The sequence below is a fragment of the Lissotriton vulgaris genome, chromosome 8, assembly GCF_964263255.1.
Source record: "Lissotriton vulgaris chromosome 8, aLisVul1.2, whole genome shotgun sequence".
NCBI lineage: Eukaryota > Metazoa > Chordata > Amphibia > Caudata > Salamandridae > Lissotriton > Lissotriton vulgaris.
The window spans coordinates 150,255,235-150,399,413 of NC_141696.1; the positions used below are offsets into that span (position 1 = coordinate 150,255,235).

A 144,179-nucleotide genomic window follows, 5' to 3' on the forward strand; every position below is an offset into this window, starting at 1 on the left:
ATGTATAGTGCAGTAGTGATAGTAAACCTGTGCAATATTGTTATTACTACCCCTCCCCCACCCCCGGAATTTGAGTAATGTGATAGTCCAGTAATATTCAATATTGTGTCAGATGGTAGTGTGACGTTATGTCAGAGGCCCCATTCAGCATAACGCCTGGCTCAGTGTACCAGAAGTGATGGCTGGACTCTTCCCGATTTGTTGACAGCTTCCCCCAAGTTAAGAGTGACATCCTTCTGAAATGAATATAATTGCATATGATCTTTATGGAAAATATTGTGATTTTAAGTCTCCAAAATAGCTAAATTCGTCTATACCTACCAATAAATGTAGGAATATGTTTCATTATTTTTGCGGCAATTCACAAACGTATTTTTGAGGCTGTGAAGAAGTACTCCAGTAGTCCTATTTTTATTTTATTTTTTTTAAAATATTTTTTATTGACAACACGAAAAAAAATACAATTTGACAAAACAAAACGTACCAAGGTGGGAGCGGTAAACAATGTAGCAGAATGAAAATAATTTCTTTACAGATCAGTACTGTATAAATCACAGCATAATAAAATAGAAGAGAGCGTTGTCCTTTTCCTTTTCCTTTTTAGACAAAACTTTGATCATTTGATGAATATTTGATTATTAGGCTTTATCCAGTAGTCCTATTTTATGCACTATTTAATTCAATTCACCAAAGCGCAGACAAGATTTCCACTTGCACCTGTCCTGTGCATTGAGCTATATTCATAAGGACTGTCTCTTGTGGAGTGGTGTGGCTCACTGGTTACAGGCGGCAGACCCGAAAGCAGAGGACGTCCCGGGACCAGGGTTCAATTCCCGATGCGGCAGGGATCGTGAACCAGGGTCAGCAGACTCGATAATTCTCGCCTCGGTGCCTACTCTAACCAAGGATCACACTTGGCAACTCTGGGCATTAGCTTGCCTCATCTCCACAACGGCCCCCCACAAACGCCGGGGATGCCGGTTTCACCTTGGAGATACCCAGGAGGGAACATCTCACAGGGAAAGTCAGGACGGGTTCCCCAGTGGTTTATAGCGCCAGGATGCCTCCGGGTAGCAGTGCGCTTTACAAGACACACACATTTACATTTGTAGGACTCATTAATTCCAGGAGTAAAGCAGAAGTAAGCCAGGAGTGCTAGAAGTAGAAATACTTATGCAGCCCTTTTCACATACTCAGAAATGGAAATGGCTGTATGGATTCCCTAATTCACCAAAGTCACATCCACATCTCCTCCAGTAGTCTTGGGGAACATCGTTTAAAACAAAACTTTTACCACGCACTACCATTTCAACGCAGGAATTACAACGAAAGTCGTTACAACGACTTTCGCTGGAGGGTGCTGTTTAACAGTTTAATTTTCTATCCAACACCTTCCCTACTATCCACGGGGACTGGAGTTGGAATAGAAAAGTAAACTATTCCACTATCCAGCGCCCCCCAACGCAAGTCGTTGTAACGACTTGCGTTGTAATACCTGAGTTGTAAAGGCATGCGTGGTAAAAGCATGCGTTGAAAAGTCATACAACCATAGTCTTACAGCCCAAACAGGTGTAAATTTACTCATTTGTGCCTTTTATATCACTTTTATCAGGGACGTTAAATAATTTTACAGACGATAGTAGGGAGACGATATGCTGTACCGATTGAACAGAAGGGTACTGATTCACAAATATTTTACTGTGACTTTGGGGGGTATATAGAGTTTAGTGGATTCAGGACATCTTTCAGAAACTGGCAGGTGTGTCCTGGTTATCATATTTAGGGCCTTATTTATAAGAAAGTGCCGCATCACGGCACCGCAAGCCCTTTGGCTGCGCAGCGGCACTTTCAAAACATAGGGATGCGTTATATTTACAACAATTTGATGCACCCCTGTGCTTTCCCCTGCGCTGGCGCACAATTGGTTTCCATGTGCCAATGCAGGCACCCTTGCACCATGCTGCAAGGGTGTCTGCGTTTTAGGGGAGATCATTTTTGTTCAGGAAGGGACACCTTCCCGCACAAAAACAATCACAAGAGAAGTTTTCCTCTTTCTCTGTGTGCTACAAAATAAAGCCCACATATAAAGAGGAAAAAACAAGGAGAAATAAAAACATACTCGTTGCGCCGGAGGCACGATTCTGACTCATTCCTAGGTTTATGAAAGGTTGCAAACCTGGGAATGTGGCAGAAGGTATGGGCATTGCGTTGGCACAGCCACAGCAACACTCATGGCACGGCCATTTTATGCAAAGTGCTGCATGAAAAGGGGCCATATTTACAAGGACCCGAAAAGCCATGCAGGGTGGCCTTACGTGTCCTTGTAAATATGGGGCCGCAGAATGCGCCGCTGGTGAATCACAAAAAAGTGACGCACTGGCGGCACAGGGGGTTCGTATATATGCCCCGTAGAGTGTAAACGTGTCTTTTCACTCAAAAAATGTTGGATCTGCCATTTTTTTGTAGGATGTCTGTCATCTGAAAAACACTCAGTCACACCACCCCACCCAAGCACACACACTGTTCTGGCACTCCTGAATTCCAGAGGTAAGCCATGATTACTACAAGACTCAGGGCCATATGTATGAACATTCCGTTTTGCGATTCCTAAATAGCGATTTTTAAGGAATCGCTATTTAGAAATCGCAAAATGGTATGTATGTAGAAAATCGCTTCTTTTTAGCGATTCCTTAAAATTCTATAATTGCGATTAGCAAATTGCTAATCGCAATTAAGGAATAATTTCTCATTCATTTCTATGGGCCAGGAGGCCCATAGGGATGAAGGGGAAATTGCGAATTGCAATTTGCTAATCGCAAATTGTGAATATTTTCAAGGGTGCAGGGGTGTCTCAAGAACACCCTGCTGCACCCCTGAAAATGACATGTGTGCACATATGGCGCACATACATGCCCTAAGAGCATGTATGAGCGTCACATGGCACCTTTTGATTTTTAAAATAATGCTTTTTTTAAAGAATTCACAACTTACCACCAACTAGAAGTTGGTGGTAATTTGCGATTCCTTAATGGCATTTTGGAATTTTTTTTACCTTGATACATTGCATTTAAGGAATCGCAAAATTTGCAATTCCTTAAATGCAATCGCAAAATAAGGAATTGTAAATTTAGCGATTCCTTATTTTGCAACAAAAATGTTTCATACATACCATTTAGCGAAAATGGGTTCGCAAACGCCGGAATTCTGCGAATTTCGGCGTTTGCTAACCCATTTTGCCTTGATACATATGGCTCTCAGTCACACCTCAAGGTCTGTTGTCTGTGTGTATGTGTTTTTTAGTTTTTTAAGCATTAAAGATTAGTAACTTAAAATTGCCATCTACGTTGAAAGCATGATATGAAATAGACCTAGTGCTATGTTATCCCTACAATGCCTTCTCCAAGCGCCTGCAGTGCTGAAGACGTGTTTCGGTGATGGGGCGGGTCATTGCGCCGACACTCAATGGGGACACAGCTCTTATCCACAGCCAAGGTTTTAATAATAAACATCCAGACTCAGGTCTCATTAATATTCAGGGCTGCGGTTTCTGCACTGATTTGTCTGAGAGAAAAACATCACGAGAGGAGGGGAGGGGAGGCAGCTGATCAATGGAGTGCAAGCCCTGGAGCAGGAATGGAAGAAAGACTAATGGCTTGGAAATGCTAATGCTATTATGTCTGGCACTCAGCAAAGAGACTGTGCTGTTCAGCTTTGTTGTTGTGCTCACTGTATCTTCACGAGACCCTGTATTTCCTGATATCTCCTTCAGAGCTCGTCCCCGGAAGGCCCCTGGCTTTTACTTGTGTTTGAAAGAGTTATTGCACTTACATAGCGCCCATTGTAGACACAACATCCAGTTCTAGGCACTGAACACTGAATAGCTATGCGGTCTGGAAAAGATTGAGGCCGTGATTACAAGGTGGGAGCTGTATACAGTAAGGTATTTGTTGCAGTTTATAAGTACCATTATCCAGTGGTTCAGTATTTATTCTTTCAGGTAAAATGCATAATATTCTGAGTTTTCCTCTGTAAAATGGGAAATTACCCAATGCAATCAGTGTTTTCTGCATCAGAGGGCCTGAATAGGAGTATAGGTGGTATTTATTGCACATGATAAATAAGAAAACCACAGGGTACATTATTTACAGGAGTGGGTGGAGGGAGTTCTGCCAATGGGTGAAAAATATGCACATCTCGCAGCAATGTATCACTGGTAGCACAAGCAGCGCTGAAACATCAGCGCCAACTGCACTATGTGATGCACAAGAGCGAGCGGTCATTCGAGCTCATTCTACTGCCGCTCGAGTAGAAAATCTACTCGAGCGGAAGCTTTTCTACTGGAGAAGCAGCCCTCTGACCGCGACCACCCCTGTTAGAAAATCACACTCGGGATGCCAAATCTCGCTCGCATTTCTGGAGCCTCACAGGAAAAAAATTCTGGCATGCAGCGATTGACAGAATTTGGACGAAACTTGCCAAATACCACCAATTCTACTGGCGGAATGCCACATTCCACCCACTCCTAATTATTTATCAAGTGCAATAAGTATGAATTGTTGGGGAATAACACGCAGATTTTTGTATTTTACTCACCAAAATCCACAGGATATGGTAAATACCGCTTGGTTTTCCCCCGTTAAATTGACTTGCTGAAATTGAACAAAGGTTGAGTTATTTAACGCATCCGATAATTATTGGATGTGTTAAATAACGAACAACTTCTAATTCAAACCCATGCATAAATGGAGGTTTAGGCATGGCTTGAATATAACCGCCAACTTCTAATGAGGCCCATAGTGTGCATGCATTGAAATTTACTGTACTTTGTTCATCGATAAATTGTAGGGGTACGAGGTTGATGACCGCATGACTTCAAATTCTGATTCCTGTGCAAACCTCAGTTTGCACAGGGACTGAAAATAACCCCCACTTGTCAATTAGGGCCTAAGTGGGTCTGAGGAAGACTCTAAGGTCTTGATTACGAGATTGGCGGTCTGTGACCGCCAGACTCATGGTGTCGCAGAAGCGGCGGTCCACCGTTTTGCCGCATACGACTGACAATGTCTGGCACAGTCCCGCTCAGCATATTTTGAGTTCTTCCACCACCAGCCTTTCCATTTGGCACTGCAGCGCGCGCAACAAAATTAGTTTTATTGATTTAATTGTCTACTTACTTGCATTCATCCATATTCCGGTATTTACTACCCCCCCCACCTTGCCCCTCCCCACGTCACCGCCCGGCAGCACTCCAACCAGGAGCCGCTACTGCCTAATATGTGGGCTGGATATGTGGAAGTGTCACATTTATTTATAAAGTTTTATATAGCGTGAACTTGATACCGAAGGATATCAGAGCGCTTTACAATTTGAGGCAAAGGTAAGAAATCGTGTTGACAAACCCAAGATAGCACTGTCTTTACAGTTCGGCCTGTGTGCCCTTCTTTCAATCTAATCTGTGTCTGTGACCAGATATTCATCAGTTTCTTGTGTTTGTGGTTCTTAGCTGTGGGTTGATATTCCACTTAATTGTAGATCCTATGCATTTTGCTTCGTGACTGTTTCTGTGTTTCACAGTGGGTTTATGTTTTTTGTTCACCCTCCTTTGCTAAAACATTTCGGGAGTGTGATTCTGAATTTCTTTTCTTTTTGTCTGGGGGGAAGTTTCTGGAGTGTGGAGAAACTCTGGGACCAGGTATGAGGAGGTTGCCTTATTTTGCAGGCTTTAAAAGGAAAAAAAGATATGTTGTTGCTTGCTGGTGGTGTTTGGAAGCCTTTTGCTTGATAGACCTTGTTACAGTTACTAAGGGCTGTTGAATGTGTTAGTGAGGCCTGAGGTAAAAATATGTGGTACCCTCTAATGACTCTTACCAATCCAGACTGGAACAGGACAGTGGTCAGAATCAGCACAGGGGTTTGTTTTAAAGGTGCCCACTGTGCCTCAGTGAGAGGCAGCTGCCAACTGTCCTACAAAATCAGTGAACCCTAATACCAACCTGTAGCACCATGCTATACCTGACGTGGGACCCAAAGGCAACTTTGACGATACACCTCAGTTCTGACCTTCATCACCAGTGGCCAGTTTTTTAACTTTTTCCCCACGCACAACTCAAAACATTAACCCATTCTGACTTGCAGCACTCTCACTTCAATACATAGGCCTGTACACTGCTAGTGCATAGTATTAGTACTAATGTATAGTATGTCTAGCTATTCCGATATTAATACCTACACACTGTAATGCGTTGTTTCAACACTAATGTGATCCTTACAAATTGGCTGAAACCCCTATTACTGCCAAAAACTTGTTTCTGGCCAAAATGGGAATTACAATTTTGAGGGATGTTTGGCCATACATTTGTCTGGTAAAAGCAAGTTGATGTGGTCAGAAAATGGCCCAGAATTAGGAAAAAACATGTAAAAACCAAGCTAGTAATACCGATATGTGCATGTTTCTGCCAATTCCAAATAGGTCTTGGGATAACTCGTAATCCCCCTTTGTTTCTGAGCCCTGGTATCCCTGCTGCTACTGATACCACTAGTAGTGTTAATCCATGGTCACATATTAGACCGTAATTTCAGTCACAAACCATTGAAAAGTTACGGACTTCTCTGAGGAGGTGGTAACCCATTCACAAGCAGAAGCCATTCCATTTGGGACCCCTTCCCAGTTGTGAATGTTTTAAAAAATGTTTGTTGATGAGTAGGCAGTGTTCCTGGGGATCACGACCAACTCTCAAACAAACTAGTCAAAAACATAAGCTTTTTCTTTAATACAGCCCCATTAAGGGAAACTGGCTGCATTAAAAATAGTTTCCTTTATTTAAATGTGGTCACAGAAATGGTGGTCTGCTGATCTCAGCTGTTAACCTCTAGTTGATGGCATTCAATTGGAGTAAGTAAAATTTTGTGACCTACCGTAATATTCATGAGTGTATGTTGGATTGCTACCTGCTCCTCAGGGCGATTTTGAGAACTGACCTACTAGTACATCGGTCAGCTGTCAAGACCTCATTGGACAGGCAAAAAGTCAGTGCGCTATTTGCAACCACTTTTTGTGAATTTAATGTTAGTACATCTGTGCTCAGTCCATAGCATGTTCATGCTTAGATGTACCTCTAACTGGAGAAAGCAAACAGTGTGATGGAAGATGAACTAAGCAAACCAAATGAGACCTGGGGAAAAAGAAAGCAGAACTGAAGCTGGAAGTGAGAATGCTGAAACTGTAGAGACCCAGATACTAAGAAGTTGCTCAATGTTAACCGCGGCTGAGACAAGCCAAGTGTTGCATTGGATTGGAAACGCATTACTACGCAGAGGAACTGAAACCACCTGATTCTGAGAAACCAAAAAATAGTCTGCACTTCTCGAGCTACACTGATGAGAAACTGAAGAGTACAAAAGGCACTGAATGCAAAATAAATGTATATGCTATATGCAATATATGCTATATGGTCCGCATTGCAGAATCGTACTACTGGGAAACATCCTTTACAACAAAACTTTTACGACGCAAAGCTATTACAACGCAGGTTTTACTATGCATACCTTTACAACGCATTACACTGGGGGGCGCTCTAGGATAGGGAATAAGTTTAATTTACTATCCAACACCTTCCCTAGTGTCCACCAGGACTGGAGTTGGAATAGTAAATTAAACTATTAACTATCCAGCACCCCAAAGTGTAATGCGTTGTAAAGGTATGCGTAGTAAAACCTGCGTTGTAACAGCATGCGTTGTAACAGCATGCGTTATAATGTCATACATCCCTACTACCTGTACCCGTGTTTAAATTAAAAGCAAGAACGTATTCGCTACCAAGCATATTGTTATGAATGACAAGTGTAGGGACCAGGAGCAAGATAATGTAAACTTCCATCTCCTGTACAAATGTGTTATGGGCCTAGTCACCAAAAACCTTGTAGAACCATGGGTTGCATCTACCACTGAGGGTACTTTTACTATGTCTTTCCAAGTAACACACATCTAAAAGCTCTTTGAGGCACTGATTTCTAGGCTTTCTTCTTGAAATGGTATGTGACATTTCCTAAAGGCTTCTATCCCCCCTGTGCTGAGTTCTCCACAGTGGTGCTGCAACATATTTCAGATTGATGGTGCTGTTATCAATGTTATCTCTCTTAAGAAATAGGGGCAGGAAAAAAACACAACATTACACAAAGAAAAGGTGCAACAAACCACTCATCCATTCAGTAGGAAAATAGTGAGGGCGTAGTGTGTATTAAGTGGTGCATTTTGCAGCAAATTGTTCCCAAATAAATACCCAAAGCATGTTGTGTTAGGGGACTGCTATTTACAGAGAGCACACTTTATATAGAAATAGTCATGAAATGTACATGGCACCCAAATAAAATTGTATGGTAACTGGATTTGTGCCCTGGGGCCATGTTACAGATAGTGTCCCCGGTGCACAATAGGTGTGTGCACCCGCTTTTTGCACCCCCTGGGCAGTATGGTATAACATAAGGGACCGCAGAAACAACAGAAACATACTGACCAAGCTATGCAGGGGCATAGCTTGGTTAGTAAGATTGGGGGATGTGAGCTGTAGATTTCCCAACAATCACGCTGGCATATAATGCCAAAATATATTGTACGACAAGAAGGGCACATGAGAGTTGAAAGGGAGAGGAATGCAGATCGGTAGGGGTACTAAGTAAGATAAAACACAATATTTTGTAAAATAACCAACACTTTGAAGTCTTTCAAACCAGAGAAAGGAGAGATTGCGTGTGTGGGTTTTTGTCTTGGTGTTTGTAAAAAGTCCTGGTGAAATCCGACAGACACCACACAATACCCTGCTGAAAGCCTCTATACTCAATTATTTACCAAAGAATACATTTAGTAGGGGGGTGTAAGATCAAAAAATACCCCTCCGAAGCTATGCCCCTGGCCCCTTCGATACTGATAGCGCTGGTGCACATGTGGCACCAATGATCTTGAGAGGATTACCCCTCATTTGCATAGGGGTGTGGTCCCTTGCAAATGAGGGAATCAATTTGACTCTGCACCCACGCCTTATTTTGGACGCAAGGGCAGAGGCAAACATGCCTTTAGGAGGCGCACTGGCAGTGTGCCACCAAAAGGTGACACACTTTCAATGCATCCTCCAAGGACAGCCCCTGAGAGGGGTGAAGGGGGTCCCATGGATCCCTCAGGCTCCGCCCTGCAGGTGGGTGCAGTCACTCACTGCACCTATCTGCAAGGGGGTCTCTAAACCATCTTTAAAGTGCCTGCATCGTGAAACATAGAGGGGTTTTGAAGCAGCCGCTCTGTATTTCACTGAATTGTTTAACCCCATGGCAGTGCACGTTTACGGCTGCCCTAGGGGCAGCGCATTCACTGTAATAGTATACACTGTTTCTGTTTGTGCCCGGTGAACCTGTGTAAAGCTGTGCCATGCAGCAAACACAGACAATGCACCCTATCACTAATATGGGCCCAGGCCTATTATTTGCACATCACACAAGTAAAGTGCCTTTTATCATATTAAAATCCTTTATTTCCATCACATCGCAATTACTGAAACAATGTGCCTCCTTTCTCCTTCCTTGATGCTGACATTTTTGTCAAGCTCACTTTCAGTCATTTCAGTTATGTTGTTCTAGATAATAGTTGACACTTCCTGCACCCCAGAAAGATTGCCAATTTGTTCACGTTACAAAATGTACTTGCTTTCAAATCAGTGAAAGAAAAAAGTAAACACCAATCTCTAGGTTAAATACGCAGCAATTTGTCAGAAGACATTGCTGACACTTGATCAGTGTCGATAAACTCACATAAAAGGCAACAAGATAAACACCAACTTTAAAAAGCATTTTTATAGCTCTGAATTCCTCAAGGTTATTTTGTGGGTGTTGTAGCACCCCCCCCAAACCCTTGCTTCCAGCCCTCCTCACCCACCGGTTCTCTTTAGTGTAGAATTCCACACAGATGGAATGGAGCCTCTTGTACAGATGTACATTTTTCCCCTCAACGAAGCTCCTCCACCTATCAAATATGGGGTGACCCATTCCCTTCCTATCGCGAAAGGAGAGTAAGTCGCTGCCCTGTTTACAGGGTGGAAGCGGGTCAGAGCAGAGTTTGGAAATTACCACAACTGTACAAGTTTTTGAGTGTTACCAAACTCCCAAGGCAAACCACTCTTGGCCCACTTTCCCACACCCTGGAATTTTGTTTACTACAATGGATTTCTCTTCACCTATGTTAAAAGGGTTTCAGATTCATGCATGCAGTCAGACATTGTAAACGTGCGTTAAATAGAAAAAATGAGGATATGCATGTACTCCAGTATCTATCTATCTATCTATCTATCTATCTATCTATCTATCTATCTATCTATCTATCTATCTATCTATCTATCTATCTATCTATCTATCTATCTATCTATCTATCTATCTATCTATCTATCTATCTATCTATCTATCTATCTATCTATCTATCTATCTATCTATCTATCTATCCTGTCTACTTTAGGATAGTGGTGAATTTCCTCTGGTGAAAATAGGACATAAGAAAATTAAAAACATATATTGGATCTCTTTAGTTGTTTGACATCCTTCTTTGTTCTTATTTTCCAGAATGGATCGCTCAATGGGTGAAGAGCGATCCACCTACAGAACAAATGGCCTTGAAAACACATCCCAAGAGGAGAAAGAAGAGAAGATGTGCTTGAAGCTTTGCAATGGATCGTGCCATGCAGAGGAGATCTTGCAGACTTTAAATGCATATAGGCAAAGTGGTATTCTGACTGACGTGGTGCTCTCAGTCGGTGGACAGGAGTTCCCCTGTCACCGAGCGGCCTTGTCAGCCAACAGCGCATATTTCCGGGCAATGTTCAGCAGCAACTTGAAGGAAGGCCACCAAGACGTTGTTGGCATCCAGAAGATTGCAGCCTCTGCGATGAGCCTCCTCCTAGATTACATGTACGGAGGAAGCCTGGTGATCCAAGAAGACAATGTTGAAAGTGTTATGGAAGCCTCCGATCTTCTTCAGATCCCCAGACTTCGAGACGCCTGCATCAGATTCCTTGAAGACCAGCTCCACCCTTGCAATTGTGTGGGCATCTTGAAGTTTGCCGACTCTTTTTCAATCACCTCGCTGTCGGAAAAAAGCAAGAAGTTTATGCTAGAGGGATTTTCAGAAGTGTCATGTCATGAGGAATTCTTGGATTTAAGCCAAGCCGAGTTGATTGCATATCTGTCCAATGAGGAGCTGGTGGTTATGAAGGAAGAGGTGGTCTATGAGGCAGCGATGCGATGGGTAAGGCATGATGCAAAGACCAGGAAGAAGGTTCTCAGAGACATCTTGGAGCACGTGCGCCTTCCTCTCCTTGATCCGACTTACTTCCTGGAAAAAGTGGAAATGGATGCAATTATTCAAGACTCCCCAGAGTGCTTCCCTTTACTGCATGAGGCAAGGAAGTACTATATTCTGGGAAATGAGGTGGACTCAATAAGGGCAAGACCTAGAAAGTAAGTATTGCAAATATAATTATTTATGTTCTGAAAGGCATACTACTTAAAAGAAACATTATTTGCATGGAAAAGTTAATTTCATTCCTAGTTTGCCTTTGCTGCAGGAGGTACAGATGAAAATATGTACTTATGATTCTCGGCTAAGCACAACAAAGATCTCAATTGTTTGAGATACTTTGTAATAGGATCTGTATTGCCCTTACGCAGGGGAGGGAACAGAGAGCTGTTATTACGACAGCTCGAAACTCGCTTTATACTCGAGTTCGATAGTAAGTGGCCTAATGGCCTTAATAACACTGAGGATTTTTACAACTTTCTCTAGAAGTATTACGATCTCCAGCTACATGTTTTGCTTCCTGTGCCCATCCTTGTGATACCTGTTGATTGGAAATGAGCTGTTCGGTTCTCTCCAGTACGGATTATTTGCCCTGTGTCCACGAGTAGTCAGGTTCCCTGTTGCTCAGTACAACTCAATATATAACACAGGACGGATGTTTAGAGTATGAGTCTCTCTTTGATCCTGGTTAATGTTGAAAGACAGTCAGGTTCCCTGTTGTCTTTCATGGTTTATATGACACTCATCTGTGCATAGCACTTTATATGTATAATAGGATTATTTATTTGCATATTTATGTGTTGTGTATTTTGAATTTTCTTATATTGTGCCATCCCCAATTTTATATCTGGGGTTGATATATCTTCTCTTCACGTTTTTTACACTTTTAACACTATTCAATGTTTGTATTATAGTCTGTTATGTTCTTTTTGGATGTGGTTTTTATGAATTTCATGGTTTTAAGATTGCACTTTTTAGACAGAAAAACATAATATAGTTCCTGATTTTATCATGGGTAATAATAATGTTTTTTCATATTTCAGTGCTTTATGTACATAATACCATGAACTTGATATGCTCAATCTAGTTGAACAGACAGTATGCACTTTATTCTTAGCCTCCTTTGCACACTAGGCATGGTTTGTCCTAGCATGTTTGTGGTTGTTAGTTATATGGCTCTGCCATGCCAATAGTTCTCTGTCAAAGGTTGATTCCTTTGTAATGATTAGGTATATATTGGCCACCCTAAGATTTTTTACTATCTCTTTACGATCAATTTGACTGCTCTATTCTGCAGCTGTGAATACTTGCTATCTGGATTCATCCAGTTATAACTCCTTCCTTTGGACAAATGTCCTCAGAATATGTATTTTTTGTGTGTATAATAATTTTAAATGGATTCTAAATATTGTTTTTAGATCTTTGTTACACATTGCGCATTGATGCAGGAATTGTAAATATTCACAGTGACAGTTCAACATACCTGTAGATATATATGTTTTTGAGATAGTCTGTTTTCCCTTGTGATGCGAGTCACGTGACTCACTGGGAAACAGAATGGTGGGCGGAGCACTTTAAGCACTTTATAAAGCACTATCATTGCACTTTTGCCTTGCATGTGAACAAGGGCTGTTTAGCTCGACACGCGTCATGTCTGGTTACTCACAGAATAATCTGGAACAATAAATCTTTTTCCTGAAAGCTGTGGTCTGTCTCCTGCTTCGCCGTTCCTGCTGGTTCGGAGGTGGTTCTTCAGGAGTGACTGTCGATATATATATATATATATATATATATATATATATATATATATATATATATATATATATATAAATATATATTTATATATATATATAGATATATAAATATATATATATATATATATATATATATATATATATATATATATATATATATATATATATATATATATATATATATATATATATATATATACATACTCACTGGAAAAACCAAAGGTTACAGGGACGTTATAGTTATGGTCAGATTTCACTCGTACAAAATCAGTGAAATTCACCAGTTATAGTTACCTGAGCTAACTATAACTTATGGCCCTGCAATGTACTGCTTCTGACCTCTCATATTACTTCACTCATGACATGGTCAGTGACATCACTGATTACATCTCAAATGACATCATTGATGTCACCATCCAGTGAGTGTATGTATTTTGTAAGAGTTTATGATGGTTAAACACATATACTAAGGTACTACAAAACATAAAGTAGTATACTAGATGTACCACTGAGGAGTGATACTACTTTTAAATGAGTGTCTGGGTGACTGTATCCTTGTGCGTATGGGTATGGGTGTCTGAGTGGCTGGATACATGGTTATGTAAGTATCTGTGTGGGTGAGTGAGATGCTGTGTGAGTGGCTGTATTGGTGAGTGAGTAGGTGTATCAGTTGATGTATGGGTTGGTGAGTTACAGTGTAAGTGGCTCTATCAGTGTGTACGTGGGTGTGTGGTGATTGTATGCGTGAGTGAGTGGGTGTCTGCATGGCTGTATGAGTAAGTGACTGGGTGTGCAAGTGGAAGTGGCTGTATGGGTGAGTGAGGTGCTGTTTGAGTAGGTGTTTTGTTAATTGACTTTGTGTATGAGTGACTGTATTGGACAGTGAGTGTCTGTGTGAATTACTGTATGGGTGAGTAAAGGAATGTGCGAGTGCTTGTATGGATGTGTGAATGGGTATGTAAGTGGGTGTGTGAGTGGGTGTATGAAAGCTTCTATGGGTGAGTGGCTGTTTTGAGAGTCTGATTAGGTGAATGAATGGGTGTGTGAGTAGCTGTGTGGATGAGTGTGTGGTTATGTGACATGTCGTAGCCCCATGCAAATGAAGGAACTACTTTGCTTCTGCCCCTGTGCCGTATAACCGACGTGGGGGCAGAGACAAACATGCCTTTAGAAGGCACGCTGTCAATGCTCCACAAAAGGGTGGTGCACTTTCAGTGCACCTTCTAAATGCAACCTTCTAAAGGGATGAAATGGGGTCCCATGGACTCCACAGACAACCCCTTGCAGGCGGGTGCTGTCACTCACTGGAAATAGAATTGGACAAATGGACAAATTGTTCATCATGGTTAGAAGCTTAATGTGTCCTCCTTCTAGAGCTTGTGACATTGTAACATGTCTGCTGCATTGTCACAACATGTATAATGTCCACACACAATGCAATGGGCACGTCAGATGGGGAGATGTGTTACTTTTTTCTTCACGAGGATATGTGGAAAGACAACTTGTCCTGTTCCATCTCAAATTTGGAAGTGCAAATTGCCCATTTCCATCCTGGAAGCAGAGATACCACTAACCGGTTTAGGAGTGACTTTATAGGAATTTCCGAGATAGGAAGGAAGGAATGGACATGTAAAGTACTTCAACCATTTCTGCATCTTTAAATCTGAATCTGCAATTTCTAATAATAAATGCCTATTTTTGCACCAATTGCTGCTGGTAAACCTCCTGGTTGAAATGCTGTACACAGAGTCAAGATGAAGTGAGGCGGGAGATCGAATTCTGGACGTTTTAGATGTAGCGGAGTACTTAAAGTTATATTCTACATACATACATAGACTGTGCATGTTATGCGCTTGGTGTGACCTCTCAGTGCTTGGGTTCTCTACCTTAACACTCAGGGTTCCAGGATTCCACAGTCTGAATTTGCTGGTGTTGGTGAGTTGTGGGAAGTAGCAGGCAGTGTGAGGCTATTCAATGTTTTGCTTGGGATGGATGCATTATAAGTTTCTTGGGTGTGGCTAGTGCTTCAGCATGGATGCTTAAAATCAACCTGGATTTTTTTGGTTTGCACACTGCAGAGTTTTCTGGACTGTTTGGGTGTATTTTATGAGTTATGTCCATTTTTATGCATTGTATAGGACGGTTGAATGGGCAAGCTTATATTCATCTAATTGATTTAAATGTGCAGCGTGTGGGAGAGGTGTACTGTCTCATGAATTTGAGAGAGGTGCACTGTCTCATAAATGTGAGAGAGGTGCACTGTCGCGTGCATTTTATTGGACGTTCGCTTATGTTGTTTATACATCACAGAGGAATTTAGGAGAGATTTTGATAGAACCATGGTTTTAAAAAGGGATGACGGAACTATGATTTCAATTGGTGGAAACAAAGGCACGAAAAAGACTGTGATTGCAGAATGGGCATGTGAACTGCTCTAGTTTAATTCTAGCACAGAAAAATACTTAACACTGATTGCCACCTTATGCATGTTTAGAATGGGAGCCTGTTTGGAGTGACCCTAGTAAGTCACTTCACTAACCTGGGAATGTAGCTCTGCAAAGAGCACTGTTTCTGCTATGTTCTTGCTGAGACCCGGGCTCATAAATCATTTCAGGCTATTTTTGTTAAATTACGAATGAGGTAAGCCAGAAGCATTAGTGCACAGCTGGCCCACCCTAATTTGCTTCCTGTCTATTCTCCTCTTGTTCTCTAACCCAATGGAAGACGTTCAGTTACATTTATATTTTTACTGTGTTTTGTTAATATGTAAGCTTTAGGCGTTTTACATTTTATTAGTGTCTCATCATCTAATGTTTATTGGATTTTAGTTTTTTTTTTAAAACCTATTTTGACCACTGCACTTTGCTGCAATTTTACTAAGTGCATCGCTATCAATCATTATTCTAATCTCTTTCCCGTGCCTGTGTTTTTCATCACATGAGAAATGGGGACAGCCGCACACTTTCCATAGCTTCACAGGCATTCATTGCTAATGATGTTTCTCTCATCCTTTACCTCCTGTTTTTCCCAGTATTGCATCAAGATGTCTTGGCATTTCTTTGTTAACGAACTGCCTTTAAAAACAGATCTCCAAAGAAGCAGAATCATTCAATTTTCAAAGATTGAAACGTTGCAGAATAATTTGATTTCTTTCACGGGCTGCTTCCTCGCCCTACCCTTGACGAATGACGTAATCCTATCGAGAGGACACATCTTTACATTCTAAATCTTAAAGCTTGCCCGTTTGTCTACTAAATACTCCCTGTTTACATCTTGGAAGACCTATAAATAGAGTCACAGTCCCATTATCCACCACTGCTTGTGGCTGACTCGTCTATAAGTCAGCTCGGCTACCTAGTTTGGTGCTAGGGACCACCGGGGTTCAGCAGCCTAGAGCTTAGGAGCTTGGAGTGATGATGGGTGCCAGGCTGGGAGGGTAGCACTCACAAATGAAACACAATTTTATTAGCATAAGGAATTCCTCTGTGGCATGGGGGTCCTTGTGGAGTAAGTGAAATAAAATAAAATGACACCCCTGGAAGTATTCTCTTGTGATGTCGCTAGCCTGTGCCGAAACTGATACTTTTGCAGAAATAGGGAAACGTGCCACAAAAATAACACATGTGGTTCCTCATCTGGAGGGCTGCCAGCTTCCGATTCAGCAGAACCCCTGGCCTACACAGGGAAGGGAGCATCTGAAGGTCAAGTCACTGACACCTCCCATCACTAGACAGCAAAGTTATACTACTCCATGATGAAGGAAACCCTCAGGCAAGGCAGATGAAGAAATGATGACATAAGAAGCTGAGGGAATCTATCCCACCCTTTTCACTCTCTCTTATATCTTAAAATCCTTTGGATGATGTCAAGGTAAAGTATTTTTAAAGGAGCCCTGGCTAAAGTTTTAAACTACTTAGCAGGCAATATAAACATTTTAAGGCAGAAGCAATCCAAAGCTTCAGTGAAGGGTTGTTCAGCATTTTCACAGACTCTCCTATCACAGAATCCCAATTTGCCAACTCATCAAGGACCCTATGAATAGGAATGGAAATCCTGGTGAGGATGCAACTCTCTCAATTACCCTTACAACCGAAAAAAGAGATGCTTCCCTCAGTAGTACCTAATGCTTCGATTATTGAACCTATATAACAAAGCATGGATCTGCCAATGAGCTTTCAAGAATATGAAACATGGATGTAAATACTTGGATCCAGTGCCCTGTGCTGTGGAATGCTTTATGCCTAAGCTGAAGGGTAAAACTGAGCTATGTGCACTTCAGGAAATTCCTCAAAAAGCACTCAATTCAATGTAGCCATTATCTGTTCTCCTACAGGCGAAGGGTGCAAAAGAAGATCATTAGACAGAAGTTTTAATTAAGTCCTACTGGACTGTAGTCAATTCCAATACTGCTGTCGCACAGACCTTGCCAAATAGAAAACATAGCACTCTGAAATGACCATATAGTGATACGCAGCAGTGTATAAAAGAGTATTCTGAAATGTTTTGATCAAGGTTACAGGAGGATTAACCTGGTACAGAGTTGAAACAAGTAATTTGGTTTGTGATCATGCAGTATTTTAAGGTGGGTACACCAGATAAGAGTTCTCTTGATCGCTAACGGCGACTTTGTTGAATCTCTGAATGCATATCTCCATATCACCATTAGGCCCTACCTTAAGCAATACATCCATTTTCCTTTTTGATGAGGAAAAACCATTTCAAGTTTGTGGTCCAGCTGTTTGATCTGAAGGCTGCTCATTGAGGCATCATCAAATTCCTGCCACCATTTTTTATGCTCCTTCAACAGATGGGGTTTCCATCTATCTATACATGGACAACCATTGACTTCTGCATGCACCATCAACCCAGGAATGAGTTATTTAGGAGTGCAGAAAGTCCTCAATGTGCTGCAACATCATAGTTTTGTGTTTAACTTAACAAGCACACATCAAGCTCCATCCCGGGACATGATGTTTATTTGGCCAGGTTTTGTACTAAGTAAGCATCAGTTCTCCTGCTGAAAAATCTTTGTTTATTTCAGACTAACAAGTCCCTTGTCCTTTCTTCTACATTGAAAAGGGGCTACCATGTGGCAGGCAGTGGAAGCAAATTCAAGGACATATGAGAGCTGGTGTGTTCACTGTGCCTTGTGTCAAGCTTCATCCCTCACCACTGGAATTCACTTTTATGCAAGGGCTTAGCTTCAGGGGGAGGTATTTGGTGGTTATTTGGTGTGCGACACCCCTCAAATAAATGGATTCTTGGCTTAGCAGTAAGGTCTGGGTGCCTTGAGTTGGGTCTGCTAACTTTTTGGGGTTTCCCTTTCGTCGGGAGCCAAGAATGAAAGACAAAGCAGTGACCTTTAATGTAAACAGGAGAGAGAGAGAGAGAGAGATACCCATCTTTTGGCTGGAATTCAAATAAGCTGGAACCAATGCCAGGTTCTCTGCTTGTCCAAATTGTGTGATCCCAGGCAAATATTGTATTTCACAGATTCTCCTTTTTATTAATTATCATGTTTGAGAGCATTTTTAAATACTTGAGTTCAGGATGTGCGCTGTACAAGCAACTCTTATATTTGATTTAATAGTCTGTCATTTTGTTTATAATATGAATCTAGACCCTGTGTATGGTTTACTGGACTACTGACTTGCCTCTTAGTTCACTAACGGCATTGTCATTTAGGGGTGAGCCATGAATGTTTCTAAAAACAATCACTTTTAATATATATCTGTCTATGCAGTGGTATAATATGATGTACTATTGTAAAACGCTTCCACACATTAAAGAAATAATTTTGGGGGGATTTTGAAGACATTGTAGCCTATTTTTACATTATGTTTTCTGCACGATATACATGCTAAATGCTTTCACGGCTTGGTTTGTCCATGGACTCATAAAGCCAAGCCAGAACCCTCGCATAGCTCTGGCGACCTCTTCTACTTGTGAATCTGATTTAGTACATGGGGGCAGCAAACACTTGTTAAGATGATTTGTAAAAGGCGAGGACTAGAAAGATGGAGACCTGCCTAGAAGCATAGATGTGACAACTCTACCATCAAGGCTTCTTGTAGCGGAGACAGAAAAGAGTGCATGCAGTGTGATTTTTTTTTTGTTGAAATAAGTGATCTCAGGGCAGAGACTCCAGGCCAATGTGTTGTACATGACTGCTTCATGAGTTCCCACGGATAACTACCAGGCCCATGTGGGACGAGCAGGGGCATAGCTTCAGCTGGTATGTTTGGAGTGTGACACCGTCAAGTGCATTCTTGGTTTGGTAGTTGGGACAGGGGGCCCTGAGTTGGGTCTGTTTCAGTTTTTCTCGTTGTTCTTATATCACTAAGAGTTTTTAACTTGTTTGTTTTTTGGATCGGGATCTTAAATATATACATAGTGAACGGTTTTCCAAAAAAGTAGTACATCTGCACATATAATAGTATTACTTGAATGAACGATAATTTTCTTCTTTTGGGAATTCACAAACTTAGCAGTAGTAAGCTAGGAATGCTGCTCCCATCTCAACTCTCCAGGCATCCCTCTGGCAATCAAAACCCAAAAGGTGATGGGATGAATGCTTGCAAATGGTCTAACCAGTGGCAACCGCTCAGGCCAGCATTCCAACCCATAGTTGTATGCCCACTATGCCACTCTATATAGAAAACAATGGTCCTAGACAAATTTCCTTAGGAAGGTGTTCATTAAGTCAAAGTCTATGAACATGATACACATAGAACTCACAGTTATTATAACAGATCACTGTAGAGAACATTTCAAAACAGTTTTGAAATGTTCTCTACAGTGATCTGTTATAATAACTGTGAGTTCTATGTGTCTCATGTTCATAGATTTCGACTTAATGAACATCTTCCTAAGGAAATTAGTCTAGGACCATTGTTTTCTATACCGAGCATTACCCAGGTCCATGGACTAGTATGGGTCACCCCATTATTTTGTAATGGATCACTATGCCACTCTAGACAGAGGCCCACCTATTGCAAATCAGTCCTGACCCTGTTCCTTACTGAACCAGTCCATCCCCAAATTTGCTTATCTCACCCCTTCATCCTGCAGCCCACTGCTGTTTTAGATGAGACATTTGAGATTCACGTCCCTCGAATCTCACTGACGAAGCTATACCCTTGTCTTTATGTGTACTGGGAAATATTATTTCAGGACTTTAAGAATGTGGTTCCTGCCCTGGACACGGTCAATGGTACTTTTGCAATCTTGATTTGTTCTCTTCAGCCTTTATTGTGTGATTTCATGTGGGTCTCTGCAGCTCAGGAGAGTGGGACTGCAGATGCTAGCAATCTGGGGCTGAAGAGTGGGGCCCGCGATATGCAGGGCAGGTTTCCTCAGTGAGTATCATGGAGGAACCTTCAACTAGATGAAGTTGAAGGGACTTTTCTACTTTAGCATTCATTCAGTCATCTGGATCTTAGCAAACAGTATGTGTGCAACCAAACAATCCAATTGCTACACTCATGTTGTTCAGTAGAGGAGGCACTGACCGAAAGTCCTTGGCAGAGATAGCCTTTCTTCTGAGTCTCCAGACTGACAAGCTGAGCAAAAGATATTTCTTCTCCCAGTATCCATCTCATTTGCTGAAGGACTTCAGAGAAATCTGTCACATGTTTTCTGTTTTCTGACTTGAACTTTTGGCCTCCCAGGAGACTTCTGTATGTGATTTCCGTTGAATAATGCTTGGAGATTAAAGTAGTGGCCTCTGCTATGGTCAGAAGGACTCCTTACGTTTCCATACAGTGACCTTGTATCCCATGACATTCTTTAAGTCTGGGTAGATGTTGGCACAGTTAACCTTGGTGGTTTCTTTCTAGTTAAGAAAAAGGTGGTTTCCTCTGTTCAAGCAGTCGGCTCTTTTACTACTTTGGGCATTCCCATCTCAGTTGATTTCTAGTACTTTGTGGAAAGGATGTGATTCATCATTCAAGTGGCCTGATTTGGTCAGTCTGGATTTTGAACAGGTAGGCCATCAGAGACAAGTTGTCTGAAGAGAATTAGCTATGGCTTTACAGTTATGAGACTGTGAGCTGTGATTCGAAAAGCTTACGGTATGATATTCTGTAAGGGAGCTTCGGCCTGATGTGTGTGCCTTTTAATTTTCTCTAGGTTTGTTATAGCCAATAGGCAGAAGTGAAGGGAGAGCAGGAGCCATGGGTTGTGAATGGCTCTGAGATTAGAGGTATTCCAGAGGGAGTTCAATTGGTAGGAGACTCCTGATGGTTTGAAGGTCATTCAAGAAGTTTGCTATTGATGTTGGATTAGGTATTACTTAATAATACATTTCTATGTTTATTTTATAGGATTCCTTTTGCCTAAACATTATTCCCTTTCTTTTGTAATTGTCCTGAGTCATGTATATAGTTTGTTATATCTACCAGCACCTCCTGCAGGTTTACAACTTGAGCCTTGGTGTGGGACTAAAATAATATCACAGGGTGACATAGAGTATTTGGGCCCTACACTAGGACAATTGGACAATATGGATGTACAGCTACATTTAAATGAAGCCTTTAGCTTTTCTTCTAGTTCTGCCTGGAATGTGGCTTCCTCACAAATGTATTACTTTGTTACGTTTAAAGATGTTATCTGTTTTTCAAATAAAATTCCCATGAAAACAGAAGACAAAAAAGCATTCCGCCCAAGATACAGTTTCCACTGGTGCACAATATAAACATACTTGTCTTGTATAGAACTGAGCCGCAATGGATGGGAAACAAAAAGTTATACCAAACCCTCTAAATCCAATGGGACAGAGTATACTGAACAACTAGCAAATAATAGCCTCCTTTTAAGAATGATGGACCAAAAATGACTAGATATCAATACCTAAATGTTGTTTCTTATAAATATTTTGTTTAGCTATGTATTACACATAACTCATATATTCATATATATCAAAAATATGCAATTTATTGTGTTAAATAAAACACAACTGCCCACACATCTTTAAGGAAAGCATAGCAGCTACAAGGAGGTTTGGGCCCCCAGATTAGCGATGATTGTTAACATGGACCTGCTTTGGCAAATTTAATTGGTGACACCATGGTGGTGATGAAAATAGTGGACTTCGAATTGGGGAGGGATGAGGTTTGGAAATAAATCAAGTAGCAATCAAGAACATGTTTTAAACTGTCTGTAACCTCATGCCTAAGCATTCATGCCAATGTGTTGAGGACAAATTGATTTTAATGCACAGTAACACGCCGCTAAGTGTAGGAAAAAGGGTTCTGTATCGGAGAACCCTGGAATTGGTCTGGAGTTGGTACAACAGCTTTCAATAGGGAGAATCTTATTCAAATTTGGCAAATTATGGATTATTCAATAATAAATAGGTAGGCTTGATTTGAGCGTGTTAAGAGCACTTTTGGTATAAAATCAGTGTTATATTATGTCCTGAAGTGCTCATTTGTATTTGTATCTGCTGCCACGGGTGCTTACCTCAGATAATAAACTTCTTCCTTCTATTTCCAAAGTTCACTGCCAAACATTTGGTAGTCGTGCTTTCTCAGTGTAGCTGTGCAGGAATTAACTTTGCTAGCAGAATGAAATTTGCTAGCCTTGCAAACAGATCTGTGATAAGCGGAAATTCAGGAAAATCCTAAAAACCTGGCTGTTTACAAGATACTTGTAGAGTCTCCTTTCATTTTCTATTTTTTGGTTAATTTGTCTTTGTAGGCTAGAGGTAATTGTCCTGGGCCATGGTACCCATTTGGTACTGAACGAAGCCCTTTATGAAACCTCAAACTAAGCTCAACTAAACTGAGCTGGGGGGCAACAGCAATTAAGTGACCTGAGTGACTGCCGGAAGTAGCTGAATAGTCATACACTTAGAGGGATCTGAAGGTCCTAACCGTGGGGTTTTCAAGAGAGAGGAACATGTTGACCCTTTGAACTCAATGGAAACAATGCCCAACTCAAGTGGATGCTTAAGAATAGTGGTCACAACTTTGCCTGTAATAAGCCTCATTTCACTTCTTAGGTTGAGATGGCCTTAGAGTAGTATGGCATCACATAAAGTTCTGTGGGTGAGATGTCATTCTCAATGCTCAGGACTTTCTTTATGAAAACCTTATTCAAGCTGTTGCAGAGATTTTGACTAGGTTTACTTCCAGTGAAGGTTTTGTTACAATATGAATTACATTTTTATGTATGGGATGTTATTGTTTCTGGGGCTTGTCAGTTTGCCCTCTCTTTTTTGTGGTCACAGTTTTGAGGAAGTAGTAGCTTTGCATGGGGATATTGAGGTTGAGGTTGAAGCACACACAGATAATCTAGATTTGCTATTTGGTCTGGTGCTTCTCAGAATAGTATTGGGAGGTGTACTGTTAGAACTGGGGGTCTCTAGTTGGCAGAGGTAGGTACCATTGTCCAAATAGGTACCCTTGCTACTAGTCAGGGCAAGGAGATAACCCTCTTAGATAACCCCTGCTCGCCCTCTAGGTAGCTTGGCCTGAGCAGTCTAGGCTAACCAGAGGCAATGCGTAAAGTATTTGTACCAACACTCACAGTAACACAGTGAAAACACCACAAACTGATTCCACAACAGTTTAGGAAAATAAAGATATTTATTCTAAACTACACAAGACCAAAACGACAAAAATCCAACATACACAGTCCAAGAATATGGTTTCAAAAAGAGTTCTTAAGGTTGCGTTAAAGTTCTTCAAGTTGCGGTAAAATAAACCACAGATGCGTGAAAAGTTCACAGTTGCGTCACGTTTACTCACAGTACCTTTTAGATGCAACAAAGTTCCACAAGCAGGAAGCTGGTGCGGTGGAAAACAAGCGATGCGTTGCTCCTGAGACCCTGGGGAGGCGATGCGACAGCCCCGCTGCAGCAGCGGGCGTGTTGCGACGAATCCGGTCTGTATGGGGAGGAAGGCCGCTTGCGTGGATTCCGGTGCGTAGGTTCCGTAGGAAGTCTGTTCTCGCAAAGGCACGATGCGATGATCTCGTAGGGGCTGCGACGATCTCCGGGGCGACGATGGGCGGTCCAGCGGTGATCCTCTCTCTCGCAGCTCCTCGATGCGATGGTTCTGCGACGATGTTCGCAGCGACGTGATGCGGTCCGCAAGCAAGCGGTGCGGTGATCTCACCCAGCGACGACAGGCTCTGCGACGACACTCGCAGCGATGTTCGATTCTCCCGCACCGGCCTGGTGCGTCCCGCAAACGAAGGATGCGACGGCTCCGGCAGCGTCGTCAGGCGCTGCCCCGATCTCGACCTTTGTAGCGGCGGGAAACTTCTCGCACTGTCGGGGATGCGCTCCGCAAGCGAGCGATGCGACACTTTTCAGCTTCAAAAGTCTCTCAAGCTTAGTTTCAAGCTTCCCAGCTCAGGTTCAACTTCCAGAGGCCCCACAACTGGATCAAACACTCTAGGAAGGACAGAACTCTCTCAGCAGAGTTCAGGGAGACTGGGGGTGAAGTCCTTTTGTTCCTGGGACTTCAAAAACAGGGAGCCAGCTCTTCTCAGGCCCTTGGAGATTCCTTCAAGACAGGGGACACAGCTCACAGCAAAGTCATTCCCCTCTCCTTGGCAGCAAAGCAACAGCAGGTCAGTCCAGCAGAGCAACAGCAGGACAGTCTTCCTTCTTCAGAGTCAGCTTTCTCCTTGGCAGAGGTTCTTTCTTGATTCCAGGATGATCTAATTTTCTGTTGTCAGGGGTCCTGTACTTATACCCCTAAAGTCTTTGTTCTCTCTGTGCATGTGGGCCCTGAGCCCGGTCTGAACCAGTTCTGGGTGGATCCTGAGCACTTTGTTTTGCTGGCTGCATCTTTCCTTTCAGATTGAGGGGCAGGGTCCTCAGCCGCCCAGCAGGAGGTGGAGCCAGCATTGTGGCAGGCAGGCACAGCCCTATTCAGCCCAGGTGCTAACTCCTCCCACCACTCAGGTTGCAATTGCATTCATTCAGCCTAGTGCTGACTCATCCAGCCTCTGGGGGAATTCCCCAGCCCCTGTCACTCACAAACCAGACAGTCAATACACAAACAGGCCCAGGCACACAGAAGGGTCAGACAAGAGAACAGCAACTTTCTAAAAGTGCTGTTCTCAAACACAGGATTTAAAAACCACCTTTCCTAAAAGATGTGTTATTAAATTCTGAGTTCAGGGATACTAGATACTTATGTACTATCTTCTTCCTATGGGAAGAAATGCTGTTAACCACTGTAGCCAGCATCCCCCATGTTAACCTATGGAGCAAGATAGCCTTACAATAGTGAAAAACGAAAATGGCTGTAATTCACTACCAGAGCATGTCACCTGCACTAGCACATGCTCTACCTTTCACATACACTGCACCCTGCCCAGGGGGGTACCTTGGGCCTTCCATAGGGGTGACTGATGTGCACGAAAAGGGAAGGGTTAGGCCTGGCCAGTGGGGACACTGGCCAGGAGGACATGGCAGCTCTAAATTGCCCGTAGGCACTGCAGTGGCAGGCCTGAGACACCATTTTTAGAGCTACTCCTTTGGGTGGTACAATCAGTGCTGCAGGCCCACTAGTAACATTTGTCATCACCAGCCCTGGCACACCCAGTGCACTTTACTAGGGACTTCATGGTGATACAAATATGCCAAACATGTATATCCAATCAGAATAACAATTTACATAGGGAGCACTTACACTCTGGCACTGATCAGCAGTGGCAGAGTGTCCAAAGCATCTAAACCAGCAAAAACGAATCCATCACAGCATCAAAAATTACAGGAGGCAGAGGCAAAAAGATAGGGGCAATCACGCCAGAGATGCCAGGTCTAACACGTGTCCCTGCCAGCTGAAAGTGGGGAGAACTACCCACCCTCTTGGGAGTTCTTTTCACTAAGGCGGAAAAACCTGGACAGACCATCAGCGTTGGCGTGTTCTGTACCAGGGCGGTGTTCCACCGTAAAGTCCATTCCCTGTAGGGAGATGGACCACCTCAACAGTTTTGGATTTTCGCCCCTCATGTGCATTAACCACCTGAGGGGCCTGTGGTCGGTCTGAACACGGAAGTGAGTCCCAAACAGGTAGGGCCTCAACTTTTTCAGAGCCCAGACCACAGCAAAAGCCTCCCTTTCAATCGCACTCCACTTCTGTTCCCTGGGGAGTAGCCTCCTACTAATGAAAGCTACTGGCTGGTCTCCATTCTCCTCAGTGGCTTGTGAGAGTACTGCTCCCACACCATGCTCTGAAGCGTCCGTCTGAACTATGAACTCACTGGAAAAGTCAGGTGCCTTGAGCACCGGTGCTGTGCACATCGCAGTTTTCAGGGCATCAAAAGCAGTTTGGCAGGCGTCAGTCCAGTCAACTCTTTTGAGCAACTTCTTGGAAGTGAGTTCTGTCAAGGGGGCAACAATGGTGCCATATCCCTTGACAAACCGTCTGTAATACCCGGTGAGTCCTAAAAAGGCTCTCACCTCTGTCTGGGTCTTGGGGGGCTCCCAAGCCAGAATGGTATCAATCTTTGCCTGTAGGGGCGCCACCTGGCCGCTCCCCACCTGGTGTCCCAAATACACCACAGATCCCTGCCCTATCTGGCACTTGCTGGCCTTGATAGTGAGGCCTGCCTTTTGCAGAGCCTTCAACACTTCGCAGAGTTGTTGCAAGTGTTCCTCCCACGTGGAGCTGAACACAGCAATGTCATCCAGGTAGGCGGCGCTGAATTCCTCCAGCCCGGACAGTACCTGGTTAACCAGTCTCTGGAATGTGGCAGGGGCATTCTTCAACCCAAAGGGCATGACACGGAACTGAAAGTGCCCCTCTGGTGTTGAAAATGCTGACCTCTCTTTGGCCCCCTCAGTTAAGGCAATCTGCCAGTACCCCGAAGTCAAATCAAATGTACTGAGGTACTGGGCAGCTCCCAACCAATCCACGAGCTCATCAGCTCTGGGGATAGGGTGTGCGTCAGTCTTCGTGACCGCATTGAGCCCACGGTAGTCCACGCAAAACCGGAGTTCTGGAGGGCCACCGGGGGTAGCAGCTTTCTTGGGAACCAAGACCACTGGGCTAGCCCAGGGGCTGCTGGAGGGCTCAATCACCCCTAGCGCCAACATCTTGGAAACCTCTTCCTTGATGCTGGCCCTGACCTTGTCAGCTACCCTGTAAAATGTTTGCTTCACAGGCAGACTGTCTCCAGTGTCCACATCATGGACGCACCAGTTGGTGACTCCTGGGGTCAGGGAGAACGGAGAGGAGAACTGACCCAACACTTGGCGACAGTCATTCTGCTGTTCTGGGGTCAGGGTGGGCGAGAGGACCACACCATCCACTGACCCATCTTGCTCTTTGACTGCCAGGAGGTCAGGGAGAGGATCACTATCCTCTTCCATTCCTGCATCTGTAGCCATGAGCATGGTTACTTCAGACCTCTCAAAGTGTGGTTTGAGGGGGTTCACATGCAAGACTCTCAGGGGCTGCCTGGGAGTCTTCAGGTTAACCAGGTAGGTTACCTCGCTCTTCCTTTCCACCACCTCATATGGCCCAGACCACTTGTCTTGGAGCGCGCAAGGCTCCACTGGCGCCATCACCCACACTTTCTGCCCAGGTTGAAATTCGACCAGAGTGGTATTCTGGTCGTACCATCTTTTCATTTCTTCCTGGCTTGCTTCCAGGTTCGCCTGAGCGAGTTTCCTGAAGCGTTGTGTCTGGTTGCGGATGGCCAGCACATAGCTGAACACATCCTGGGGGGTTTTCCCACGGGACTTTTCCCAACCCTCCTTCACCAGTGAGAGAGGTCCTCTAACAAGGTGGCCATACAGGAGTTCAAAGGGACTGAACCCTAAGGACTTCTGAGGCACCTCCCTGTAGGCAAACAACAGGCATGGTAACAAGACGTCCCACTTCCGTCTCATGGGCTCCGCTAGGCCCATAATCATACCTTTCAGGGTCCGGTTGAACCTTTCAACCAGCCCATTTCCTTGAGGGTGGTAAGGAGTGGTGAACTTATAAGTTACCCCACACTCCTCCCACAGAGACTTCATGTACTTAGAGATGAAGTTGTTACCCCGGTCGGAGACCACCTCTCTGGGGAACCCCACACGGGAAAAGATCCCCATCAATGCACGGCCCACCACGGGTGCTGTGATTGTCCTGAGAGGGACTGCTTCCGGGTACCGGGTGGCATGGTCCACCAAGACCAGGATGAACCTGTTGCCTAAGGCTGTCTTGGGGTCCAGGGGCCCTACGATATCTATGCCCACTCGCTCGAAAGGGGTGCTCACCACTGGGAAGGGTTGAAGGGGGGCCTTCAATTTCATTCCAGTCTTGCCACTAGCTTGACAGGTTTGGCAAGATCTGCAAAAGGAACCAACGTGCTTTCTCATCTGGGGCCAGTGAAAGTGGGTGACAAGCCGGTTCAGGGTCTTGTCTTGCCCCAGATGTCCTGCAAGAGGCACGTCATGAGCCAGACCCATCAGGAAGTTTCTGAAGCGCTCGGGTACCACCAGCACATGGGCTGCACCAGGCTCAGCAAACTTAGGCTCGCTATAAAGTAGGTCACCTTCCCAGTAAACATAGTGATCTCTGACTGCTCCACCTGCCGCCTGATCTACAGCCTGTTGCCGCAGACCAATGAGGGAAGGGCATTCCTTCTGCGCCTGGCAGAACTCCTCCCTGGAGGGACCACCTTCTTGCTGCCAATGGGTCAGCTCAGGTAGGTCTCCCAGTTCGGCCACCTGTTCCCCTGTAGGTTCCAGGGCATCCCCCTCAGGTTCTGCTTCCTCCTGGACCGTGGGAACGGCTGGGGCTGGTTTCCCGCGCCCTCTGCCTCTTCCTCTCCTGACAGGTCTCTGGGCCACTGTTTCAGGCTCCAGTTCTGCTGATTCACCCTTACTGGCTGCCATAGCACGCGTGGTCACGCAGATCCACGCAGGCAGACCCAACATCTCCAAGTGAGTTCTGTGTTCTATGTCTTTCCATGGAGAACTCTCCAGGTCGTTGCCTAACAGACAGTCCACAGGCAAGGCATCACTGACAACTACTTCCAAAAGACCAGAGACTGCTCCCCATTCAAAGGAAACCTTCGCCAGTTTGCAGAGGCGCACTGAGCTGTCAGCTGCCACTACAGGGCGGAGTACACCAGGGATGATTTGCTCTTCAGATACCCACTGACACCTCACGGATGTCACACTGGCTCTGGTGTCTCTCAGAGCCTCAACCTCCCTCCCATTGATGGTCACCTTCTGCCCATATTTCTTAGTGTTAGAGGGCAGTAAGGTTTCCTGGACCATCTCTCGGTCTCCTAGAGAGACAAGGGTCATGACTGCTAGCTCCCCCCAGTCACTAGAAACCAAATCCCCACCCAAAGCTACACTAGCTAACACTGGGGCGGGAGCACCAGTGGATGCGGGCTTCTTCTTGGGACATTTTGGAGCAATATGGCCCACCTCATTGCAGTGATAGCAGGTAGGAGGACCCTGGTTATTTCTCCTGTCTCTATTGTCCCGCCTGCCCTTAGAGGGCCATGGCTGTTTAGATTTGGGGGGTTGGGAATCCTTTTCCTGGGAACTATTTTGGGGCCCTTGTGAGAACTCCTTTTGGTTACCCTTGTCCCCCCCACTCTTCTGCTGGGGACCCTGCCCACCTTTGGCTGTGGTACCCACAATTCCTCTGTGGACCCTGGTACTGGTCCAGCGGTCCGCCTCCTTAGCAAGCTCAATGGGGTCTGTCAGCTTGCTGTCTAAAAGATGCTGGCGCAGCTCTGGAACACAAAGACTACTCAAGTGCTCCCAACTGATTAAATGCAACAACCCCTTTAAATCAGTTACTTTACTGCCCTTCATCCAACCTTCCAGTGCACGCGAGTACCCATTCACACACTCCATCCAAGTCTCAGACTCTTTCTTCTTGGAGTTTCTAAATTGCAGTCTATACTGCTCTGGAGTAAGGCCATACCTGAGACATAAGGCCTCCTTCATATTGGGGTAGGTCATGGCACCTGCCATCTCTAAGGGCTCTAGAGCACTCCTCCCAGAAGCCTCAAAATGTTTCCACAGGCCCGCCTCCCTATGCTTATCAGGCACACCATTCATCTTCAATGCAATCTCATACGAAGTGAACCAGGCATAAATATCCTCACTCCTATGGTAATTCTGTACCAGGTCTTTGGGAATGTATACTTTACCCCCATGCACTGGCTGCACGCTGCCACCATTTGAACTGGCATCCACCTCCTTGGCTTTAAGATCCAGTTCCTTCATGCTCAATTCATGAGCCAAAAGCAATTTCTTTTCCTCTAGGGCACGGGCCTCTCTCTTGTCTTCCGCTGCCCTTTCTTTCTCCAATTCCAATTGCCTCAGTTTCATTTTCATGACTTCCAAGTCATATTCTCTCATTCTCTGATTTTCTTGTAACTCTTCTGGGGTGAGGCCCCTACTGGAGTGGTTGCTGCCAGCTCCTGAGCCTACTCTGCCCACTGGCAGATCCTTGCCTTGAAAAGCACTTTCTACATCCACAACATTATTTCCCTCTTGTGCCTCCCAATGGACCTTCAAGATTCTCTGCAGCTCCTCCTTCCTGTAGGCGCTCTTTATGGGGCACTCAAACTTCTGGCAGAAGTACCTAAGATGCTTTACCGGGTAGGAGTACAAATCTCCAATCGAGAATTCCAAATCTATCTCTGCCTCCTCACTGGGCGCCTTCCCATTCAGAGACATGATGCTTTAGAAGAGTTACTCAAAAATAGAATTCAAAAACTCAAAAACCAATAGTATGCGGTGGCGTAGTGGTCTGCACTCACTAGTGATGTACACCAATTACTGTGGGTCAAGTACAAATACAAGTTCAAATCCCACCGCCTGACCACCAATGTTAGAACTGGGGGTCTCTAGTTGGCAGAGGTAGGTACCACTGTCCAAATAGGGACCCTTGCTTCTAGTCAGGGCAAGGAGATAACCCTCTTAGATAACCCCTGCTCGCCCTCTAGGTAGCTTGGCCTGAGCAGTCTAGGCTAACCAGAGGCAATGCGTAAAGTATTTGTACCAACACTCACAGTAACACAGTGAAAACACCACAAACTGATTCCACAACAGTTTAGGAAAATAAAGATATTTATTCTAAACTACACAAGACCAAAACGACAAAAATCCAACATACACAGTCCAAGAATATGGTTTCAAAAAGAGTTCTTAAGGTTGCGTTAAAGTTCTTCAAGTTGCGGTAAAATAAACCACAGATGCGTGAAAAGTTCACAGTTGCGTCACGTTTACTCACAGTACCTTTTAGATGCAACAAAGTTCCACAAGCAGGAAGCTGGTGCGGTGGAAAACAAGCGATGCGTTGCTCCTGAGACCCTGGGGAGGCGATGCGACAGCCCCGCTGCAGCAGCGGGCATGTTGCAACGAATCCGGTCTGTATGGGGAGGAAGGCCGCTTGCGTGGATTCCGGTGCGTAGGTTCCGTAGGAAGTCTGTTCTCGCAAAGGCACGATGCGATGATCTCGTAGGGGCTGCGACGATCTCCGGGGCGACGATGCGCGGTCCAGCGGTGATCCTCTCTCTCGCAGCTCCTCGATGCGATGGTTCTGCGCCGATGTTCGCAGCGACGTGATGCGGTCCGCAAGCAAGCGGTGCGGCGATCTCACCCAGCGACGACAGGCTCTGCGACGACACTCGCAGCGATGTTCGATTCTCCCGCATCGGTCTGGTGCGTCCCGCAAACGAAGGATGCGACGGCTCCGGCAGCGGCGTCAGGCGCTGCGCCGATCTCGACTTTCGTAGCGGCGGGAAACTTCTCGCACTGTCGGGGATGCGCTCCGCAAGCGAGCGATCCGGCACTTTTCAGCTTCAAAAGTCTCCCAAGCTTAGTTTCAAGCTTCCCAGCTCAGGTTCAACTTCCAGAGGCCCCACAACTGGATCAAGCACTCTAGGAAGGACAGAACTCTCTCAGCAGAGTTCAGGGGGACTGGGGGTGAAGTCCTTTTGTTCCTGGGACTTCAAAAACAGGGAGCCAGCTCTTCTCAGGCCCTTGGAGATTCCTTCAAGACAGGGGACACAGCTCACAGCAAAGTCCTTCCCCTCTCCTTGGCAGCAAAGCAACAGCAGGTCAGTCCAGCAGAGCAACAGCAGGACAGTCTTCCTTCTTCAGAGTCAGCTTTCTCCTTGGCAGAGGTTCTTTCTTGATTCCAGGATGATCTAATTTTCTGTTGTCAGGGGTCCTGTACTTATACCCCTAAAGTCTTTGTTCTCTCTGTGCATGTGGGCCCTGAGCCCGGTCTGAACCAGTTCTGGGTGGATCCTGAGCACTTTGTTTTGCTGGCTGCATCTTTCCTTTCAGAGTGAGGGGCAGGGTCCTCAGCCGCCCAGCAGGAGGTGGAGCCAGCATTGTGGCAGGCAGCCCTATTCAGCCCAGGTGCTAACTCCTCCCACCACTCAGGTTGCAATTGCATTCATTCAGCCTAGTGCTGACTCATCCAGCCTCTGGGGGAATTCCCCAGCCCCTGTCACTCACAAACCAGACAGTCAATACACAAACAGGCCCAGGCACACAGAAGGGTCAGACAAGAGAACAGCAACTTTCTAAAAGTGCTGTTCTCAAACACAGGATTTAAAAACCACCTTTCCTAAAAGATGTGTTATTAAATTCTGAGTTCAGGGATACTAGATACTTATGTCCTATCTTGTTCCTATGGGAAGAAATGCTGTTAACCACTGTAGCCAGCATCCCCCATGTTAACCTATGGAGCAAGATAGCCTTACAATAGTGAAAAACGAAAATGGCTGTAATTCACTACCAGAGCATGTCACCTGCACTAGCACATGCTCTACCTTTCACATACACTGCACCCTGCCCAGGGGGGTACCTTGGGCCTTCCATAGGGGTGACTGATGTGCACGAAAAGGGAAGGGTTAGGCCTGGCCAGTGGGGACACTGGCCAGGAGGACATGGCAGTTCTAAACTGCCCGTAGGCACTGCAGTGGCAGGCCTGAGACACCATTTTTAGAGCTACTCCTGTGGGTGGCACAATCAGTGCTGCAGGCCCACTAGTAGCATTTGTCATCACCAGCCCTGGCACACCCAGTGCACTTTACTAGGGACTTCATGGTGATACAAATATGCCAAACATGTATATCCAATCAGAATAACAATTTACATAGGGAGCACTTACACTCTGGCACTGATCAGCAGTGGCAGAGTGTCCAAAGCATCTAAACCAGCAAAAACGAATCCAGCACAGCATCAAAAATTACAGGAGGCAGAGGCAAAAAGATAGGGGTAATCACGCCAGAGATGCCAGGTCTAACACGTACTATCAGTTGAGAGTAGTTGAGTTAGGTGTCTTCCTTATGGCACTTGTTCTAAAAGTAGTTCTGCTATATCCTTTCCTTTATCCCATTGTCAAAGCAACAAAGTAATATTGAAGCCATCTTGTAGCAGGTACACAGCAGAGACCGCTTGTAAATGCCATTGTTTTCTCTGGGTTTCAGTGAAGGTTAGCAGTATCTACAGGTTTACAGCTGGACCACATCCACCCTCCTCATCATTTACATACTGAAACTAATAGATAGGTCAGCTTGCTTTGCTCATCACTTCTACAGTTGTTCTTACAATGGACATTCTTTGGTAAACTTGTATTCAATAGATACTGTACAACATAACTGGTGGTAGACAAGCAGGTTCAAAATTCTGAAATACTCTTCAAAACCCCCAAGAAAAGAAACTACTAGGGCCTCATTCATGTGTTTTTGCCGTAGTGCATCACAGCAGGACTGCTGGGCTGCCCTATATCAAATGAAAAGGGCAGGAATGCCCCATATCTATGAGATACAGCTCATTCCTGTCCTTTCCCCCTGTGCCGGCGCTCAATGGGCTATCTGAAGCCAACGCAGGCACCTTTACACCATGGTGCAGGGGTGCCTGCGTTGCGGGGCTGATTGTTCTTGTGCAGCAAGGGAAACCTACTTGCACAAAAACAATCACAAGCGGCTTTTTCCTCTTTCTAAGTGGGCTGCAGCACACACAGAAAAATGAAAAACAAGGAGAAATAAATATATTCCTGCTCGTTATTCCTCTCGTACGCCTCCCCTGGGGAGGCATAAGTTTTTGCCGATTTTACGATTTCTGATAAATCTAGGGCAGTGTCAAAATTCCATGGATGTTGCTTGCAATGCCCCCAACAACACCCATTGCACGCCCGTTTAACGTAGAAAACTGCATTAGAGGGGCAATATTTACAAGGCAGCATTAAGCCACAAAAAGTGGCTTAGTTCTGCCTCATAAATATGGAGCAGGCTCCTGCGCCACGGAACGTCACAAAAAGTGATGTTCCGATGGCACAAGGGCCTCATAAATGAAGCCCCAACCTTTTCCAGGAGACGTTTCCAGTCAAGTAGAAGTGTTAAACATAAAGCTGTGGAATTATGACTGGCAGAGCAGGGGATAGGAAGTTAAGATGGTTGTTGGGGGGTAGGGAGGGAGGCACTGCAATACCAAATAAGGAGGGAGAGGATTAGTGACCCTGAGAATGGTGTAGAAAGATCAGGGGAATCAAGAGAATGGATCTTCATGGACTGCTTTTTATTTTGTTCTCCCAGGATGATACTGACTGGATTGTCGGTGCCTTCTAACTCAGCAGTGGCACAACTGAAAGTAATACCTTCACATGTGTAAAAGAAAAGTATGATTTAAATGCAAAAAGAATTGCAGCAGTTGACAGTGATTGAAAAAAAAATGGAGTAATAATATTTGGTATTAGAAATAAAAGGGTAGAAACGAGTTCTTTCCACTCTAAGGAGGCTATAACTAGTGCTGAAAAGTTTGTGGAACAAAACAAACATGTAAATTCACATTTGAAATCTTATATCCAGTGTTTCAATGTGTGCTCATCCGTGAACAAGTAACATAATTGTTTAATTCACAAAAGGGCATTAGTTTGCTCATAGGAGGGAATATGCACAGGCAATACAATTTAGATTCAGATGAGAGTTTAAGAGTTAATATTTTAATTAATATCAAGGATAAGAATAATATATGGTCTCCATCCCTCCTATTTGTAATTAAAGCATAGTTTTGAACACAAGAGTTTGTGGTCGCCCTTCCATTTTGAAAAATTTAAATAGAGTTTTTCTTTTCAGGTTCATGGATTTAGCAGAGGTCATCGTAGTCATAGGTGGGTGCGACAAGAAGGGGCTTTTGAAACTCCCCTTTACAGATCGATACCATCCAAAGACCAAGGAGTGGATGGCACTTGCGAGTGTGCCCGGATACACCAAGTCTGAGTTTGCCGCCTGCACCCTGAAGAATGATATATATGTCTCAGGTAAGATGCCAGGCTCCATGTCATCCTCATTTGTCTCACTGGTGCCACCTGAAAGTGCAGCAGCATCAAATGTATGGTATGTAACAACGAACGCTGCCAGATTTTGATGTATAAATCAGTGCAAGTTTATGTGTACTGTCTGGGTGTATGGTGATGATGTCTGTGAGAAACTGGATTATTGGTTGTGGGGGTGTTAACATTGCTAAAGCAACATCCATAATCTCTGTCAGGATGAAGCACTAAAGTCACTAAATTAACCTGTACTCACCCTCTGGTAGCTTGGCGCAACAAAGTCAGGCTTAACTTAAAGGCAATATGTAAAGTTTTCTGCAGGACACAATCGGCGATAAAGTCAAAATACAACAGAAGAAAGAATCCACACTGATTTAGAACAATAGAATACATTTTAATAAATTATTTGACACCTAATAACAAAAATCCAATCAGTAGAACCGGAGCTATGAATTTTTAACAAAGAGGGTGGGCGCACACTGCCTCACATGCCAGCACTCAGTTCACCCCAATGCATCATGGTAAATGCAGTGCATGATAACACTTACTTCAGTGACAATCTTTAGCTTTTCACCCTTGTTGGTGCAACCAGTGCTGTGGATCTCTAGACATGTGTTTCAGGATACTTGTCCTTCTTTAAAAGAGGGCAACACATAGTTTTGTGGTGCTGGAAATGCTGCACAAGTCTTCTCAGGTGTCTGTACCAGTCACTGTATGCAGGTGCATCAGCCAGAGCTTGTCAGCTCATTAGCTCAAGGGAGCCTTTTCAAACAGAAGGAGGGTGGGAGCACACTGCCTCCTATCTTAGCACTCAGATCACTACAATGCATCATGGTACATGCAGTGCATGATATCAATTGGTTCAGTGACAGTCTTTAGTTTTTCACTCTATTTGGTGCAGCCAGTACTGTGTATGATCTCTAAACATGTTTCAGGATAGTTGTCCATCTTCAGTAGAGAGCAACACATTGATTTGGGGTGCTGGAAATACAGCCCAAAATCTTCTCAAGTCTCTAACAATGTGCTTTGGGAATCTGAACATGAGAGACTGGTCTGAAACAGGAAACAACCCTCAAAATGAGGGTAAAAGAAAATTAAAAATATATAACCAATTTTTAAGGTTCCGGTTGATTAAGTAAAATCCAAAAGGAAGTACTATAACCTAAATATGAATGTTCTGCGTTACATGTCCTTTTTACTCTGTTCTTTTTATTTAAAATGTTGTAAATTACATCATTGTTGTTTTATTGAGTTCTCATTCCATTTATACAACGATTCCTACCTTTGGTGAGGTGCTGAATCGCATTTGTTGGAGCAGCATGCGTCCCCATTGGAGTGCATTGGTGGAAGAGTGTGTATTTGGTTTGTGAGCTACATAGCCAGTGCATGATGTTGTGTGTGACGACCAAAGTTGTGCTCAGTGTGTTTGTTTTTCTGTACTTATTTGTCACTCTAAAGTGACAAGAAGGATGAGTAGCCATCAATTACTAGTGTGTGAATGCAAGGGAAGTGCATAGTGGCCTAGATGTTGTTGGTGCTGGTGGTACTGGTGTTGTGTGTGTATAGCAGATGCTGCACTCCCCTACCACAAATAGCACATTTAAAGGGCTTAATACTTGTTTTAGTCTTCAAGTTATATTCCGTCCCACAATCCTGGCTTGCTTCTCTGACAAATGTCTCTTTAAAAAAAAAAAATCTAATCGAGTGGCAAATATGAACATCAATTCACTAAAAGGGCAGGAGTAGCGGCCGTGACATCACACGCCATTTGACCTTTATGTTCACTGAAGCACAAATGCTTACACATCCATACATGATCAGAAATACATATGCACTGTCTCACATACACACACTCTCACATGCATGCCTGCACACAACATACATTTAAACGCATATGTTACTTACCTCGGCTGCCAGGGAGGTCCCATTCCACCTAATTGTTCTCTGTTTGTTAGTACACTAAAACATTGACAAAAACAAGGATATTGGCGACCCAACCACTGTCCATAAGGACGAGCTGCCCCTGTATTTCTGGCACGGATGTTGACATGTCTGAATCCAGGGGTCGCAAATGTAGTGCCAGGAGCCGCAAGGGGCAAGGGAGGGATCGCAGGTGCGACCCCTGGTGACCCCGACATAACGTCCATTGTGGCAAATAGATATGTCACAATAAAGTTGTTTTTCCCACCTTGCATGCCTCTCTGACATATCTCTTTCTTTTTGTTTTTAAAATGTCACAAACTTATTGTTGAGGCAAATCTTTTTTTTAATACAGGAATCTTTGCAAAATGAAATATCTCTGGTGCCTTTCTATCAAAAATGTACAAAACACTCTTCCTTTTCTTTTTTCAATTTAGTATTAATTCTATTCCATTGAAGTGTTTGTCAGGTTTTGAATATTGCTTGTATGTTGTTAACTGAGGACAGAAGGAAGAGTCGGACAACTGACTTTTAATCTTTACCTGTTCTGTCCTCCAACCTGTTGTTTTACAGGAGGCCACATAAACAGCCGCGACGTGTGGATGTTCAGTTCTCAGCTGAAAGTGTGGGTAAAAGTCGCCTCTTTGCACAAGGGAAGATGGAGACACAAAATGGTGAACCTCCATGGCAAGGTTGGTAGTTTATTTTTAGATTCTAATAAAAATGATTATGGTGCTAAAATCTATATGTTCGTGAATACCATTAAACTAACTTTGGATTGACGTTGTTATTTTGAAGATTGAAGTAAATAACCAGAAGTTTCAAAGTCTATCGACACACGAGATGCATCTCATAATTTACAATTTTAAGAGGAGCGTATTTTATCAAAATAACACACGTTGACAATAAGCAACTATAAGGTCATCATCATTATCATCTTTATTAGGCTGAAGCCATAAAAGCATGACATCAACAAGAAAGTACAAAGAATTAACATTTCAACAAAGGCATAAGTTCCATCCATAAGAGATAAAGAGCTCATATGAAGTTCATAGTGCATGTATGTCAGAGGTTGTTAAAATTCATATTGTTTCCTAATAGGAAAAGCCACTCAAAAAATTCAACAATGCATAACAAATATCTGGCAATCCTAGACACTGCAAAAACACAAGCCCAACCTTCTAGTGTCTCAGGTTTGTCTTTCGCAAAATGGGGACCAAGAAGGAAATAATAAACACATGTACGGAGGGTCAAAGGGGAAATATTTTAACGACCTGTCAACTCATGCCCCTATACTGTAGATACCAAACACAAAAAAAGGAGACCAGGTCAATTAGTGGTGTGTTGTCCAGAGTGGAGAGCAGGAATCACAAGGATACCCGTGTGGATAAGTGTGTTGGGTCACACTGGGCTAGAAAAGTCCCATCAGACCACCCTCTTGGCGGCATTTCATCATTTGGGGATGGTCAGCCATTCCATATATCGCCCATATAACGGTGCGGAAATGGAGAACAACGTGTTTTGCCACAGTTGTGTCCAAAATAAAGTGTGAAAAAAGTGCAGTGCTGAAGAAAAGGTGCTTAAAAATGACTACCTAGACTAAACAGCTAACTTGTCGAAATGAGTGTAGGTGTCAAGATTAAAAACACGCCTGGTAGTAAATGAGTAAAACTACGTTGTGGCGCTGTGTAGAATGGTCAACTAGTTTCAGCTAATTGGAGCATTGCTCCAGCTTTCATCAGGACCAAGAAATGGTGAGCTACTGCAACACATTATACTATAAAGGGTGTGCATCTAAGAGAGAGCAAAAGTTGCATCGAGATATTGTAAGGAGAAAAAGTGTCACCCAAACTTGGAAGCTCTATGTCCTCTGGAGACAGGAAAAGAATCTGCTACCTGTCAAGGAAACAAAAGATACCATGTATGTATAATGTATGTATGTATAAAAGATTTTATTACGCGCTCTGCTACTACAGAGTATCCTGGCGCGATATGTGAACTAGCACAGAGCCGAACCAAGGAAGAAGGGAAGCAACTAGATACTGAGATTAAAAAGGTGAGTTTTTAACCCCTTCTTAAATTCTGCCAGTGTGGCTGACGCACGCAAAGAGAGCGGCAGGGCATTCCAGGATCGAGCTGCTTGGACAGAAATAGATTGACCACCCAATCTCACATATCTGATTTTAGGCGTAAACATCAGAAGGAGATTAGCTGATCGGAGTGCACGGCGAGGGGAATAAAACGTGAACCTCTTGTGCAAATATTGTGGTCCGTGTTGGTGCAGGGCACGGAAGGCCAGGACCAGAGATTTGAACACAATACGATGGGCCACTGGAAGCCAATGGAGCTTTCGGAGATGAGCAGAAGCGCTAGTTCTTCTCGGGAGATGGAATAAAAGTCGGACCGCCGCATTCTGAATAATCTGCATTCGGTTGATGAGATATTTAGGAAGACCGCTAAAGAGGGCATTGGAATAATCCAGCCTTGATAGAATCAGAGCACGCAGAACCGTCTCTTTTGCTTCCCTATGGAGCAGTGGAAGGAACCTTTTTAGTGACTTGAGGGTCGCAAAACAGGTCGCCGTAAGTTTTTTTAGATGTACTTCAAACTTAAGATCCTGTCCGAACCAGACCCCCAAGTTTTTGGCCGGGCCTCCAAGAGAGCTGGGACAAGCAAAATCAGGCGGCCAAATGAGATCCTTAAAATTGGCCGGAAAGTTGCCATAAAACAACAGCTCTGTCTTGTCCTCGTTGCATTTAAGTTGGGCTGACAGGAGCCACCGAAAGACATTGGATAGACAGGAGCAGACGACACTAGCATCTAGGCAATTCTTAGGCCAGGTAAACAACAGCTGAGTGTCGTCGGCGTACGCCATTATTTTGGCTCCCCACTGCTCAGCCAGATAGATCAGCGGGGTCATATAAACGTTAAACAACAGGGGGCTTAACGTCGACCCCTGGGGGACCCCTGTGCTGAGCTTCTTGGGAGACGAGGCGTAAGGAGGCATCCAAACTTGCTGCGTCCGTTCCGACAGAAACGAGGACAGCCAAGCCAGAACCGCGCCTGACAGTCCCACCTCTGCCAACCGATTCAGCAGCAGAGCGTGGGGAACCGTATCGAAGGCGGCAGATAAGTCCAGCAAAACCAGGACCGCTCTGCCGCCTCCGTCCAGACACTCCCTGATGGCCTCCGAAACTTCCACCAGAGCCGTCTCGGTGCTGAAAGCCGCCCTGAAACCCGATTGAGCCGGGTGCAGGGCCTGAGAGGACTCAATAAAATTATTCAGCTGCCTATAGACAACCTTTTCACAGACCTTCGCCAGTGCCGGGAGCAGCGATATCGGACGATAGCTGGACGTGGCTAGAGGGTCCAGGCCAGGCTTCTTAAGGAGGGGAAGCAATTTCGCCTGTTTCCAGCAAGGTGGCACAGAGGCAGAGGACAGAGACAAATTGACCACCTGAGTGGCCTCCTGATATACCAAGCTCGCAGCTCCCCCCAGAACCCTGGCGGGGCAAGGGTCAGAGGGTGAACCCGACTTTAGTGACTCCAAGATGGCCAGCACGTCCGCTTGCACAGCTGGCTCAAAGGTGGTAAATTGGCTAGTAGGTTGCTTCCCCCCAGAACAAGCGAAGGGTGACAAGGGCCGAAGAAGCCCACTGGAATTTTGGAGCTCCTCTTGAATTTTGATGATTTTATTATCAAAAAAGCAGGCCAGTTCTTCACACCAGAGATCGGAGGCCGGAAGAGCTGGTAAGGCAGCACAGGGAGAAAGGAAACTCTGAACAATGGCAAAGACTTCTTTGCCATTGTTGTCCGCCTTCTCTATCCTTTCTGAGAAGTACCTACTTTTGGCAGCTTTAATTTCGGCATAGTAAACCTTCTGCGCCATGTACACATTGCCACACAGAAATCAACGTGACCCCACTGACACCATCAAAACAAAACACACCTGCGTGAACATATTGCGTTCCGCATTGCCTATAAGCTTATTAACTTTATCACGAAGAGGCATTTCCTCACTGTGATACTCACCCAGCTTTGTGTGGGTGAAGACCTCACCTCGCCCGGCAACCGCTCGGGAAATTGAGGCCCCGCTCTAGTGTGTAGAAAAAAGGACACAATTAACACACAGTTTAAGAGTGTCCAGCCGAATCGCTATACACAATAACCCAAAATACGTGTGATAGACTCCTGACTACCCAAAACATTACCTGCCCCTGCCGCTGAGCCAACACCTATTGTTTGTGATAAATGAATAACCCAGAAACTTAGGTGATAATGATGTTAGTGGTAACCCTATATCGCCCCTTAACTGATGCTGTAAAGGCACTGTAGGGTAGCTGTCAAAAATGTGTTGCCGACTCGAAAAATACCCAAAAATCAAGGAAAAGTACTGAATGCCACTGCTAGTACTAGGATAAGCGACAGGGAAAACCTCAGTCATAACCATTTGCATCACGGGCACTGCTCGAACAAGTGGTAGAAACTGTTAACTCCAAGCACTGCCTACACCCATACTGAATGTTAGGAACCTGTTATGGCAACACATACACACTGTACTGTTCATCACAACCTCGCCGAACTGACCTGTCCGTCGGTGCCCGTGCTCAAAGCCGAGCGGAAGGGGAGGCACCGACTGAACCGCCCGTTCGGTTTAAATGTCGAGGCTGGCTGTGTAGTCAGCCAATTGTGGCCGCTACTGAGAACAAAAGCCTGGGGAGTGAGGCTCAAACAGGGAAGCGAGCTCACCTGCGGGAACAGGAGGCGAGCTCGGGGACAGTCCTGCAAAACCGGCACTGGTCTCCGCGCGCATGCGCCACAGTGCTCCGCTGAAATACAGAGAGCACAGTGCTCTTTGCGCATGCGTGAAGCTATTGCAGGTCAGAACTATTAAAAGCATTAAATCTTGCAAGGATAAATGCTCGGCTACACCTGTGCCAAGATAGAGGGGCTAGATGAGCCCCCTATCATGAAGAGGAGGATCGCCACGATTGACACAGAAATTTTGAAACAAATTTTGTTATTGTCCAAATATACAGTGTCTCATACTGATGTTGCAAACAAAGTGTGTGGTGAAGCAAAAAGCCAGGAGTCACAAAGATTTTTAAATGCTTTTTGTAGTGTTGGACAAAAAGAGGGGGGTGCCCAGTTTGTCTAAAAAACTTGTTCTAGCCGTGAAGGTAGTTAGTGTGCAATCACCTGGTGAGGTAAAGAACTACGGTTCTGGAAAGAATTTTTTAAAAAACATGGCCAGAAGGAGTGAAAACACAACACAGGTCAAACTCAAGGCAGGGGTGACGGCATGTAGGTAGACGGAGTCACACACAATTAAATTAGGTGAGCTTGTATGATGCAACCATCAGATAGGTATGTATCTGGAAAAGACCCGCAACAAGAAGTTGCTCTAACTAATAATAAACACATGTACGGAGGGTCAAAGGGGAAATATTTTAACGACCTGTCAACTCATGCCCCTATACTGTAGATACCAAACACAAAAAAAAAAAAAAAAAAAAAAGGAGACCAGGTCAATTAGTGGTGTGTTGTCCAGAGTGGAGAGCAGGAATCACAAGGATACCCGTGTGGATAAGTGTGTTGGGTCACACTGGGCTAGAAAAGTCCCATCAGACCACCCTCTTGGCGGCATTTCATCATTTGGGGATGGTCAGCCATTCCATATATCTCCCATATAACGGTGCGGAAATGGAGAAAGACGTGTTTTGCCACAGTTGTGCCCAAAATAAAGTGTGAAAAAAGTGCAGTGCTGAAGAAAAGGTGCTTAAAAATGACTACCTAGACTAAACAGCTAACTTGTCGAAATGAGTGTAGGTGTCAAGATTAAAAACACGCCTGGTAGTAAATGAGTAAAACTACGTTGTGGCGCTGTGTAGAATGGTCAACTAGTTTCAGATAATTGGAGCATTGCTCCAGCTTTCATCAGGACCAGGAAATGGTGAGCTACTGCAACACATTATACTATAAAGGGTGTAAGAAGGAAAGCCTCGGAGCTGAGTACAAGGTGCAAAACTAAATTAAGTGACTAGTGCTTTGCGGAGAAACATTGTCACAGCAACATGGGGAACAGTCATGTTACCCTGACAAAGGGAAAGACAATTTAAAATGCAGTGTGCATAACTTAAAAAGTGTAAAATAATAAAGCTGAGTAGGGTTTATAATCCATTCTAAGTATGGCTCCATGCTCTTTGGTGTTGTCACGGTTGAATATGTAACTATCGACTCCTTGGCCTGGGCCTTCTCTAGGAATTCATAAAATGGTCCAAATAGCATTGTTTAACCAGTTCAGGCCCAATTTTAAGGGAGTTTTTCTAAAGTTCTGAGAGGCCTATTGTCTTGAAACATTCCCTCAAGTTTGGAGAGCCAGCGAATCTGGTCTTCCCTATCAAGTGACAGACAATCAGTAATGCAAGTACTTACAAGATCAGCCTTTGGGGTTCCCCAACATTTGATCCAATGTAGCAGTGGTGTAAGCCTGATCAAGTCCTCCAGGTATGGCATTCCAAGTTCCTCATGGCATATGAGTGGACAGTGCCCCCTGGATTTGACAATAATCTATGCATGAAACTATTTACAGCTCTTTGGAGGACCACCACTTTGCAGTGGCCCCATAGCCAGGCATCATATACCCCCACTGAGATACATTTACTCATATAAAATCACCATTTCTGTGATTGGTTTATGCTTTAACCTATGTTCAAATTTGAATATGGAATCAAGGTTTCTGTTGAAGTGCTGTGTTCTAGAGGTTAGTAATGCGGTCCAGCTAAAAACTGTGCTAATAAGAATACCTAAATAGTTAAAAGATTCTACTTCCTATCAGATAATTTCAAAGGGTTTTTAAATAATATATTCTTTAATTCAAACTATTGATTGGGTGTGTATGACACAGATCAAAAGACAGTATAACATTTTGAATGCCTTGTTCAGCAACCCATTTTCCCTCTTACAAAGAATACTTAAACCCAGCATTAGAGACAAAGAAAATCAGTGGTAAACACATGTGAGGGTGATGAGAAGGTAATACTTTGACTACTTACCACTAATATTCATTATTTTAAGTGCATGCCATCCTCATCAGTGATCTTAGCCACAAGACCAGCAGTACAATGGCCCCCAACCTAATGCATGTTCCTTGTTTTTTAGAATTTCTACTTCCAAATTCTTGGCCATAGTCTTTTTTAGGTCTCGCAGAGAGACCTATTGGGGTGAAACCAGAAAGTTAAACCAGGCGGATTGCGAGTGCGGATTTCCAACAATTCACGTGAAATCACGTGACCACAAGCACGTGCATTCCCCACATTAAAGCCTCAGCCTCCCTCCCACAGGCTTCCCCAGCGCGCTTGCCATAATTGCATCAGACCCGAACTTACCATTTGCTCCTGTGCTTCCCCGCCCACTGCTTCACAGTTGCCTTGAAGGCAATCTGCTTCTCCGCTCTTCAAAGGCTCTGCTCCCCACCCCCCTCCCACTCTGCTCCCTCTAACGTGACCCACATTTCTCCTCCCTTGCATTTCTCCTCCCCCTCCCCACAGCAATTCACTTGAGATGTGTACTCTGTTGTTAAATAAGTGGATGTTCTGATTCAGGCTTCGCCACTCAACCACATTCTACAATGATCCACGTCAAATTGTTGCACCCTCCTTTCTTTACGTGAGAAATCTCCATGTACAAAGGTGTTCATTTTTCTGGGAAGTTAGTAGGATATTTATCTATCTTACATAGGTGCATTTGTTACTCTATTGGTTAAACTGATTATCTTTCCCTGTTTCCTAATATATTCATGTTGCCCTTTGCTTTCACCTCAGTAAAGGTATCACAGTGATCAAGAAAAGAGGCATTAATCAATCTCAATGAAAGTGTTGTAGGGACAACTTTAGGTAGTGTTCTTTGGCGTGTGTGCAGACTGTTAGTATAGATGCCTCTGAGCTGTGAAGCTGCCGCCCACCCCCATCCCGCTCTGCTCCCTCTAACATGACTCGCATTTCTCCTCCCCCGCATTTCTCCTCCCCCCTCCCCACAGCGATTCACTTGAGATGTGTACTCTGTTGCTAAATAAGTGGATGTTCTGATTCAGGCTTCGCCACTCAACCACATTCTACAATGATCCACGTCAAATTGTTGCACCCTCCTTTCTTTACGTGAGAAATCTCCATGTACAAACGTGTTCATTTTTCTGAGAAGTTAGTAGGTTATTTATCTATCTTACATAGGTGCATTTGTTACTCTATTTGTTAAACTGATTATCTTTCCCTGTTTCCTCATATATTCATGTTGCCCTTTGCTTTCACCTCAGTAAAGGTATCACAGTGATCAAGGAAAGAGGCATTAACACTATGAGTGCTGCAGCTTTTCCTGCTGTGCGCTGAAAATTTAAAAAACCCACTTTACATGACAAAGCCAGCTCGTCATAAGCACAGCGCAGGTAATGCCCATGACGAGCTGGCTTTGTCATGAGCACTGAAGGGGTCAATCAATCTCAATGAAAGTGTTGAAGGGACAACTTTACGTAGTGTTCTTTGGCGTGCGTGCGTGCAGACTGTTAGTATAGATGCCTTACTCTTTCCCATTTTTGCATCGTCTGTGCTCTCATTCGGTATGTAGTGCTACTGCAAAGGGTGTTGCAAAGGATTTCAAGCTAGGTATTGTTTTTCACGGTGTTGGGTGTAATGTCAGCATAATTTTGTTTCTTGTCAGGCTGCAGACAAAAGAAATGTCACATTTTGTTTGGGTTACCTTGCGGGGATTGTGATGGATAATGCCTCGTTCTCTAACCAGGGCTTTTCTCATCGTTAACAAATATTAATAAATATGCTAAGAATTGAGGGCTATACATTTTTCCCTTTTTGGTTTGGATGGGGGGCATGGGGTGCTAGTATGACACACTGGCGCTGGTGCATAAACACTGTCCATCAGGCAGGGGTGTGAATTGTCTTTCCAATGCCAGAGCTTGCCTTCACCCTCACACACCCTCTCACACTCACACCCCCTCACATCCCCTCACCCTCCCTCACCCCCTCACCCTCGCTCACCCTCACACCCCTCACCCTCACACACCCTTTCACCCTCTCACCCTCAAACACACCATCTCAACCTCACACGCCCTCACCCTCACACCCCCACACTCCCTCACCCCCACACCCCCTCACCCTCACACCCCCTCACACTCACAACCCCACACACCCCCTCAACCTCACACACTCTCACCCTCACACACTCTCACCCTCACACACCCTCGCCCACCCTCTCACCCTCACTTACCCTCTCACCCTCACACACCCTCTCACCCTCACACACCCTCTCACTCTCACACACCCTCACACTCCCTCTCACCCTCACACCCACTCAGCCTCACACTCCCTCTCCCTCACAACCCCTCACCCACTCACACCCCCTCACCGTTACACACCCTCACTCAAACACCCGCACCCCCAAACAACCTCAACCTCAAACATACCCTCACGCACACCCTCACTCTCACACCCTCACCCTCACACCCACTCACACCCCCTCACCCCTCTCACCCCACCCTCCAACTCCAACCTCCAACTCCACTCTTCAAATCCACTCTCCAACTCCACTCTCCAACTCCAATCTCCAACTACACCTTCCAACTCCACCCTCCTTCTCCACCCTCCAACTCCACCCTCCAACTCCACCCTCCAACTCCACCCTCCAACTCCACCCTCCAACTCAAACTCCACCCTCCAACTCAAACTCCACCCTCCAACTCCAACTCCACCCTCCAACTCCAACTCCACCCTCCAAATCCTCCCTCCAACTCCACCCTCCAACTCAAACTCCACCCTCCAACTCAAACTCTACTCTCCAACTCCAACTCGACCCTCCAACTCCACCCTCCAACTCCACCCTCCAACTCAAACTCCACCCTCCAACTCAAACTCCACCCTCCAACTCCACCCTCCAAATCCACCCTCCAACTCCAACTCTACCCTCCAACTCAAACTCCACCCTCAAACTCCACCTCCAACTCCACCCTCCAACTCAAACTCCACCCTCCAACTCCAACTCCACCCTCCAAATCCAACTCCACCCTCCAACTCCACCCTCCAACTCAAACTCCACCCTCCAACTCAAACTCCACCCTCCAACTCAAACTCCACCCTCCAACTCCAACTCCACCCTCCAACTCCAACTCCACCCTCCAACTGAAACTCCACCCTCCAACTGAAACTCCACCCTCCAACTTCAACTCCAACTCCACCCTCCTACTGAAACTCCACCCTCCAAATCCACCCTCCAACTCCACCCTCCAACTCCACCCTCCAACTCCACCCTCCAACTCAAACTCCACCCTCCAACTCCACCCTCCAACTCAAACTCCACCCTCCAACTCCACCCTCCAACTCCACCCTCCAACTCAAACTCCACCCTCCAACTCAAACTCCACCCTCCAACTCCAACTCCACCCTCCAACTCAAACTCCACCCTCCAACTCAAACTCCACCCTCCAACTCAAACTCCACCCTCCAACTCCACCCTCCAACTCCACCCTCCAACTCCACCCTCCAACTCCACCCTCCAACTCAAACTCCACCCTCCAACTCCACCTCCAACTCCACCCTCCAAATCCAACTCCACCCTCCAACTCAAACTCCACCCTCCAAATCCAAACACCCTCCAACTCCAACTCCACCCTCCAACTGAAACTCCACCCTCCAACTGAAACTCCACCCTCCAACTTCAACTCCAACTCCACCCTCCAACTGAAACTCCACCCTCCAAATCCACCCTCCAACTCCACCCTCCAACTTATCCCTCCAACTCCAACTCCACCCTCCAACTCAAACTCCACCCTCCAACTCCACCCTCCAACTCAAACTCCACCCTCCAACTCCACCCTCCAACTCCACCCTCCAACTCAAACTCCACCCTCCAACTCAAACTCCACCCTCCAACTCCAACTCCACCCTCCAACTCAAACTCCACCCTCCAACTCAAACTCCACCCTCCAACTCAAACTCCACCCTCCAACTCAAACTCCAACCTCCAACTCCAACTCCACCCTCCAATTCCACCCTCCAACTCAAACTCCACCCTCCAACTCCACCCTCCAACTCCACCCTCCAACTCCACCCTCCAACTCAAACTCCACCCTCCAACTCAAACTCCACCCTCCAACTCAAACTCCACCCTCCAACTACACCCTCCAACACCAAATACACCCTCTAAATCCAGCCGACACTCTATCTATCTATTGCCCACACTCTATCTATCGCCCACACTCTATCTATCTATCGCCCTCACTCTATCTATCGCCCACACTCTATCTAGCTATCGACCTCACTCTATCTATCGCCCTCACTCACTCACTCTATCTATCTATCTATCTATCTATCTATCTATCTATCTATCTATCTATCTATCTATCTATCTATCTATCTATCTATCTATCTATCTATCTATCTATCTATCTATCTATCGCTCTCACTCTATTTATCTATCACCTTCACTTTATCTATCGCACAACCACAGCATCACTCAGGGGCACCACAGCATCACTCAGGGGCACCACAGCATCACTATGCGCTACCACAGCATCACTGAACGCCACAGCATCACTCCTCGCCACCACATCACTCCGCACCACCACAGCATCAATCTGTGCAACCATTCAACAACTGGTTTAAATATGTTCTCTCAATGTTTCAAACTTTATTACAAATGTCACAAAAAAGATGTTAATATTTCACTTCTGTTCCTGGATTTTAGTCACAATAAAATACACTGAACATAATCTTCACAAGTTATTTCCAAAAGTTTAAGCTATTGCCATTATAAATTACAAGAACTTTTATTTAAGTATGAATTATTTAAAAAAAAATAAAAACCATTGTTATTTGTAATATCAATACATCTAAGTCACGGAAATACAAACCATGTTGCATTACAAATGCTATGAGTGTCACATTTGCAAAAATGAAAAGTATTGGCATTGTAAATGACAAAGCTATTAATTTCCCTATTTACAAAACCAACACAGAAATAAAAAATGTGTCATTTACAAGACCAATAGCTCAAACTTTCCTAATGCGAGACCTATTGCATTGCAAATGCTTGTTGTCTGTTTCAGGCAGTGGCTATTCCTCATTACTACCCATATCTCTCTGCACTGTCCATGCGCAGACTGGAGCATGCAAAGCCGAGGCAGGCAGCATGCTGGGGTATAAGCTAGGAGGACATGGACTCAGAGCAATGAAGATTACTAGTAAGGAATAAGGAATAAAAGCATTAGCCCCTTGATCCCTCTTCCTGGAAACAGTCCGAACCATGTGCGGATATACCAAGTGGAATCAGGGCCTGCAGACAGCGGTGCTACTGGAAACCAGAGGAAAAACACAGCAATTGACACAGAGCGCTTAAAACAATGCAGGCAGACACCACAGTATGGGGAAGGGAACCAAACCGCGAAGCCTGGAATGAGCAGAAATCCCAGGAAAACCACAGGCACTTAGAAAGACAGCATTACCCAAGGTGCCATAATTGGTGTGTGGGCCCATCCGAAGGATACATAACCAATGCCCAATGCCCCCATTAAATTGAAACAAGTGAAAAATGTCTGCCGAAGTGCACGTCACAGCCACACTTCTTGGCCAGGGAGCAAGGTACAAGGAAACAAATTATGGTGCAAATAAAGGCAGGACGCAAACAAACTCAGCAGGTTTCTAACACATTGGAAATTAACAGCCGGACTGGAGAGCAGCCTGCTAGATGATGAAAAACAGAAACCACAGCATCATTCCACAAGAAGCTGTCAGTGGAAAAAAGGACCAAAAGAGGCCCACGCCGGAAGAGCATGGACCAACACAAGAAAGAGACATCCAACTGCACAGGTATCCACAGAGTAAGCCAGTTAGAGGGCAAAGATCACCGAACAACAGGTCTCCAAGGGAAGTTCAGAAGAACCAAAGAGGTCATCACATGAACCCCAAACTATAAGGAGCAGAAACAAAAAGCTTGAGTGTGGCTGGAGTGCCGGAAGAATGACCAACAAAGGGGAGAGGAAGGCAGTCTACAGAATCAAGACTCAACATGAACACCGGTCTCCAAAAGTGGCAAAAAAGCCCAGATGAAGCCATAGTCAAATGGAAAAAAAGGTAAAGGGGATGACCCTTCAGGCCTCAACCCCTGGGTGCTGGACCAACACCAGAGAGGAGACCACCCAAAGGCCAGTCTGAACAATATGGAAACACAGCAAGAAGTAGAAGCGTATACAGGACAGGAAAGCAAATGGAGCTGCACAAGCAAGTGGCCAGATAACCTGTACAATACGAACAACTACAGTCAGTTTGTCTGAAGTTACTATCCCAGGGCCAAGTCCAAGGGCAATGCCCAATTGAAGAAAGTAATCACCCCAAAAAGAAGGACTGTTCAAGCAGGATCAGATCCCCACTGTGCAAGCCTGCACAACAGAGCCAACATAGCCCAGTCCCTCATGCAAGAAGGTCCTGTCTAAAGAGAGACAGGGACACAGAGGAAGACAGAGGCCCAGAGCTGGTCCATGACACAACCAGGGATTGTCCAATTCAACAATACCAAGGCCAGCCTATCCATGGAGAGACAAGAGCGCATTGACTAGAAATTAAAGATCTCAACAAGGCTACAAGGCAACTCAAGAGGGAAGCAGCAGCCACCAAAGTAGCTCCCAAATGGGTCAGTGGCACCCCTATCACAAAGGAAGGTGAGGAGAATCCAGATAGAAGCATAGGGACACACTACCCTGCTCAAGAGAGGTTCACCCTTTGGAACCCCAAGTTTGGAACAGAAAATAAAGAAAGGACACAAGAGGACAATCCAGCACACAAAAGTCCAGAGCAAAAGTAAGAGCCAGAGAATGCCACATCAAATAACATGCAATCCGGAGGAAGCTACTAACTACAGAAGCCTTGCAACAGATGCAATGGTTGTGTAAAAAAACGATTGACTTTTTGTGTGCATGTGCAATATTTGAAACACTGTGGTAAAACTATAGTCATCAAAAGGAGAACTTAGGCAGACCACATGCACAGAGTGGAAAGTAACCGCCTGATGCAGGTGGGAAACCAGACTGAAACAGGAGGCATTGAAACTCCCAATGAACAGAGACATCAGAAAAGACCGGAACAGAGATCGCAGAGAGGTGTTCACACCCAATAGTCGCAGAGAGGTGTCCACATCCGACCAGGACCCAATCCCGTGCTACTCTGCAAATGCCTTCTAGAATGGAACAATCAGCTCCAGCCTGGCAGAGATATTACTTCAAAAAGGCCTCAAAATAGCAGAAGAAGGTACAATACAGCCACAGCAAACAAAATAAAAAGAAACCAAGAGCAGTAACAGCCGGAGTCATGGGAAAACAGACATAGGAATTTCACAAAACTGTCAACAACACAAGTCCCCTGTCCAGCTGTGGGGACAGATAAGACCATTGAGACTAGACAGCCTGAGTAACCAATACACGATAATCAAGTATTGACCCTCGAAGGATGGGACGCAGTCCGGTGAGTGAAATACTTTACGTGTGGGACACTCTCCAGGGGAGCCACAGGTTCACAACCCACTGTGTCGACCAGCCATTCACTGGTCTGCAATCCCGGGGATCCTGGTCAACCACCAAAGACACCCTAACCTCTGTCTGGATCAGGTGCTTAAAATGTAACCAGTCAGTTCTTCGGGACAGGGGAAAGGAAGAGAAGGAACCAGGATACAGGCTCAGAGCAGAAGATGTTGAGGATAGGATTTAAGTACGAATATGCTTCACATTCTTGACATGAAGGCGAATGCAGGTAAGGTTGAACACAAAGAGGGTAAAGAGTGGGGAGGCAAAGGAACGATGAAAGAACAGATGTGTGTCAGGAGAAACAGGGAACTGAAAAGGGTGAGAACAATAAATTGCAACTGTGCAAGATTGGATGACAAACTAATCTTGAGGGGAGTAACCTGAAACAACTGGGATATGTTGTCATGTACCTTCTCAAGATCTCTGTGAGTATTATGTAGCAGCTCTACCTCATCGCCCTGGCATGCCCACATCTAACCTGGAAGTGAGAATCATGTTGTTTCTCACACTAGTTTCCATATCCCTGTCTTCCACATTTTCCATGTCTGACCTTCCTTCCTTTTCCTGACAGTTTGGTGCAAACAACACTATGTTGAATTATTCCTTCTGTAAGTCATATTTCATGTCAAGTGTCTAATAAATTCCTTCCTGAGGCCAAGATAATAATTATCCACAAAGGGCATATATTCACAACTAGCGCGCTTCCTCTCTTTCAGCTCTATGCTGTCGGGGGCTTTGATGGCTTCCACAGGTTGTCCACGGTGGAGTGCTACGACTCATTCTCCAACAGCTGGACGTTTATCGACGCCATGTTGGAAGCGGTGAGTTCAGCAGCCATCACACCCTGCATGAACAAGCTCTATGTGATTGGAGGAGCAATGGATGATTACGCCAACACCGACAAGGTATGGACAGGCAGAACATAAGTATGAATATAGAATGTGAACAAATTTTCTGACATTGACTTCCAAAAACAGCTAAAATGATCCTTAATAGTTTGTCTCACAGATTTGGACATATGTGGCCATGATTCTGTCGTATGATCTTTCATGATTGGTTGATTTTCTGCGTCGTAATGATGAATGTTTCCATAACTTTCACACATACAGGTATACATGTGTTCATGTACGTAAGCACATGTTGCTACAAAAGTATAACCAGGTCCACTGGAATTATGTGATTGTGCGGTCATGGCAATTTTCGCATAATTATAGATGTGCCCCATTTGCCACATAATCCATCATTTGGTGCATAAACTGCAGATTAAAAAAAACATGTTTCTAGCTCACATGGTTCAAACGTTACTAAAAATGCAGTGGAACATGTTGCCACGCCGTGGAATGCCCTGTGCAAAGCTGGACTGGTGACTTTCCAGTTGCTTCTTGCTATATTTGGGTGTTAAACTAGTACTACTGAGGTGCAACCAAAGCTCATGCAGTGTTGCCAAGTTAAAAAATTACAAAATAATCAAGTAATACTGGTAGAAAATATGCTGCATTATGCTGCATAATTTGCCTTTTCTTGCCACATAATTTTCTCGAATTTGGCTCTTTCAAACCACATAATTTCAGTGGCCGTGAGTATAATGAAACACATATATATTTTCTGTGCTCCTCCCCAACAATAATTTTTTTAACTTTAATTTACTAGAATTTTAATCCAAAATCCTGCTCTAAACAAAATCAGTCCCAAAATATTGGAACACAACATTTTGATATGCTAGGCAGAAAAGCTAGTCCTTGAGTTGTTTCTTGAGAATGGCCACTAAGTAAAGAGTTGTCCAAGTTTTGGACACTCATTTGGCGGATATTGGGACTCAGAGAGTAAAAGAAGGGAATTGAAAGATGTAAAGATAAAATCGGAACACAAAAAAGGAGAATAGACAAACCCTATGAGCCTGAAAGTGGAACAAGAGATAATGTTAATAGTGTGAATACATATTTCTTACAAAACTTGCAATCCCTTAGGTACATTAAGAATAGAAATTAAAAGATCGTTTAGACATTAAGATGGGAGGAAAAATATTGTCACTGAAACCTGAAAAAATACAAGATTTCTGTAAAAATTGCAGGAAAGGACTAAATAAGGGAAGAAAAATTACATAACATTTGAATGAAAAATAAATACAAATATTTACAGATCTCTTTCCTATATAGTAGACAATCTATACTTAATCCAGCGTACCTGGAGCCACACTACCTCGAAAGTTAGATGGACTGGAGTCCAGTTTTCCCTTTTATTTTATCGCAAGTTAACAGAAGAATATGTTAACAAAAACTCAACACTTCCCAGTATGTATGCCTGTTCTCTCTGAACATATCATTGTATACCACGCCTATAACCCTTCATAAACACTAACTAAGAAACCCCAAATCTGATGGATACAGAGTGCACTGTACAGACTCATGAACCGAAGAAAGCAGTAGATATCTGCTTAGCTCTTGTATTGCCTTGTCTAAATACAAAACAGAGGCTCAGGTATTATTTGGATCTTAGGACGCCCATATACATGTGAATCAGTTAACTCCAAACTTTGTGGCTCAGGGAAAATATGGACTGACCTCATCAACATCATTGCATAGAATGAAAGTAGATAGATGAGCCACTGAAAGGTCAGGCCAGCCTTTAACAAGATGCTTGGACCCATCTGTCTCAGCTCTAGACCCTGTGGGATCCTCGAGCCAAAAACAAGCAAAGCATATGTGTGGTTTCCACAGTCCATCAACTTATCTCAATTAGGAAGCACCCCTACCGCAGCAGAGGAAAGGCTTTGTTTATATTGCAGAAGGGCTGTTAGTGAATACCTTGCAAAGTGCTGTGAAAGTGCTTGGAGTGGCTGAGATGCTAATGATCTTTCTACAAGCAGTTTCACAGCACTCTGCAGACTCTTCATGGTCATCCCATCTAAACGGCCCCACCCAGCCAAGGGGGAATACAAATGCAAAGTCCACACAATTTGCTCGCGGTGTGAAAGCCTGCAGGCAGTCCAGCTCTGTTATGTTATGTTATTTGCATTTTAATGCGCACAGCTGCTCCAGCGAAGGAGCGTCCTGGCGCAGGGAAAGGTAGACACAACACAACACTAGATCCAGTAACAAAAAGCAGAAGCATTAAAACAGGGAACAATTTAAAACAGGAAGGTTTTCAAAGCCCTACGAAAGGATATTAAATCATTCAAGAGGCGGATTTCCAAGGGGAGCGCATTCCAGAGGGTTGCAGCTTTCACGCGGAAGGAGCGACCCCCCATCCGACTAAGTCTAAAACGGGGACAACCACCAAGGCTTGTCCAAGGGATCGGAGTGAGCGTGTGGGAACGTAGGGAGAGATCAGTTCGTTAAGGATCACGGGTGCCAACTCTCTAAGAATTTTAAAAACCAGGCAAAGAGCCTTGAATTGGATTCGCTTGCTTATCGGGAGCCAGTGCAGGGACCGTAGAGTGTTAGAGGTGGGGCAGGTTCGGGGCAAACCTACCACCGCCCTGGCCGCAGCGTTCTGGACTCGCTGTAGACGAAGAATCTCGGCTTGGTTCGCTCCTAAAAGGAGTGAACTAGCGTTGTCCAGCCGGGAGATAATCATTGCTTGAATGACCAGCTGTCTTGTAGGAGCATCAAAAAATCTGAGCAGGGGTCTGAGCCCGCGTAATACTCCAAAACAGCAGGCCGCCACTCTCTTCGTGTGCGTCACAAAGCTTAGCGTGTGGTCAAGCCATACTCCCAGATTCCTGAGTTCCAGGACAGGGGCCGGCGCTGATCCCAGCTCCGGAGGCCACCATCCGTCCCCCCAGTGATCCGCTTCCCTTCCAACGATCATCACCTCCGTTTTTGTCGCGTTCAGCTGGAGACAGTTGTTATTCATCCAGCTGGCCACCTCTCTCAGTCCACTTCGGAACCTGAGGGCGTCCTGCTTGGCATCCCCGCTGATCGTGACCGCCAACTGAGTGTCGTCGGCATAGGAGACCATGGTTAGGCCCCATTGCCTGGCGACCTCAGCCAGCGGCTGCACGTACAGGTTGAAAAGCGTAGGACTCAGCGAGGAGCCCTGAGGGACCCCCAGGTCCAAAGGATGGTACTTGGACTGAAATGGAGGGGTGGCAACGCAGAAGGAGCGATCACTGAGGAAGGAGCGGAACCACTGCAGAGCTGAACCACGAATGCCAATGTCCTGCAAGCGGTGTAGCAGGATGCGATGGGAAACAGTGTTAAAGGCAGCGCTCAGATCTAATAAAATAAGCGCTGCCGTTTGACCTGCATCAAGCACACTCCGCAAATGCTCAACCATTGCCAGAAGGGCCGTCTCAGTGCTGTGGCCAGCACGAAACCCATTCTGCGTGGGATCCAGGACATTAACTTGGGTCATATGCTCCGTGAGGGCCAGATTTACATGGGCCTCCATGACCTTGGCCGGCCACGGGAGCAAAGATATAGGGCGGTAGTTTTCAGGTCTCAGCGGATCCAAAGATGGTTTTTTTAGGATCGGGGAAACCACCGCTTGCTTCCACTTGGCAGGGACCAGGCCGGAAGTCAGGGAGAGGTTGATTATCGAGCATACTACTGTGCGTCCCTGAAAAGCGACATCCCTGAAAAGAGCCGATCTTACCGGGTCTGCAGGCGAGCCAGACTTGACTCGCAGGGCCCATTTAGCAAACTCCTCATTAGAGAGAGTGGGAAGGGAGTGCAGCGATGGACAGTTACTAGAGCCACTCCAGGGAATCACTGGCGACAGTGTGCTCGGAAACGCCTGGTAGATTTTCTTAACTTTGTCCAGGAAGAAAGTGGCTAGGGCTTCGCAGTGAGAGGTGGAGCTGTCCAACTGTGAAGGAACTCTCTTTGCCATCAGGTCTTTTATAGTCTTAAAGATGGTTTTGGTAGGATTGGGGCTATTACGGAATTCGGCTGCGTAAAATGCCGCCCGGGCCCTACATATGGCTCGATGGTAGAGCTTAACTAAGGCCAGGTAGATAGATTTCTTATCTGCATCATACGACTTACGCCACTCCCTTTCTGCCCGTCTACAAGAGGACTTCATTGCACGCAGCGCGCTGTCATACCAGGGGCTAGCCTGCCGGGGACTGGACTTACTGGAGATGATAGGTACCAGGGCGTCCAGCGCTCTGGTAATCCAGTTACAGAACTGGTCATAGCCCGAGGTAACATCCAGCAGAAGACCTAGAGGCTCAACACCCATAATGCGGTGAAGGTCCTCTAACCTGAGTTTGTTCCAGTGGCGTCGAGGTATCCGCAAAGGAGGTGGAATAGTGGGATTGGCAGGAAGGGGGAGCCAAGCAGACACCAGATAGTGGTCAGACCATATCACAGGATCGACCGCCACAATCTGGGCATCCGAGATAGTTGTGAAAAACGGATCAAGAGTGTGGCCAGCCACGTGTGTAGGCTGAGAGACAAGCTGGATCAACTGCAAAGCCTCTAGGTCAGCCAAAAAACCACTGATGGCCAGAGACTCTGACCTATCAAAGTGGAGGTTTAGGTCGCCCAAGATCGAAAAATTTGCACAACCACTAGCCAATAGGCTCACAGCGTAAAATGCACTTCACTAGTGTCATGTGAACTCCCTAGACTCTTCCAGGTGTTGATCGTCTCCTGAAATCGGTCTCTTTGTTAAGCCAAGGGAAGCAGCTAATATCAGCATTGAAACAGAGTGCCTAGCCTTCCCTTAACTTTGCAATTTTTCTAGAACTACTAATGCCCACATGCATCAAAGTCAATTGCATTCGCAAACGGTGCGAATTGCAATTTTCGTCCGTTTGCGAATGCAATTGACTAATTTGGAATGCATCATGCATTTCGCAATTTTTGGAATCGCAACCATGTTGCGATTTCTAAAATTGCGATTGCATTTAAGAAATCGCAATTTCAGATTTCTTAAATGCAATGCATGATCATTTTTAATTGGGAATTCGCAATTTGGAAGTGGTAAATTAGCATGAAGTTGAACTTCATGCTAATTTACAGAAAACTTTCAAATATGCACAAATTGCATTTTTGAAAGTTTTAATTTACACACACACATGCCCTTAGGGCATGTGTGTGTGTAAATTGCATATAAAGTTACATTTCAGGGGTGCACGGAGGGGTTCTTTGGACCCCCCCTGCACCCTTGAAATTGCATTCACATTTTGCGAATCGCAATTTTAAATTCGCAAAATGTGAATGCCTTCCCATTAATTCCTATGGGCCTTTTGGCCCATAGGAATCAATGGGAAGGGTTTTCCTTAATTGCGATTCGCAAATTGTGAATCGCAATTAAGGAAAAATACCGAATCGCAAAAATAAATGCGATTTGTTCATGCATTGCAGTTTGCGATTTCTAAATTGCGATTCCTTAATTTTCGCAATTTAGGAATCGCAAACAGGTGCAATGATGCATGTGGCCGTTAATTGTTTTAAATCTATTTAACATGTAATATCTGAATTTATTTAACACAGTGTATATGTAGCTCCTAAAACAAGAACTACTCCGGGTTAAACTTTGATACAAAATGAGAAAGAGAAGAGAAATTCATCAAGAAACCTGAGCTCAATCCTGGAGTCCCCCCTTGTCTACGTTGTGTGATCCTCGGCATTTACCCCATTTATTTGTGCCTCTTTTTCCTTTAACATCACATTTGACAATACATCTGTTCCAGATGTGCACTGTTCAAAAGTCTCCTTTATATATGTTTTAATATGCTAAAATGCTGCTCCGGCTTATAATTTCAATTTAGTCCACGCATAAGGTGCACATGACAGCTGACTTGGCCCTAGGTTTACTAATAGCATCATTGACAGGTTCGTGGGTGGCATTAGTGTACCTAAAATCATGTTTAGAAACGATCACTTCTAATAAATACCACCTAATGCAGTGATACAATCTAATTGACTAAAGTGAAACGCTTCATTGCACCAACCCACTCCAAGGTAATTACCCTCTTCCCTCTCCCATAACCCATCCATCCTTTAGACCCCAAATATCTCATGGTTCCTAACATTTTTTATAAAATGTATTTGTTCGGAGGGCTGGGCAGCAGCTATTTGCTAGCTGATCACCCAACGGTGTAAAAAGCGCCTCTGTGCACCTAAAATAATATATATTTTTAATTTACCAATCCAAATGGATTTTGTTGTTTGAATCAGTTAATGAAAAAGAAAGCATCTTCATCATTTCTGAGCCACATGCATGCATGGTGATGCATGCAAGGTGATGCATGCAAGGTGACGCATGCACATGCATATCTCACATGCACTTGCCTAGGAAATGAGGAGGCCACTAGCAGTTTTCGCAGCTGTATTTTATTAATTTCTTTCATAATTTTGTCGATGCTGTATCGGATCGTCAAAATGCATTGGCAATTCTAACAAGCATGAAAAGCAAGACCTATTGACTTTGCCCTCCCTTTTTCTTCCATTCATCTGCCACACAGATTTTATTCATACCATAACACTGCAGACTCTGAATTTGAGCACAAACGTGTATCTCTAAAGAACTGGATGACAAAAAGGGAACCCCCAGGTCTGTGGGGGTCTGACACTGGTATGGTAATGAAATGGTGTGATTATCTTTACTGTGGTTTCTTTCTAGACCCAGTGGGTATGCTATCAGTAGTCTGTATTCTATCAGTACTTGCATTTTGTCTGCTGTTGGCAGAGAGTTACAGGTATAGGACTTGCTACCTTGATTTGACATAAACATGTGATACTTTCTTGTTTAAAGAAAAGTAAGTGTTTTCACTTTCTACCTGTCTTCGATGATTACCTGCACATAGCTAGAAATCTCCATATATATTCTGTTTATAAAAGAAAGTTAAGGAAAAGTCAAGTTAAAATTCCTGGGCAGTTGTGTTTTGCTGGTTTTGAGGATAAACATTCAGCGAATTGACCAGGTTCTGGAAGAAGAAAGGTAAACTAAGCTTCAACAAATGCATTTCTTGAATACATGAACATATGTTGAACTGTGGCACGTGCTTCATCCCTCCAGGTCCAGTGCTATGATCCAGAAGAAGGCACGTGGACATTAGTCTCCTCAACACCATTCTGCCAGCGATGTGTTAATGCTGTGACTTTGGACAACACCATTTATGTCATCGGTGGACTCTTGATGAACATCTTCAGCTACAACCCCAGCCAGAACATCTGGATGGAAGTTACAGCTCTCCCTGGACCTCTGGTAAGATGTTAAATTGATCTGGGCGGTTTGTAGTATACCGGGGTGAGCATATTATTGTGCCAACAACCTTTTCAGGAATACTTTCAAAACCCGATGAACATCCATTGCTTATCTCCATTTTCATGTCTCATGGAATACACGGGCATATTACCAAGGGCCTTATCACCGCTTTAGCGGGAATTTTTCCCGCTAAAGCAGCGATAATTTTATCGCCCTATTACCTAGCTGTCGCTAACACCAGTTAGCGACAGCTAGTAGGAGATAGCGATCATCTTGGGGCCCACTTTTCATGTCAGCGATAATTATCGCTAATGACATGCAAAGTGGGCGTGCCAAGATGTTAGCAACTGGAAACAGCCGCTAACATCGATTTCTCCTATTACCTACTTTTGGAAATATTTGCGCTAAGCGCGAAAATCTCCAAAATCTAACGCCTGCCCAGAGCAGTTCTTAGCCATGTTATCCAATGGTAAGTGGACAACATGGCTAAGAGCATTAGCTCGGTAATGCATGAATATAGCGGACTTTTCAGCGATATTCATGCATTTCGGCCGATTTTTATCGCTTAGGAGATAAACCTTGATAATAGCAAGGTTTCTAAGCGATAAAAATAGGCAAAGCACGGCGATAAAATTATAGCAGCTAACCAAGCTTAGCAATAATTATCGCTTATACTTGTTAATATGCCCCACAGTGGCTAAAATTAACAGATTCAAGTAAAGTCAGAAGCAGCCTACAGAAGAACTTCACTGTGCACCCCAAGATTTATGGCATTGTTTTAGAACACAAACTGCTCACTACACCTCCACAATCTCAGATCATCCTGAGATTAACAACTATGTCATGAAAACAAAACGACAACATTGTTAGATTTTGTGTGTACAAGAAGCACAGCTTGTACAAGTAGCACAACTAACTTGGGAATGTTTATTACTCCAGCATAAAGGGCAATGGAAAATATCTGCTGTTTATAAAATAATTGAAACCAGCCTGCCAGCAGATATTCAGCATCACAAGATGAATAAATAACAATATTAAGGAAGTCCAGAGATATGAAGATTACTGGGACATAATAACCAAGTCAAACGACCGGAAACTGTATCATAAACTGAGAGTGGGCTCGCTACCTGTGCGTGGGCTAACACACTCTTGGAACCCAGAAAGTAGTGACAAATGTCCTTTTTGTGTAACGGAAGTAGAAAATATTGAACATCTACTATTCTGCTGTCCAAAGTATTCACTACCCAGAAGAGTCTGGTTAAGACCAGTATGTTGTTTGTTGGGCACTAGATCTGCTATTGCTGCCAGTAGGATTTTGAAAACGGACACTACAGCTTTTATTGTCATCGGTGTGGCAAAGTTCATTAGCTGGGCCTGGTCTATACGTTCCCGTAACCTTAGTCACTGAGTCATAGCTTTTACGTCATCTGTTTTGTAATTGTGTATTGTCGTATGTCGTAGTCATGGTCTTTTTCTGTCCAATTTAATGCTGTTTTACCCAGGTTTTAACGTGTATTGTATTTTTTGTCTCAACCTTTTTATGAAATGTATTTTATGCTTGTTGTATATTGTCTTTTATGATATATATCGAAATAAAGACCTTTTTTGGCTGCTAAACAACAATCCAGTTGCTACACATTTCAGATTGCAATCTTCAGACCCTTAACTTGACTTCCCCATGCCAAACCTTTGCCCTCACCTTCACGAAGTGTAAATTAGATGAAGATGGGGAGAGACCGGGCCAGCTCCTGCTCATCAAATCACAGCCCTCGCCACAGTTATCGTGCCACAATATTATGTTGTGCAATTGTATTTCTACCTGATTCTAACCATAGCAATTATGGCCCTGGAAGGTTGAGAAAAAGTGGTGGACATAGCCAACTGTGAACTGCTAGAAGCCTTCCCTCCTGGGCGTCAGACTATTTTGGGAATTTGGAAGATCTATGTAGAACTGAACAGGTGTGACAGACCTAGGTGTGCCCTTAGGGTTCACCTTGAACCATCTTCCTCAGGAATGACCACAACCTCCCTCTGGACATGGTAGAATTCTTCAGCTTTTCTTGATTGTTGTGCTCATTGATGGTAGGCCTAGTGGAACCTAATGAATGCCACCATGTGTATAGAGCATGCATCAAGGTGTAACACAATCCTTAGGATTTCACTTGTCCTCATGGCTGTGCCTGCATCAAAGTAGCTGCAAATGTATGGCAGTGCAGCGATCCTTCTGAAGGAAGTGGGCGGCCACAGTAGGCCACCCAAAGACACTAATCTGACAAGTTCTAAAGCCATGCTGATTCCTGCTCTGCTAATACCTGCCATTGCACGCCTGACTTACACTTCGGAAGGCTTCCTTGCCCTGGCCTCTGAAGCATGAAGAAAGTTGGAACATTGTGGTGGAGAGGAGGTGAACCTTAGTTTAGTTTTATTGGTTAATGTTGTATGTTCTGTAATCATTCACAGAACTCAAAGGAGGTCTACGTGGCACAGTGGCTCGGCAATGATAACTCCCCACGCTCCCCACACCGATGAGCCAACGATAGCACAACATATATCATTGTGGAAATGGTGTACAGAGGACTCTTCTTGGATGACTGCATTGTCCCATTGAGCTCACGTGGCGATGTGACTAAAGTTACATAAATGTGCTAAATAGCAAGTGAACGTACACACAATTAGTATGTAATGAGTTTTAGGGATAAATGTGCTCCAGCTTCTACAAAATGTGAGTCACTGAGTCAGTTTGCATATTCACTTGTGAGCAGGCAAGTTTTATTCATTTCAATTAGGATCTAAGGGCCAGATGTAGGTAATTTCCATTTACCGATTCCTTAATAGCGATTATTACCGAATCGCTATTAAGGACTCGGTAAATGGAATATAGGTAGGAATCGCTAAAAAATTAGATCCCAGTTCAATCCTTGCTGCAAGTGGGCTGATCTTGTGGGATATAGCCTAGAGCAGGGGTTCTTAATCCCAAGTGGATCCTGTGAGAAGTTGGCCTGGCATATGCTGTCCACTATTCTAGTGGGCACCTTGCACCAGTCCAAACGACCCCTTATTGATGGTAGGTTAAAAGCAACCATTATAGAAAGCTATCCTAGTGGTAGCTGTGGAGAGCAGCCTTCAGGCTAAGTCTTGGAGGAATGTAAAGCAGCTTGTCTGTAATCGCATGAATGACCAAATGAAAGGAGTATATTAGCGATTCCTTAATATTCCTTAATAACGAATCGGTAATTCTGATTCGTTATTAAGGAATACCTAGCCATTCATTCCTGTAGGCCAAAAGGCCCATAGCAATGAATGGGAAGACATTCACTATAAACGATTTGGTATTACCGAATTGTTAATAGCGGGAGGTATTTCAAGGGTGCCAGGGTGTCCAAAGGACACCCTGTTGCACCCCTGAAATGTGCATGTGTGCACATGTGGCCCACTTACAAGCCCCAAGGGCATGGATGTGTGCCACATGGCACATTAAAAAAAGCAAAAAAGTGGCTACTTACCACCAACTTGAAGTTGGTGGTAAATAGCGATTCCTTAAGGCTGCGGTGCATATTTTTTCAGTGCTACATACATTACATAGCTTGTCTGTAATCGCATGAATGACCAAATGAAAGGAGAATCACACCAGGTATATATATAAAATATATGTATTTATTCTAAACACATCCCTCTAATCTCTTTATGAGGCTAAAGGCAAAAGTACATTCAGTAAACTTATTATCACACAGTCAATTACCACAATATACGTTGAGCCGTAGAGGCAGACCAAACCATATATTAAGAAAGTGGTATAAGAACCACGACTTTTCATAGACACAAGGCCTAGAGCCTGTAGAACCGCTGAGGCCACCAGCAACCACCCAAGGTAGTGACACAGGGGACCCACGGGGAACGCGTGAAGAGTGTGAACACAGCCGCGAATCACCATTAACTTCTATGGGGAAAAGACACTTAGGAGAGGACTTTGAGCAAACCACTTTATACTTAAGGGGTTTTCGATCCAACACCCATGGGAGCACTGGAGAACTCTAGTTACCTCACCCAGGGAAGCCGGGTGTCCAGAGGGAACAGAGTCTGGGACACATGCTAGTAACCAGGGGCACGAAAATTGAATGCCCACCGATGTCGGGTGATTTCAGGTGAAGAAGGTGAAGCTTGACTCTTCAGCCATGAGGACCAGGAGGCGTTGACAACAACCAGGATCTGGAATCAAGCTGTCCCACAAAGGATGTCGAGCGCTGCAGTGTCGGTTTCCGTTTTGGACCCAACAAGCCTTGGCAACAGCAACCCACAAAGGAATCAAAGAAATGCTTCGGTGTGGACCAGCAAGGTCTGAGGGACTCACCACTTTGTAGGGAGTCAGGGCACGTCTAGAGCAACTAGAAAAGCCCAAGGAAAATCAGAATGACCTTCGTGGGGACCCACCAGTCAATGAATCAGGGATCACGAAGGAGCCTCAGGTGGAAATGCAAGAAGCAGGCTCACGGAACACTCGTGGAGTGTAGGCCCACAATCTTTGGTGCAGATGGTGCTCGGGGCTTGGGCTACAAGTAACCCAAAGCACAACTTCAAGAAAGGTCGGAAAGTCAATGCACTAGCAAATGTGCACGGTGCCCAGGAGTTCCAGTTCCACATAACTAGTGAGAGCTGCGGGTCCCAGCTTTGCTGAGGACTCGGGGTTTCCTCTGAGAAGTCTGGAAATCCTATTCCTGGGCTGCAAATACTTCAGAGTCTAGCGGGAGCTTCAGAGATGCAGACTAGCAAATGCTTAGTTGGTGCCTGCTTGAGCAGGGGAGTCACTCCTTCACCCCAAGGGAAATTCTTCCATCCTCTAGTCTTTAGAAGAGCATCGAAGTTCCAGGATTCAGTTTCAGAGTTTCGTCCAGGTGTAATCTAAAGTCCTGTTGCCAGGGGTTCCTTACTTATACTGAAGAAATGGGTTGGACATATTCTGGAGACCCACCTATGGGAGGGTCTGGAAAGAGGGGTGGGTACACCCATTTCCTTTGTCCAGTTTCACACCAGAGCAGGGGCTGGTAGCCCCTGCAACTGGTTTGAACTGGGCTATGCACAGGGACACCAAATGTGCCCCCAGTGCTGACTTCAAAGCACTCTCAGAGTGCACCCACCCAGCCCTAATACACTAAAGCCTGTCTGGGAGGTGGTTACACCTCCCTGTGACAGGAAACCTATTGTCCAGGCCTCCCCTGCCGGAGTTTCGGCCAACAGCAGGAAGCCAGACTTGTGTCTGTGGTTGCAGCGGTATGTAACACTTACAACGCAACTTTTACGTCGTAATGCTGTTACAACGCAGCTATTACAACGCAGGATCCATTACATCGGATGCCATTACAACGCATGGCATTACATAGCAGATGGTATTACAACGCATACCATTACATCGTAAGTATTGGTAAGTATATAATTTTTTTTAATTTTATTTAATATTATATAATTGATTTAATTATTATTAATTATAAATAAAAATATTTATTTATGTTTTTAAATATTATAAATTAAATATATTAATTTAAGTAATTTTGGGGTACATGGGTGTTTTTAGGTTTTAGGGCAGGGTTTGGGTTTTGGGGTACAGGGGTGTTTTTAGGTTTTAGGGCAGGGTTTGGGTTTTGTTGTTCAGGGGTGTTTTTAGGTTTTAGGGCAGGGTTTGGGTTTTGGGGTACATGGGTGTTTTTAGGTTTTAGGGCAGGGTTTGTGTTTTGGGGTACAGGGGTGTTTTTAGGTTTTAGGGCAGGGTTTGGGTTTTGGGGTACAGGGGTGTTTTTAGGTTTTAGGGCAGGGTTTGGGTTTTGGGGTACTGGGGTGTTTTTAGGTTTTAGGGTAGGGTTTGGGTTTTGGGGTACAGGGGTGTTTTTAGGTTTTAGGGCAGGGTTTGGGTTTTGGGGTACAGGGGTGTTTTTAGGTTTTAGGCAGGGTTTGGGTTTTGGGGTACAGGGGTGTTTTTAGGGCAGGGTTTGGGTTTTGGGGTACAGGGGTGTTTTTAGGTTTTAGGGCAGGGTTTGGGTTTTGGGGTACAGGGGTGTTTTTAGGTTTTAGGGCAGGGTTTGGGTTTTGGGGTACAGGGTGTTTTTAGGTTTTAGGGCAGGGTTTGGGTTTTGGGGTACAGGGGTGTTTTTAGGTTTTAGGGCAGGGTTTGGGTTTTGGGGTACAGGGGTGTTTTTAGGTTTTAGGGCAGGGTTTGGGTTTTGGGGTACTGGGGTATTTTTAGGGTTTACGGCCGGGTTTGGGTTTTGGGGTACAGGGGTATTTTTAGGTTTTAGGGCTGGGTTTGGGTTTTGGGGTACAGGGGTATTTTTAGGGTTTAGGGCTGGGTTTGGGTTTTGGGGTACAGGGGTATTTTTAGGGTTTATTTTTTTTAAAGTACGACTTTAATTAAATTAAATTAATTAAATTATTTTTAATTAATTAAATTTATTAAATCAAATTAATTACAATTTTAAGATTAATTCAATTATATTAATTAAATTAAATTAATTAAATTTAAATAATTTCTATTATAAAATTTATTAAATCAAATTAATAAAATTATATTAAATTAATTAAATTACATTAATTCCTATTTTAAATTAAATTAAACTTATTTAAATAAATTATATTAATTACATTTTTAAAATTAATTTTATTATATTAGTAAAATAAAATTAATTATATTAACTTAATTACATTTTTTTTAAAAAGTTATACTTACCTATACTTACGATGTAATGGTATGCGTTGTAATAGCATCTGCTATGTAATATCCTGCGTTGTAATGGCATCCGATGTAATGGAAGATGCGTTGTAAAAGTTGCGATGTTACAGCATGCGTTGTAAAATAACGCATTGTAACATCATAGATCCGGTTGCAGCATCCATTTTGTGATGCCAGGGCTCTTTTAAACTATTACCGGTTAGACTAGTGTGTGCATGTCTCTCCCTCTAGAAGGGTGGAATTCTACCCCGCCAACAGGACTGGTGGAGGGGTGGGTAGGATTCCAAAGTGTTTGACACCAAACAAGACATGTTTCCATGCAGCCATTCGCAAGTTAGCATTTACCGCCAGGTTATAATGCACATAAGAGTATATGGTCTGGCTGTATCACAGAACAGCCTCAGTGAATCGGCTCCGAAAGCTGCAGAGAGGCCCAGCTCATGCATGGGCACCCTCTCATACAAAACCAAGCACTCTGCCTTCAGGATTGATAAGGCCTGCCATAGGAGTGACTGATAGGTTTACATGTGTCAGTGATTAAAGGTAGATATAGGTAACCTATATCTTAGTAAGGGGTGCATGCACCACCTTACCCAGGCTGCAGTACCAGTCCTGTGGTGCCGTTTTGGAAGACTTCCCAGGGGTGGCATAATACATGCTTCAGCCCCTGGTAGGACCCTGGGGCACCTATGCCCTTAGTACCTAGTGTACCATATACTAGGGACTCACAAGGTCACCTCAGTAACCAAACTGGAGTGTACCTATAGTACATGCAATCAATTTAGAGAGGAAGCAGCTAGGCCGGGGTCCTGGATAGCAGGGCCCCAGCCAGACTAAAGTAAAAAAACAGTGAAACACCAGCAAAAAGTGGGGGTAACCATAGTAAGCAGATCCTACTCTCCTATAGATCCATTTTCCAGGCCAGGAGACATCTGTTCCTTGAGGCAGTTGTTCAAACAAGACATTCCCTGTGAATAGCCAATCAATCTGACCTGTTTGGTGTGCGCTGAGCCTCCCTGACTTTAAATAAGCCAATGGGGAGGCAGACCAATGTTTTCTGTGTTGAGAGGAATTTTATTTATTTATTCGGTGTTTTATGTAGTGCAGACATGACCCAAGAGGGTAGCAGAGCTCTTCACATTTACATATTCTTAATCTTAGTACAGTAAGTTTGACATGATCCTAATCAAATAACAGGCGTACAACATTTTTAGAGATACAATTGTGCTACACGATCATCAGTATGTATGCATCGATTTTAGAGAGAAAATTTGTGCTTTCATCATCATATATAGAGTCCTGACGATTACAAGCGATCGATTAGTATTAACAGGGTGTGTGATCATGAAAGCAACCAATAGCATTTAGTCAATTGTTAATATGGGAGGAATTTGCTCATAAAAAAGGTCTTGGCTTCTTTTTTTAAAGCTGAAGTGGACACTATTTTTCTAATGCTCGGTGGGAGTGAGTTCCAAATTCTTGGGGCCGATCCAGAGAAAGCTCTGTCATACGTTCTCTTCTTACGGAAAAGGGCAAGGTTTCAGTAAGAGATCTCCATGGCTCTGGAGACTCTGCTGCCTCCTGATAATGTGAATTTCTGGGCTAGGTATAATGGACTTTTGTAGTGAATAGCTTTGTGTGTGATACACGCCATCTTTAGTTGAATTCTTGCTAAGTGAGGTAGCCAATTAAGTGCTTTCAGATGAGGAGTGATGTGGTCAACTTTTCTGGAGCCTGTAATAAGTCTTGTGCGCCGCATTAAGACATGCTTTTAGTGGGGCTGTTGAAATCTTGGGTAGTCCTGCTAGAGTTGTGCATCCATATTCTATCCTCGAGATTACTAATGCCTGGACTGCTATTTTGAGTTCTGAAGTAGCTATGAAAGGTTCAGTTTTCTAAGATAGCTTAAATGTAAGCTGGCATTTTTTGCCATTGTGTTAATGTTGGAACGCAGGTTCAGGTTCTTGTCTAACACAATTCCAAGACACTAGGTTGAGTCTACTAGATCCGGGGTACAGTTTAGCGCAGTGATCAGCTTGGTCTATTCCATTATACTCGTCGGGAGGAGATCAGACGGAATTCTGTTTTATGCTAGTTAAGCTTAAGATGATTAATAGTTAGCCAATGAACGGTCCTTTTTAATGCCTGGTTCATGATGTTAATCTCTTCCATCGAAGAGATCTTGATATATAACTGTGTGTCATCCACATACATGTGGAAGGAGATGTTTGCCTGTTGTAAGATTTCTGTTAGAGGTTCCATATATAGATTGAATAGAGCAGGGGATAGTGTTGATCCCTGTGGTACACCAATAGGAGTTGGGGCTGATGCTGATAGAGTTTGGTTCACCATGAATCTTTGTGATCTATTTTCTAAAAAGGATCTAAACCACTCAAGGACTGTGCCCGCTAACCCTATCCTTTCCTTCAGTCGTTCTAGATTTTTGGCATGGTTTACTGTGTCAAATGCAGATGAAAGGTCAAGAAGAATTAGAAGGCAGTTTTCGTTGCAGTCTTGGACAAGTAGAATGTCATGTACTATGTGAAGAATTGCTGTTTCAGTACTGTGATAAGGTCTGAACCCTGATTGGTAGTCATTCAGAAGTTTAAATTCTGTGATGTGTTGATTTAATTGTTGTTGAATACATTTTTCATAATATAGTTATTCGGGCGTGCGTCGGGAAAAGAAGTCCAAAAGTTCACCAAATGTATTTTCATAGAAATTCTTTTATTTCATTTTCAAAATTGAGAGTTCTTTTACAATCCAACCAACGCATTTCGTTCTCTTTCTGAGAACTTCACCAGGGCTTGAAAATCTCAAAAAATGTTGTTACGTACGCTGCTTACAATGAAATTCATACAGCGAATGTGATTGTTCTTAAGGGATTTCGGTCGATTCCAAATAAAAATTCCAAGTGTGGAATATCTTGTACGTGGGTGCTCTGGAATAATGTATCACCATCAATATAATGGATGGTTCATCGTGATCGTGGAACTTATATAAATTCAGTTATTTCAAAAAACGAGTCAGGGATAATAAGCCTTCTTTTGGGATGTGAGTCCAATCCAGTCCAATTCGAAAAATGTAGCAACCCTCGTAATTACTAGTGGAATCGACACTCTAGATAAGGGGTATGTCCTTGTTCAGGTCCATGCCTAATAAAGGGAGATTGTTCCCATCGGCTACAGTATGCCTTGGACTTACCATTCTTCTAAATTCGCGGGAAAAAGTGGCAACAATAGACGGTTGATGCCATGGCTGATTGCGAGGGACATTTGATTTCAGAACTGGCACGAGGTGCAGAACTGCTTAGTCAACCGTCTTTTTCTTCCTTTTGCATGTCACATTTTTCCATAACTTTAGCAAGCATGGGGATGTTTGTGACTGGACAAAAGTTGTTGGGGTCTGAGGAGTTCTCTGTGGGTTTTTTAAAGATTGGAATGACTTGCCCTGTTTTTTGGCAGTCTGGTAATGAGCCTTGCGAAAGCGAAGCATTAATAATCTTTGTCCAACCAGGGATGAGCAAATGGTTTATTGTGGGCCAGCATTTTGCTGGTAGGGGATCATTGAAATGGTTGTTTGGTTTTATCGTTGAGATAATTTTGGCAATATCTTTGTCGTCATATAGCTTGAAGTCTGACCATAATGCATTGTTTTTAGGTGTTAATAGAACTGGTTGGGAGTGAGGCTTATCTGCAGGGCTGGTATGGTTCTCCACAGCATTTTTTTTGCTGCATCTCCAGGGATTTGGCTTTGGTTTAAAAAAAGGAAGAGAATTCTTCTTAACTGATGTTCGGTCTTGGTGATTTTAGTGCAGTTTCAGCCATTTTATTGGATTGCTCTTTAGCAGTTCGAAGAGTTTCCTTGGTCTGTTTTTTGCATTATCCAGTTCTCTTCTAAAGAAGTCCTTTTTGATTTTAGAATACTTTTATTGTAGGCGTCTTAGTATGTCTAAGTTGTTGTAGATGGGGTGCTGAAGGGCGTTGTTTCCATTTTCGTTCAGATAATCTGAATGAGCATCTTTATTTATTGAGGGATCGGTTGAACCAAGGGTTTTTATCTTTGTCTGGCATTCTTTTGAGTTTTAAAGGGGCTATGTCCTCAATTATTTCCGACATCGTGGTGTTGTAGTATTCTGTAAGTTTGCTGACTTCTATCAGGTTGATAGGAGGTTGCAGATCCTTCTCACACTGTGCTACCATATTCTCCATATTGAGCCCTTTAGGAATCAACACAAGACTCACATGTGTGCTGCCATTTCTCAGTCCTGCTGCCGAAGTGCCAAATATAGTAGTTCTTAATAAAGAAAAGTTTATTTTACCGTGAATAGGAAGATAAGACAAAATCATTATAAAAATACCAAGACTAGGTTGATCATCTCTAAAATCCTAGTCCTTACTGTAACAAAAACTACAATTACAACTCTAACACTAAATACAACTCTAATCTTTAGAATGTGGACAACAACAAAAACAAGCATTTGCAATGCAATAGGTCTTGCATTTACGCAAATTTAAGCTATTGGCATTGTAGATGACAATGCGTTTTATTTATGTTTCAAAAACCAAAATATAAATAAAAACCATTGTCATTTACAATGCCAATAGCTGAAACTCGCGTAAATGCGAGACCTGTTGCATTGCAAATGCTTGTTGTTTTGAGAATTTGGTCACTCTATGTTCAAGCCGTGTCAGATCGTTGACAGGACCCGAGGATACAGGCGCTAGAGTCCACTGCCTTACTATCACATTCAGCAGCATCAGGTACCCAGCATTCACTCACTCTCTAGTTACTCATAGGCCCACTGAAGAGTATCCCGACCACTCTCCAAGTAACTCAGTCGCTCTCTTGTCCACTGACACTCTCTCTCTCGTCACCCACCAGCTCACTGTGCCCCTCACGCAGATGCGCAGCTCTCCTGACCCTCTCCCAGCACTGAGGGCCGCTCTGCTTCCGCCTCAGACCGCGCGCAGCTTTCACCCTGGAGGGGGGTCAGTTGTGGAGGACAGGAGCTAGAGAGGGACGCAAGGGCAGGATGGGGATCTGGGTCCCATGAACTCTGCCCTCATTCACTGCCAGGGTCACCGCCTACTGCCTGTGAGAAGAAAGAGATGAGCCGGGAATCGGCCCCTGGCAGTGCCTTTGGCCACTAGGTACCACCGCAAGGCATGTGTGCCGAGAGACCCACTGCCTTCACAAGAGATCACACGTGTGAAGAGAAGACTTCAGTCGGAACAGCCTGAGAACACTGCACACAGGCCTAGTGTTGGGAGGGTTACACAAACCCCATTTAAACAGATGAACAGTGGCTTAATGGCTAGGGTGGCTGACTTTGGAGAACCACATTCGAGTCTGGCGGGGGCTCAAACATCCTGTGATTCTGGGCAAATCACTTCATCTCCCTAAACCTTAAAACATAAATGTGCCTGTCTGTAATGCAACTGGTGCTCATGTAAAGCCCTCTGATACCTTCGGGTCTAGTTTGTGCTATATAAAACTGCAAGTATAAAAAACACATACACAACACTGCCACAAAGAGATGCGAGTCTCTTGTGTATGAAAAAGTCACCCAGGAGACATTCTACGAAGTGGTGTTTAGTTAGGGGGGTAACGCAACCTCTGCAGTCCCAGAGAGCAGCCCAACACCCCCTCTTACCTTAAACCTCTAGGCCAATGGATGTCTGTGTGGCAATCGACACCTAGAGGCCTCTCATTACATTCCGCAGGGGGATCCATTATGTTGTGTAAGGGCATTGCTCAGTGCGGGTGTTGTGGGGTGTGCGAGGTGTTATGGGGTTACTGTCAGTGCGGGTCCACCAGGGGCTGTCCTTCACACACTTGAAGCCCTCCTTCCTCATCTCCGCGGCCTTCCACGTATTGACCTACTTTGATTATTTTCAGAGCAGAAAAAGAGATTGTTATGAAGAAAACATATGAGGTATTTGCAAAATAATGAGGCACGCCGCTTTGTAGGTTGTTTTGGCCATAAACACGCGCAGCACAAGTCCACTTTTACAAGATCCGCAGCAGAACAGGTTATTCTTATATCTCACTCCTCTAGAACTTTTATTATTTTCCAACTTGTTCATTATTATTAATATCCGTCAGTTTCAATCCACGTGACTTTAAATACAGCTCCCTTTTCCGAGGTGTTGTGATTAAAAAAAGCCTTCAATCTGCAACGGCATGTTCACACTTCTTCAAACTAAAATAATCACAGATTTCACTGGACGACGACATCAAATCAATGAAGGTAAACAAACGAAATTTTTGTTCTGACTTGTTGACCCTGTAGGACATTGTTTTGACCAAGAGGGACACACAGTAAACAGCAGAAGCTAAAGCCGAATAAAGTAGTCTACAACATTAAATACAGGATCAAAGAAGATCGCAATTTAATATTGTACATTCATATTAATACTGATATTTAACTCTCCAGGGACACGAACAGATGTCAAGAATGCAAAACACTGAAGAAAGTTACCCATATTTCAATGTATGCTTAGAGAGTATTAATATCTATCTATCTGTGCGTGCACAGAGTTGTAGGAAGAAATTCATGGATAACCAAACCAACTCTAAACTAGCGCGGCCCACCGGCCGCAAAAGTGAAACAGTACTCGTGCATGCAGAGCGTTTGCCTTGCGGGAGCGAGCAGCTGCAGGCGCGATAATTACAAACAGATGGCGCTGCTGCTTGCTCCCGCAAGGCAAATGCTCTGCATGCATGAGTACTCATTGGAAACAGTGCAAATCATGCATGAGTTTCCAAAAAGTACAGTGCGATGGCAAGAGGTCCCCCCTAAGCAGCACTTGCACGCTGCGTAGGCGAGACCTAAAAAGGGGACCTGGCCTTTTGATTCAGGCTAGAATTCTCCTATTGCAGCAGGGCCAAGGCTGATTTTAATATGGCTGGCTCCTGTCTGTGTTTGGCATGGTGTTCACAAAAGTGATAGCCTAGATTGCTGTCCCAGGGTAATTACCAATGGCTGAATTTAATTCAAACAATCCACACATCACTTTTTTATTGTCCTCAGTGCAATGCACTAAGTGTAATTGGCATGCCCACATATGTGTCCCTTGCTCACTGTACATAGAACGCAAGGTGGACAAAGGAATACCACTAGTCAATCTATTTCATGGTGTGTTGTTCCTGGGATGTTCCTTTCCCCCAATTTGGTCCTTATTGGTGCCAGATCCTGACTATTTCCGGAACTCTTCCATTTCCTGTTGGTGCTGACCCTGGAGTTTTTTCATGTGGATGCCTTTCTGTGCCTTTGGCTGCTTGAGTGATCTGGAAATTGAGACCAATGCTGCCTTCCTCATTGAATGCTTTAATGGAGTCCACCTGTCCTCATTTTACTGCAGCCACACTAGCCAAAGTAAGTGTTTAGGTGAGCACATTTACATATCAACTGATATAGTTGATGAATTATATGATCTCTGATATACTTAGTGACACATCCAAGCTTCAGTCATCTTATGTGGATTCCTATCCTAACAGATTGGGTTGAATCCAAGTCATTATTCACTCTTCACACATCTTCAGGGGCGCCTCCTTCATGTGGGTGGAGGAGCGTCGCCACACTGCTTTCGCGCAGTACGAGAAGCAGTAACATAAAATGTTATAAATATCATTTTATGTTACTACTTCTCACACTGCGAGAAAGCAGAAGGGTTTGGTTGGGGGCGGGCGGGTGGGAGGGAGGTCCTGCAACAGGGCAGTGGAGGAATGCGTAGCCCAATGTTGCGGGCCCTGTGCATCTCCATAGGCGCCTGGCTGGGTGCTCTCCACACCAATCACAAAGCTGCCATTGCAGCGTTGTGTTTGGCTTGTGGGAGGGAAAGAAGGCTAACTGCTTCTTGCGAGGAGCAGAGAAGCAGAAACGACGCAGGACTGGATCGGACCGGCTAAGGTAAGTTTTATATATATTTTTTTAATTCAAATTAAACCTCCCCCACATAATCCCCTCCCCACGCACCCCTGACCCTCCACTCTTGAGTCATGCTGGACGCAACTGCACATCTTGTCGTGTAGTTGCTAAAAATACATAGGATCTGTGCGTTTGTAGGTAACATAAACTAAGGTATTATTGTCTAGACTGACTCTGGACACCCGAAAAGGATATGTCAGCCTATAGACCAGCTAGCTCACAGTGCCACCATACGCACCCTAACCTTACCAATAAGCGAATAGTTTCTGGCAACCATCGGACATGACAACCCTTGACCCTTGAGATATTGTGGAAACAGTACAGTACTTTTCGCTCAGTCAATCATATTCACTTAGTCTCAGAGTAATACACAAAATAAACATTGGGGACGTTTTCAATAAGCATTTATTGAACCAGCATTGTTCTAGTAAAAAACATGATTGCTGCGACAATCATTAGACAGAAGCAAATGTAAAAGATCACTAGCACAAACAGAGTAAATAGAAGGTAGAATCCTACCATGGTGCTAAAACAGTGAATATATGCAGGCATATAAACATGACAGTAATCAGCATACTCCTACTATGCAGACCCAACCTACGTGTACCTAAGTGTCCCTAGCATGTATGTGGGTGTAAAGCCAAACATCCCCTAGGAAGGAGCCAGCAAGGGATGCAGACCGCTACATGATGGAGCTTCTGAGTGCAGGGATCTCAGTGTCTTGTGTCAGCATGGAAGCGTCTCCTCTGTCTATCTAGTGAAGGTATGTTTCTTTTATACCATAAAGATCACCTCTGGGTTGCTACCACAATCGATATGTTGTGAGTACGTTTATCTAAATGAGCTTAAACCAATATCTGCAACTATGCAAAGTAGTTATATCACCCTAGGAGGAAGATGACCATGACTTTTATACAGAGTATGTTAATCCTGTTATGTACGTCATATGCAGGGAACTTTTCTAAGACTCCTCATGATTAATAAATTAGGCTAGTTTCAAGGAAACCAATCAGCATTTATTCATCACATAACTGGGTAAAAGGTCAGTGTTAGAACCATTATGCAGAGCAAAGTAGGACAAATGTAGGTGAAAGGTCGTATACTACTTACGCCAAGTTTGTGGTACATAACAATCTCATCTGACAGTTACCAGCTGGTACTCTGCCTGCCACAGATACACCTGCTAGAGTAATACCTATAACATTTCCCCAGTCTCCATTTTGCCTCTGCACCATGCACTATAATGTAAACACTACACAGTGCATCAACATCGTTAGTTTTTGGGATACATAGTGGTTGTGTTTCATGGCTGAGTTTTCCCTGTTTCCCCAGTGAAAACCTGACTGTGGGGAACACAATGCCAGAGCCCCTTCTTGTCATTGAGATGTGTATCAACGAGGTAGAGTCCCACACAAGTCCAGAAGTGGAAACATTGACATATTTCCATCTCCCTGGACATGTGCCAAGAAGTGTTATAGGCACAGACATCCCACAAGATATGTCTAGGAAAATGTAAATCACATTTGGGAGCATAAATATTTTCAAGATCTACCCTATTCTTCAAGTCTGGGTATGTGCTTGCTCTCTTCCAGTCACCATCTAATGGGCCAGGATCAAGATACTGACCTGGAATCAAATGCATGTGCAACCAGGCAAAGTGGACTTTTATGCTACGATCCAGCATCTTCGATCGTTATATGTTTCGATCATGTCAGTTCGATGATACCAGATAGATTACTCTTCACAAACATTGAAAAGAGTAGGCTACCATTACAAAAAACCCACAGCTCTGTACATTTGTTGCAGAATGAAATACCAGTGTTTTGTGTAATAAATACAATGATGTTTGGACAGCCAATAATTGTGTCCTCTTCTTGTTTGCAGGAAAGTTCTGGTGTGACAGTGTGTGGTGGTAAAATCTACATCCTTGGCGGAAGAGATGAGAATGGCGAAGGCACTGACATGGCTTTCACCTTCGAGCCTGCAGTCGGGAAGCTTGAAGACGAGCCGCCTCTGCAGCGTTGTATCAGCTACCATGGATGCGTGACCATTCTCCAGAGCGCCGGGCGGTGACCACTCCCACGGTGCTGTCACTTGATCAGACGTACTGTTTACAACTGTGCCAAAAGTTTCTAAGAAGGGCCATTGCCCCAGCTTCTTTCAAACTGTAGAAGGTTGAACAAAGACCAGCAGGTTTTAGTGCAGCCAGCACATCCCTGACAAAAGAGACTTTTGGTTTTTATATATTTTTTATTTCTTAGGAACTAGAACTACAAACTTTAGGTTCAATCAGGGAAATTCAATTCCAGTGCTGTATCAGAACAACTCGTTTTACTGACATACTACTAGACCGGTAATGTGATTGGTTTTAACTGTGTGGTTGTACTCTCCACATGAAATCACCTCTCAAATGTTTGAATTCTTGTTCCATCCTGGAAATTTGTGTGGTGTTGAGGAAATCTTGTTTCCTCCCTGAGATGCAGCTCAAGAGAAGTCCATTCAGGTAATTTAGGGTCTGGAATCCAACACTGCGCAATGTTTGGGGATCCCTTTACAATGTTGTGTGCACATCTGGCAATAGTTAAATTATCTTAAGAAAAGCTTTGATTTTGCCCCGGACTTCTCTCGTGGTCTTGATGTGTGTATGACAGCACTGAGGATCAGACCACCAATTCAGGTCAGAGATCTTCTGGACGTCAAGCAGTAAGACATGATGATGTGGCTACTTGGGCGTAGCGGGAAGAGAATACTGGACTTCTTCAAAAATCTTATCATAAAAAAGTAGAAAAAGGTTACAATATTGCTGCAAAGGAGCAAAGATTATTTCTTATTTCAAAAAGTACGTTTTTATGGGAATTTCCTCGAAATTAGATGGAAGATTAGTCGATTATGTGCTTTCTTACATTTCATTGTGTATTCATTTCTATTCAGTGTTACTGATGTCAGCTAGATATGCTACAGTATTTAATAATTCAAGGTGTACATGGAGCCACAATGTCCAGGTGGATGTTTGCTTGTAAAGCTAGGTGGGAATTGGGGCTGATGTCAAAATTTATGAAGACCCTAGCAAAATATATTTTGCTGTTTGACTGCTCCCTCTCCACTATCTTCAGTCCTTTTATTTGGCTACTTCCTTGGAGTCTGTTGTTTTTATATTTTTCACTAGTGATGGAACTCAAAGGCACTAAGGCAGCTGCCTAACACTTGACTTAATGTGACATCAAAAGCCGCTCATACCACTGGCTCTGGTACACCGTTCTATTTCACTATACATAGCTGCTGTGAAATCCTCATGTAGAATGACTTCCATCAATGTGTATCCCTCTGTTTAAGCTGTTTGTTATCATAGAAGTAGCCATGACTTCCCCGCTGAATGAATCAGTACTATGTTTCACTGCAACCCAATCGAAGCATCTTTCACATGTGCAAAGCAACCATTTTAGCTAGTGAATCAAGAATCCAAGATTCCAATTCAGGGGTAGTAATGCCCAAGACAGGAGGAGAACACATCATCTGATAGAATAGGCTTTGTGAATTGAGGCGAGGGTGTAAGGGATGTGCAGACCCTGTGATTAAAACACAAGATGACAGAAATAGTCTGGCACTGTAGCAGCACTGGCATCCTAGTCGGTTCATTACAGCACTGACCTGCAGTATAATGGAGCTCCAAGGATGTGTTTCACCTTTTCCTCATATGATCGATTTTGTATGTAAATTGCTTGCCAGGCACTTGCTAGCCAAACCCTGAATGGAAGAAAAATATCTAGAAAATTAAGCAATGTAAGAGACTGGCTATTACAGCAAGTGGTGTGAATAAGCATCTTCTGCCACATAGACGTGATACTCAAGGTTATTTTGAGCAACTCTTTACAAAAACACCAAGCTCGTGTAACTTCTAACACTTCTGTATCATGGAGTAGACCAGAGGGTCTATGGGCCTTATTTACTAAAGTGTTTCTATGAGAGAAGAAAGATCAGGGAATATACATAAACTCACACCCACAACTTATACCGACCGTGTGGGTTAAAGGACGCACCCAAGATGCCAATCCTTGGTATAATGACGCCTTGGCCACCTTAAGGAAGACCTGCAAGAGATTGGAGTGTGATTGGAGGAAGGACTACTCCTCGGAGAAGAAAGCTTGTTATTTAAATAAAATTAAAGTCTATCATAGAGCCATTTGCAAGGCTCGGGCAGACTATTATGCCTCTGAAATTAAAGCAAGCTCCAATCCGGCTAAGGTAATCTTTAGGATTCTTAAGGAGCTCAATACTAAAATAAGTCCTGAAAACCTACCTACTTCTGCTGCCTATTGTGAGGAACTGGCTATTTTCTTTGTTGAGAAAATCTGGTGCATGTATCAAGGATTTATCCCTGTGAAGGAGCTGAAGCCCCCCTCCTCTGTGAAATCTAGCCCTGCCTCTTTTCTGACGGTGATTTCAGAAATCTCCTGGGAGGAGTTTTTTACTCTAACTAGCAAAATTAAATCCGGATCACCTGCGGATCCTCTTAAGCCGGCGCAGTTTAGAGACTCTGCATCATGCTGCCTGGCTCCTCTGCACAGCCTTATCAATGCCTGTTGGACCTAGATTACCCAAGCCTACATATGGTAGCTTGGCACAGTAGTGGTCTACAGCTAACTCCAAGCGTTGGCTAAGTACTTACAAATCTTACCCACAGTAACACAGTGATGAACCACCAAAATAAAGACACAACACCTCTGTTTGGAAAAATACCGTTACCTTTTATAAAAATAAATGTTTTCTTGTTCTTGTTTTGAATAAAAGCAGTGTATACTAAATTTATACAGTTCTCATAGCTTTCCAATCACATTCAATACTTTTCCCAGTCAATATGTGAGATTCAAAGGTACAATACATTTGTGATAAGGGGCTGTCTATAGTACAACACACTACTCCACTATGAGGCTACAGTTAGGAAATTGCACTTTACAGATTCAATATGTTATTTAACCACTTTTAAACAGGTACATTACATTCAGATCTTAGCCTTCTTCTCACTCTACAGACCTCTACCACCGGGGTGGGTCCTCTCAGCATAAACCCCCAGCCATGTGGCTAAAAGAAAACAAAGCAGAATCAACAATGTTCCCCCTTTTGTCAACTCACAGGTGGCACCTTAATAATGAAGGTTTTACTTCCTCAGTGAATCACAGGCTATAAGGGTTTTTACTAGTGAGCCTTATACTCTCTCTGCACACCGCTCTACCCCTCTTATCTAGTTAAATGATGGGTTTTAAATGATCTGGGCAGTTCTGTACTCAGTTCCTCGTGTATAGCTCTGGTGACTTTCAAGTCAATTGCCTGGTTTCAGGATTCCCCGCATTGATGCCTTCAGACACCCGATGTTTCCGCCTCCCACACCCTCTCTGCCCGGCTTACTTTTGGGTTCCGGTCAGTCAAACTGGTGTTGCCCAGGTCACGCGGTGCTAGGGAAGTCTCTCCGCAGTTGCAGAGGCGTCAGGGAAGCCTACCTCAGGCCGAGGCGCTTCACGGAGGTCACCGATGCGGCGCTTCTGCCTCTTCGAGCTTACCGCTGACTGGAGCTCTGCTTTGGCGCTCCTCCGATGACGCGACCGGCCTCTCCTGGCTCCGCCTAGCGCCCGCCTCTTTCGTCGCGCTGGGTCCTTCTTGCCGGTTCCGGCTCTGCGCACCTCGTCCGATGCGACGGCGTCCCTCACCACCTCGCAGGCGATCAGCTGGGCTCTGCTTCGCTTCCCGCCTCTTCCGGCGCCTCAACGGAGCTCTTCAGATGACGAGACACGACAGCTGGGCTCTCCCTCTTCCGACGCCCTCACGTCAGGGAATGCTTTCGGCGGCAGCGTCGTTTCCAGGTAGGGACGACAGCTGGTTCTGCCGCTTTCACCCACAGGGGAGGTTGTTGAACTGGAGCGCTGCAGTCACGCGTTTCCTTGTCTGTCACCCCCTGATTTTAGGGTCAATCAACTTGGACGAGACCTCCGTTGTACTCTTTATCCACGACCTTCAGGATGGGTTGAACAGATCCCAGGTAGCCACACTTCAGGGAGATCAGCCCTTAATAGACTCGTCGCAGGGACTCTAATAACTTGACGATGCTTGCTGAAACAGTGGGGTTTGGTCAGCCAAGGTGGGGGCACTTCCTGGTAGCGACAGCCGGCCCCGCAGGTCGATCTGGTCACAACTAGTGTACAATCCTCCTCCTTCAGTTGCCTCTCTCCGCACTGGTCATTCCAAGAAATGCACAAAATGGCTGTTGGTCACTGGCCTTTTATAGGGTGGCCTGGAACCTGCAGAAATCACTGGTTGCTTCTAGAAAATTCCCTAGGTTAGCCTATGGCCTGTTTTCCAGTAGTGTCCGTTATGGCAGTTGGTGGACACCATTTTAGGTCTCTGGAGAGCCCTAGATTTTCAAGGGGCCTGACTAGGCCTCACCAGTGATGAGGGAAAAATGGCGTCATCGCCAAGGAACACCTAGCCCCCTGACAGCATAAAAAAACTCCTGATGGACACATGTAAAAATAAAAAATAGAAACTCTGGGAGGCTAAGGGGGACAAAAATAAATCATGGTGGTTAGAGTCTTCCCAGAAGCAGACAGGTCTAACACGCGTCCCCCCCAGCTGAAAGTGGGGAGAACTACCCAACCCCTTGGGAGTCCTCATCACTAAGGCGGAAATACCTGGATAGACCGTCTGCGTTGGCATGGTCTGCCCCAGGTCGATGTTCCACCCTAAAGTCCATTCCCTGTAGGGAGATGGACCACCTTAGCAACTTGGGATTCTCCCCCTTCATTTGCATCAGCCAACGAAGGGGGCGATGGTCAGTCTGAACTAGGAAGTGCGAACCAAACAGGTATGGTCGTAGCTTCTTCAGAGCCCAAACCACCGCAAAGGCTTCTCTCTCAATTGTACTCCACCTCCTTTCCCTGGGGAGTAGTCTCCTGGACAGGAAGACCACGGGTTGATCCAAGCCCTCATCATTTAGCTGCGATAACACTGCCCCAATGCCATGTTCTGACGCATCTGTTTGGACAATGAATTCCCTAGCAAAATCAGGTGCCTTGAGAATGGGAGCGGAACACAGTGCTTGTTTCAAGGTCAGGAAGGCTCGCTGGCAAGCCTCCGTCCAGACTACCCGTCGGGGTTGCTTCTTGGAAGTAAGCTCAGTGAGAGGGGCCACGATAGTGCCATACCCCTTCACGAAGCGACGGTAATATCCAGTGAGGCCCAGGAAGGCTCGGACCTCTGTTTGAGTCTTGGGGGGCTCCCAGGCAATGATAGCCTCAATCTTGGCCTGGAGGGGCTGCACCGTCCCTCTGCCCACCAAGTGACCTAGGTACACCACCGACCCCTGTCCGATCTGACATTTGCTGGCCTTGATTGTCAATCCAGCCTGTTGCAGGGCATGTAGAACAGCTTGCAGATGCTGCAAATGGTCCTCCCAGCTGCTACTGAAGACAGCAATGTCGTCCAGGTATGCAGCAGAAAAAGCTTCCATTCCAGAAAGGACCCTGTTCACCAGCCGCTGAAAAGTGGCAGGGGCATTCTTGAGCCCAAAGGGCATCACGCGAAATTGGTAGTGTCCCTCAGGTGTAGAGAAGGCTGACCTTTCCTTCGCCTCCTCTGTAAGGGAAATCTGCCAGTACCCTGAAGTTAGGTCAAAAGTACTTAAGTATTGGGCAGCTCCCAGCCGGTCAATCAGCTCATCCGCCCGGGGGATAGGATGGGCGTCAGTTTTGGTCACTGAGTTCAAGCCTCGGTAGTCCACACAGAATCTCAATTCAGGTGTGGTGCCTGGTGGGGCAGCCTTTGGTACCAAAACCACCGGGCTAGACCAAGGGCTTCCAGAAGGTTCAATCACTCCCAGCTCCAGCATCTTGGCGACTTCACCCTTGATGCTGGCCTTCACCTTGTCCGACAGCCGGTAGATTTTAGACTTCACAGGTGGGCTGTCTCCTGTGTCCACGTCATGGGTACACAGGTGGGTCCTACCCGGGACAAGGGAGAACAGAGAAGAGAATTGCTCCAGGATCTGGCGGCAATCACTCTGCTGTTCAGGAGTTAGGGATGGCGAGAGAATTACTCCCTCCACCGACCCATCCTTTTCTTGGGACGAGAGAAGATCAGGGAGAGGTTCGCTTTCTTCTTCCTCTGCTCCATCGGTTACCATCATCAAGACAACCGCGGGCCTCTCATGATGTGGCTTGAGGCGATTGGCATGCAGCACCCTGTGGGGCTGCCTTGGGGCTTTAAGATCCACCAAGTAGGTGGACTTCCCCTTCTTTTCCAACACCTCAAAGGGGCCTGTCCAACGGTCCTGGAGGGCATTTAGCTCTCCAGGTTCCATCACCCACACCTTCTGTCCAGGCTCCAGTTCCACTGGGTGAGCGTTGTGGTCATACCACTCTTTCATCACCGCTTGGCTGGCCTCCAAGTTGTCTGAAGCTTGCTTCCACAACTTAGCCATTTGGCTCCGGAAGGCCAGCATGTAGCTCACCACGTCCTGGGGAAGTTTTCTGGGAGTCCGTTCCCATCCATCCTTCACCAGGCTGAGAGGTCCCCGTACAGGGTGCCCGTACAAAAGTTCGAAGGGGCTGAAGCCCACTCCCTTTTGTGGCACTTCCCTGTAAGAAAACAAGAGACAGGGTAGGAGGATGTCCCATTTCCTCCGCAGGCTCTCAGGTAGACTCCTGATCATACCTTTCAAGGTTTTGTTAAACCTTTCCACAAGACCATTGGTTTGTGGGTGATAAGGAGTGGTAAACCGATAGGTAACTCCACACTCCTTCCACATAGCCCGCATGTACGCTGAAAGGAAGTTAGTCCCCCTGTCGGACACAACTTCCTTGGGGAAACCCACTCGGGTAAAGATCCCCATCAGGGCCCTTGCCACCACAGGTGCAGTGATGGTCCTCAGAGGTATGGCCTCTGGGTACCGTGTGGCATGGTCCACCAAAACCAGTATAAACCGGTGACCAGCTGAAGTTGGTGGATCCAATGGCCCAACAATGTCGATGCCCACCCTCTCAAAGGGGGTGCTAACGACGGGCAGTGGTTCCAGGGGAGCTTTGAGCTTCACTCCTGTTTTCCCACTAGCTTGGCAGGACACACACGTCCGACAGTATGTGTCAGACGCCACTTTCATTCGAGGCCAGTAGAAGTGGTGGACAAGCCGGGCAAAGGTCTTGTCCTGTCCTAGATGTCCTGCCAATGGTATCTCATGAGCCAATTCCAGTAGAAAGGCTCTAAAGCATTGAGGGACCACCAAGGCTCTGGCTGAACCGTGGCCAGGTGCCTTGGGCTCACTGTAGAGGAGTCCATCCTCCCAGTAAATCCGGTAGCTCCCTGCAATGTTTCCTGCTGCCTGGGCGTTGGCCTGTTGCCTCAGCCCCTCGAGAGTAGGACACTCCTTCTGAGCTGCACAGAATTCTTCCCTGGAAGGACCTCCCTCCACATGCCACTCGGTAGGGATGGGTAGGTTCTCCAAGGAAGCAACACTCTCCCCTGTGGACTCCAGATCCACCTCCGCAGGTGGTCCAGCTGTCTCACGAGGCGGAGATGTCGAGGCAGGGTCCTCCGGCCTCTTGTCCTTCTCCTCTCTGGCAGCTGGCTGGGCCATTGTTCCAGGCTCCAGCGTAAGCAACTTTTCCCTTCGGGCAGTTGCTGACCTCGTGCTGACACAGGTCCAGTCAGGGGGTCCCAGCATCTCAGAGTGAGTCTGGTACTCCACCCTCCTCCAAGCATTGTGCTCCATATCATTCCCTAACAGGCAGTCAACAGGCACGGCAGGGCTTACGGCAACTCGAAGTGGACCTGCAACCCCTCCCCACTCAAAGGGAACCTCAGCCACAGGGTAGTGGCCCAATCTGCCGTCAGCCATTACGGCGGAATGGAGTACATCTGGGATGACCTGCTCTGGAGACACCAGCTGACTCCTTACCATAGTCATGCTGGCTCCTGTGTCTCTCAGAGCCTCCCCTCTACGGCCATTGATGGTGACCCACTGCTCATACTTAATAGTATTGGAGGGCAGCTGGGTCTTGGGAACCATCTCCTTATCTCCCAGGGACACTAAAGTGACACCCGCCCGCTCCCCTCCATTAACCAAAGGCATCTCCTCCCCGAGCACTACACTAGTGAGTCCCGGGGCTTTTCCTCCAGGGGGAGGGGGTGGTCTTTTTGGGCACCTCACATCTCCTTTATAGTGTCCCACACCACCACACTCAAAACAATGCACAACCCTTGGCTGCTGGCTTTGGCCAGGGGTAGGGTTGCGAGGGGGGTTACTCTTGGGGATGAATCCTCTGCCCCTTCCTTGCGAAGTATTTTGTGGCCCTTTAGAGAACTCCCTCTTAGTTTCCCCTCCCTCTTTCTTCTGGGGGGCGCCCTGTCCTGGCTTCTGGGAATTCCCTCCAGTCCCCTTAGTCGACACCCGGGTACTAACCCAGATGTCCGCCTCCTCAGCAAGCTTCCTGGGGCTGGTCAGCTTGCTGTCCACCAGATGCTGTCTTAGCTCAGGAAGACACTTCTCGAGTAGGTGTTCCTTGAGTATGAGGTCATATAGTCCCTCATAGTCCCCTACATCACTGCCTCTTACCCAACCCTCCAGGGCCTTCCTGGAGTAGTCCAAGAAATCTACCCAGTTTTGTGTGCCCAGCTTGTAGCTGCCCCGGAACTTTTGTCTATATTTCTCAGGGGTCAACCCAAACTTCTTGAGCAGCGCTAATTTCATAGCCGGATAATAGGTCTGTTCACTCGTGTCAAGGGCCAACAAAGTATCCCTGCCAGTGGGGGGCATGTATTTGTACAACCCACCTCCCCAGTGGACTTCCAGAATCCCATGGGCCCTCAGCGAGACCTCGTAGGCGGCTAGCCATTTAGCAATGTCGTCGCTGGGTACATAACAAGCCATAATGTCTTTTGGTAGGTACGGTCTATGTTCTCGGGTGTTGGTTGAGTTATCGCTGCCACCATTCTCTGGTTTGGGGGTACGTAAGTTTAGGGCTTGCAAATCCATCTCCTTGATGGTCCGCTCATGCTCCAACCTCTTCTCCTCCCTCACCATGTCCATCCTGGCTAGTTCTATTCTCATCCTCCTCTCCTCCCTCCTGTCTTCTAACTCGGCGTCGGTCAGGCCCCTCTCTGACACACTACTGCCCACTCTAGAAGGTGTTCTAGGACCTGTTACTAGGTTCTCCCCTCCCGCCTGGTACAGTGTTGTGGTCTCCAGGACAGTGTCCTTGTCACTCTCTTCAGGATCTACCTCCTCCCCGGAATGAGCCTCTACCCATGCTCGAATACTGGTCAGCAGCTCAACTTTCCTGGCGCCTTTCTTGAAAAACACCCCCTGCTGCTGACACCATTCTTTCAATTGAGGCACAGTATAATTGTCTAGCTCTTCCACATTTATCTCCATTCTTGTTTGAAGTATTAAATGCTATACAGGAGAGATCCACAGAGTGACCTGAGGTCAACCTCCACCCACCGCCAGAAGTTAATTTAGAAAAATCAAAAACGTAAATTAGGAGGGCCGCAGGGAGAAAACTCCAGGTGGGGTCTCGTGGTTGGCACTGCGTTACTAATAAGTAAGTGTAAGTACAAATCCGCTATCCCACCGCTAAAACACCAATTATGTTGGACCTAGATTACCCAAGCCTACATATGGTAGCTTGGCACAGTAGTGGTCTACAGCTAACTCCAAGCGTTGGCTAAGTACTTACAAATCTTACCCACAGTAACACAGTGATGAACCACCAAAATAAAGACACAACACCTCTGTTTGGAAAAATACCGTTACCTTTTATAAAAATAAATGTTTTCTTGTTCTTGTTTTGAATAAAAGCAGTGTATACTAAATTTATACAGTTCTCATAGCTTTCCAATCACATTCAATACTTTTCCCAGTCAATATGTGAGATTCAAAGGTACAATACATTTGTGATAAGGGGCTGTCTATAGTACAACACACTACTCCACTATGAGGCTACAGTTAGGAAATTGCACTTTACAGATTCAATATGTTATTTAACCACTTTTAAACAGGTACATTACATTCAGATCTTAGCCTTCTTCTCACTCTACAGACCTCTACCACCGGGGTGGGTCCTCTCAGCATAAACCCCCAGCCATGTGGCTAAAAGAAAACAAAGCAGAATCAACAATGTTCCCCCTTTTGTCAACTCACAGGTGGCACCTTAATAATGAAGGTTTTACTTCCTCAGTGAATCACAGGCTATAAGGGTTTTTACTAGTGAGCCTTATACTCTCTCTGCACACCGCTCTACCCCTCTTATCTAGTTAAATGATGGGTTTTAAATGATCTGGGCAGTTCTGTACTCAGTTCCTCGTGTATAGCTCTGGTGACTTTCAAGTCAATTGCCTGGTTTCAGGATTCCCCGCATTGATGCCTTCAGACACCCGATGTTTCCGCCTCCCACACCCTCTCTGCCCGGCTTACTTTTGGGTTCCGGTCAGTCAAACTGGTGTTGCCCAGGTCACGCGGTGCTAGGGAAGTCTCTCCGCAGTTGCAGAGGCGTCAGGGAAGCCTACCTCAGGCCGAGGCGCTTCACGGAGGTCACCGATGCGGCGCTTCTGCCTCTTCGAGCTTACCGCTGACTGGAGCTCTGCTTTGGCGCTCCTCCGATGACGCGACCGGCCTCTCCTGGCTCCGCCTAGCGCCCGCCTCTTTCGTCGCGCTGGGTCCTTCTTGCCGGTTCCGGCTCTGCGCACCTCGTCCGATGCGACGGCGTCCCTCACCACCTCGCAGGCGATCAGCTGGGCTCTGCTTCGCTTCCCGCCTCTTCCGGCGCCTCAACGGAGCTCTTCAGATGACGAGACACGACAGCTGGGCTCTCCCTCTTCCGACGCCCTCACGTCAGGGAATGCTTTCGGCGGCAGCGTCGTTTCCAGGTAGGGACGACAGCTGGTTCTGCCGCTTTCACCCACAGGGGAGGTTGTTGAACTGGAGCGCTGCAGTCACGCGTTTCCTTGTCTGTCACCCCCTGATTTTAGGGTCAATCAACTTGGACGAGACCTCCGTTGTACTCTTTATCCACGACCTTCAGGATGGGTTGAACAGATCCCAGGTAGCCACACTTCAGGGAGATCAGCCCTTAATAGACTCGTCGCAGGGACTCTAATAACTTGACGATGCTTGCTGAAACAGTGGGGTTTGGTCAGCCAAGGTGGGGGCACTTCCTGGTAGCGACAGCCGGCCCCGCAGGTCGATCTGGTCACAACTAGTGTACAATCCTCCTCCTTCAGTTGCCTCTCTCCGCACTGGTCATTCCAAGAAATGCACAAAATGGCTGTTGGTCACTGGCCTTTTATAGGGTGGCCTGGAACCTGCAGAAATCACTGGTTGCTTCTAGAAAATTCCCTAGGTTAGCCTATGGCCTGTTTTCCAGTAGTGTCCGTTATGGCAGTTGGTGGACACCATTTTAGGTCTCTGGAGAGCCCTAGATTTTCAAGGGGCCTGACTAGGCCTCACCAGTGATGAGGGAAAAATGGCGTCATCGCCAAGGAACACCTAGCCCCCTGACAGCATAAAAAAACTCCTGATGGACACATGTAAAAATAAAAAATAGAAACTCTGGGAGGCTAAGGGGGACAAAAATAAATCATGGTGGTTAGAGTCTTCCCAGAAGCAGACAGGTCTAACAATGCCTCATTTTCATTGGCTATCGTTCCAGCTAAATGGAAGCAGGCAATGGTCTCTACCATATTAAAAAAACCTACTTTGGACCCTTTGAAGCTGGAAAATTTCAGACCGATTTCCCTGCTTCCATGGGCAGCGAAGATTGCGGAATCCCATGTAAATTAAATTCTTTCCACCTTACTGTATACCAATAACTTCTTGGATAGTACTCAACATGGGTTCCGCGCCGGTCATAGCACTGAGACAGCGTTACTTACTATGACTGAGCATCTTCGCTTAACTCTTGATCATGGTCAAACGGCGGCACTGGTCCTGTTGGACTTGAGTGCCTCTTTTGACACTGTTTCACATCAGATCCTGCTCCATCGGCTCAAGGAAGCCGGGGTTACGGATCTGGCACTTGCATGGTTTAGATCTTTCCTGTCAGGAAGATCTTTTTGTGTTTCTACCCCTCCTTTTCTTTCTAGGGCACATTCCATTGAGCAGGGTGTTCCTAAGGGCTCTGCCTTGAGTCCCACCTTGTTCAACCTTTATGTGCAGCCGCTCGCTGCGGTCGCCAAGTTATGGGAACTTAACATCGTCTCATACGCGGACGACACGCAGCTGGTGGTTGCCCCATCGGAGGATGCAACAGGAGATCATGTCAGATTTAGAGCCGGGCTGTCTGCAGTGGCTGACTGGTTGACGGCCAATTACTTACAGCTTAACGCGGCAAAGACTGAGGTTCTACTGGTTGGCAGGAACACCTATTTATGGGGAGACCATTGGTGGCCAGCTACTTTGGGAAAGGTTCCGGAACCGAAGACAGAAGTGAAAAATCTCGGAGTCTGGCTAGATTCGACTCTTAGCTTTTCCACCCATACAAAGAAAGTTGCCCCTACTTGTTTTGGCATCCTGCGTAGTCTGAAACCTGTCTTAAAATGTTTTGACTCTGAGACCAGACAGATGATAATCCAGGCCACAGTGATGTCTAGGCTTGACTACGCCTGCTCATTACTGCTGGGTGTAAATCAGGCAGAAATCGTCCGAATGCAACGCATTCAAAATGCAGCGGCTAGAGTTCTAGTAGGCTTGCCTAAATTCAGCCTGATTTCTGCAACCATCCGAAGGCTCCACTGGCTACCTGTAGCCCAACGAATACAGTTTAAGACTCTCTGTATTTCGTTTAAAATCTTAAGACTGACAACTCCCAGGATGCTCTGCCCGCTGATGAACTTGTATACTCCTCTGCGCACACTACGTTCTGCTGGCCAAAATTTGGTCGAAGTGCCTCGGGTCAAGCGTAGCAGAGCGGGAGGACTTCTTTCCGCTTTTTGGCAGCTAAAGCTTGGAACGCTCTTCCCTCCTTCATCAGAGAAATTCAAAGTCTGTCTGTTTTTAGGAAAGCTATAAAAACTCATCTATTTCTGTAATTTTTTGCTGGAGATGCTCATTCACTACTTCGCTCATGGTTCTTGTTCTGTTCTGGAGTTTAGCGCCGGGACGCCCCTTTGCTGGGGCAGCTGCGCGCTCTATAAAATGGTATAACATAACATAACATAACATTAAATTCTCAGTTCTGCTCGGTTTCCCAAATGTTCAGTTGGTATGTAGCATACACGCTAGTAACAAACAAATAACAAACATTTGTAGGGCTATCAATGAAGCATTGCTTAGCATTTTTTACTTATGTTTTTATTGTTGAAATGCAAGATGTTATGCAACCAAGTGACCAATGGCCCACTCTTCTGCTGAAAGTCAAGCTGGCATTGTGTCTATTAGGTGGGATGGTGGAGTGAGAGAAAAGCGCAATTTACAAAGCTAGATCTTTAAAAAGTCTAAAATTTGCTTCCAAATGATTTCTCCTATGTTTGGGTGAAATCTCTCAACTAAATCTGTGACAGTGGTACATTTATTTGAGTACATAAAGTATATGCAAGAAGTATTTTCACCAGGTGAAAATTCTGCATTTGTAAATATGACCCTAATATGCTTTTGTACGTTTACATTTTTTTGTTTCTTTATGAGTAAATAAAATTTCAAGGAGAAACCCTTTTCCCTACCAATACAAGTCATATTGAAGTGATGATCTCTTCAAGTCCTGATCCTGGAAATTGGTTTACTTCTTCTACATTCATGGTTACACGTGTGTATGCTTCCAGAGAGGTCACCTACTAGCAAGGGATATGTGAATACTGCAAAATGTGCAAGTGTGTTGGTGATTTGCTACTTTTCAAATGCGGACCCTTCAAGAATGGCCCGCAAATGATGCTCTGAGAATTGGACCGAAAGAGTCTCTAGTCTGGAAAGTTTCCCTTTTAGTCTATCACTGGTTCAATGGCCATGCTCACTGTTGACGCTAAATCACTCCAAGAGACTTGGAGACTGCAATATAAGGTAAATTACCTTGCCAGTAAATTTAATGTTACATCAGCAATTCTTGTAGTATACCTCTGTATTATTTGTACTGTGCTTGAGATGAGACTAATCAATCCCTGATTGTCTTAGGTTCTTCGCTGGTTTCCCAATAACATTCTTGTGGAAGTCACTGTGTCATGACTGATATGTACATGCCTTGCTTCTGTTGTGCTTTATATCTCAGGAATACAATCCACCTATAGTTATCCTGAATGAATGCTATGTGGGGGAGGGGATTGCTGGTGTTACTACTGGTTCCCAGTATGCCTTGCTGGTGGAACCCATGTTTTATCTCCCTTTTATCTCCCTTTTATCACCTAGTAGTGTCCTAGGTTGTGGAATGCTTTCATGATTAACATTTCTCTTAAGACTGAGTAATTGTTGATGGGCTATTTCTAGAAGCTCTCTATGTAACCTGTTGCCCTCATTCATCAAATTTCTTGGTATAGTGCACTTTAGAGCACTCTGGAGTCCTTTTCCACAATATACTGTTTAGTACAGTCTCCACTCAGTCCTTCACAATACCTTTCTCTCACTCACTCAGTTCTTAGAAATTATCATCTTTGCCTTCCTATTCATGAGTTCCCTGTATCATTCTGCATATTATATCCTACAGTCACTCACTCATTCGTGGCTATGAATGTTTATGTCTGGCTTGACAGAGCAGCTGTCTGCAAGACATTGTGTTACCAATTCTTCAAACAAGCAATGGTAAATTCAATAGGCCCGGCTTGCATTTTCTGTAATAATAAAAAACGTTTTTTACATTTTTCTACAGTGAAGCAACTAAACAAAATATGTTTGCTTTCTGTATAAAATTCACCTATGAAATAAAGACTTCAATTTGTAATGATTATGTGCCCTTTTGAAATGTGAATTAAATCTGATGCCTTCCAATGCTTGAACTCTTTAGTAGGTAGGATGATACACCAAACAACCAACAGCCTGCAGTGAAAGGGCAGTACTCCTCTGCGTGGAGCCAAATCCCACTTTATTTAAATGTTAAAGAATTGGTAACAATAGGTCTTTAAGGCAGCTGCAGTGTAAGGTTGGGCATAAATATACATACAGTGGGACTTTTGCTTTACCCAAAGCAGTATTACTCTGTCACCCAATGCTATTGGTGGTTAGCATATGTCTCTGTCTTCTATGAAGTAATTCCACTGAAATCCATGAGCAACTGAAAAGTATTTATAAAGTGCACTCAGCTATTAAGGTGTTTGTCACATTTATTCTTTATTTCCTATATCCAACCTTATTACAGACTGGACAATGAGAAGGTCTGTAAAGTTCCCTTTTTGACTTCCCTACAAAAGAGGGACTCCTCTCAGTAGCCACGTTGTGATCCTGCACTGAAATGTATATGTGAAAGATGCCAAGTTCATCTTTAAAAAGGCCCAGTTAAAAAGAAAAAATGCAAGGGTTAAAAAAACTCCTTGGCAAACTTGTTACTAATCTGTAGGGAGCATTGAGCAGGTGAATTCTGTGGTTCTTTTGTGAACAGACATGGTATGCAATTATTTCCTTAAAAAAGCACCAGCAAATTGCAATGCTTATAGCCATTTTCAAACCTGGTTATTGACTGTTATCTCTCAATGATGCTGTTTTCGCCAATGCTGTTTTAGGATATGCTTTTATTTGACTTGGGTTTTGTAGTGTGCTTAATGCGGCCAGAAGACTGTGTCAGATGTTACTGTACTCTAAAATGCCACTTGAACCAATAGCAGTGTGACAGCACATGCATCATCAGAGAGGTAAGGCCCCCTTCCACGTGTGCAGTGTTATCAAAACCTCAGATCGTTGTTGCTTATTGTGGACCAAGGTTCTCCAACATAGGCCTGGATTACAGGATCTGTGCTACATTCCCAGGGTAAGCACAGACTAAATGATTTCCGTTTAGATAAATTATATCTATATTTAACTTGTGTGGCTATCCCTAAAGCGTGGCATGGATCATGCACACCTGCATCCTATGTTGCACACTGCAGCATGAGCCCATGTTATTGTTTAGAAGTCTTTTCTCATTAATTACTGTGAAACACTGTGTTCCCTGAAAGCTGTTTCCAGTAGTAAGCGGAAAGAGGGACTTTTTTATGTGACATTTCTGCTTTCACTGTGAAGGGAGATTATAGGTCGAGGGGTGCCCAACTTTAGTTGGATTATCAGGATAACCTATGAATATGAATATGAGTCTCACTTAGACTCTTTGGATGTACATTTATCCTATGTCAAAATATTGAGGGTCAAATATGGCCCTCATTTACAAACATTGGGTACCCATTGCTTAGACCGCATGGTCATTTTATGACTTAATTTAATGCTGTGAAAATACATTTGGAAGAGCAGTTTGTGTGTGCGACTAGAGTTTTTGTGCCAAACAGATCAACAAAGCTCATGTTTCAAGTTCCTTTTGAAAGTAAAAATGTTAGTAGGGTGATGATAAACTAGCGTTACTGGATTCAGGACAGGATCTGACTGTGAAACTTTGTTCTGCCTTTTATATTTGTATATAAATTAATCTACGGGTGTTGTGTGTTTCACTGTGTTGTAGAATCTTTTCTCCAGATTGTTTTTTCTATTTAAACTCTTTCAATGTGTGTATATGTTTTTGTTACAAATACGTTTAAGTACAACATGAATTTATACAATACATTTTATAATGTTTTGATAACTTTTTAACTTATTGATGAGTACTTTCTTGAAATAAATGTTTGTTATTCACTTTTTTCTTGCCTTTTTCTTTCATATTAACCATTACGTTATAGACATATTTGAAATTTGTTTTGGTGTTTAAATGGATAATGAGGTACAACATCAAACCTCAATGACACCAAATCATTGTGTGATCTGCTGGTAGTCAATGCATTCTAAATACATGAACAAATATTCAGGGTTGTGGCGTTATACTACATCCTGTTCATGTAACCAAAGGAGGGCAGATGATTGAATTAGATCACCTTTTTGTTTCTTCAAGGACACCTTCAAAGTCGCACAAGGGACTATTGATTTAATTTGATAATTCGTTTGGAAAAGCATTCTCATCTAGATGTCCTCTTTTTAATAGATGTAACAAACAAAGGGTTGGATAATGTGCGTTGGCAGCAAGATACAGTAAAACACTGTTAGGCCTGAATCACAAAGGACACTGTCTTAGAATTTGACAGTAATAACTCTCATGATTGGGGTGCATGTTTTAATTCGAGAGATTCAATACTCCAAGAAAGAAGTAACCTGTAAAACTATAGTAATTGCTTCTGTGCAGGAACATTCACATGCTTAGTATTTATGCATGTGGAATTTCCACCAGGTGGAGAGAGAGAGGAGAGAGAGAGAGAGAGAGAGAGAGAGAGAGAGAGAGAGAGAGAGAGAGAGAGAGAGAGAGTGTGTGTGTGTGTATGTGTGTGTGTGTGTTTTTTCTTCTTGGATAGGAAGCTAACTGCAAGGGGTACATAAAAAGCCACAAATATTTGATTTAATACTTGTTCTCCCATTCATACAGGTAAGACCTGAAATGTGCACAGACTTGTCCCTCACCCACACTTGTTAATTATTGGCGGAATTTCCACACTTGGAGATATCATTTGTGATGGTGGCTTTCCAAAATCGTGTTTCTTATAATCAGGATTGGATTTAATCCTTCTAACCGAATTTTGTGAACTTAATTTAAACTCAGGTGTGGAAAATGCGTTGATAAATGTTCCAATTGGATGTTAAGGGCCAAATGTACAAACACCCATTTCCATAAAAGTCTGTGCATATTTCTCACCAACTGCTTTGTAAATATGTGTGCATGTGCAAATACTCTGTACTATCTGGTAGAATCTCAAATTGTACATTTTCAGTGGGTTGGAAAATGAACTGCCCAACGAATATTAATTAGGCCAGTCACAATTTGTGATATGCTGTGATTGACTGTAAATGCAGGAAAGAAGGCTCGCAAGGACATCAGACTGCAATCCCTGCATTTGCATTCCCAGCAAGAAACATGATTTTTTTAAAGCAGCACATGTCTCTTTAAGGAACAGGTGCTGCCTAAAAAACAGTTTCCCGTTATGAAGGCATCGGGAGGAGCAGGCTACAGGACCACTACCTTGCCTCCCTAGAGTGCCAACGCAATCCCAGAGGGGGAGCTATCCTTTGTGAATCAGTTACCACATCTTATCTAGTATTATGGGTATCTTTCATAGATTCACATGCCTGAATCATTCCCCGTCGTCGGGGTGGGAGTCCCTAGTACATAACAATAGTAATGTCATATAGACATATACATACTAATAGGCCAGCGGCCTCACATTAGTAACCTATCTAAGTCCTTTTGTAAAAAGGACCAAACTTTGGCCAGGAGCCAATCAGCTACTACCACCCTCTAGAACCTTCCTGGAAGGAGCCCTAGTCCCTCAGATGTTCTACCGCACGTCGTGCTAAGGGAGTCTCCACTGAGCTCTGCTCAGCTTTCTGGTATTTCTGGATTTATTCCATATTTTTCTCACAGAACTTATTCTTGTGGTGGAGTACTTCAGTCTACCATGTCTGACACTCCTAAAAAAGGGCTCTTTAGACCCTGTGCTTCATGCAGCAAGTTGAGACTACATGTGGATGACAGGCATGAAGACTGCCTCTACTGTCTCTATCCTGACCACTCTGCGAAGGATTGCAAAGTCTGCCGCACTTTCTCTGCCAAGACCCTGAAGGACAGAGAGGGGCGCCTGCTTTTATGGCCCAAGAGACTTAAAGAGAAGGATCAGACAGTCTCTTCAGGTGGGAGCGAGTGTTCCTTTAGGAGCTCACACTCCTCCTCCAAAAGGCCCAGACCGTCATCTCCAGACCGGTCTGCAAAGCCACCTCAAAAGAAGACGCCCAAGTCTTCAGAGGTTCATCCACAGACCATGGCAGGGAAGAGTTCTCTTCAGGATGCCACCTTCAAGAAGCCTTTGCTGGTAACTTCGGCCATGTCTGTGTCGACGTCGACGGCAACTATATGTACGTCGACGGCATCGTCTTTCTCCGCCATGACGACTACCACAGCATCGTCGTCGACGGGTAGGTCTATTATATCTGTCATTGCTATTAAAAAATTGTCGACGACGCCGCCGACGAAAGCAAAGTCATCGTAGTCGATGAGAGTCACATCAGCGTCGACGACATCCTCATCGACGGCATCTAAGGCACCGTCGACGGCTCCATTGTCAACGAAGCCATCGACGTCGACACCAGCGTCGACAAAGCCAACGTCGACGTGATCGTCGACAAAGCCATCGACTACAGGTCCAGCGTTGACGAAGAAACAACCGTCGACGTTGCCGGCGACAGCATCGTCGTCGATGAAGACAACAGAGACATCTGCTATGGCGGTAGACGCTCCACCGTTGACGACCACCCCGTTGACGGGCTTGTCGACGACAGAGTCTCCTACGCTGAAGTACTCTTACACACACTACAGACTGACAACGAGTACTCTAACGCCGGAATTGACATCGCCTAGCAGAGTCCAGACACTGCCATCGGCCCATCTGCTGGTCACAGAGGATTCTGATGACGGTTCAATGTTCCAAACTGCGACACGTCCATCAGAACTCCACGTTAAGGTCCATGAAAGCTCAGACTGTGAAGACCTGGGTCAGGATGAAGGGTGATTTCAGGAGGAATGTCAAATTACTCTGCCTCCTTCTTCACAACCTATAGTGTGCCTCCCAGCATCAATAGTGACGGACCTGCAATTTCTCATAGCGGACTACAAGCAACGGTTTCCGCCCACTCTGCCTCCTCCAGTAAAGCAACCTACACCTGTGATACCTCACCAACTTCCTCGCCCTAGACCACCTCCTCTGGTCATTCGTCAAGATCCTGTCACTTTACCACCTCTGCCTTCTTCTGATGAAGAAGAGGACGTAGTAGAAGAAGAGGAGGGACAGCAAGAGGAAGGAGAAATACAGAGAGGGATGCCTGCTTTTATGGCTCAAGAGACTTAAAGAGAAGGATCAGACAGTCTCTTCAGGTGAGAGCAAGTGTTCCTTTAGGAGCTCACACAGTGGATGTGTATATAGATGGTGGAATTACTGAATTGGTTGTTGTTACTGGTTTGGGTATCTCCATTTTTTTGAAAATGTTTGTTTCTATTTTTGAATATGTGTTTCAAGCGTTACATTACACTGAAATTAGGTCTGTCACTCTGTCACAAGGATGGTGTCATCAGTGATGTCATGAGTGATGTCACTGACCATGTCATGAGTGATGTAATATGTGACGTCATCAGCAGTGCATTACAGGCGCGCAAGTTATAGTGAGTCCAACTAACTATAACGTGGGAATTTCAATGGTTTTATGTCAGTAAAATTTCCAGCTAACTATAAATGGTGTGAAATCTATGGTTTTGTCAGTGAATTTAATAGGTTTTTTAAATGCTAATTCCTAACTAAAAGGCCCAGACCGTCATCTCCAGACCGGTCTGCAAAGCCACCTCAAAAGAAGACGCTCAAGTCTTCAGAGGTTCATCCACAGACCATGGCAGGGAAGAGTTCTCTTCAGGATGCCACCTTCAAGAAGCCTTTGCTGGTAACTTCGGCCATGTCTGTGACGAAGTCGACAGCAACTATATCTACGTCGACGGCATCGTCCTTCTCCGCCATGACGACTACCATGGCATCGTCATCGACGGGTAGGTCTATTATATCTGTCATTGCTATTAAAAAATCATCGACGTCGCCGCCGTCGACGACCTCTAACACGTCGACGAAAGCAAAGTCATCGTCGTCGACGAGAGTCACATCAGCGTCGACGACATCCTCATCGATGGCATCTAAGGCACCGTCGACGGCTCCATCGTCGACGAAGCCATCGACGTCGACACCAACGTCGACAAAGCTGACGTCGACGCGATCGTCGACAAAGCCATCGACGACAGGTCCAGTGTCGACACTGCCGTTGATGAAGAAACAATCGTCGATGCTGCCGGCGACAGCATCGTCGTCGATGAAGACAACAGAGACATCTGCTATGGTCATAGACGCTCCACCGTCGACGACCACCCTGTTGATGGGCTTGTCGACGTCAGAGTCTCCTTCGCTGAAGTACTCTTACACACACTACAGACTGACAACGAGTACTCTAACGCCGGAATTGACATCGCCTAGCAGAGTCCAGACACTGCCACCGGCCCATCTGCTGGACACAGAGGATTCTGATGACGGTTCAATGTTCCAAACAGCGACAAGTCCATCAGAACTCCACGTTAAGGTCCATGAAAGCTCAGACTGTGAAGACCTGGGTCAGGATGAAGGGTGATTTCAGGAGGAATGTCAAATTACTCCGCCTCCTTCTTCACAACCTATAGTGTGCCTCCCAGCATCAATAGTGACGGACCTGCAATTTCTCATAGCGGACTACAAGCAACGGTTTCCGCCCACTCCGCCTCCTCCAGTAAAGCAACCTACACCTGTGATACCTCACCAACTTCCTCACCCTAGACCACCTCCACTGGTCATTCATCAAGATCCTGTCACTTTACCACCTCTACCTTCTTCTGATGAAGAAGAGGAAGTAGTAGAAGAAGAGGAGGGACAGCAAGAGGAAGGAGAAATACAGGACGATGAATGGAATAACTATGTAATTCAGGATCCGGCATCCCCTGACCAGGCACAGGCGGATTCACCCCCAGAGGATATCGGGGGGTTTCATAATATTGTGGAAAGAGCTGCGGCAAGATTTAAAATCCAAATGACCACTCAAACCCAGGATTGCTTCCTGTATGACTTTAAAGAGCCATTCAAGAAGGATGTACGATCCATCCCTATTATTGATTACATCTGGAATCAGGGGGTAAAGATAATGAATAACCCCACATCTCTGCTTCCAGTTCCGCCCAGGCTCGACAAGAAATATAAGGCCCCAGACACGGCTCCGGCATGCCTTATAGGCCAAACGAAACCAAACTCTGTTATTACGCAGGCTGCACAGAGTAAATCTAGTAATCCGTCGGCCGCGCTGACTGCGCCACCAGATAAGGAAGGCCGTAAACTTGATAATATTGGTAAAAGGTTTTCATCCATGTCGGCCCTTTCTATCCGGGCGGCAAACTCACTGGCCCTCTTAGGACGATACAATCGCCAGATGTGGGCGGATATTGCCCCATATTTAGGAGCAATACCAGAAGAACAAAAGGAAGAGGCAAAGAAGATACTCCTTTAGGGCGAGCGATCTGCCTCGGAAATGATAGATGTGGCGATGGATATCGCCTCTACAGGATTTAGACAGATGGCAGGGGCAGCAGTCCTAAGGCGCCAGGGGTGGCTTAAAGCCACATCGTTCCGGACTGAGGTACAGACCAAGGTACTGGACATGCCGTTCGATGGAGTACTTCTCTTTGGGGAGCATATAGATGAGATGCTGCAGGGTATCAAAAAGGATACAGAGACCGCGAAAGCCCTGGGTACCCTCTAGTATAAAAATACTTCCTTTCGGGGCTCCAGAGGAAGAGGACAACAGACAAGAGGCGGCTATCAGGGATACAAAACCTCCTATGGCTCATCACAGCAATACAAGCCACAATACCAGCAGAGACAGCAACAAGGCCACTCATCGTACAACAAGTCTTCCTTTCGAGGAGGAGGCGGAAAAGAGGACACAGCCAGAAGGCAATGACCTCTTTCTCCCACAAGCCTCCACTTTTTCTCCGCATTACGCATTTGGAGGGAAAATATCGAACTTCCTACACAATTGGCAAAAAATCACAACGGATCGTTGGGTTCGCCAGCTGGTTCGGTTCGGACATACTTTGGAGTTCGTAGAGACTCCTCCTCCGAACCCCCCACGTCCTATGCAGCACAAGAATCTGCATCTCCTTCAAAAAGAACTCTCACTAATGCTCCAGAAAAGAGCCGTAGAAAGAGTTCCCCGAGGTCAGAGGGGGAAAGGATTCTACTCCCGATTCTTCCTAATATGAAAAAAGGAGAAAAAATGGAGACCTATATTGGACCTAAGAATCCTCAACAGATACCTCAAGAAACAATCGTTCCGTATGGTATCCATTCAAGAGGTGTTACAGCTACTCAATTCCAAAGATTTAATGGTGTCCTTAGACCTCCAGGACGCCTACTTTCATATACTGATCCACAAGAGTCACCAAGCAATTCCTGAGATTTGTGGTGGCGGGAAGGCACTACCAATTCAGAGTGTTGCCATTTGGCCTGAAGTCGGCACCACACATTTTTACAAAATGCCTGTCTCCTGTGGCAGCGTACCTTCGCCAACTCCATCACCAGGTTTCCCCTACTTGGACGACTGGCCCGTCAAGGCTCCTACTCTGGTAGGCGTAACCAGATCTTCCAACGCCTGTCTTCAACTCTTCGAGATCCTAGGACTTACGCTCAACCAGGAAAAGTCTGTCCTTCAACCATCGCAACGTCTCACCTTCCTGGGAGCAACTCTGGAAACACACCAGGGAAAGGCCTTCCCTTCACAGGAGCGTCAAATCAAACTAAGATCTCTGGCAAGCCGAGTTCGGACCAAAAAGACCATCAAGGTGCGACTCTTCAAAGCATTGTTGGGGCCCTGCACTGGTGGCTTCAAACAAAAAGTCTGAACCAGGGCCTTCCATTCCTGCTTCCAATCTCACCTCACGTAATAACAACAGATGCCTCGTTGGAAGGATGGGGTGCGTTCCTGCAGGAGCTCCGGATCAACGGCCAATGGTCACTGGCAGAAAAGCAGCTGCACATCAACCTGCTCGAGTTGAGGGCAGTATACCTGGCACTTCGAGCATTCCTGCCTCGGATCAGGAACTCCCCAGTGCTTGTGAGAACCGACAACACCACCATAATGCACTATTTGAACAAACAAGGGGGTACTCGATCGATGACGTTGTCTCAAGAATCTCAACGAATTTGGAAATGGCTACTCCAACACAACATTTCTCTTCGAGACGAGTATGTCCCAGTGGCAGACAATACCCTGGCGGACTCTCTAAGCAGACAACGCTCCATTTGCCACGAGTGGGAGCTCGACCAACAGGCTCTCATTGCAGTGTTCTCCCGCTGGGGCACACCTCACCTGGACCTGTTTGCGATGGAAATCAACGCAAAATGCCAACATTATGCAAGCTGGCTTCCCCAGACAGGATCTCTCTGGGATGCATTTTCGATCGCATGGTGCAACGTCTTTGCTTACGCATTTCCTCCATTTTCCCTGATTCCCAGGGTTCTCCGGAAACTGAAAACAGAGCATTGCACCCTGATCCTGGTAGCCCCAGCGTGGCCGCGCCAACACTGGTTTACAGAACTCCACCTTCTATCGCTGGAGCCGCCGATTCCATTCAGGCCATACCTGAATCTCCTCACTATGAACCAGGGGCAAATCCAGCATCCGGATCCGGCATCTCTCAGATTATCGGCTTGGCTCCTGAGTTCAGAGAGTTCCAGGACTTAGATATTCCTCAAGAGTGCAGAGCAGTCTTGGCTCGGGCCCGGGCTGACAGTACCAACAAGACTTATTCCCTTGTGGAAGAGGTTCTGTATGCGGTGTAAAGCTAACAAACTGCATCCATTTTCGTCATCTCGGTGCAAATGCTGCCTTACTTACTTCACCTGGCTAACTCGGGATTGGCCCACGCCTCAATAAAGGTCCACCTGGCGGCCATCTCTCGATTTAGGCGCTCTTCGTCTGGAACGTCACTATGGTCCAATAGATTGGTCAAGCAATTTCTGAAGGGGTTATTCAGAACATTCCCTCCAGTGAGACCGTTACCACCTACGTGGCAACTCAACATTGTCTTGGCTCAGTTGATGAAACACCCCTTTGAGCCAATTCATAAAGCAGATATCAAATACTTGTCATGGAAGACGGCTCTCTTATTGGCTCTCACGTCAGCAAGGAGAGTAAGTGAGCTTCAGGCTTTATCTATTCAGGACCCTTTCCTTCAGTTCAAACAGGACAGAGTCGTCTTAAGGACCAATCCTAAGTTCATACCAAAGGTTCCGTCTACTTTTCATCTCAATGAACCTATTGTTCTAAAATCTTTCTTTCCGAATCCATCCACGGCAGCGGAGAGATCTCTCCACTCCTTAGACATGAAGAGATGTCTGAAGTTCTACATCCATAGGACGGAACAGTTTCGAAAATCCAGCCAATTATTCATTGCCTTTAGCAGGCCCAGGAAAGGTCATCCGTTGACAAAGCAGAGTCTTTCAAGATGGATCTCTGCGGCCATTGCCTTCTGCCACCAACAAGCGGGACATCCTCTGCCTTCCAAAGTTCGGGCTCATTCCACAAGAGCAGTCTCCACTTCCATGGCGCTCTTTGCTGGGGTGCCCATTGTCAACATTTGTAGAGCGGCGACATGGAAGACACCACATACGTTCACCAGGCACTACTGCTTGGACTTAGAACTTATGAAGGATGCAGCAGTGGGACAAGCGGTGCTCCGCCAACTATTTCATTAGAGGTGAGCCTTCTTCCTCTCATCCCACCTTCCTATTGCCTTCTTGCACATTTCTTCCTCCTGATAATGTTTCCAGGTTCATGGTATTGCACTAATGATAAGGTATTATTAAGTGTCTTACATGGTGTATTATACGAAATGTGCTGACTATTGCTTGCTACTCTGATTCAGGCATGTGAATCTATGAAAGATACCCATAATACTAGATAAGAAATGTGTTACTTACCTGTAACTGCAGTTATCCAGTGTTGGTATCTTTCATAGATTCACATGCAACCCACCCGCCTCCCCTGGAAGGGCTCACCTTGGTTCTCTCAGTAGGTACTACTTAGCACTGTGCTTACGAAAATCTGAGGGACTAGGGCTCCTTCCAGGAAGGTTCTAGAGGGTGGTAGTAGCTGATTGGCTCCTGCCAAAGTTTGGTCCTTTTTACAAAAGGACTTAGAAAGGTTACTAATGTGAGGCCTCTGGTCTATTAGTATGTATATGTCTATATGACATAACTATTGTTATGTACCGGGGACTACCACCCCGACGACGGGGAATGATTCAGGCATGTGAATCTATGAAAGATACCAACACTGGATAACTGCAGTTACAGGTAAGTAACGCATTTCATCAAGGGGTCTGTAACCCATCAATAGTCTACAAAACCTAAGGGCACAAACCATTGATACATCCCTTTGCAGTTTGTAAATATGAAGGGGGGAATACCCCTTTCTCGCCCCAACTCTTTGCAATTCGAAAAGAGTCACAATGGAGGGTCTCTGAGGAAGTGACAGGCACAGCCTAGTCTTCCCCCAGGAAGTTTCATAAATAGAGGAGGCCAGACAGGGGATAGATAGGGACAGGGAGGACGTGGGTTTTAGGGTTAGTACTTAAGGAGCAAGGAGAGGTGGAGATAACCTCTTCTAGACTTCTTTTGCACCACTGGCAGGATAGGGGGAAAGTTGTGATCACCCACCCACACAATGGGGAGCGTTGTGGGGAGGGCTGTTGAATAGCGAATGCCATGATAAAACAGGTTGCAGGGGTGTCAGCTGGAGTTGGGGGGTGGAGAGTCAGATGCAGGTGTATCTATAATAAAGAGGTATCACACAGGATGCAGATTGAGAGGAATCAAGTAACATCATTACAATATCCACCCCTCAAGGGGATGAAGGGAGCACAGGTGAAGGAAGACGGTGTGTGGGATTCTTGGACCACGCTCTGCCTCCTTCATAAGATCTTCAAGTGGATCCCCACCGAGTCCAGGAAAACAGCCACCCATGCTCTTGTCAGCAGCAGACTCAACTATGGCAACACACTCGACGCCAGCACCACCCAGAAGCTCTCCAAAACACTGCAGATCGTCCAGAGCGCCTCCGCCAGACTCATCCAGAACAAGCCACACCACAACCACATCACCGGCCCGCTGAGAGACCTTCACTGGCTACCTGTTAATAACAGAATCACCCTCAAGCTCCTCACGCACGCCTACAAAGCCCTCCACAATGCAGCACCTGCATATCTCAACCAACGCCTCTCCTTCTACACTCCCACCAAACATCTCCGCTCCGCCCAACTGGACCTGGCTACCGTCCCACGGATCCACTAGACTATGGCTGGAGAAGTTACTTCTACTACCAAGCTGCGAAAACCTGGAACTTCCTTCTCTCTGCACCTCAAGCAATCACCATCGCTGCCGCAAATCAGGAAGCACCTCAAGACCTGCTCTTCGCCTGAACCACAGATCCCCCAACCCCCAGTACCTTGAGACCCTCACGAGTGAGTAATCGCACTTTATAAGACCACTGATTGATTGATTGACAAGAAGGCTTCTTTGCAGGGATGTTTTGCTAGGAAAAGTGAGAGAGAGAGATAGGGGAATAGAAGGAGGTCAGAGTGAAATGGAAAAGAATGATGGCAAGTAATGGAGTCTGGGGTGAAAGCTTGGTGAGACGTGAGAATTGTTGGGTGAAGAAGGAGTTTAATTATTAAAGATATTGGAGGTCATGTTAATGTAACCGTTTTTGCTAACCTGTCCAAATAAAATGGCCTTTTACGCTTCGTGGTGGTATGGCATATTATTATTTCATGAAGGCCTTTTGGTAATTCAGAAGGACTTTTCTGACTTTCTAAATGGTTTTTGTACATTTGCGATCGCAAACACTTTAATTTTTCAAATTGCAGAGAGTGAGAAAACAAAATTACGACAGCTGATATATATAACTACATAATAACATGAAACTGCAAAAAATGATGATAGGCGTGCCACAATGAAACACAACCAATGTCAACAGACCCCCACCACGACAGAGCCCTCAAGAGAGCCCAGAATCCGAAAGCACTATGGGACCATGGAAATGGTATTTATGCGCTATATAAATGCCTACAGCACGACATAACAATATGGCTATGTCTGGATTAAAGAAAATGGTGCTAGATCAATTAATTTTTGGAGGAACCCTGGCTTCATTCGGATGTTTATTTACTTTACAACAACGTTTAATATGGCACAATGTAACGTAACACAGATCGAACCTCAAATGTGTCTGTTTTACATACTATCTATTTCTTTCTAGTACCTTCTTTCTCTATTCTCGCTGGAAGGCGTCTTGTTCTTGTTAGCACATCAATCAGTTTTTAACTACCAGGCTGAAAACCACCAAATCACCTCGCACAATCGCAGGGAGACACTACAATCAGTCCCCGGGAAGCCCCCAATTTGAGGCTGGCAGCTGGTGCAGGCTGAGAGCTGATGGGAGGACGAGGGGGCTCCCCAGGGGCGTGTCCCAGCTGATGAGCCGGCCGGGGCTGATTTTACGCAGATTACTGCGCACTGACGCCATATGGGCCCGCCGGCAGGGGAGAATAATTGCATATCTGGGATCGGGCGAAAATTAATATAATACAGAAGTTTTAAAGGAATTTCCGATAAAACACTCATATATGTCAAGAAAAAGCATTCTGATGGAGTGGGAATTTAAAATGTACCACAATATACTGTTGTCGAATAAACTAGGCTCACCATAATTAATAGTGTGTCGTTTTTAATTCAATGCATTTTTATTGTGCATTATGAGTGTCCGGGGCCCGGGCGAGACAAAAGGACATTCAACAGCACAGCATGCAACGAATAGTAGAAGCTTGAGCTAAATATGTGTTTATTATGGTGTGCGTTCCTGCACGTCAAATGCAAGCTTCACGCGTGCCGTCAATTGACACAAGATGTCAGTGAGGTCACTGCTCGCGCTGGCAGGACTTCCCACGAGTCTTCCGGGGACAGGAAGATCAACACAGCCAGTAGGGGCGTAAACCATTCCAGCATACGTCACGCATGGACGCTGGCGTACCAATGCCCATTCTCACAGGCCATCAGACCTACATGGACCATCAAATAAAGACAAATGATAATGCTGGGCATCCATACACACAGACCATGAGACCCAGTCCCGAATCACACTGTAAACACCCATGCAGGCAACCTTACTTACACACAGACCAACAGACTCAAATAAGTGTCCAAGGGGGGACCCAGGGAGAGCCGTGCGCGAGCCGGTCTCTCCCCGGGTAGGTTCGCGCTAGGAGATGGCAACGACAGGTGGGGTTCTGATTAGTGAGGGACAGGTGGGGCAATTAGGGTCAGCACGAGGCAAGGTTTATTGCGCACTAGGGAGGTGGGCGGAGAGGTTCGTTTCTGTGAGGCGGTTCCCCCGGAGCTGCTGCCAGCCCCCTCCGGAGCGTCGGGCCCCCTGTAGCAGGTATGTCCTGCCCCTCGTGGGGCTGCTGGCTTGCGTGGGGTGTCCGGCGGGGGCGCTCTGGTGGAAGGCCCTGAAACTGGGGTGTGGCATTTTTAGGTTTCGACCTGGCCGTAGCACTGCGAAGCAGTGCTCCGCCCAGGCGAAAACTTTTGTTTACAGTATGGGGGACTTGAATCCGCCCCTTCTTCCATTGGCTAGCTCCATAAATGGAGGCTAGCCATTGGAAGACATCGTTGTCAATCAGTCTTTCCCAGTCAGAACGCGATTCGGGGGCGTTTCTGGGTCTCTTTTTAAGTCCCGCCCTCTCCTCTTCCCATTGGCTGGAATTTTACCTTCCAGCCAATGGAAAGGGGAGAGCACGCAAACACGCCCCCGAATCCCGAAACGACCTGTTGCTCTGTTCCAGACTTATTTTTTTCTGTTGGCCATGGTGCCTAGCATGATCAAAGGCATAGGTAAAGCTAGTACCTCTCAAATGCGAGACTTTTTGGCTTTGCCATCATGGCAACTGGTACTAGCATGTTTATTCGGAATCTACTCTTCTAAGATGGCTGCTAAACACTGCATCTAAAGAAGCTCATGCATTCACTTTGTGTTATTTTTCTACGTCCATAAGACTTTGGAAGAAATCTATGCTTTCCCAAAATAGTTTAACACTGGAGTTTAAATTGTTTATGGGCTGTCAATTCCAGTGTTCATATAATCCCTGCAGCGCTGTTTTGAAGGAGCAGGCGAGCAGCAACTGAATGTAAGAGAGTGAAACTAGTTGTCCTGTGTCTATGACTACGTTCGAGTTGATAGCGTCCATTCGCTTTGACGTCAGGCTACGTTTCCTGTTGCTCAGTAACGTGGGTGTTCCTCTCATTGTCCAATAAGCTCGAAGTAGGATTTCGGAGGTGGCCAATCGTTGACGGGCAGCAGTTTAAAGGTATTTAAAGCGGGCAGTTTTGAATTTAAACAGTGCTTTGCTGGGCTTCTGGCTGTGGTGTGGTCTTGAGAGAGAGACAGAGGGGCAGCGGACCAGGCGCGGCCATCTTCCGTGTTCTAAATTTTGGATTAAAATATCGATCAAGACGCGGGCTTTTAATTTCCCGCAAGCAACGTTGTAGCCTGCTTGTGAGTAGTGCATGGGGTTTTGGAAGAAAGTCGTAACTCGTATGTCCACCCACCTACCAGGCATCTTAGAGACGCAGGATAGCCTAGGGACCACAGCGGTGCTTCCTGTAAATTATAAGATGGTAGTGTAGCAGGTTCTTAACTGGGCCTCAAGTCAAAATACACTTTGGGTTTGATGTTTTATGTTCCTGCGAGAGTGGTAAAGGCAGCACTGTCCCAGAAACGAATAAAAATGTAATGGTGACCTTGCTACGACAATAAACATATTTTTAAATAAATAAAGGCAGCACTGTCCCCAAATCGCTAATATTGCATGTAGGCCGCAGGCTTGATAGCTCTCTATTTTATTTTGTGGTAGTAAGTCATGATCCTTATATTGTATATGTTCTGAGATTCCACGTTAACTTGGATTACCCATACGCTGTATGGTTTGTGCAAGTAATTTACTTCCGAGTAGCCATTCTACACGCTTGAATCCCAAATTCTACCGATCAATGTGATCGAAATTAAGTATTTGGACAGACTGGTGTGTGTAATATATATATACAAACTAATCAGAGCTGCGAGTTTTACACACACCAGCGGAAATGAGGATGGGTGTGCGTGCTGTAGGAGAGTAGGGTCTGCAATCCTATGATCACCCCAGATTTTTGCTTTTTGCTTCACTGGTTTACGACTTCTCTGGCTGTGGGCCTGCTAATCAGACCCACAGCCTTGCTGTTCTCTCACTAAATTGACACGTGTACCTTAGGTGAATTTACCAATTGGTACTGGGCCACCTTATCAGACCCTGTAACTCAGGGCATAGGTGTACCCAGGGCCTACCAGGGGCTGCAGCATGTATTATGCCACCCCTGGCTGGCCATGTAAATCTGGCACAACTGGCTGCACGACAGCTGGGGCAAGATGGTGTACTCACCCTTTGCTTTAGATATAGTATGCCTATATCTAACCCTAAAATGGACACATAGATTCCTATCAGTCACTCCTATGGCAGGCCTTGACAATCCTGAAGGCAGAGTGCTTGGAATCATGTGAGATGGTGCTCTGGCATGAGCTGAGCCAGTTTGCAGCTTGCGGAACCAAGTTCTAATAGCTGTTCCATGATAACGCATACCATATACTCTTAAGTGCATTATAATCCTCGCGGTTATATGCTAACTCTGGTATCGCTTTATCAAAACATGTCGAGTAAGGTGTCATACGAATTGGAATACTAACCCCTCGCCAATTCTGGCGACGGGGTTAGCATTCCACCCTTCTAGAGGGACACAACATGTATGTAACTGTGAACCCCGGTTAAAGTTAACTCGAGCCTCAGCATCACAAAATGGATGCTGCCACCACAGACACAAGTCTGACCCCCTGCAGCTGGGAGTCCTTCCAGCGAGGGGAGCTTGGACAAAGGGTTTCCTGTCAGGGGCGGTGCTAGCACCATCCCAGACAGGGTTTTGTGTATCCTGGGTAGGCAGGGCTTTAGAGGAAGGTGACTGCAAGTGGCACCCCAGTGCTCACTATGCATAGGCCGGCTAGAACCAGTTCCAGGGGCACACCAGCCCCTGGCCTGGGGAAAGTCCGGCATGGGAGAGGGGTGTAACCACCCCCCTTCCTGGTCCCACCCATGGGCAGTACCTAGTCGCGTGCCAGCCCCTTTTGCTAGTATAAAGATAGGAGCGGGCCCCCTTCCAAATTAGATCATCTTTGAATCCTGAAACTACTTTCTACGAAAGGAACTCAAGACTTCTTCCTAAGATTTCTCCCTTGTGACTAAAGAGTAGTCACCCTGCATCCACAGGCACCACCTAAGAACACTGCGGTTTGCTGCACGTCCTTCCTCCGTAATCCGACTGACCAGCACGACGAGACCCGGCTTCCCTGGCACCTCTGACCTCTTCCTACCTCTACAGCTAAGCTGAGAACCGTAGGTGCGACGAGACCTTGAGGGACCGGCCATCATCAGAATTGCACGACTTCTATCCAGCACGACCGCCGAGGGATCCTCGAGTGAGTGCTTTGGGGTCCGAGAAGCCCCGACCCTGAGCATCTCCAGCACCGAAGTCCAGCCCCCCAGCATCCACGAGCTCTGCGTGGGGCCCTTCTGCTCCTTGCTGCTCACCGCATTGTCCAGGTCACTTGCCCGTTGGCTACTGGCCCGTTTGACGACGAACTTCGACACTTCCGCCGCTGGTCTGGTTGCTCCAGGCTGGCCCTTGCTCCCCTCCAACAGAGGAGCACCCCAGACCCTCCTGGTCCACTCCAGATGCCATCTTAGGTCCACCGCGTGGGCTTGCATTTGCCAAGACTTGTTGCCCCAATCCTGGGCCCAGCGACGTCGACAGCAGATACCACCGTGGGACAGCTCGCCCTCCATCCTGGTCACTGACAACGCCTCCTGGTCCGAGAGGCTGCAGAGCACAGCGTCACCCACTCACCTGGTCGAGGTGACTCCATCCGGTGCCATCCTGGTGCCCATCTAATCACTGGCTAGTGATTCAGAACTTGGTCCCCTCTGCTTACAGGTATCCATCTTCTTCAACCCAGGCTTGGGTTGCATCGATCCATCTTCACTGGTCGCCTGCCAGCAACTTCTTCCTTCAGGCTCCTGGTTCCTCAACGAGGATTCCCGACGACACTTGAACCCTATGCAGCCGCAGCCCCTGGGCTAGGTAAACCGAGTACCACGGTGCTCCAGCGTAGATCCACTCTCTAAGTGTCTAGATCCACTTTCGTTTTTGACCTACCTAGTCGGGTTCGCCCGAGAACACTAACTTTTGCTTTTACTAGCCTCCATAGACTTTGTCCCGCATCCCGCGTGAGAGTGCACACTCTGCACCCGAGTCCCCTAGGCCTCCTGCTAGTAATCTGAAGGTTCAGTAGTCCAGTCCTAGCGATTCCAAACCCTATGAGATTAGTACTTACCTTCTAGTAATTTCGCATTCCACTTTTGTAGTATATGGTTTTTCGTGCCCCTCGGGCATTTGTGTAAATTGTGCAACTTATAGTATTTTCGTAAGAGTTTTGTTGTGTGCTTAGTACCCTGTCCTCATAAAGAGTACAGGGTTGTTGTGATCTAAATAAATACACTGTTTATTTTCATAACACTTGTGTGGTGTCCTTTCACTTGGTGTTCAAGGGGTATATGTGATGGTATAACAGCTGGCTTAACACGCCCTCTAGAGTTTAGCCCGAAGACTGCTCGTATCCATGCTACTAGGATAGCTGGTCTATAAGGTTGACTCACAACCAATCATTAATAAGGGTTGTTTGGACTGATACAAAGTGCTCACTAGAATAGTGAGCATTATATTTCAGGCCAACTTCTCACATTGGTGAGCAGCGGTTGGGATTTGAGCTTGCTGTTGTTTTACCACACGTATCCTAAGAATATCATTGTGAAAGATCACATAGGTATTAAGGTACATATAATTTAGCTTAGAATACTCTGAGTTCTACTGAACCAGCTGTTGTAGTTCAACAAGGCTTAGCACACCTTGACTACAACTCTTAGCAAGGGATCAGTAGGCAAACAAATAGTGTTGGTAGGTGCATCACTTACACCACACTAGAAGCATGTCTAACCACGGAGAGTCTTCAGAGACCCCTCTTGTGGTTGTGGACCCTCCACAGGTCCCTTCTAGATATGCTGCTCTTAACTTCCAGGAGATGAGACAAATCTGTACATCCAGGAAGCTAAAACAGGGTTCTAAGCCTACCATTCCTTTTCTGATTGGTCTCTTAGAGACCTATGATGCTAGGAGGACTGCTAACCCAGATTCTTCTAATCCAGATGGGACTATGCCCCCCTTAGAGGGAACCACTGGTGACCCTGACCACCACCTCCAGGCAACAGATGATTCTGAGGAGGAGGAAGAGGAGTTATCAGAGGATGAGGCAGACAAAGGTCAGGTAGAAGTCAGCAGTCTCACTAGGACCAACTTAAGTAGGCATGAGAATGGATTTGGGGGACCCCCAGGGCCACTCTCAGGCAGACTTAACCTTGGGAATGGACGAGTTAGGTCTCTATCCAGAGGCTCTAACAGATCCATTCGAACCAATGGCTCTCAGACCTCTTCTCATAGAGGGATGTCTTCCCCTAAGAGAAGGTAGCATGAAGCTAAAATGAGGGAAGCCAATCTGAGGATTGAAAGGGAAGAACTTGCCCTGGCCAAAGAGAGGCTTGCCTTTGCTAGAGAGCAAAAGTTAAGTGGGTTAGATCTCACTGGTGGCAGCATTCTCCCAAGAGAAAAAGACAGGAGTTTAGACACTAGACACCTGAGTAAGATAGTGCCCCCCTTTAAACAAGGGGATGATATCCACAAATGGATAACTGCTTTGGAGAGGGCCTGCACTGTCCAGTGCGTCCCCCAGAGTCAGTGGGCAGCTGTCTTGTGGCTCTCCTTTGAAGGCAAAGGTAGAGATAAGCTCCTCACTACTAGAGCTGAGGATGCTAACAATTACCAAGTCCTGAAAAGTACACTGATAGATGGGTTTGGCCTATCCACTGAGCAGTACAGGTTGCTGTTCAGGGATACCTAGAAAACTCAGTCTCAGGATTGGTCTGATTTTGTATATTGTGCCACTAAGGCTTTGGAGGGCTGGTTGCTGGGCAGTAAGGTTACTGATTATACAGGATTGTACAATCTGATCATGAGGGAACAGATTTTAAACGATTGTCAGAACCAGTTGTTGCATCAGCACCTTGTTGACTCAGATCTGACCTCTCCCCAAGAATTGGGAAAGAAGGCAGACAGATGGGTCAGAACGAGGGTTAAGCAGAACCAGGGCCAGAACCAGGGTGGTCAGAAGAAAGCAGACCAGAAGGGTAAAGATACCAAAGTTGAACAAAATGACCAGAAGTCTTCGACAGGTCCCCAACAATCCAAAGAGGGTGGGGGTCAGGCTTCCCAGAAGAAGAAGACTCAAGAAGGCCAGTCTAAAAGGTGGTGCCAATACTGCAAAAGTAAAACTCACTGGTTTAGTGAGTGCACCAAGAAAGGAGGGCAAACTCCTGCCACTGCAGCCCCTAAGGCAACTGCACCCCCTAGTACAGTCAGCAGTGGTAGTGCACCTCCCAAGGGATTAGTTGGGTTAACCTTGGGTTCTGAGGGGTATGACAACTTAGTTGGCACACTCACTCAGACTGTCCTTGTCTGTACAGGGGATGTGGATATATCCCCTGATGTCAGTCCCAATACGTTGGGCAAATACAGGCAGACACCTTTGATAAATGGCAAAATGGCTCAGGCCTATAGGGACTCTTGTGCCAGTGTCACCATGGTGACACCTAACTTTGTGGACCCTGGACAGATCATGCCAGGTACAGATTTCCTGGTGACCAATGCCAGCAACGTCACTACCAGCCATAGTATGGCGATTATTGCTTTCTCCTGGGGAGGGGTAAGTGGCCAAAAGAAGGTTGTAGTTAGTTCAGACCTCCCAGTGGATTGTTTGTTGGGCAATGATTTGGAGTCATCACAATGGTCAGAAGTGGAGCAGAGGACTCACATGGAAATGTTAGGCTTGCCAGCACATGTGCTTGCTGTGACTAGGTCACAGGCCAGAAGATGCCCCACTGAACAGGTGCTGGATCCTGGAACAATGGACCAGACACCTTCCAAGAAGAAGAGCAGTAGGGTTAAGGCATTGCCTTCCCCCTTGCCCCAGGTTGTGGATCAAGTCTCAGAGGAGGCTGACCTACAGGAACTGAGGGAAACTGAGCCTAAAGAATTTGAACTTGATCAAGTTGAATTTCTGGGCTCAGGGGGACCCTCCAGAGAAGACCTGGGGAAGGAACAGTTAGACTGCCCTTCCCTTGAACCCCTCAGACAGCAGGCTGCTGCTGAGGCTGCAGGGAACGCCACAGGTACCCACAAGGTATACTGGGATGATGGACTCCTGTACACTGAGGCAAGAGACCCCAAACCTGGTGCAACCAGGAGGCTGGTTATCCCCTTGTCTCAGAGAGGTTTCCTTCTTTCCTTGGCCCATGAGATTCCCTTAGCAGGACACTTAGGCCAGACAAAGACTTGGGACAGGCTTGTCTCACACTTTCACTGGCCTCACATGAATGGCATTCTGGTGTTTAATGGTCAGCGCTATTTTCTTTCACTTGCCCCATGTGCTGTCACTGGGGTTCCTGCGATTCCTGCGGTGTTACCTGGTCATGTTGAGAATGTGGTGGGGCAGGTTGCCTTTTTTGCCTAATGTTTCTTCACCCTTTACCCAGGGTAGTCATGCTGCCAGTGCGGAGCTCAGCCCCCATGCTGTTCAAGTGAGTGGGGGTTGACCTGGTGCCTCCTGGGGGGGCTGTTGGACCCCCCCCCCCCTGCTTCCCACTGTTTTTCCCCTGCCTTTCGGGGGTGTGCATATTGTTGGGGACGACTCGGCTGCCCCCATTAACCCCCCTCCTGTGTCTTTCCCCAAGCCTAAGGGGGCGCCCCTTTATTTTCTGTCCGGCGGCATAGGCCTTTGAGTGGCTGCCGCTGGGTGTGGTTGGGCACTGGTGGGGTTTAGGCGGTGGCTCCTCTGGGTGCGGATGGGGGGTTAGGCGCTTCGGTGACGGCGCGGTCCGGTCTGAGCGGCCTTCGGCGTACGGCACCTGCTACAGCACGTCATTCTGTTTCAATACCAAGTGGTTTGCAGGCTGCCCCAACGGCGGTTTCTGGGGAGGGGAGAGCGGAAGGGGTTTCTGGAGCGGATTCCTCTTTTCAGCGGCAGGGTGGGGAGGTTGGTAATGTTGCACCGGTTTGGACACACCTTTTTTCCTTTGTACCACACAGTCTGCTTCCTCTCACATTTTGTTTGCCTTTGATACTTACACAGGTGCCCCCATTGCCTACGCTATGTTTATGCTGGTGCCTGGTTGTCTAGCTTATATTGCAGTATTAAACCTCTACTTGTTCTTGGTTTTCCTTTGTAACCTGCACATTTGTCACTTTTTCCTCCTGGCGCTTTTACTACCCATGTATTTTGTTTTCTCACAATTTTTGCTTTTATCTCATGTTACTTAACGTCTGCTTTTGTAATTTGTTCACGTGTAATGTTCTCCTCATGTATCAGTCTGTTCTTTTTGGGGAGCGCTCTGGCGCCTTCGGGTGGGGTTTGCGCTTTCTGGAAACCAGTGAATGGCTGACTAACTACATACATATATAACTTTAAATTTTGCATAAGTTGCAGGGGGGATGCACAGAGGGAACTTGTGCGGGTGCAGGCTGTAGGGTCGCACAATGAGGAGGTTGGTGCTTATAGTTATCTCTGTATACATGGGATGGGTTACGCAGGGGTATACTCTTCGTGTTACTTAGGAATTGTATAGTACAAAGGGCTAATGCATATACTAGTGCTTAGAGTTATCTCTATATACATAGGATGGGGATGCGAATGGATCTACTCTAAGCGTCACATCGGCATGGTTCTGGGTACAATGGCCCCTCCTCGTGCCCCTGTTTCTCCGCTGTGTAGGTAGGCTGGCCAGGTATTCGCTACGTCTCTCCAATTAATTGGCAGAGCTTATGTGCTGTCCCCCTCTCCCAGCAGGTTCAGCCTGGGGCCCTTGGTTCACTTGTTTCCTCTGTTGGCTTGTTTGTGGGGCATGGCGGTGTGTTGCCACCGAGCTACGCTCCTTTTCCTTTGTGTAGCAAGGTGGTTGGGCCTGACTCTATGCATGCTGCGGTGTCCTTGTCCGGGAGCCTGCTCCAGGTGGCGATTCATGTGCGGTTGTTTCCACTGCTGTGGCAGGGGTTTGTGGGTATATCAGTATGGTGCAGTCTGGCTTGAGCGGCTACAACGGCAAGGATACAGCTACAGTTCGTCGGTCTTCGGCTGACAGGACACAGTTACGGGCTGAGCAGGAGGCGTTTCAGTCTGGGGTGGAGGGCATTGGAAGGGGATCTGGAGCGGATTTCTCTTCTGGAATGTGAGGCGCAGTGCGCAGTGAAGTTATCCACTGGCATTCTACCGTTGTCGGACTTGGTGATGGCAAGTTGCCTAAGGGCTGTGGGGTTTATGTTGGACATGATGATGACCTTATTTTGGATGTCTCTAATGATAACAGGGAGGGGGGTGAATTACGAATTGAGGATGTTGTACATGTTCAAGTCACAAATGAGAGTGGTGGGTTGGGGCAATCTGTTTCTCTCAGTATTTTGCAGGAGTCCTGTGCGGACGATGCAAAAGTTCAAGTCTCATCGTCCATCAAGTCGCGTCAAGGGGACCCTGAGTTGTTTCAACAGAGAATGACGCGGTATCAAAAGTAAGGAAGGCTGTTTGGCAACAAGGGGAGAGTCTCCCAGTTTCGTACTAGCTCTATTGGTATTGGGATGAGGTTGTTGGGGAGCAAGTTGCTCTTCACACGCTGCTTGTGCGGCAAGCTGATGTGAACTATAAGTTTGGAGGGGACGATGCCACCATTTTACGTGAGCGGACAGGGGACGCTGTTGCGGGCTGCCCCAACGGTGGTTTTTTGGGGAGGGGAGAGCGGAAGACGTTTCTGGAGCGGATTCCTCTTTTCAGGATCAGGGCGCAGTGCGCAGTGCTGGTATCCAAAGGGAGTATTATGACGGAGGTGTGGGAGATGGGGAGATTCCTGGTGGAAGTGGAAATTATGTTGGGGATGATGTCTTGCATTGGGATATGGATGATAATGATTTGGACGAAGGAGAAGTACGTGATGGGGAGGTTAGAAATGTTGTCATAAGGGTTTGGAAAGGGGGCAATCCCATGTTGTTCGTTTTTTGCAGGAGTCTGGTGCGGACCACGCAAAAGTGAGTTCCGTCTTCAACAAAGCCCCTCCAAGGGGATTTCTGCGGTGTTTCGACAAAAGTTGGCGCAGTTGCCTAAAGGTCAGGATGGGTGGTGGTCTGTGTGGGGAAAGAAAAAAAAAACAACCAGGGGAGAGTCTCCCAGTCAAACGTACTCGTTCTCTTGGTGTTGGGGATGGGATTTTGGTGAGCAAGTTGCTCTTACCAAGCTGTCTGAGTGGCATGTCGCTGTGAATTAAGTCACAAGGGGATGATACCGCCGTTCGAGCGGGGCTGACAGGGGATCATGCTCACACAATGACTTCAAGTGAAGGGGTCTAGTCGGTTCACAAAAAGTTTCCTTACTCTGGAATTGGTATGCCGTTAGGTTCACACTTATCAGAGAAGCCTAAGTCTAGGATTTGGAGTTACGAGTTTCTTGATGTTTTCAGCTGCCATCTCTGGCACATTGGCGGGGGTCTCTTTTTATGGGCTGCTGCGGTGGGGAAGAGATCCGGTGGGGAGGGTTGTTGGTCAAGGTTTTGAAGGGCCCGGGTAGGCTGCAGTCTGTTTCCAGGTGTTTGAGCCGGCCGGTCACTTCGGATTGCTCCAACAAATGTTGTTTCAATTAAGGGGTTGCTGTTATGATGAGTTTGAGTATTTCAAATTTAGGTTGTGTTTTTGTGTGGTTGTTTTTTGGGGGGGGCCTTTCGGGCCTCTGAGCTTTTGGGCTTGCGCACCAGGGTGGGCATGACCAGTGAGGAAGTGGTTCTTGAATCAGATAGGTTGCGCTGTTTGCGCGCTTCCAAAACGGACCAGCTGGGTAGGGGTAAGTGGGTTTTCTTGGTAGGAGTGGTGTTGTGGCTTGTTGCCCGGTGTGTGAGTGGGAGTGTTTGTGAAGCCTGGTGCTTTTTCGTCTGGTGTGATCTTTTGTTACGCTGATAGCAGTCCCGTTACAGATGTCCAGTTATTGGCTGTGTTACGGAAGGTACTGTTGACTTTGGGGTTGGAGCCTTTGCAGTTTGGCACTCATTCATTTTGGATTTGGGCGGCGACGGAAGCTGCCCGGCTGGGGTGGGATTGGTCTCAGATCCGGAGAATTGGGAGGTGGAGGTCCAGGTGTTGCGAGAAATATGTGCGAAAGTAGCCCATCCTTTCTTCGTTAACATTTCTTTTTCTCCTAGGTCCATGGCTCAGGCTGGCTGGCTTGAAACGGAGGGTGTGGATTATTGGACACTCCTTCGTGATATGGGCCCCAGTGGCTGCAGAAGGGCAACTCTGTGGGCGATCTTTGGGTCTTAACAGTTCAACACATGTGGTTGTTTGGCATGGTATTGGGGGTATGCGTTGGGGGGGTTGTTTACTTTGCTGACTACTCTTTGTGTTATGGGTGGGGGCCAGCCTGACCTGTTAGTCATTCATCTGGGCGAGAACGCCCTGGTCTCTTTATCTGGCTTAACTTTGATTAAAACAATGCAAATGGATCTGAAAGTACTCCGAGACACATGGGCGAGCACCATGATGATCTGGGCAGAATTTGTGCCTCGACTTCACTGGACTGGTGCACGGAAGGATTCTGCGATGGACAAGGCGCGGAAGATGCTGAACCGTTCTATGCGATTGTTTTGTAAAGATTTGGGTATTTATGCTTTGTCTCACCCTCATTTGCAGGTTTCGAATGGCACCTCTTTCGTGCGGATGGTGTCCACCTTTCTCGCATGAGTCAATCAATTCATCTTTTAGAATTACGCGATTTAATTGCAAAGTTCTTGATGTTCAATTGTGGTGCTCTCAGAGTTCAATTTAACTGTTGGGGTGGGGCAGGAAAACTCTAAAGGTTTTCCTGGGTGGCGGATTTTAGTGGGGGGTGGGCAGCCTGGAGCGGGTTGGTCCATCCTCAATAGACAGTTGTAGGAAAGGAAGGGGTATACATAAGAGTTAGGGGCTTCTGGTTTGGTTAGGTTTAACTTGGTGGGGGGTTTATCAGTGGGTAGGAATGACCTGTTAGGCTGAGAGCAATTTGAATTAATAATTAAATAAATAAATAAAGAAGTGGTTTGATGTTTTGTCTATAACCGATCTTAATAAAGTGGCCTTTCTTGCTGACTAAGAAGTTGTGGACATGGACTTTATTGCGCGAGGGGGGACCCGGGGAGAGCCGTGCGCGAGCCGATCTCTCCCCGGGTAGGTTCGCGCTAGGAGATGGCCACGACAGGTGGGGTCCTGATTAGTGAGAGACAGGTGGGGCAATTAGGGTCAGCACGAGGCAAGGTTTATTGTGCACTAGGGAGGCGGGCGGAGAGGTTCGTTTCTGTCCCACCCACCCTCCCCCTTTTTTTTCTTTAGGCCTTTTTTGCTTTTTCCAGTGCTTTCCGTGCTGGTTTAGTTGTTTTTTATTTTTGCCACTTTAGGACAGGTTGTTTTCCTTTGTAGGCGGATTTTAGTGGGGGGTGGGCAGCCTGGAGCGGGTAGGTCCATCCTCAATAGGCAGTTGTAGGAAAGGAAGGGGTATACATAAGAGTTAGGAGCTTCTGGTTTGGTTAGGTTTAACTTGGTGGGGGGTTTATCAGTGGGTAGGAATGACCTGTTAGGCTGAGAGCAATTTGAATTAATAATTAAATAAATAAATAAAGAAATGGTTTGATGTTTTGTCTATAACCGATCTTAATAAAGTGGCCTTTCTTGCTGACTAAGAAGTTGTGGACATGGACTTTATTGCGCGAACAAATAGAAGTGGGGGAGACAAGCACATGGACCAACATAGAAACGGGCAAAAATGTACGCGTGAAAACAGATGAACAGACATGCAAGTATTCATTCATACAGGCCAGTGGCTTGCCGCAAACTGACGGGACACATAAAGACTGACATACAGGCGCCCTTACACACAGACCAACAGATATTCAGCCACCCAAGAACACAAGCCAAACAACAACTAACCCCTTAGCCTTCAGAAGAGTTACATACAGCTCTGCACAAAAACCAGCAAAGATGCATATAGGCTTCCATCAACCTCTACACACAAAGAAAACAGGCACAGAGACCACATACACAGTTACAGAAAACAGATAGTCACCAATATAGCCTGAGAATGTGACAATGATGGTGGGCGTCCCCTGCATACCACACCCTTTCCAAAGGACATCCTCTTTATTCATGACCAGGTCCTGCAAATCATTTTAACTTGTCATCCTACCCACCCCAAGGCACTCTAAAGCCAACACAGCGTGGGTAGTAGTGTTTAAAATGACACTATATACTTCAGGTTACTTGGCTGGACTAGCCCCAACATAGTTGTAGGGCTCAGTTCTTTGCCCCCTTCACAAGAAGCAATATTTGTGGAAACTATCGCAGGATTGCTCAGCGAGATGTGGGGGCTAAACAACACGCCTCCCTACTTTTGAATGATTTAAAGAGATGGTTGGGGGAGCTGGCGTAAATCCCATGGAATCAACCAGGGTTCAGCGACACTCACCGCACTATGGAGACCATCATGACATTAGCAATACTTGCTTCCAAAAAGATGGGGAATAAACCCAAGTCTGTTGAAAGCTATCCAGGTGTTACACACCAATACTTAGGTCAAAGTGAAACTGGGCGATGGTAAGTATATGTCCAAATGGTTCTTGACAACCAGGGACCTCAAGCAAAGCTGTATTTTATCCCCAATTCATTTTGATCTTTATTTTGGTGCCATTGTAACTAAGTTGTATACTCAAAGAGATTGCCCAGAAAATTGGAGGAAGGACAAATCATGTCTTAATGTATGCAGACAACACTGTAATCTTTTATCAAATGAGTGTCTGTCTGCAACATACACGGCAGCACTTTGAAACATACTGCACAAAGAACTATCTAACAGTAAAATACAATAAATCAAATGTTCTACATTTCGGAAGCAGAAAAAGCAAACCAAGCGGATACTACACAAATGATAAAAATCATGTCAGCTAATTTATTCAGCTAGCTGGGCCATTGAATGAGTAATTCATTTATTCATTAAAATTAAGGCCATCACCCTTACATATACATTGCTAAATCTTGTATGCAATTTTTTTGTACCATTGTTGAACCCACTGTTTGATGTCATCAAAGCTAAATTCATGCCAGCTTTAAGGTATGGCAGTGAAATCTGTTCAGGTTGCCTTTTTCTCTCCTGACATCTACATTGCAAGCGCAAATTAGTGTAGAATTTAATCTGATTATTCAGTCTTCATATCAGGTAAGGGTGGGCGGTAAACTCTGCTGCTTTGGCGGGGTTTGCAGAATCTTGCCAACTTCGCCCTCCAAGCTTGGAGTGGCGCATGGCAGAGTTTTCTCTTGCACGCAGCTCGTGAATTATAAGTTGTCGAGTGTGAGTGAGAAAATTAAGAGCTAGACCTCCTCCCGGTGAGATTTCTCAATGCGAGGGAGCGGGTGGGGGGTTGTGACAGATCGCTACTGCTCACGTTGAGAAAGTTGCCCCCCTAATATTTTATAATGGGCAGTCAATAGGTGTATGTTATCTGTTCCTTCTCATCTCAGCTGTTTATCGTTTCCTTTTTGTTTTCCTCTTTTGACATATCATTAATGTGACTAAAATATTAGGATACAAGTGGTGTGCACTATTCAGTCAGTATTGTACACGACAATATGTGAGTCTTTGTTTTGGGAATATAACATTTTGTAAGTATCGTAGCTATTATTTTTTGTGATTAATAAGCTAGCACATTGGCAACCGAAAGAGTGTTTATCATAATGGACGAACCTGATTGAGATGGGCAGTTCGCGGGCGGGGGGGCGCGGTTCACAAACACTCCCCATCACTGAGGACATGGTCCTTACGTCCCGCTTTGGGTGGATGAGAGATTGCAGGGGTTGGGTGGAGGGTCAGGTGGGGTGGGGGGTGGTATGTTCTGGGGAAAAAAATAATAATCCATGAGGACACTTTCTTGCGATATGTGATAAATAGGGGTCTATGGCACATGTTCTATCGGGTTAAACTTGCAGTGGATATAAATGGCGGATAAAGGTATTAGATTAGGGTCTTTGAATGTTAGGGGCTTAAACCATCTTAATAAAAGGCAGCGGGTGACTAGCGAACTGCAGATGCTTCAGTGCGATCTGGTATGTCTCCAGGAAACCCACATTGCATGGGCCAAGAGTAAACTATTATTGGAACTGGGGTACACGGTATTGGCTTGCACTGAACAAGCCATTACATCAAGGGGTGTTGCTATTCTGGCGAAAAAACACATTTTTGCCACAGGTAGAATATTAACGGACAAATATGGGAGATGGGCCATAGCTGAATGCGTATTTGGTACGCTGAAATTTACGATTTGTTCTATTTATGGCTCAAATCTCGATGAGGCATTAGTCTTAGAGTTGCTTAATGTCGAATTGGCTTTATGGCCAACTCCAGTGATAGTTCGTGGAAACTTAAATATTCACCTGGCTTCTAAATCTGTAGGAAATGTGAATTATAGATACACAGGGAGAAAGCCAAAAGTATTCAAGGCGCTTCACTCTTTGGTAGAAGCGCATGGCTTGGTTGATGTTTGGGCGACTCTGAGGGGAGACGAGCCAGGGTAAACCTTCTATTCTTGTCCACATCAAAAACTTGTGAGATTTGGCTACTTTTTTGCTCCGCAGTATCTATTGAAGGATGCCCGAATTCAAGTGTACCCAAGGGTTACCTCTGTTCACGGTCCTCTGGTATTAACTTTAGCATGTACTCAAATAGCATCAAAGACACAAGGCTTCTCTTTTGACAGGAAATTATTGTTGGATGGAAAGTTTGTTTCTCATATGAATGAATGGATTGCAGCCTTTTTTCGGATCAACCGGGGTAGCACGGGAAGAGGGTGTGTTTGGGATGATTTTAAAGCTGCATTTAGGGGGGAAGCTTTTAGCTTTGGTTTATATAGGCAAAAACAATTTTGGACCATATTACAGGAATTGTATGAGGATCTGACGCTGGCAGAAGAAAATCTCATGCAGGGTATACATGGCAGCTCAGATATTGGTGACCTCTCAACAGAAGTAGCCAGGTGCAAGGCCAAAATTAACCTCCATTGGAGTCAAGCGGCAGCTAAGAGATATTTAATTAGGCTACGACAACTAAAGAGTGACTGCAACTGAGACTGTTAAAGTGATAACTATCAATTTCTTGTGATCTACACAGTGTTCAAAAAAGGAGATAAAGAATTAAAGAAAATAAAGGGAACGGGAAGGAAAAACTCTATTTCTTAAAAGAACCCTCACTCACCCTAGTGCTGACATGCTTCATCATGGGGTTCCCACAGGGGAGACGAGTGTCCCCCCGTGTGCTACAACGCCTGCAATGGCAGCGGAGCTGGTTTTTTTGAAGTCAGGATGGGTGTGCTCAAGTATTGTGAGTGCAAGATTTAAAAGATCCCAGCTGTGCCTAAAAAAACTTTATTAATGGGCCAGCTGTTCACATTAAAAACAAGTGTGGACTACGTAGTTGGTTTTATTAGAACCACTATGTCCTAGTAACAAAAGGTCGACATGTTTCTGCTGCTTATTGCGTCATTCGGCTCAGCTTTCATCAGGACCATAAGGTGAAATCCCCCAGGGGTTCCGCGCACGCTAAGGCACGTCCACTCCGTGAGGATATATATGTGAAAAGGTAAAAAATTATTACAAAAACTCATTGTTTTACCCGTATAAAGCACTCCCAGAGATCACCAGGAGCCAACTCTGTAAATGAACAGATTAGACAAAACAAACATTAATAATGCGCAAATGTCATGCATTCATTTCATCATACTCTGCCAATTCCTTATGCCATTAGGTTCAGAATTGTTCTCTTTTACTGTGGTTCACTTCCAAACCCGTCTCCATACACCCACAGAGTTCTATACTGTTTGGGCAATACCCTTGTTCACCCTTGCAAATTATCAGGGAGGGTTTCCTTTGGACCAAACTCAGTCCCACTGTGCGCTATGTCAAGACTCAGGTAGCTATTCGCCTGCTTCGTACCTATGGGGCCATACGTACAACTATGATGATTAAAATTAATGCAACACCCCTCATTAAAACAAACGTCCCTTCGTAGTAGGACGATGGATTAATATACTCAGACTTAAGGAAGCTTTTTGCTGTGGTATACAGTGTCATAAAATTGCTAAACACTTACAACACACGTAAGTCAAGTGTGCCGCATGGACTCGCAGCGGGGCACAATCTTCACGTCGCGCTCCGTCTGAAAGTTTAAACAAAACCGGCATGGATAATAGAGCCGATACAAGCCCCGGCATCCCATAGTCATGCGGGGGGGCAAAACCGGAACGTTAGTGGACTTACTTAGTGCACAGAGACTCGCTGCCGTAAACCTATTCTGTTTTGCGCTGCAGCCCGGAAGTCGTCTGCCATAGGTATTCCACGGGGTTATGAAGAACACAGACATCAAGTCACGTATCTGACGTTCTGCGTCCGCGTCAGGTGACTGACGTAACGTGCTCCGCATCCCCGTTTGCGAGCAAACACTAGAGCGCTAACCCTCTGAGAGGTACCCCTGGTAGATCTCCTCAGCACATTCACGGTTTCACTGAAATAGAATAACTTTATTGTTCACCAAACTTTGGCAATGTGACCAACCCGCCCTATCAGGTATCTGAATTTAAGCTGTCACTTCACGTGGTAGTTTGATTCTAAATAGTGACAAAAATGCCTATTTAGATCCTATTCCCATTCCATTCATTGTTCTCACTGGTGCCCATGAACGTCAATGGGAACACTTTGCAAGTGTACAAGATTGACATGTTTTATTCATCAAGTTTCCCACATATCAAACATAGGTGCAATTTTTCTGGCCTCACATCCCACCCAAGTGCCGGCCAGCACGGAGGTGCATAGGTGCACACGCTCTTGCATCATGAATAGCGGTGCTCACTGGGATAGCCATGGGCAGATTATCGTCTTAGTACCGTCCCCCAAGGGATTTCATCATTCAGGCCTGTCACATGGGTAGAGAGGCGGTGAACCCACCTCTGCTCTTTCTCAAAAAGACTTGTTTCTGTACCATGGTCGAGCTGTTCAATCACAGTCCAATGAATCTCATTTGGGGAGTGTCTTTGTTCCATGAAATGTGTGGTAAATTTGGTGTTACTCTTACCACATCTTATGCTACTCCGATGTTCACAAATTCGGAGTTTGATCATCCTTTTCGTCACCCCTATATACCTTAAGCCACAGGGACAAGTTATCAAATAAACGACATTGCATGTATTGCAATTCGTATGTTTTCGTTGCTGCCATGTCTTTCCTGGCTCAAGGTTGAGTGTTTTTGAGTTCGAAGTAAGGGGGCACACACTGCAACCCCCACAGGGATAGTGACCAATAATGGGTGGCTAACCCAGCAACAGCTATGTCCGAAAAAGAGCAATTGGCGGTACAGTATGGGGCGGTATCTGGCTATAAATTGAATTCATCCAAGACACACATTTTATGTGCTAATACAGGGGCATTTGTGGATCAAAGGGTCTTGCAGGAGGTGGTTTATTTGGGGATTAGGATCCGGGTCTGTCTGAGTGCAATGGTTGAGTCTAATTGGGGGCGGTTGGTGGCGGGTGTCCGTAAACAACTGGACCGAGGCGAGTGTTTACATCTCTCCATGGTGGGAAGATGCAATGTTCTTAAGATGTTGATTTTGCCGAAAATATTAATTTTTTTTAGATCGGTGCCTTTGGAGATTTCCCACGCTAATCTTGCTCTATTACAATCTGTATGTGCCAGATTTATTTGGGCTCATGGCAAAGCACGAAGAGCGATGCGATAGATGGTTTTCCCTCGGGAGCATGGGGGCTGGGCTGTCCCGGACTTCACATTGTATTATTATGTCTGTAGGTTGCAACATATGAATATATTGCTGACGGGGGTAGGCCCAACTGCTTTGGCTGAATCTCCTTCTATTTATCATATGCTGCTGGGCAGCGATGCAAAAAATCGATTGTTTGTTAATGTGGACTGGAGCTATTACAAGCGCACGAAGTTCAAAGTTCTTATCGCAGCTTATAAAGTATGGATAGCGCTCAAGAAGAAGTATGGGCTGGAAAGGGTGTCTTGGTACACTCCGTTAACAGCAACCACCCTTCTCCCACCAGTATTTGGGGATCAGGTGGTAGTCAACTGGAGGGCTAAAGGGGTGCGCACTGTTGGAGACCTATTTGCTGACGAGGGACTGAAGTCCTTTGACCAGCTAAGGGGTCAATTTTATTTGCCTCGGGCTGATTTTTTTTAAATATTTACAAATTTGCGATTACTTGATGAAAGCCCTTTGGAAAATTCAAGTTAATCCCCTGATTGAGGCGTTGAGGAAAGTTGCACGGACTGGTACACGTTATACCTTAATGCTGGGTACAATGGCTAATGATTTGGAAACACAAAATCGCAAATGGGATAATCGACCGGGGTGTCAGGGCATACAGGTGGAGGAATCTATAGATTTGGCGGGATGATTGTTTATGGCTGCAAATATCTATGCCCAACACTATAAGACTATCTTTGACCTATACTACACACCAGCCAGAATATTTAAATGGGGGGGAGTTAACAAGGGAATGAGCTTTCGCTGTGGGACTGAAGCTGCCGATGTGGTTCATGTTTTCTATTTGTGCGTACATTTAAGCACACTGTTTGGACATATGGAGAAATTCTTAGCCGAGATTTTGGGTGGGCCTGTACGATTGTCTGGCACTCAGGTCTTGCTGGGGGTGGAGATGGGATCAGTAGTGGATAAACTACCCAGTGAATTTTTGTATCTGATCTTTCTTGCCACAGCTGTTGCTGGGCTTTGTATTGCATCAATGTGGCTACAAAAGGACACCCCATCTTTCGAGGCATGGAGGGCAAGATTCTTGGCAATGTTTAATATGGAACACAGCCTATATGCTCTGAAAGGCAGACGGAAAATGAAACTAGGCCGTCAGATTTGGGGGGCAGTTATGACCTATTTAGAGCTATAAATGTGCTGTCTAGGTTATGCTGTGTTTGTTTTTCTTTTTCTTTAGAATGTTTTTTGCTTATGAAAGACTGGGTGTTTTGCATGTATATATCATCAGCCCTACACTCGCAATCTATGGTCATAATGTATAATCCTGTATTATCCTCTGCTATGAGGCTGTGATTTTCTGTTTCGATTTTTCTGGTTCTGTTTTCTTTTTTTAGTTATTTGAATTTCTTGTGTACTCATGGATTATCAATAAAAAATATTTATTTTTTCTTAAAAAGAGAAAGTTGCCCCCCGTACTGTGAAAACTTCTGCTCAAGTACATTATCTACGGCAGAAAGTAGCAGCACTCTCTGGCGTGCCGAGTGGTGCGTTTTGTGCTGATTTTACAGTGTGGGACAGCCTCTTGGTGCTGAAAATCAGCATGAGCAGCACGACATACCGCAACTCCACAGCTCGCAAAACTCCGCAAAATCTCCCAGAGTTATTGGGCAATTAAGCAAAATTCTGTGAGTTCTGCCCAGGCTTAATATCAAGCTGGTCGTATTTTAAATTTCTGGAATAATTGCACATCACCCTTGCAGGGTACACCCAGGGCGTCGATATGGAGTGAAGTTCATTCTTGCATGGAGATATATGAAAGCAGGGCACAAGTCGTAAAAAAAGAAGTGGGGAGACGCTGTCACCGGAAGTGACGTCACGCCAGGAAGTGATGTCACGAAAGGTGCCGAGCTCCTCGTCCCAGAGAGGCCAAAGAGTGAAGTCCAGCTGTTTGGCAGGGGGGACGGTGTCCCCCCGGTAAAATAAGTGGGGGGACGCCGTCCACCCGTGTGGTACTCCGACTCGAGCCCTTATGAAAGCCATTTTAGGAAGATAAATAATTCACTTGACCTTCTAAAGGTGACAGAATCATGGAAACGTTCTGTCACCATGAATCAGTATAAAGCTCAAGTGAAAACACAACAACTTTCATGCTCCTTTGATTCAGAGCAGTCTCCATGCACTTTAAGAACGCACATTGCACCTTTATTAACCCCATTGACAAATTGCAACCTTGTTTGGTGGCCAAGATATCATTTAAAATGTTAAAGAATTCAATGGGGCTACGATGCGGGCATGATTACACAAAAATGGAGGCATGCTCGTACATCGCAAAAATGACACTTTTGCCAACATTGGAAGGAATCCTTTGTACATGTCACCTGTTGCTTGTTGAATGTTCTCTACAGAACTCCTAAGAATGCTAGTTCCATCCTTTAAACACGAGTATAAGATTAACCGCATTCGCTTTATATAAAAGACTCAGGTGCATATTAGCAAGAACCTCGTTAAAATTATCGCCGTTTTAGCAGCAGGAAACTGCAGCTAAAACGGCGACAATGGGCTTGCTAATATGCGTTATAGAAATCCAATAGAAGCACAGGTTAGATGTCCTGCACATCTAACCTGGGCTTCTATTGGGGGCCCCCAGAGTGAAGTCTGCATGCCTTTTTGTGGCGGCATTGCCACCACGGAAAGGCATTGTAAAATGCCTATCATAATATAACTGGCGGTGTCTGATAGACACCGCCACCATATTATTCCTTTTCCGCCCCGGCCGCAAGGCGACCGGGGCGGAAAACCGGCGGACGGTCTTTCCGTCCGCCGAGGTCCCCCCCGCCATACTAATATCCGCCCCGCCTGCCCGACATCATAATGGGCCCCTTGGTGTCCATAGACAGGCGAGAGAGCAATGAATATGTATGTTGTATAAACACATGGATGCATAATTGGTGTTGGAATGATATAGTCTTCATGTCAACTGATATTATAGCTCCTCTGCGGAGGAAAACCGGTTTGAGGTGAATAAAGGACTGCAGTGTTAATATACATGTAATCCTTTGATTCTCCCTAGTGAAATCACTTCTGCTGGGTGAAGGAAGATTTAATTCTGAACGCCAGTCATATTATGGGCTTCTTTCGAATCAGCACCTGCTAACAATCCAGTGGACTCTGCATGCATATCCTGAACAATCCAGTGGGCTCTGCATGCACATTCACAACAATCCAGTGAACTCTGCATGAGCATTCCAAGCAATATAGTGGACTCTGCATGCACATTCAAAATAATCCAGTGAACTCTGCATGCACATTCCAAGCAATATAATGGACTCTGTATGCACATTCAAAATAATCCAGTGAACTCTGCATGCACATTCCAAGCAATATAGTGGACTCTGTATGCACATTCCAAACAATCCAGTGGACTCAGCAGGCATATTCCAAACAGTCCAGTGGACTCTGCATGCATAGTTCAAATAATCCAATGCACTGGCGTAACAAAACTTAAGGCCCCTCCCCTGCAAAGTACATGGAGGGGCCCCCTTCAGACTCTCTCAGGAGCTCTCAGGCCAGGGTACTATCCTGAGGGGCCCCTTGAAGCTCGGGTCCTCCCGAATTGTAGGGGCTGCGGGGCCTTTGTTGCGGCACTGATCCAATGGACTCTGCATGCACATTGCAAGCAATCCAGTGGAACTCTTATTGCACATTCCAAACAATCCAGTGGAACTCTGCATGCTCATTCCAAACAATCTAGTAGGATTGGTAGCATATTCTGATCCTTCCAGTGGGCTCTGCACGCATATTCGAAATAATCCAGTAGACTCTGCATTGACATTTTAAACAGTCCAGTGGACTATATGCATGCACCATCCAAACAATCCAGTGACCTCAGCATGTAAATTCCAAACAACCCAGTGAGTTTGGCATGCATATTCCAAACAATCCAGCAGGACTCTCTTAGGAGCTCTCAGGCCATGGTACTATGCTGAAGGGCCCCTTGAAGCTCGGGCCCTCCTAATTTGTAGGGGCTGCGGGGCCTTTGTTACGGCACTGATCCAATGGACTCTGCATGCACATTACAAACAATCCAGTGGACTCTGCATGAACAATCTAAACAATCCAGTGAGCTCTGCATGCATATTTCAAACAATCCAGTAGGCTTGGTATGCATATTCCGATCCACCCAGTGGACTCTGCTCTGCATGCATATTCAAAACAATCCAGTAGACTCTGCATTAACATTCTAAACAATCCTGTGGACTCGCAATGCACAATCCAAACAATCCAGTGAGCTCAGCATTTAAATTTCAAACAATCCAGTGAGCTTGGCATGCATATTCCAAACAATCCAGTAGACTCTACATGCATATTCCAAACAATCCTGTGGACTCTGCATGCACATTCCAAACATTTCAGTGGGACTCTGCATTCACATTCTAAACAATCTGCATGCACATTCTACACAGTTCAGTGGGCTTGGCAGGCATATTCCAAACAAGTCAGTGAACTCGGCATGCATATTCCAAGCAATCCAGTGGACTCTGAATGCACATTTTAAACACTCCAGGGGACTCTGCATTCACATTCTAAACAATCTGCATGCACATTCTACACAGTTCAGTGGGCTTGGCAGGCATATTCCAAACAAGTCAGTGAACTCGGCATGCATATTCCAAGCAATCCAGTGGACTCTACATGCATATTCCAAACAATCCTGTGGACTCTGAATGCACATTTTAAACACTCCAGGGGACTCTGCATGCACATTCCAAACATTTCAGCGGGACTCTGCATTCACATTCCAAACAATCCAGTGGACTCTGCATGCACATTCCACACAGTCCAGTGGGGTTGGCATGCATATTCCAAACAAGTCAGTGAACTCGGCATGCATATTCCAAGCAATCCAGTAGATTCTGCATGCACATTCCAAACAATCCAGTGGAATCTACATGCACAATCCAAGCACTCCAGTGAGCTCAGCATGCATATTCCAAACAATCCAGTAGACTCTACATGCATATTTCGAACAATCCTGTGGACTCTGAATGCACATTTCAAACAATCCAGTGGACTCTGCATGCACATTCCAAACATTTCAGTGGGACTCTGCATTCACATTCTAAACAATCTGCATGCACATTCCACACAGTCCAGTGGGCTTGGCAGGCATATTCCAAACAAGTCAGTGAACTCGGCATGCATATTCAAAGCAATCCAGTGGACTCTATATGCATATTCCAAACAATCCTGTGGACTCTGAATGCATAATATAAACACTCCAGAGGACTTTGCATGCCCATTCCTAACATTTCAGCGGGACTCTGCATTCACATTCCAAACAATCCAGTGGACTCTGCATGCACATTCCACACAGTCCAGTGGGCTTGGCGTGCATATTCCAAACAAGTCAGTGAACTCGGCATGCATATTCCAAGCAATCCAGTGGATTCTGTATGCACATTCCAAACAATCCAGTGGACTCTACATGCACAATCCAAGCACTCCAGTGAGCTCAGCATGCATATTCCAAACAATCCGGTTGACTCTCCATGCGCATTGCAAACAATCCAGTGGGCTCTGCACACAACATATTCCAAACAATCCAGTGGACTCTGTATGTCTAGGCCACCCATGGCGCATTTGGTATAACTCTAGAGATTAGTCTTTGCATCTCTCCAATATTAGTACATTACAAACTGAGGCCTGCCAGATCGTTGCATGTATGTTGAAATCAAATTGCCTCATTCTGACTCGGCCTAACGTTTTGAGTGGTGGCAATGCCCCTGGAAATATAGAGACAGTGGGGTACGTTTTTTCCCCTGTGTGTTGGCCCAGTATGCACGTCAGAATAGGCAGTGATGCTTTAGTACAAGGGGGCAGATTTACCATAACTGGCGCATCCCCAGGGATGCAGCAGTTATTGTGCGCCACAGCTCCATCACCCATGGTGTGCCGCATTTACAATGCCGCGCACCATGGGGCAAAAACGGCACAGATGTGTGACGCATCTGTGCCGTAATCGCGGCGCATTGCTGGAGTTGCATCGCAAGCGCGACGCAGCTCCAGCAATGCTCTGAAGGGCCCTATCTGTCCAATGCTGCGTCAAGCCTTACGCCTGCTTCAAGCAGGCGCAGGGTTTTGACGCAGCACTGGCCTAAAAGTGCCTGCGTTAAATCTTGTAGATTTCAAGCAGGCACTTTTGCGAGGCGCACCTGCCCCCGAACGCCCACCCTGCACCGGAACGCCCACATGTGGCGCAGGGCTTTACAACGTGACGCATCTTCCTAGATGCGTCACGTTGTAAATGGGTCGCAGGCATGCGCCACGTTTACGCTGCCGTTGCGTGACGCAACAGCGGCTTAAACGTGGCGCAAGCCCAACAAAAATCTACCCCCATGTTTCTCCCCATTCTAAGATGCTAAACCTAGAATGTTGTAGTTTTTCCACTTCATACATTTTGACAGGTTTTACTCATCGAAATATATGTGTTGAAACCCTCCATGTTCTGTACATAAACTTCACACAAGTGTTAATCCTGATTTGTGCACAAACTCCCATTTGAACCTGAATTGGTATTTTTGACCATCAGAATGAAATTCCACGTACTAGTCCTGGGAATGGCTTTAAAAATGTATTTTTATCAGCCATGCTACTACATTTGGTTCTGCTGAGGTAACTAGAAACTGAAACTGCAGCAATGACCTGATTTGCATTGTGATTCCAGTACAAAAATATGCTGTTTGTGTATTTAGAGTGATTTGGTAAAGAAAGCTGCATCTGCAATCTGCATATATTCACTTCACAAGGTTTCATTTTCTACTCAAAACATATTTGGCACAAATGATTTTGATAATTCACTTATTTCTGTTTTCCTGATTCAGAGAAATTACATGTATTTTCTATTGCAGTTTTCCACAGCACAGATTAAACCAGCACTTGCAATGCAATAGGTCTCACATTTACAAGAGTTTGAGCTATTGACATTTTAAGTGACAACGCCTTTTATTTATGTGTTGGTTTTAAAACAGATAAATAAAAGGCATTGTCATTTACAATTCCAATTGCTTAAACTCTTGCAAATGCGAGACCTATTACATTGCAATTGCGTTCAGCGCCAAAGCTATAATAAAAAAATAAAAGAATTAGGAGAGAGCGTGTCCTGTCTGCAACATCCGGCAAGACAACGCTATTTGAGTAAATAGTGCTCTGAGGCTGTATATTAAAGCCTACTGAGTAACAACACACATAACAGGTGGTGTCGCCATGGGACGTTACAAAATGAGACAAGGAGGTACTGAGGAGGGACTACTAAGCCTATTGACCAGTGAACAGCCTCACTTTACAGTGGACTATGACACAAGCCAATGAAAAATATGGGTGGAGAGTGGGCTGGTCTTCAAGTCCCTACCTGAAAACAGCATGCCTCGCAGAGCAGCGCATGTGCTGCCCAGGCTCAACATAAAAACATACACATCTGCTTCCTACTATTTTTGTCCCTGATTTTTGCCTGTAGCAGTTGCAACGTCTAAATGCAACTCCTTCTAAATACTTTTTATTTGGCTCTTTCTCTTCCCTGCTGTCAGGGGGGGGTTTATGCCTTGCTAATAACTTCATTATTAATCTGTATCTTCAATCAAGAGCTACAAGATTGTCAAGGAGATTTTTTTAACCTAAGGGTTTTTCCTTTGGAACCCTCTTAAGAAGACACCTTTCACTTGTACTGTTCAGTGCAAGTAGGCACTATTCAGTGCAAGGAGGCACTGACTTTCTCAGCATCCTGTACTTGACAGAGTCTCACACAAAAAACACTTCGGCAAAAAGAGTTTGCAGGGAGCCTTCCAAGGGACATCAGTTTCTAGTATTGAGTGATTTCAATTGAATGACCAGGGATGCCACAATCTGTCGGTCAGGGCTCTACATCATTTGAGAAAATAATCCCAGTTGGGAGGAAAGAATCAGGTGCTTAAAAATAAGGATTTTGAGGTTACGGGTGAGGTGGGAAATTACAACTAATTTCCAATGGGTAATAGTACATATAATATTAATCGTTAGTTATTAGGTAAGTTGGAAGGATGTTCTGTAGGCTGTCTAAGTCTTCCTGCTCTCCTTGCTAGTGAGTAGCAGTGGTAGCAGAGTTGTCACCAGTGTTTAGAGTGGGGAGAGGTGATCGAGAGCTTATTTGGTGACACCAAGGGCTCTGTGGTGTTTCAGCACTGCAAAGGATTCACCCGTGGGGCCTTATTTATGAAGGCCAAATGCTGCTGTTGCGTCACTTTTCAGTGATGCTGCGGCAGCTTAATCAATGCGCTATACTGCGCCATATTTACAAAGTGCTGCATCTAGGCAGAGCGAATGCAGAGTGGGCGTCCCCCCATGAAAAAGACTCGTAGAAGTGGCACAGTGAAATCTATGAGACTTCTACGACATGATTGCTTCAAATCCTTACCCCACTGCGACATGACTTAGGGAAAAGAAGAAGCAAAGATCTGATCAGTGTGTGGCTATTCCCTCTACTGTTCAGGGCCAGTGGTGTGAGTCTTGATGGACACTTGTGCTCCGTGATTGTGTAAAGTCTAGACTCACTTGTTCACTGTCCCCAAAGAAGACAATTCCACAGGAAATGGTTATAGGCCCTTCTCATTTTCTAGGCAGGAATGTTGAGAAACCTTATAGAACTTGTTCAGTTTTGGAGGTACATGAATGAACCCCCTCCTCTTTAAAATATATAATGAGGGAGGACATGTTCTCCTGCTAGACTTATATTGAAGCAGGCTTTCCCTAGAGACAGCTACATTCAAGACCTAATTTTACAAAACAATCAAACTGCCCCTTGGTGTCACAAGCTGGGCTGCCCATTGGTAATTCATCGGTAAAACATGAGCTAAGTGAGATAAAAAAAACCTATGGACTTATTGGAATATTAAAATAGACTCTGACTCCAGAGATAAGACATTTCCTGCAAAGGAGGCCCACAGATATGGACATCTTACCAGTTCAGACTGTTCAGTTCATGTTCAGTGCTGTGTCTTGTACATAGATAGTGCATTGTAATTGTATTTATGTAGTGCTTATTACACCTGACGAGGCGTTGAAGCGCTTTATGCCATGCAGCATGCTGCTCTGAAACTCAAGGTTAGTGGGTAGTCCGGTGGGTATTGTTTTTAAAAGTTTATATGTATATGAAAGTGATACGGCACAGTATTTCGTACAAAGATAGTAGCATCCTTATAAAATCATTTGTTGATAATTGAGCACTAGCAGAAGTGAATGTTAGGTCTGTTCACAGCTTTGAACATGGCTTAATTATATGCCCGAAGCACCCAAATCCTTAAATCATAATGAACAGGTTAAACAGTGACCATGATGAATATATTCAACCCTGCCCCCCCAAATTCAGCGTTGTATTAGGGTGTGTAGCAGGCTCTTGATGGTCTGTGTATAGTTGAACTGCGTTCCTCATTTGGGCAGACAGAAGGAAGCATCCCCTTTCAAGGTACTTTTTAAGTAGCTGTGCGCTCTCGCTCTATAAATCCCTTCATTCATTCATTCATTGCTCCTCCAGGCCCTGAAAGCTAAACAGGGTGATCTCTGTGAATCAATCACCCATGGTGTGTATCCCTTCATGGTCCCACGGGGTGTGGGTTTAAACGTAACCTTACCCTTTCCAATGGGAAGACCCAGGTGGGGTGCCACCAGGGTGTATATAGCAGCAGTGGAAGTGTGAAGCTCTGCTGGTTAACTAAAGTGCCCCCCAGCAGCTTTTGTTACTAGGGGCCGATATTGCAGCACCGATGCAAAACCGTCCCTCAGGGACAAATCCGGCCCCCATCCTTCCAGCCTCCTGGGGAAACACCCGGTGCCCGCTATGGCCAGTCTTGCTCTGAAGGCTTCGGAGCATCATCATTTTGGAGAGGACTATTCAATTCCATCACTGAGAGTGGCAAAGTAACTCAGAAAGCAGTCTTTCATCGTAGTGAGCTGATTGCTTTCCTTAGTTTATCCTCAAGAAGATCTGTCTTAGCATGGAATATGTCTATTTCCTAAATAATGGAACATGCATTGTGCCCATTAAATAGAGCCATCTCCTAAGGTGAGCTCTCATTGTGGGGCTGTCCTGTCAGAGAAGAACGACATAGAATTTGTTCGAATTGACTTTTAGACCTGAAAGTTTGCAGAATGAGGATAGTGTGGTATTGATGGAGCCAAATCAATCTCTGAATAGATGTATGCACAGGAACATGTTATCTGCGCATAGGGAAACAAGTGTGTTTCATCTCATAGCGGAATGCCCTGTGTCTTCCTAGAGCATCCAGTTTTATTGCTAAGGGTTTGATTGGCAGGGCAAACAAGAGTGGTTACCTGGTAGGTGTCTGATATATTGTGGTCATTTTTTTTCTAGGTCTAGGGCTATCATCATCGTCGTTATTTGTAGAGTACATGGTTACACCAAACAGTGTGTTCCTGCGCTGAAACAATACAAACAGAAGGCGAGCGGAGCTTGGCAAGAGTGGACGGGTTAAGAGAGGGACCTGAAAAGCTATGTTTTCGAAGCTTTGCTTAAGGCTCGTTCAGTAGTGCAAGCCTTCAGGGAGAGCGGAAGAGAATACAATGTTTTTGCAGCTAGTTAGCTGAACAAGAGAGCGCCCATTCTGGACCTCTGGACTCTGGGGACTCTTGCCTTTAGGGTTCATCACTGTTGCAAAGTACGAGATGGGCAATAAGGTGTAGTGAGAGCTCTCAGGTAGCTGGTTCCCTTGTCCCGCCAAATTTTGTCACAGTAACACCTTACCTTAACAATAACTCTCTTTTCCACTAGAAGCCAATGCAAAATTAGCAAAGATCGGATCCAGAGAATGGTCCAATTGATGTGTCGGGTCGCGCACTCTTTGGGTTATAATAACTGTCTCCAACTCGTTGCTAAGTGTTATTGCATCGGGGACCAGAATAGCCCAAAAACGCATATTGCTGTCCCCTAAGACTAATAGTTTAGTGTGGCGTAAAGCTGGTTGAGTTATCTTATCTGCTAGGCTCGCTATACAATGTGCGGTAGGTCCTGGTTGGCGGTAAATTAAGAATCCGGTGATAGTGGTGTTTCCTGCCAAAGTTAGTACAAAAAAAGAAGGCTTCACAGTGGTCAATACTGGCTTCCTTGAGAGAGCTTTTCAATGATAATTTATAGGCAATGGCTATCCCGCCGCCTTTTTTTAAAGATGTGATCCTGTCTTAAAATTCGCGTCTAGTATATCTGGGGCAGAGGTGTCACTTAGCCACGTTTCCGTTAAAAAGAGGATATCGGGTCTTTGCTCCTCAATACGTTTTACTAGTTCCTGCTTATGTTTGCGTAGCGATCTACAATTACGTAGGATGAAATGGAACACATTTTTTTTCAGCGGGGGCCAATTGGGCGGTTGAAATTTAAACTTATAATGTGGACACTCCACTTGGGGAGGTTCCCCAGTTAGATCCCTCATTAGATCCCTTAAATAGCTAAGTGCTGTCTCCGTTCTTAGGCTTCCAAGAAGTTCAGGGGAGTAAATAATCCTAGATTGGGTCATGAAACCGACAGAGGTTCGGGCCCCTGGCCCCGGCTGAATGCTGATGGGCGCAGACAGGCTTGCTTTTGGCACGCCAGCGGCACACCCGCTGCGATTGTCCGTTGCATGTCTGCGCCGCATGCATGCAGAAGTAGCTGCCTCCTGTCTCCAGAGGCATGGCCCAGTCACACCAGTCCAATGAAAGCAGGGCAGGTGGGGAGAGGGAAACATCCTTTACAACGCAACTTTTACAATGCACTACCATTACGACACAACTTTTACAACGCAAGTCATTACAACGAATTGCGCTGAAGGGTGCTCTAGGATAGGGAATAGTTTAATTACTATCCAACACCTTCCCTACTATCCACTGGGACTGGAGTTCGAATAGTAAATTAAACTATTCACTATCCAGCGCCCCCCAACGCAAGCCGTTGTAACGTCTTGCGTTGTAAAAGTTGCGTCGTAATGGCATGCGTTGTAAAAGCATGCGTTGAAACTTCATACAACCGTGGGGAGAACACGCACCATGCCCTCCTCTTGAGGCAGGAACAGGTAAGGACGGGGGGAAGAGCAAAAACTGAGCCAGGCAACTCCGGCACTAAGTGCTATAAGGAAAATAAAAGGGAGCCAGACATCTCCCAGCAAAGAATGCTACAAGGAAAGTATACATTCTGCATCACGCCTATGCAGGGAGGTGAACTCCATTACCAATATAGCCATTTGATATTTAACGAGGTGTTTCGGCATGTGATGAACCTGTTTTGATCCATGTGCGATAGATCAGGCAGGTAGAACAGTAACCTATCAGCCAGGATCCAACTAAAGATCTTGACATCCATATTCAAAATGGACATAGGGCGGTATCAGGATAGCAATTACGGGTTCTGTTTAGTTTTTCCGATTGAGGTGACTATTGCTTCATTAGCATTTGGTGGGGGAGTCCAGTTTGATCAGCTTCTTCAAAAAGTTTCCAGTTTGGGAGCCATGCACACTTCATATGTGGCATAAAATTTGATTGGCATGCCATCAGAACCCGGAGTTTTACCTCGGACAGGGCTCGGCTAGCCTGTCAGAGCGCCTTTTCATGGACTGGTGCATCTAGCATCTTCATGCAATCCATAGAAACAAGGCGAAGGGGAATATTTGAAAGGCATTTTTGTAGGGCTCTGGATGCATGGAAAGTTTCTGATGAATAGAGTTCTTTATAGTATTGTTTAAAGGTGGGGTTAATGTCCCTTTGGGATTAAACTAAGTTGCCCCTAGTGTTTCTAAAGGGGAGAATTGGAGCATCATAAAGGTGGCGGCGAGACAGCCATGGCAATAGTCGACCCACCTTTCACATTCAGTGTGTGTCATGGAGATATAAGCTGCAGTGTCAGACCAGAATAGGTGCTCTAACAAACCTGCGTATTTATGTTTTGGCGGTGTTTAAGCGATCTGCCAAGCTGGGATTTGTCATGACATCATTCTATAGCCCCTGCAAAGAGGACTCTGTTTGTGTCAATTAATTGATGAGTGTTTTATGGGCATCTATAGTCGTACGGCTACAAATACCCCCGCCACTGTGTTTAAAGCGTCCCATTCTATTGATGTAGTGGAGGCAAAGCCTGTGTTTCCCTTATAGCAATGGGTAAATGCTTCATCCAGTGTCCCCTTAAAAACCTGTCCTTGAACCACACTGGTAGTAGCAGCCGTGTTGGCATTGAGGGAGGCAACCGTGCCCCGGGCAACACTCAGCTCCAGTGGATTATGATCTGAGAGTGTTTCCCCAAGATAGGTGGAGTGGAGCCTCTGTCTCTGTAGTGTAGTTGAGCAGAGCATGTGATTGACTCTGATGTATAAAGCATGTGGGGGAGAAAAAAAGGAATATTCTCTTAACTAGGATTCTGGGCTCTCCATGCATCCACCAGTGGCTATTTCTGTAGCTATTCCTACAATGCCGGTGCATTGAAGATCATGGGTGCCCCACAGGGCCTGCAGGGGTTTAGGGGGTATACAGTCATTCAATTGTGTTACCTAGTAGAGAGTTAAAGTCCCCTACAATCAGTGCTTAATTTGTAAAATATGAAGTCCAGGTGCTCTAATGTTTGTCGGAGGCCACACCCATGTTTCCCTGGCTCCACCTACTTCCTCTACTGGCTCCTCCCACTTATTTTATTGGTACTGCTAAAAGTAAGATTTAATACCCAATCTGAATTGCAGCATGTGAGCCTTCCTCATAGTAAGGTTTTGATAGGAGCTCCCAAACTTACACATTTGAAAAAGAAACTTCAATTTAATGACTTTTGGGAATAAGAATTGGAGGCCTAAAGTATTATAGAAAGGTTTTGTTGCAGGCCATGCTAGAGAAATATTTTTACTCCAGAGCAAAACAGAGTACATTTTCAGCATGAACTTGTCCTAAAAATTACAAATATCGCTCAAAGGTGTTGAACAATCACAGACATGTAATGCCCTCTTTGGGAGAATAATGTAGCAGTACTTTAATAAAGGGTGATGATTCAGCTCAAAACATATGATTCAGACATTCTTAATGCACACATGGGTGCAATGCCTGATATTTATATGTTTCTCCCGTCTTCTTTAATTGATTTTTCTTGTCAGAAAGTGTCATTCATAGTCGTTGGAATGACACTCATAATTACATTGAATAGACTGAAATTATGAAAATGGCACTCATAGGAATCTGAAACTTTGGCAGCTATGCGGCAGGTGTCTGTGCCACTGGGCGAAGGGTGCACTGCAAGGAGGACAGAAGGACTTCACAAACTGGCAAATGAAAATTTCCACCGTGAGCCCTGCTGCCAAGAGAAGAGCACTTCCTTCCAGGCCTGGCTGTTCCCTATTTACTCATCCCCAACCTCTGCTGTGAGCTAACCATGCTGCTTCTACCCCTTTCATTTGATCCCACACTGGTAGTGTGTGCAAACGTGGGGAATAAAGAAAGAAAAATTAAATCCATATAGTTGAATATACTTTTATGTCATCATTATACTTTATTCGATATAAAATATCATTAAAGTACAAACATACATACATTGTGACAGGAGAGTAAAAATAAAGATTTAAAAAGAGCGATTTGTAGCTATTTCATGCAATGAAAAAACACATTTAAAAGACAGTAAAAATGCATATATACAGTTTAAAAATGGAATTTTTAAACAATCTCTCAATTGTTGACAGTAATGCGCGAACAAGGGTTCAATTCCTGCAGGCTCTAAACATTCTTGTGGTTTAGCGACTTGGAGCGGATATACCATGCACATGATAGGCATTTAGCGACTCCACATACAACAGCTAGGGAGCTTGTATCAGTTAGAAGGATGCGAAGAGTAACTCTAAAATCTCTTACCCCTAACAACAAGCATACAGATTTCAACCATTTTACTCTCGCGTATTTGTATGCTTTACATCCAAACAAGAAATGTGGTAAGGATTCAGTTTTACATGGGCAACATGGACAGGAGCCATCTGGGGCCCGACTACCTTTCCAACCCTCCACGAATTTGTTGAGTGGAAGTGTCCTGTATCTCATTTTTAAAAAGATAACTCTATCTTTAGGTTTTTGAATAAAATCTAAAAAAAAGGTTCAAACCTCATGATGGGCTTATGCTCTAAGAATTGAGCAGTTAGAGCTCCCCACTTTGTATTCCTGAGTTCCTCAGTCTGGCACCACTCCCAGTAGATTTTCTTAATTACTTGTTTTGGTGGAGGGGACTGAGTAGTCCAGAATTCCGCCAAACTCAGCTTGGTGACCATCTGTTTGAGTTTGGTTAGCCACTGAATCTTGTTCGCATCGTTTAATTCGATAAGTTCGTCCATTACCTGAGCGTAGTTTGCTAGTTCTGGGGTCCTCCTCAGGCGCACCCAGAACAGCAAAGGACGAAGACGAACTATATCTGATACCGAGCGTTTGCCCATATCGTTAAGAAGAGGCTTCAAGGGAGTGGAGGTGGGGGAGGTCGACTAGGTCCCTCAAAAACTTGTTTTCAGCTCTAGTCAAGTCTATTATATTTTCACTGCCCCAAAGTTCAGATCCATAAACTGCAGAAGCCAGTGCTTTTCCTTCGTAGACTGCAAGTGCAGGGGCTATGGGCCTGCTTGCAGACATGCGCTGGCTCCTCAGAATAGCACCAGACACTCTCTTCAGGTTTATCAACATCTTGGAGATGTGAGAGTCCCATTTCATTTTATTGTTTAACCTGATTCCTAGGTAATCAAAATTCTCCACCACCTCCAGGGGAGTCCCATCAAGAGTAATGTTAATTTTGTTTGCCTTCTTTGAAGGGTGCAGGACCATTAACTTGGTTTTAGATGTATTGATGGTCAGCCCACGTTCCTCACAGAACAGACTGAATCTATTCATCAGTTTCTGGAGTCCAGAAGGAATTTTGGAAAGCAAGAGCGTGTCGTCAGCGAAGAGGAGTGTGTGTGTTTTTTCTCCCGCCAGGACCGGGGCATCGGCTTTGTCCTCCCTCAAATGGTTTACCACCCCATTGACAAAGAGGGAGAACAATGTCGGGGCCATCACACAGCCCTGGCGTACTCCTCAATTCACAGGCACTTTCTCTGTTAGCTGACCCTGCCTACCCCATCTAATCTTGGCATAATTATCTTGATGGAGTTTGGCTGTGAACTCTAGTAGGTATCGCGGGAACCCCATGTCCAGCAGCACCCTCCAGAGTTTATCACGAGGGACCAGATCGAAAGCCCTCTTTAAATCAATAAAGGCCAGGTATAGGTTCCCCTTTTTGATGGTTACAGTTTTCCAGTATGTTGCCCAGAACCTAAATACCTGGTCCATTGTGCCCACGCTCTTACGAAACCCCGCCTGGAAGAGGGACAGGATATTCCCCCCTTCTAACCATGTGTTTACTCTGTTTATAATGACCCTGCCAACTATTTTTTGAACAACATCAATTAAACTGATTGGCCTGTAGTTTGCAGGGTCCTCCCTGTCCCCTTATTTGTAGATTGTCACTACTTCAGCCCCCTTCCATGAATCTGGAACAGGGTAACCATGGAGAATTATGTTCATTAGCGGGGCAATATAGTCGGACCACAGTTTAGGATCATGCAAATAAAGGTCACCAGGTAGGCCATCGGGGCCAGCGGCTTTAGAGGGGACGATAGTCCTGATTGCCTCAGAAACTTCCTGTGCTATAAAGGGCTCTGTTGCTGCTAGATCTTCAGTGGATAGGGAAACCAATGGTTCTCTCCAAGATTGACATTTCTCCTCTTCTACACAATAAAGACTAGAGAAGTGGGAGTGCCATTGGTGCTCAGTTATGTGATTGGGGAGTGGCTCTTCTCCTTTCCTATCTTACTTATTTATCAAAGACCAAAACTGGATAGAATTCCTCAAGGTTGCGGCGTCCTTAAGCTGCTGCCAATAGTCTTCCTCCCATTCCTTCTTTGCGTTAATGGTGCAAGCTTTGTAATCCCTTCTGGCCATCCGCACAGCAATGGGATCATTATTCCTAATTGCATTTGCTATAGCCTGCCTCTTTATTCTGCATCCTGCAGTGTACCAAGGTGTGCCCACTTTTAACTTATTTTTCTTATTACCTACTTTGGTGTTTTCCATAACAAAAAATTAGCCAATTTTCTCTGTTAGATCTTTATAGGCGTCAATGAAGTTGGCACACTTATCATTGGTATGCAGCAGGTTACAGGATATGAGTTCCATGGTTCCTGTTTCTACTATTTCTTTAATGCGAATTAGGTTCTCTTCTTGACATGGCACCATATTCCATTTTAATTTACGCTTGCAGTTAGACAGTCTAACCCAGGGTGGTGTGGAGTGCAAAAAAACGATGGATTTAGGCCCAGATCCTTGTACTGGGGTGAATGTTTGACATTGTTCTACATTCTGTCCATCAACTGTGTTTTTTGCAATTTTCACCCCGAGTGTGCTGGGTATACTCAGACGTGAGTACCAGGCTCTCCACACCACTGGAGTCATGCTATCCAGGCTGATAGCCAGAAACCGGTCCTGGGATGCTTGATTCCGGTCTGGGAAAGACATGGCTTGGTAGTTCGGACTGGACTGTTCCCATGAGACACAGGGTCAGAGCTGATTTGCATATAGCCAGTGTCTAACCCAGGGTGGTGTGGAGTGCAAAAAAACGATGGATTTAGGCCCAGATCCTTGTACTTGGGTGAATGTATGACATTGTTCTACATTCTGTCCACCAACTGTGTGTTTTGCAGTTAGACAGAGCCACCTCTTGTGTGGTCATTAGTGGGCCTATTATCCCTGCCCTTTCATCACCCCAACTAAGTTCCATACAGAGCGGATTGTGGTCACTATCGTGTGTCTGCCTTCTTCCATGTCAATTAGTTTATTCCATGAACCTATGTCGAGCAGAATATAGTCAATGCGAGATGGGCAGCTGAGTTTATTATAGGTCATTGCACTGTTGGGATCTGAGATTGTTCTACCATTAAGGGCACGTAAGTTGCGTTCTTTTGTCAAGGCATTTAGTTGAGTTACTCTAGGTGTCCATTTTTTGATTACGGTAATGATAAGGACGGTATAGACTGATTAAAGTCCTCATCATTAGATCCTGTCAGGTCTTCCTCGCTGAGGGGTTCATATGTACAATTAAAATCTCCCCCTACAATTACTCCAGATTTTGGGGAAATGGCTGCTAGTTCCGCATCCAGTACCACTATAGTGGGTGAGGTCTGGCCTCCCGGAGATCCTCTAGCATACACATCAAATAGCTCCATTGAGCTTCCACATTGGGGGGCCTTAACAGTAATGTGAAGAAAGTCATGAGAAGATAAAGTGTGCACAGTCACTGTCCAGTTCAGGGCCCCCTAATCCATACCAATAGACCTCCTGATGGGCGGCCCCTTCCTGTACTAGAGGCAGGAATAAAGTGGGAGGAATAGCCACACTTAAACAGGGGAGATGTGCTCCAAGTTTCCTGGAACATGCAGATGTCAAAGCTGTCTACAAAAGCATTCCATTCAGGGTTTATCATATTCTTTTGGAGCCCCGCTATGTTCCAGGAAAATACTTTGATGGTGTTTGTATTTAAATTTACCACTGTCTCCTTGTTGGCCACTTCAGATGTTATACTTTCTTCTGCTATTAAGTAATGATTCGGGGCTTTAGCCACTTCCATGTTGTTTTCTTCCCCACCAATTGATATCCTCTGACAGTCAGTCTATTTTGTTAAGTCCTGACGCTTCATCGGCACTGGATCTTTATAAATTAGGTATTGATTGGCTGAAGGGAGCAGCACTGTATGAGAATAATATGTGGAATATGAGATGTGTTTTTCTCTTGAGTCACTTGTTATGCAGCATTAACTCACTGGGGTAGTCAGGTTGGAACTTGGTAGTCTGACTTCATATAGTATCGGTCCCCTCTCGAGCATTATTTTTCTGAAAGCATCACTACATCACACTGGTGTGTGCCACGCAGTGTGATTCACTTCTGCGCTTATCACGTCCTTTCAGAGATGTCTGTCTGTGATTGTACAAGTAAAGTTAAGCGGGCCAACGTTTACCCTATGTGATTATTATAAGCTTTTCCTCTGATTCAATTAAGCAAAAAACATTCTGTTTTTATGGTTAAGAACTCGTATTCACACAGACCCCACTTGTTCCTTGAACCAGGAGTTGGAAGGGCCAGAATTGTCTATTGATTTTATTATATGAATGTGTTTTTGCATATTGTAATTAATATTTATGATTTTTGAATTTTGTTTTCTCTGTCATAGAGATTGCTAGGTACTAACGGATCTGTTACACATGACTTCTTACTCCTGCCTGGCCTGGTTTGGTGTGTGGATTTTTACTTAATAAATAAATAAATGATGATAACATTTGTAAAACTGTTTACTCCCTAATTGCACATTCTACATTCATAGCAATTATTTAAATCATTAATATTCCAGAATAGAGACAAAGCCCTTGTATGAGAACAGAAGTTTAAACAAAATGCGAAATTCAGTTTGTTTTTTAAACAAGACTAATATGATGAATAATACACATTTTGTTTTAAGATCAGATTTTATTGGACTGATGAGATGTCATGACCTTATATTAGCGTTGGAAGGGCATGCAGAGCAGAGGATGACAGCGCCAAACTCAAAATCTGAGCTCTGA

The 144,179-nt window shown here is 45.3% G+C and overlaps 1 protein-coding gene across 1 annotated transcript; it reads left to right on the forward strand.

The window, feature by feature from the left end:
- The first annotated feature begins 10,597 nt into the window (after positions 1–10,597).
- Positions 10,598–78,139, forward strand: KLHL35 (kelch like family member 35). The gene is made up of 6 exons (XM_086933860.1): positions 10,598–11,490; positions 35,158–35,342; positions 37,848–37,966; positions 52,566–52,754; positions 59,821–60,009; positions 76,542–78,139. The coding sequence occupies exons 1-6, from the start codon at positions 10,598–10,600 to the stop codon at positions 76,728–76,730; spliced, it is 1,764 nt and encodes a 587-aa protein (XP_086789986.1). The 3' UTR covers positions 76,731–78,139.
- The last annotated feature ends 66,040 nt before the right edge of the window (positions 78,140–144,179 follow it).

Coding starts and splice junctions, on each gene's coding strand:
- KLHL35 (XM_086933860.1), top strand. CDS start 10,598: ATGGATCGCTCAATGGGTGAAGAGCGATCCACCTACAGAACAAATGGC. Junction 37,967..52,565: donor TGGTGAACCTCCATGGCAAG/GTTGGTAGTTTA, acceptor CCTCTCTTTCAG/CTCTATGCTGTCGGGGGCTT. Junction 60,010..76,541: donor CAGCTCTCCCTGGACCTCTG/GTAAGATGTTAA, acceptor TCTTGTTTGCAG/GAAAGTTCTGGTGTGACAGT.